General features: G+C 38.1%; 1 protein-coding gene and 1 long non-coding RNA gene across 3 annotated transcripts; both read left to right on the forward strand.

Annotated features, from left to right (window-relative positions):
* Nucleotides 1–6,989: 6,989 nt before the first annotated feature.
* Nucleotides 6,990–18,153, forward strand: LOC145541765 (uncharacterized). The gene is made up of 3 exons (XR_014079266.1): nt 6,990–9,530; nt 17,265–17,358; nt 17,471–18,153. It is a non-coding gene; the product is annotated as an uncharacterized LOC145541765 (long non-coding RNA).
* Nucleotides 18,154–47,771: 29,618 nt separating this feature from the next.
* Nucleotides 47,772–116,876, forward strand: DARS1 (aspartyl-tRNA synthetase 1). Of its 2 annotated transcripts, XM_081579100.1 has the most exons (16): nt 47,772–47,953; nt 49,967–50,024; nt 53,894–53,986; nt 66,269–66,371; nt 88,671–88,773; nt 92,494–92,574; nt 93,573–93,632; nt 94,702–94,813; nt 95,688–95,822; nt 97,632–97,779; nt 109,836–109,982; nt 111,088–111,130; nt 112,479–112,559; nt 114,097–114,208; nt 114,396–114,467; nt 116,205–116,876. In XM_081579100.1, the coding sequence occupies exons 1-16, from the start codon at nt 47,888–47,890 to the stop codon at nt 116,294–116,296; spliced, it is 1,506 nt and encodes a 501-aa protein (XP_081435226.1). In that variant the 5' UTR covers nt 47,772–47,887; the 3' UTR covers nt 116,297–116,876. The 2 variants fall into 2 exon arrangements, with proteins under 2 accessions (XP_081435226.1, XP_081435227.1); XM_081579101.1 differs by lacking the exons at nt 47,772–47,953; nt 49,967–50,024; nt 53,894–53,986; nt 66,269–66,371 and adding an exon at nt 86,219–86,238.
* The last annotated feature ends 5,020 nt before the right edge of the window (nt 116,877–121,896 follow it).

Consider the following 121,896-nt stretch of genomic DNA (forward strand, 5'->3'; position numbering starts at 1 on the left):
AATGTATCTGAATACATTCCAAGCATCATTTACCCTAAAAAGGCAAATCAATTTTGAATTCATGATGGAATCTTTAATTTGTTTCAATTTGTTCTACCTGAGATGCTTAAACGAATACATAATACGCTCACACCTCCCTAGGAATATCCTAAACCAAAAGCTAAGAATGACTTGCTCCTTTCTTTGTTAAACAAGCTTTAGGAGTGAACGTATCATCTTATGCATTTTTAAGCAATCAAAATATCTTCATGGAAAAAAAAATTTTTTTACTCAGTTTCTATGGTTGAACAATTTGAAACAGCTCGAAAGCTAGGTACATTAAACCCACTTATAGCAAAGCTTTTAAAATACAAAATAATATGTATTAATTGTAGTAATTTTTAAAAATCTAACAAATCACCTATAACCCTATCATCTAGGAATAAGTACTTGGAAACTATCCTGCTAGGTTTATTTTAAGAAGTCATTAGTTTATCAGTTACCTATGAGGAATCTTTATTTTGGGGGGCTACAAAATCACTGCAGATGGTGATTGCAGCCATGAAATTAAAAGACACTCCTTGGAAGGAAAGTTATGGCCAACGTAGATAGCATATTAAAAAGCAGAGACATTACTTTGCCAACAAAGTCCATCTAGTCAAAGCTATGGTTTTTCCAGTAGTCAGGTATGGATGTGAGAGTTGGATGATAAAGAAAGCTGAGCGCCGCAGAATTGATGCTTTTGAACTGTGGTGTTGGAGAAGACTCTTGAGAGTCCCTTGGACTGCAAGGAGATCCAACCAGTCCATCCTAAAGGAGATCAGCCCTGGGTGTTCATTGGAAGGACTGATGTTGAAGCTGAAAACTGCAATACTTTGGCCATTTCATGCGAAGAGTTGACTCATTGGAAAAGATCCTGATGCTGGGTAGGATTGGGGGCAGGAAGAGAAGGGGATGACAGAGGATGAGATGGCTGGATGGCATCACCGACTCTATGGACATGAGTTTGGGTAAACTCCGGGAATTCGTGATGGACAGGGAGGTCTGGCATGCTGCGATTCATGGGGTCGCAAAGAGTCGGACATGACTGAGCGACTGAACTGAACTGAACTGATGAGAAATCTTTGAATTTACTAGGCTTGAGGATGGAACTTTGTCATCCAGCCTTAGACACAGAGGTAGAATCAAACAGAAGAAAACAATGTGGAATAGGCAGTCTTTTCGGAGACAATTCATCATACATCTTTCTTAACGAAGCTATTAAGATGGGGGAGAGAAACAGTTAACAAAAGGTAACTTTATCTCTGCAACAAGATTTGCTATTATTGCCTTAATAACCAAATTACTCTGCAGTATTACTTTCACTCAAGAATGTTATATGCTTAATAAGAAGCACCAAGATGGGATGTGCTCAGCATTTTCATACTCATTTACTGCAGTACCTCAGAGCATTATAGAATGTTCAATTGAAATGTCATTTTCCAGCTGAGTTACAGCTCTGCAAAGAGTTAGGGAAACTAAAACTCTAGATTTTGTCCTAGAGATTGTTAAATTTAATGTTATTATGACTATCTCACATGCCAAGGTAAAGCTAATAGTGTTAACTTACACCCAAGAGAATAGAGTGAAACCACAACCACTGACTGACAACTGACTTAAAACAAAAAAATCTCCACAGACTTAAATTGCTGCTTTAAAGGAGACATAACTAATGTCAGTACTAGAGACAGGAAAGCAACTTGATCCCTGTATATTCATGTCAGTATGTCAATGCATATCTATCTGACCATGATCTCAACATAAAAATGGAAGAAGGTCAGGATATCTGAGCATGGTGTTAAAGTCTAGACCAAATTTGACCAAAGATGAAAGCTACTGTAACTACCAATCTTAACCACATTCTGTTAGGTTTAATTACAATTAAACTCATAATTCATTTCCAGGATCTCAACATCCTGGCTAGTACTCTGGAATTTTTTACCTAACCTTACAGGGATTGAGATATTTTAAGATTCTAAGCCTATAATAGTATGTTTGTAGATAATTATATGCTATGGGATGCATAATATGATTCCCTGATCTTTAGATAACCCGGGACCGTTGAATGAGAGCCTGAGTAAAGCCACTAATTCAAAATTTCCTTCCTTTGTGATTTGTAGGTCTAAATCTCACCATTACTTTTTCATTGTTTGTACCTTATTGTATTAAAAGGCAGGGCAAGCCTGATAAGAGCAAAGGAAAGGCTTAACACAGTTTGGAGAAGGCAGCATGGATTTCCTCCAGAACAGGGACCCACCCTAGGGGCCTGGAACCATGGGAATTTCCTGAAGGATGTGCCAGTCTAGAGCTTAATTTTCACCCTAAGATTAATGGACCTGGGTGGGTATGGAACATTCTCCGACTCTGGGTGAAATCAAATATCACAAGTGAGAAGTTCAGGTGAATTTCTCTTTTTTATGGATACCAGTATGTTGTCAAGGAGACTCACAGACTACATGAAGGGAGAAAAAATGTTTTTCCTGCAACTCCTATGAACTGTGAAGAATTGAAATTATATGCTTGAGGACAGCAACAGCACAAAGCCTAAGAAGAAAAAAAAATTTTAAGCTACTTCTGAAAACCGATGAATGTCACATATTATGCTCACAGGATATCCTATCCAAAAGGATTTGCTTCTTTCAACTGTCCTGCAACTCACAGCTGTGACTGTCACATTCTTGAGGTGAAGTTGTGCTCCATGTCCACTTAAGCATGATCTGCCTGTGAAAACTGCCAACCACAAATATGCAGGCATTAGATCATCCTGCCCTCCCATCACTGCCACAAACACTTGGGATAGTGCTAGATGTATTAAAGTGATTAAGTGATTCTACAACAGTGGTTCTCAACAGGGGCTGGTTTTGCCTCCTAGGGGACTTTTGGCAATGTCTAGAAACATTTTTGATGGTCACCACATGTGGGGTGGGGGTGGGTGTTGCTATTGTCATCGAGTGGGTAGAGACCTAAGATGTTGCTAAACAAGGCACACAACAGCCCTTCAACAGCAAAGAATTACTGTGCCCAAAATGTCAATAGTACCTACGTTGAGATACTCTGAACTAGAGTTTTCTTTTTCTCACAATTGCTCTGTGGAGGTGTGCATGGATGTGGGTATGTAAGGATGATAGAGGAATGTATTTGCTCCCTTATTTCTGCATCCTTCAAAATCCTCTTCACTACCTTTGTGTAACTGCTTACCATTCTGCTTTCACCAAAATCTACGGCTTCTAAATGAAAGACACCAAAGGTCACTTTTAGCACAAAACAAATGTTTCTCTCTTCCAGCAGCCAAATGGTGCATCCTAACTTTTCAAGTGTCTTCAACTGTTTTGATGAATTGAGGTTCTTCTCTAGCTGGTGAAGAAAAACAACATAGATAATGGTGTCTGCAGCTGCTGGGAGGTTTGTGTGTTGTGTACTTTATTTTGTCAAGGTTAGCTGCCCTGGCTACATTAATTCATGCACTTGACCAAGCAAAATGCCTCATTCCTAAAATAGGGTACTCAAAGAAACCAGATCAACCTGGAAGGAAACATGAAACTGTGGAAAAGAAGATAAGGCTGACCACCCAATCACCTCATTTTCAGAAGAATCAAAGTCTTGCCATGCCAAGGCCACCTGCTAAAGTTCAGAAAAAGAAACATTGGAAGAAGAAAGAAATGCTGATGCAGATGCAATGATAGGCCAAATTAGATCTAGAGGTTGTGGGGCCAAGGGAGAGCACATTCTTTTCCCATAACTACTTCATAATCATGCTCCCAAATAGAGGTATTTGCCTGCCTTATGTTAAAAGCATTAAAGGATAACCCATGTCCTCTCTTGCTTACAGACATCATAGCCCTATTCTAATCAAAAGGAAGATAACTATTTCCAGGAAAGTTTGAGTCTGCAAGCAGAGTGGTGTAAATAACCAATAAGTTCTTACCTGTTACCAGCCTTTGACATAGAACACATTTTCATTCTATGTGCCAGTGTTTCAGAGAATATAATGCAAGGAGGGGAAAGCCAAGACTCTATCAAAAATCGTATACCCTTATGAGGGAAATAGATTTGAACTTATATTTAGGCAGAGTGACATAAAGGTGGATCCCTTTCTCAAAATAGGTTTTCCAGTGCCTATCACAAAGCCCACCATCAGTCATCCATCCTCCTTGCTAATTAAACTCCAGTTATGTAAGGAAGCGTGATTTTTCACACTTCAGGACTGTGTTTCCTGGCCTCTTTCCCTTTATCATGCTCTTCCTCACCATTATCCCTACTTTTGTCTTCCCTTTAAGATTAGACTCAGGTGTCAGATTTAGGGAACCTCCCTACGACCCTCTCTGCCCTTTTTCTGTGCTTCTATAATAATCAATTAATATCAGTATCATTCTTTATGACATCTTCCCATCTACTCACATTTCCAGTGGATAGCAGATGTTTAGTATTCAAAATATTCACTTGAGGAATTTGCTAAAAATACAGATTCCCTTGCTCTGTGCAGAGATTTTTGAATCAGTAGGTGTGGGGTAGGCTCAGTGATTCTGATGCTGGTTATCCACCAACAACACTGGAGAACTCAGTTTTGTCTCCACCCAGAGCTCCTTGCAAACTGAGACTAAAAGCCATCTTTAATTATTCTTCATATTCCCAGCTCCAATCCAGGATCAATCCATGGCACAGGGAAAGTCCATGTTTCAAAAAGCTGTTGAATAAGTGAGTCCTGAAATATCTCTGGTTGAAAAAAACAAACATTAAATAAATTCTTTATGTAGAGTAGTTGTGAGTATGAGGCCAGGAAGAGAAATTAGATGATAAGAGTGATGGAAAATCCCTGAAGTCAAATTTCTAACTGCTTCATATTTTGCCAAGAAACATTACTGCAAGTCTCTTCTTCACTTTCAGAATCAACTCCCATTACTGAGCCCACCATGCCTGGTATTACACCAATCAGCTACCTGTGGACTTTTATATCATCTTTATCCTGCATCCTTCTAGCATTGCATCAGGAAGAAGGTGTGCTTTATGCTAAATGCCCTCCTGTACTTTCTGATCATCCATTCTTAATCAGTAGTGCCCAACCTGAGATAGAAAGTTTTAAATCTCAATTTGAACAAAGATACGGAAAGGGTTTCATAATATTACATCACTTTTAGACAAAGATAAATAATACTCTGTATTTGAACAACAAGTAAAATCAGGACAGGAATAGAGAACCTGGATGTTAGCCATACTTGAAAAGAAGTGTGTGTGTGTACATATGTTGGTGTGCAGTTAAAAATGAGCTTCCCAGGAATTTTCAAACTTTCCATTAGAGAAAAATGGAGTTGATTCTTTGTCCTAATGTCTTCCCATCCTGATTCAGTGGGAGCTGAAAATATTCTTCACCCAACTTTCAGGGTCAAAGAGTTCTCTGTTATTGGAACGCTATTTTGATTTCAGGCTATGTGACGTTAATGGCCTGATTGCCAATATGGTAGTATAGCAGGAGTTTCATTTTAGGAAATCTGCAGTGAAGAATCTGCCTGCCATTCAGGAAACTCAGGAGATGTGTGTTTGATCCCTGGGTCAGGAAGATCCCTTGGAGGAGGAAATGGCAATCCACTCCAGTATTCTTGCCTGAAAAATCCCATGGACAGAGGAGCCTGGCAGGCTATAGTTCAAAGGATCACAAAGAGTTGGATATGACTGAATGACTGAGCATGTACCATATGTCAATGAAACTTTAAAAAAATATTTCTTTATGGCTTCTACACATACACACATACACACATACACACACACCCAACTCATTTACCCTCTCCCATAACAAATCCCTTTCCAAACATTCTGTCTAAAAAGCTTGCCGTTTAAATATATTTACATAAACTTTCTATTTTGGAATTTTAGGTTTACATAAAAAATTACAAGGAAAGCCCAGAGAGTTCTCATATACCCTTAATCAATTTTTTTCTAATGTTAACATATTTTATAACTGTGGTCCATTTGTCTAAACCAGAGAATGACGAACTATAGCAGTCTACTGGCCAAATCCAGCCTGTTGCTTGTTTTTGTAGGGCCTGCACGCAAAGAAGAGTTTTTATATTTTTAAGGGGTTGAAAAATCAAAAGAAGAATAATATTTCATGACACGTGAATAGTAGATGAAACTCAAAATTCAGTACCCATAAATAAAATCTTACTGGAAGACAGCCACGCCCATTTTTGTACAAACTGTCTATATAGCCCTTTATCACTATTATGGCTGAGTTGACTGGCTGCAACAAGAGACCACAGAACCCTCAAAGCCCAAAGTTTTACTTTCTGATCTTTTATATAAAAGTTTGCTGACTCTTGGTCAAATCTAAGAAATTTACAATGGTGCAATACTACTAAATAAACCATAGGCTTTTAATGACTAGTTTTTCCATTAATGCTTCACGATCCAATCCAGGATACCACATTGCTTTGCAGTGTAGCCGTGTTTGCTACACTTTTGTATGGTGAATGTATTCACTCACCAGGTGTTATGTATGTGTATATTCATCCACCAGGTGCTTGATCCAACTTTGAAAAATATTCCGGCCTAACAAATGGATTTCAGCTGGCCACTTGAACGGCGTTTGTTTTTGTTGTTTATTTGGGATTGTTTACATGTTTTACACAATAGGCAGACAATTTACTGCAACATCTGGGCTAGGAACGCTGTGAACTTGAAGATGGAGGAAGAGCTATATTTGTTCAAGCAGTCCATGTGCTGGGCCAAGGCAGGGTACCAACTCGGGCCCTTCATCAAGGAGGCTCCCAACGTCCACTCTCGTGCAGTGTGAGGCCTTCCCGTGGTCCCACGTAATCCCTGGCCTTTGTTTCCTCTTCCATCAGCCTGGCCTGTGAACAGCACCGCTCTCCCTTTCACCCGGCGGCTTTCAATGGGCTCCGCAGGCACAGGCGGGCGGCGTCCGGTTGCTGAGCAACGGCCAGAAAGGCAGCGCACGTTGCCGCCAGGGCCGAGACACATCCGCACCAGCCCGTCTGCACCGCGAGACTGTGGCCTGATTTCTCCCTCTCCATTGTTGTAGCTCACACAAAAGACTACAACTCCAGTATAGTCCCGGGCCCTGCATTAAATTACGCGCCAGGCCATTCTTTGAACCCCAGTCTTTGTGGGCTGGGATGCGTCCCCTCCCAATGCCAGAACCCCAAGCCTGTCACTCATAAGCCGAAGCGCTTCCCCGAGTGTGGGCGAGTTGTCTCCCTCCCTCTTCCCCTTCGCCATATCCGCCCACCAACTGCCTTTGTTCCTTTCAGCTGGCGGCCAGGCTTTTCGTGTGCCTTTTGACTAGTATGAGATCACTCCAGTGGCGGTCTTGCGCATTCCTCCCCACTTGCTTCCTTCTTTCTCAAACTTAAGCGTCGCATATAAAAATCCCAGGCCTATGTGGTCATCTTTTCTTATCTCTTTCTCAACCATCCCCCTATCCCCCATACCTCACTCTGAAGGTTTTGAGGCTGCCGTTGCCAGGGCACTCAAACAACTTAAGAGATGGAGCTTTTCTCTGGTGTCTGCCAAACTCAAACTTCAGAGGCTGAAGTCATCGCTGAGCCCTTGGGATTTGCCAACGCTCCTCTGTCCTCCAGTCTGAAGAGAGTTACCTTTTATTCACCACCTCAGTTCCCAATCCTTTGTTCAGCGCCGTGTTCAGATTTGGGGAAATTTTCTGGTGAACCGAGAAGAGAAATGTTAAGTCACACTCAGGAGCAACTGCATGTGAAAGCTGAAAGGGTTCTCCTCCAAAGGAAAAACATTCTGAGACGAGTCTATTTCTCTTAAACGTGGACAAAGTGCATCCCATTAGATATTTGATACCAGTTCTTACTTGCTGAGGGCAAAGTGCCTGAAGGTAACGCTAACTTTTCTGGCTTTTTTTATACTGTTATCTGAAATGCTTGTTGTTTAGCAGAGGTTCCCAAGTGTGAGCTCCACCTACAATGCCTTCACAGGCCAGGTGTGGAGGCAGGCACTTGCCTCAGGTCTCAGCACACCGGCTACTGGTAGTGTGGGAATGCAGGTGTACTTGCAGCCTCCTGCCATCTTTGTGTGTCTCTCATTAGTACTGCTCCCTTCCCCATCAGTTCAGTTCAGCTCAGTCGCTCAGTCGTGTCCGACTCTGCGACCCTATGAACCGCAGCATGCCATGCCTCCCTGTCCATCACCAACTCCTGGAGTCCACCCAAACCCATGCCCATTGAGTCAGTGACGTTGTCCAACTATCTCATCCTCTGTCATCTCCTTCTCCTCCTGCCCTCAATCTTTCTCAGCATCAGGGTCTTTTCAAATGAGTCAGCTCTTAGCATGAGGTGGCCAAAGTATTGGAGTTTCAGCTTCAACATCAGTCCTTCCAATGCATACCCAGGACTGATCTCCTTCAGGATGGACTGATTGGATCTCCTTGCAGTCCAAGGGACTCTCAAGAGTCTTCTCCAACACCACAGTTCAAAGCATCAATTCTTTGGAGCTCAGCTTTCTTTATAGTCCAACTCTCACATCCATACCTGACTACTGGAAAAACCATAGCCTTGACTAGATGGACCTTTGTTGACAAAGTAATGCCTCTGCTTTTTAATATGCTATCTAGGTTGGTCATAACTTTCCTTCCAAGGAGTAAGTGTCTTTTAATTTCATGGCTGCAATCACCATCTGCAGTGATTTTGGAGCCCAGAAAAACAAAGTCAGCCACTGTATCCACTGTTTCCCCATCTATTTGCCATGAAGTGATGGGACTGGATGCCATGATCTTAGTTTTCTGAATGTTGAGTTTTAAGCCAACTTTTTCACTCTCCTCTTTCACTTTCATCAAGAGGCTCTTTAGTTCTTCTTCACTTTCTGCCATAAGGGTGATGTCATCTGTGTATCTGAGGTTATTGATATTTCTCCCGGCAATCTTGATTCTACCTTATGCTTCCTCCAGCCCAGCGTTTCTCATGATGTACTCTGCATATAAGTTAAATAAGCAGGGTGACAATATACAGCCTTGACATACTCCTTTTCTTATTTGGAACCAGTCTGTTGTTCCATGTCCAGTTCTAACTGTTGCTTCCTGACTAGCATACAGGTTTCTCAAGAGGCAGGTCAGGTGGTCTGGTATTCCCATCTCTTTCAGAATTTCCACAGTTTATTGTGATAAGATGCTGCTAAGATCCAGGCACAATGAAACAGATGGGTCATGAGATGAATTCAACCTATACAGTTAAAACTTACTTTTAATGCAGAATTCATATTATGGGAGTGGGAGAGAAAGAACAAAAGCCTGTATGTCTTTAGTATATTTTAGCTTTCAGTTGGCTAATGTCAAACTCCAGCTACCATAAATTAATGAAGCAGGGACGATATGCAACTGTTTGTCAACTAATGTGTCACAAGCACTGACCTATCAGAAGAGATGCCCTAGTAGTGAGCATGGACCCTGGCCAGTAACTTGCGTGTGTATGAACCCACTGAACACTACTGCTGTTCTCCACAAGGATCACAAATCCATGCCAAGCAATTGAGTGAGGGTGAGTAGAGTTCCAAAAGGTAAAACATTGTCTTTTCTTCGAGGTATTTATTATTTAGTTTTTTAAAAAATGAAACTAGCATACACTAAATGATGAGATAGAGAAGGAAATGGCAACCCACTCCAGTACTCTTGCCTGGAGAATCCCATGGGCAGAGGAGCCTGGCAGGCTACAGTCCATGGGGTCACAAGAGTCAGACATGACTTAACGACTAAACCAAATGATACCAATTGATAGAAGACAATAAAATTAACTATTCACAGCTTGGAATTTTTCTTAGCTACATTTTTAAAGCAATCCTATGAAGTTATTGGTACTATCATTCTCCCCGTTTTACATATATGGAAATACAAAGAAATATGAGAGACTTCCTCCTCTAGAAAAAGAAGAGTGAAGTCCTTACTAATTGCCTGCAGGGTTTCAGGTACAGTTCAGGCAAGATGGTCATGAATACAGATGACCACACTTTAGAAACCTGGATTTAGCAGCTCTGTGCAGGCAATGGCACCCCACTCCAGTACTCTTGCCTGGAAAATCCCATGGACGGAGGAGCCTGGTAGGCTACAGTCCATGGGGTCACTAAGAGTCGGACACGACTGAGTGACTTCACTTTCACTTTTCACTTTCATGCATTGGAGAAGGAAATGGCAACCCACTCCAGTGTTCTTGCCTGGAGAATCCCAGGGATGGGGGAGCCTGGTGGGCTGCCGTCTATGGGGTCGCACAGAGTCAGACACGATTAAAGCGACTTGGCAGCAGCAGCAGTGCAGGATGAATAAGAGGAAGAAAATGCTGCAATCAAGGGCACTGGGTAGGAGAAGTTTGGAAGAATCTAGGTCAAAGACTGTAAAAAGGAAACCAGGGTGTTGGAGTAAACTATCTTCAGTTACCTAGCAAATTCAGGAGAGCAGATAAAAGATAATCATGTTTTGAAGAAAAAGAGAAGAGAGATGTCAGGGGTATGGAGGCTCTCTGCGAGAAGGGGCCCCAAGGTTCAACCACAGGCTAGAGGTGGTAGTTGTGTAACAGGGCCTTTAAGACAAGCGGAGGAAGAAAGAAAAGAAGTGATGTAAGAGGAACTTGGGAAAGAATCTTAGCCACTGATTTATGTGGGGGATATGAAACCAAGGAGTAAAAAGTGATGGAGATTTCAAATTTGCACAAGTTTTTTATAATAAACAGCTCTCAAGTGGTAGCCAAGAGTAAACTCGGCAACTCCCAATATCAAACTTACCTCAGAGTAGTTTACTGACAGAAAATCTGAGCTAATAAATAAATATTAAATTACTTTACATCATGTAAAGTAGTCCTGGGCACCTAGTAGAAGCTAACTGAATATTTATTGATTGACTGACTCCTGAAATAAATTGAGAAACCAGGGTGTGTGCAAATCCTAAACTTTTCTTCAAATCAGCGTGCTTCTGAGTTTCTGCCCTTGGGACCATCCGAAGGCACCAAGGTATGGAGGAACAATGGAAAGGACCAGGAGACTTGGGCTCTGTCCCTAGCTTGGATGTAACACCTAGACAGGTTATTTAGTTCCTTTGTACTTGGTCTCCTTGCCTGTTAAACATTGAGGCTGAACTAAATAATCGAAGGGATGAACATTCAAATTTTACAACTGTATATCCATCCAAAGCACATGAAGAAAAGTAAAGTATCTGGCACTGACAGAGCTTGATCATTTTCTCCAAAAGAAACAGAAATGTATCTTACAAAATAGTAAAGGATGGTATTTCTAGGCTTTGTTCTCATAAGAGTCCTGGCAATTCTCTAAGTGTAGAAGGGCTTTCCCATCAGTTTTGATTTCCATGATTTCACACCCATGGAAAGTGCTTCCTCAGAGAAGCAGTTTCTCTTGCAGCCCTGTGTTCACGATCTGCTTAGTATCAACGGGAGTTCCGCAGACATGTCAGCAGGGGGATAGGCCTCTTCTGGGCAGTGGGAAAAAGGAGCTGTCTCCTTTTATTACCAAAAATAAATACAGAAGGCACAAAAGATTTTTATACTACACTTGTCACATACGGTGGAGTAAGCTGAAGATGGAACTAAAGCCTCCTCTATAAAATAAAAGGCTTTTTGTGTGTTTCAAAGGCATTTTATGTTGCGTAACATGGAATTAGCCCCAGCTCCAGCCCTTTGAGCTTTGCATATTTATATAAATATATTGTCTAAAATGAAAGAATTTTCAATTCTTTATTTACCCTCCCAGGAAATTAGAACACATTGGAGGGAAAAAAAGCTGAAAGGAAACATTGTTTGGGGAGAACTTATGTATAAACAATGAAGTGTCTTCAACAGTAAACAGAGCAAATTGTTCCAGTGGTCAAACTCATTGTGTTTAGTACTTGCTATAATTTTCAAATCTAGACTTAGCTTTGATTTATGACTATTTAGTCCCATGCTCTACACAGTGTGGTCCATGGATTAGCACCAACAGCTTCACCTAAGTGTTTGGTAAAAATGTAAAATTTCAAGCCCCACCCAGATCCACTGCACCACAGTCTGCATTTTAACAATAGCCCAGGTGATTTTTATGACCACTGGAGAAGACTACTCTAGTCTACAGTGGCCCATCCAGTAGAAGTAATGTTTAAAAATTGTTTCCTTATTTTGAAATGAAGTTTTATTTTCTGGGGAAAAACTTGTAAAAATTATTGGTTACATCTGTCAAAAATGGGACTAGACCCACCCTAGAGACAGAGAACAATAAAATACAGAATGCTATCAGCAGTATAAAAAAATTGCCAAGAGACCTACTATCAGCAAGGCTTGCATTTAGGGTAGTTTTAGGACTCCTCTATCTACATTCTCTTGACACAGCCTTCCTGTGACCAAATACACACTTTTGAAAGATGACTAAGGTTAACAGTGCAATCTGGCCACAGAAAGGAGAAAAGCTCACTGACCCATGCTGGCCTCTGACCTTGACCTCATTAGCTAACCAAATGAGATAACCAGCCATGGACATCAGAGAGCATTATGTGTTGATTAAGCCAAAGCATAAGAAGAACCAGCAAAAGACCAGTTACACAGATGTCTCTACCTTGATCACCCGTATTTATTAACACAATATACACATATTCTTCCATCCTGTTATTTTCCCCATTGTAGCACCGATCAAGGACCTGAAGATAACAAAAAGTTCTCTTTCATAGCTCTCTAGTTTTTTTCTTCAAAGCACTTAAGACAAATTTTAATCAAAATTTTATTTTTGTGTTTATTTTTGTATAACAATTTCCACCACTAAACTCCCCAAGGGCAGAGACCTTCTCTCTCTGGTTCACCCAACACTTAGCAAGATCCCTGGCATCTAATAGAAGTTCAAGGAACATTTGTTGAGTGACTAAGTAAATGAATAGTAAATGTGGATCATATCTCTAAAACCAAACCTACTTAAGCTACTTATAGCATTCAATAAGCATTGAATATTCTACTATGCTAGGGATTAGACACACACATTTGCCCTGCCTTTGAAGACCTTATGGTCTAGTAGAAAAAATAGATTTATTACCCACATTAATAGCTAACATTTTAGTCAGTATTCTAAGAATATTATACTACCAATTTATTGATTCCAATAATTTTAGGAGTTAGATATGATTATCTCCATTCTGCAGATGTGAAAACTGAGGCTCAAAGAAGTTAAGTTACTTTTGCAAGGTGACACATCTAGTACAGGATGGACCTGTATGTGAACAAAGGTGATCTATTTCCAGAAACCATACTCTTAATTAGGCACATTGATAAGCCGCCTTCTAATAAGCCATGAGAAATGATCAGAGAGATATGCACAGAATCTAAGGAAGCAGAGAGGGACAACTAGTTCTGAAATCAGCCTGTGCTCTTCACACAAATAACCAAAAGCAAGCACTTGCTGCCAATGAAGAATTTCCTAGGCAGGTCTGCGCAATGGATGCAGCCCAGTGTTCCTCGGGGGTTGGAGTCAGCCTGAAGTCAATCTCATCTTGCCTCAGTTTGCTCTTTTCAGCCTTGGTATTCACAGAGATTCCAGTCCAATAAAAACACATATTAACCCATACTGTAAGCTTGGTGCAGGAATTGAGCAGTGGCTTCAACAGTTTAATGGATTCAGAGGAAGACTGAACAAGGTAGCAATGACATCCAGATTCAGAACTTAGGACACAACAAGATAATCACTTCCCCAGACACAATGCTTGTAACTGTTTTCCCTCTTGGTCATCTCTCTACCTTTATTCTCCCTTTCTCCCCACTCTAGAAAAGGACCTACCTCCTCCAGTCTTGACATTAGGGTCTTTCAAGTGGAATCACTTCCTCTAATTCATGACAGGTTCTGAGTGTGACCTCAGGTTCCGCTTCGTGTTTCAAGCTGAGATACCATCAGAACTCGCATTTCCCTTCCAGGGCTCCACAAATTACTCTGGTGTGCAGATTACATAAAAATAAAACTCTCAGTTCCTCGAAGTAGTTTAACAGAATTTGGAATTTAGGGGAATTCATGCACTCTGGAGCAATCTTTAAATAATGTGATTAGACCAGCTAAGTTCTAAAAGGGAAGATGCCCTTTAATTCAAGCCTTCTCTGAGGTAGCTATGTATAATTAGCTCCTTGGCTACTGAACTGATAAAGTAGGTACCTTTTTTCTAAGGGATAAACCATAAGAAATAAAATAAACCTTCTACTACATTAAAAGTTACTTTGCACAATCTGCCTCTACCCTCTACCTCTGTTTTTGGATAACTGCATCTCTCAATATATTTTTGTTTCTTTCTTTTCTTATTTCTTTTATACTTAGAAGATGCCTCAGTGTTTTATTCAAAGAAAAATCTCTTCTTACAGTGATTGCACTTACTCTGTGGTGTTTGGTTGGGATTCCCTCTACTCCTCTAATTTACTGGCCCCTCCTAAATTCTTTTCCTTCTCTACTTCTCCCTGTCTGTAGGTTTTCCCACCATCACAATTTATCTTCTTTCTCCCATTCTTACATGCCTAGATAGTTCAAAATCAACAGTACAAGCTGAATGTTTTTCTATGTGTCCTTCCATCTATCTGCCATTTCCTAGGTGGCACTAGTGGTAAAAGAATCCACCTACCAATACAGGAGACGCATGAGATGAGGGTTGGATCCCTGGATCAGGAAGATCCCCTGGAGGAGCAATTGGCAACCCACTCCAGTATTCTTGCCTGGAAAATTCCACGGACAGAACTGCTGGTGGTCTACAGTCCATTGGGCCGCAAAGAGTCGGACATGACTGAGCGACAGAGCACTGAGCACTGCACTTACATCTGTCTATATTCTTTCCTCTCTGTGGATATGTTATCATAGAACTTGGTCACTCCTTGGAAAACACAGCCAGTGGCTTGCAACTCACCATTAACAATCTCCATGATCCCCATTGTTTGTAAAATACAGCCATATCAATTCGCAGCCAGATCAAATAGAACTGATGGCCAGTGTGAAGGCCAGATAGTGGTGAGCATGCTCTCCTCACTGCTCAGAGCCCCTCCCTGCAGTGGTCGAGATGAAGGGGGCCTATTAAGTGACAAAACACTGAGTGGCTGTGGCTTGGGGGTAGGGGGGCCGTAGTGCAGCAGTGGTGAATGTCCTTATTAGAAACCATTCTGTTTCATTTGCTCTGCATGGCCTACCAGGAGACCCTGAGAGCTTTAAACTTGACGTGAATAACTAACCACTTATCTGTGACTTTCCAGCCTTGTCTACTTTCTGTGTACTTGAAATATTTTTTCTCTTCCTGACTGCAAACAAGTATTACTTTCAAGGCACAAAAATTGAATATGTAAACTCAGTAAAATTGGTAGAAATAATAGTGCAGTCATGCAATGTTTCACTATTAACCTTTTGCAGCCTGGCATGATTTTTTAATACTTGGATAAGTATTAAATTTAACTTCCTAATTTTAACTTTCTTAGAATAAGTTCTTCCTATATCTAGATTTAACTAATGCTTGTTAATAAGAGTAATCCTGAACTGCCTGGAGTTTTCATTACCTTCCTAGCCAAAAGTGCTGTGACCATGGTTTAACTCTCCAGCTCACCAAAAGCATAAACAAGAATATTCAGCAATGCTACTTTCATTGTGAAATACCAATTTCATTAACATCCAAAGAAAGTCTGGACAAAATAAATACAGTTGAGGGGTTGGACTGAGGTGGTATGGCTCTAATACATCATTTTCTGCTAATAGTATTTCTAAATCTATTACCCTGTTAGTATAAAATATAATTGATAATTTCCTATGTGTGCTATAACAATAGAAATCAGGCTGGAAGCTTGTTTCTATCATAAGTCTTCTGCACTGTCACTGTGCAAAACAAGGTCTCTTTCAACAAAGTGCCCACATCCGACAAGTAATGTTGAAATGCTAAGTGATTTGTAATTCCTAATAACAACTTTCATTTGTTAATCTCTTTCTGCCCTTTAGCATCCTTCAAAGCTTTAATGATCCATATAATTAAATTATAACTCAGAATGAGAACTTTCTAGATATATAATACTAGAAATATAGATTTTGTTTAAAATCAGAGCAATACAATTTAAAGATAAAAGGCTATATGTGATTGAAATTGGAGGAGCATGCACCTGAAACAAAAAGCACTTCTAATAAAGAAGTGAGCTGAAAATGTGTGAGAGGACAGAGAACCACACCCCAGGGGCCAAGGTCAAGATTAATTCACTTTCTAACCAAGACAGATGAGAATCATTGCACACAAGCCCACAGAGATGAGGGCCATGCATCAAGCCCTGATGCCTATGGATCTCAAATGCTACAAATGGCCACTGAAAACTCATCAATTCCGTTTCAGAGGGGGGCAGTCTTTAATGAATGGGGAGCAGGGCTCACACAATCTCCTAGTTCAGACCTGGGGGACTTACTGCCCAAAAAGTAAATAGTGTCAGATTCCTGCTACAAACAGAGCTACAAGAAAAAAAGAAAACTGGGTTTCATCATCATAAAATGTGTCGCTATTTTGTCATCTGGAAAGAAACAACAGCACAACTGCACTGCATTTGGAGTGCTGCATTTGGATGAGGTTCTGCTATCCTGGGAGAAAGGGGAATGTCCCTTTGAAAAGTGTGGCAAGTTTCAATCTGGATTCACCACTTTCATATTTTAAAAAAGGTGAAAAAGTTGAAGGTATGAAGTGAATGTGAGCAGGGATGTGTGTGGGTGCACAGGTGTGCACCAACCTCACAGTTGAATATGTTGTCAGGATTCTTATTTGCTAGACAAAGCAAATCAGCCATGCTGTTCCAGGTGGTCAGGGACAAAGAGCTCACCCCCCACCCCCACTCCTACTGGCAAGGAGAAAATGTCTCCTAGCCATTACAGTGCAGGAGGCACCAGAGAGGATGATTAGCCTGGTCGGGTCCATTCTAGCATAGCATTTTAGCAGAGCACATCTGTTAGAATTTCTAGACTGGTGCCTCACTGTCTGCTCCCCAGACACTTAATTTTAGACACCTACCAGAGACCAGAATCTCTGGATATTAAGTGTTATCTACAGATCAAAATATTTGGCCATGTAACAGCTCCAGCTCCATCTAGCAGTTTCCACATCATCCCAGCTCTGATCCATTATCTGCAGTGCCATGAACTCAAATTATCTTGGAATTGTGAAGAAGTAGCCACAATTCAGATTAGGCAGAGACTGCCCATTGGGTTTCTCTTTCTATCCCTTAGAGACTTTTACTGTATCTTTCTTATATCCTTTTAATCATACTTTTTTGAAGTTATAACAGTTCATAGCTCTACGGCACTTTCAAAATATGAGGAAGGAGGTTTTCCTGGACAACTTTGCCAAGTGTGGAGAGTCCACACAGAGGGGTAAGTTAATTTACAAAGTATCAGCTCGATTCAAGCCTGTATTTAAGCTGTGAGGTTCTCTCTCTTAGACTCAAAGCCCACACTGAATCATTCTGTTCTGTTTTGGTAACAGCAGTGCTGCCTATACAATTGGTCTTCCAAGACAACTTACATATTGGATTATCTGAGAATTACAGAAAGCCGGGCTTCCCAGGTGGTACCATGGTAAAGAATTCACCTAACAGTGCAGGAGATGCGGGCTGGATCTCTGGGTCAGGAAGAGCCCCTGGAGAAGGAAATGGCAACCCAATTCAGTCTTCTTACCTGGAGAGTCCTATGGACAGAGGAACCTAGTGGGCCACAGTCCATGGGGTCACAAAGAGTCGAATATGACTGAGCATGCATACCCTCACTGAAAGCCAGTTCACTGAAATTCCGTCCTATCTGGAACCCAACCAGCACTGGAAACCCTCTGGCATCTTGACCTTGTTAGTGCCTTTTCCACACCTCCTAGATTTTCTCCCCTCCCTCAAGAGGGACACATTCAAAGAGAAGTTCTGGGAAACAGCAGAGAGAGGTATGCATGTGCCTGAGGAACTTGGAAAAGAAGAAAACTCTCTCTGTGAAGTGGAATGCCAGTAAAGCTTACACTGTGTTTGGAATGCCAACTGAACAGGGTCCTCAGGAGAGGGATTTTTAGAATAACATGTTTGTATTTATGTACCCACCATGTGATACTTAAAGTTCACAGGGAAATGCAAAGTGAAAGGCAAATTTGCCATACATTCCCCATGCTCCAATTAAATATTCCCACTGTAACTTGTTTGCTCTCTACTTCATACAAAGGAATTTAGGACAATATAACCCCTTCCTTTAAAAACAAGCAGTTTTCCCTTTTGGCCACCACACTGTAATACAATTGCAAGCCTGGCGTGTGGGATGGGCCCCACGCAGCCTGCACCCTCCCCTTCCTCAGGCTCTGGGAGCTTCCTCCACACACTGTGCATACTCTGAGAGTTTCTTTGACTTTGCCTGTTTATAGCACTGCGGGGGGAGGAAGAAGCAAAGCAATTGTGAAGCTTGTTAAGAGGCAGTTCATATGATATTAAAGGTGACCTTGCCACTTCCAGTTCTATTTATTTCACTTCCTTCCAAACCGGGGCAAATCCTTCCTTTCAGGGCAAGAGCATCACTCTGTGGATGCAGTCTGTGGGAACGGAGAAAAGTTCAAGCCCTCAGAGGTTATTCATTACCCAAATCGGGAAATATAGTATTTCCCATTGGTTCACATGTAGGTCTTAAATCACTGCTACTTGGCAGAGGGAGTGAACCTTTGTTTGGTGAAAAGTAGTTTTTGTTGTTGTTTACTGATAAAAATAATTCAGTGAGGCTTAATTTTGCCACACTGGGAAGTTAAAAGAAAGGAATGGTTCCTCCCTACACAAATTATACATACATACTTATACACGTGCATAGATTCATGCATACATATACAGTGGAATCCATAGTGTGGATTCTCCATATTCAACAGAATTTTTTATATAAGAATTTCTTTTGCAAACTTGGCCATAGCATAACCTGCAAATATTATTCACCCAAGTATCTAACCCTGTCACAAGGGGAACCACAGTTCACAGTTTGTTGTCAGCTGGCTGCAGCGGTGTTTTGTGTTGTAGTTGCATTCTTCAGAAAGTTAAAGGCATTTCCTGAAGGCCCACAAAAGGCAGCAAGTGTATTGGTAAGTGCAATGTAACATGTAGGCAGGGGTTGTACCAGGTGGGTCAGAAAATGCCTCAGCAAGACTTAAGCTTGACTATTTTGAACAGTAGTTCAGCTGGTCAGATTGTTAACTTCCTTGCTGATAGTGTTCTCACCATCAACATGAATGGCATTTATGCTGTCTATTGAATCTAAAAATGCATAAATCAATGTGTATTCACTAAAACTCTTTCAAATTTCTTTTTCTCCCACGGAAAATATTTTTATTTTGCCTCTCAGTTATCTGAATAATCCTCATTCCTTCATTTTGGTACAAATGTGCTGTCTTTAAGCCTTGCTGATTAAAGCAGATGTTATTGGGATGGTAAATGAACTGATAACTGATCAGAGGTGCTTACTTTCCTTTGCAAAGGTCTTCATCAATTCCCCCTCTTCCACTAAATGGAGGGGGTATGCATGAGAATGGGGGAGATTGCAGTTTGCTTCCTCATCCTGGTTTTCTCTCTCGACAACTCCTCTCAGTCCTGGTCTTTACTATTCTCATCATGGCTCAGATGGAATACATCAGCCCCCTGCCACCCAAGAGGGAGGCACCAAAGAGCATCTTTTGCACTTGTCAAGCTCCTCCTGTGCCTGTGGAGATTATTAGAATTCAACTCCAAGTGCACTTCTTCTTTTACTCATTCATTGAAAAACCATACCCATCATGCTTTATAACTATGGGAGATAATAATTCTGAACACGACTGGCCCGTCCTCAAGCTGTTTGAAATCTTAGTAGGGAAAATAAAATTTATATTCAGATCATTTTAATATAGGACAAAGGTAAGAAGGGCCACCTACAGGAAGATAACCAAATTCCTATGAGAGGACGGAGAAGGGAATAAACACTCCATCTGAGTGATTTAGGAGAACATCATTGTAACATCATGTAGGGAGGCTTGCAAAACTGAGTCTTCAAGACATGGACAGATTAAGGTAAGGCCTTCAGACAGTGTGAGAGGCATGAACGAGAGCAGGGAGGCAAAAAAGTATGCAGGGTCAGTTAAGGACACAAAGAACAAGCAGTTGTGTTGGCCGGTGTACAGAATATCTAAGAGGAGGAAATGAAGGGAAAGGGGTTGAACTTAGGGAGACTGACTTACACTCAGGAAGATTTTTTTCCAGACCATGGTTTCTAGGTTTCCAGGTGAGTGGACCGCCACTATTTCCTTCCTAGTATAATACTATATATATATTACCCTATTGGGAAACATTTATTTCTTTACTGGTTCTTCCCAATAATAAAGCACCGAGGAATATTTTGGTACATGAGTATTTGCACACATCCGTATTGTTTCCTTAGGGTTCCCAGGTGGTTCAGTGGCAAAGAATCTGCCTGCCAATGCAGGAGACACAGGTTCAATCCCTGGGTCAGGAAGATCCCCTGGAGAAAGGAATGGCTACCCACTCCAGTATTCTTGCTTGGAAAATCCCATGAACAGAAGAGCCTGATGGACTACAGTCCATAGTGTCAAAAGAGTTGGACATGACTGAGAGACTGAACACACTTACTGTTTCCTTAGAAAAGATGCCTAGAATATTGATGAGCTGTAGGACATGGACTGTCCCCCAGCTCTGATGAACCAGGCAGTACTTCACAGGCAGAAGGAGGAGGCCTGCTCCTCCCATCCTCCCCAACACTTCGGAGCTGTTAAAATCTTTATCGATTTGATAAGCCAAAATACTTACAGTATTACAGTTTAATTTTCACATTTTTTCATCTTTAAATATTAATGAGGCTAAATATTTTTTATCAAATATTAGTGGCCATAGAGCCAACATACAAAACCCTTTAAATTGGATTTTATTAGTAAGAAATGAACTAAAAAAATAAAGATTCATTTTCACTTTGCTTCCTAAAATAAAATTGTAAAACTATTGATCTCGAAACTACATCTCCAAGAAAATAAGGGAGGGCGCCCTGATTTTCCCATTGATTGCATCTACCCTCATCCTTGGGCTTCATCTGACTGGGAACAGCTGGCCTTTGAAAATTGGCCATGCAATAATGCACTGCACCAGAACCCCAGTTGTACTCCTGATCTTAGGCCCTTTGAACCTTAACCTCCTTTTCTTCCAGCTCTTTGAAGCTTCATTAAAATTTATTCTTCTCTAAAGGCATGTATCATATTTTGCTTCAAATAAGTACTTATCTTTCCCTTCCACTAGATTATCAGCTTCCTTGAGAGCAAGTTACTTTGTCATATTCAGTTTCTCCCACAGTACCTAAAATCTGCCTCCAGTATTTTTGAATGGAAAGAAATGTAACAGCTTAAAAAGTATTTATTTCCTTTTCTTGAAGACAATTTCTTTTGTTGTCATTGGAATCTCTTATTCTTGGAAAAACTCCTGTACACACACACACACACACACAATCTCGGGAAAGATATAACCAAATTAAATAGCCACAGTGAATTAAACAATGCCTTTAATATGTAACACCTGAGGAGGATTATTTTCTCCTTTCTAGGAACCTTCCCCTTCACGGGTCAGCTGTCATTGAACCATTACATTATTTTGTATTCCAATGGACGTAAATACCAACATATTTTTAAGGGACTTATCTTTTGATTTACAAATAAATTTGGATTTTTTGTATATATTTAAGGAATATTAGATTCCAAACACTGTTTTATTTTTCCACTAAAAAGATTCACCTCTGTTAAGCACAGGGTTTCTGGAAGGGAACCATAATAGCATACTTAGCAAAGGAATAGTTGCCAGCTGACTAGCTATTGATTTAATGTTCCATAATTTCCATGCTTCAATCACTCCTACCATGGTGAATCAGATGGAGCATCCTCAATGAACCAATAAATGAGCAATTTCCCCCACCAGAGGGATATGTTTCCTGTGTGGCAGAGGCATACATAACTTATCACAAACAACGTGAAGCTTCAGTGAAGCATTGATTTACCTTGGATCATCCAGCGTTCTGTTTTCAGTAATGGTTTATTCTTCTAATTGGCACTCACCACACACCAGCTTTTTGTTTAAATGTTTGGGTATGTGATCTATCTCTGCTTGAGGTCAGGGTCCATTTCACAGACACTTTATCATTTTCTATGACATATATTGGGTGGTCAATAAATATATGTCAAGTGAAAATTGTATGTGACAGCAGAATAGGGCCAGAGTTTGCTGGTTGATGCGGTTGTCAACCCTGGATTTCCATCAGGGTCACCTCAGGATCTTTTTCAAAAAGACCCAGGCCCCAAGCCAGAGCTGTGGATGTATCTGCTTAGAGGTAGGGTCTGATCATCCTATCCAGACCCTATGTTTTACAGGTTTTGCAGGTAATTCTAACGGACAGCAGAGCTGAGAATCACTGCTCTAAGTCATTGTGATACAAGAAGACAGGCAGGCAGGCAAGCAAGTAGTCTAATAAATACAACCATTTTGCTTTCTCTCAAAATGCAGTGCTTCTTAAAGCCTGGTATCCAGATCAGCAGCTTCAGCATCATCCCACAACTTGTTAGAAATGCAAATTCCCAGTTCCTCCACAAAGCTGGAGAATCAGAAACTCTGTGAGTGAGGTTCAGCCCTCCATCTGACTCCTGTTATGGGAACCGCCACAATAGAGAAATATGTTGAACTAAAAATGACAATGTTGTGGATGTCTTGGGGAAATTGATTTCAAGACTATTCAACTCAAAGCTTCAGATTATGCTTTATGAAACAACTCTCTGGTCGATATTTTTTCTTAGTATTAGCCTTTTGGCACCTAGAAGAAAGTAAATATCAGCATATATGGAAAACATTCTGTAAGGCTTGACAGTGGCAATGACTGCAGTTGACATCCCATACACAGTAACACTTGACCAGGAGGAAGGAAGCAATCACATCTCAATCAGCACCCGTCCCATTGTTCTATGCTGTGTGGTGGCCCTCAGTGCTTGGGCAAGAGATCTATTACTCAACTTTAGGTTCTACTCAGTTGTAAAATCAAGACAGCAGGAAATTCAAACCATGGGCACAACTTTCCTACCAGGTTACAAGCTCCTTAAGAAGCCAGGGTCAGAAGCAGGTGTTCCTTTGCTCCCAGACGTGAGATTGTGAATGCAGGATGAGAACGACCTCAGCCTGCCTTCCACAACATGCTTCCCTGTGTGCTTCCTCAAGTGCTCCACAATGGATCTGACTCAGCCTCAGAGGAGGAGGAACCTGAGAGGTGGTGGCGGTTGGTGGTGGCCAGGGGAAGTGACAAAGGGAAATCTGACAGTGAGCGGCAACAGTAGAAGTCGTGACTGGCAGCACATGATGTGGTGGGGTCTGATGCCTTGACTGTCACACCCTACAGTGACAGACACCTCCTCTGCCACACCTTTATCTGGGACCCATCTGAGAGACAAGGCAGACTTGGGTTACTGGTTTAAAAAAATGATTAAAGGCCTAACATCAAGTAAGGTTGGTGATTTGGACCTGTGAGCAGATTTCCCCAAGTGCAATCCCTGTGCTGCCCACATTGAAATCATTCGGGGGGCACTTGCTAAAATTGTAGCTTCCTGGATCCCAGAACCTACTGAATCGGCATTTCTGAAGGTGGGAGGTTCAGAAATCTTCACATTAAACAAGTCCCTCAGGTGTCTCAAGATCTGACTTTCACAAAGCTGCCTGAATATAATTTTGTTGATTCGAAATTTGAAGTCACTTAACATTCATTGATGACTCTGTGCAAAGAAATGCAGGAGATACAGAGATAAGTCTTAAGATACAGTCCCTTACAAAGAAGAGTTAACCACAAAAAGGCGTAGTGGTGATAGTGGTAGCAGTAGCAGTGGCAACAGTAGTGATAGATAAACAAATATGCGTTAAACTGTAACAAGGTAGAATGAGGTAGGAAAAGTGAAAAGGAAGACCTGTGAACATTCAAATTAGATTAAAATTCAGGATTCAGGAAAGGCATTGGTAAGGAGATGGCATTTCAGATTTTAATAACTTTTTTCCTAAAACAGGAATACATATCTAATAGTAGTTTGTGTTACTTATCGATATCCCAGATCATACTTGGAGGAATGGGGAAGATTTCAACAGGAAGGGGAAGGACAGGGATTCCAGGTAAAGGGAACAGTGTAAGCAGTGCTGTGTATTCATCAGTATTTCTGCCTTCTCTGACTTTCCTCTTAGTAAGAGTCCTCAAGGTCCTTGGAGTTAGTTAGGAGGCTGGATTTCCTTTCTGCCTTACTGACGCTAATCTACATTTATTGTGTCCAACGATATTTTTCAGTAATTATTTCTGGTTCCATAATGTATACATTTGGGGTATCAAATAATTACACAAATAATGATAAATCATAATTAGATAAATAATGACAAAGCATAATGCTGATTTAAGAGAAGAGTGTAGATGTCTGCAGTTCACTTTAAAATGCATCCAAAGGACTTCCCTGGTAGTGCAATGGATAAGAATCCGCCCACCAATGTAGGGGACATAGATTTGATCCCTGGTCCCGGAAGATTCCACATGCTGTGGGGCAGCTAAGCCAGTGCGCCACAACTACTAAAGCCTATGTGTCTCGAGCCTGTGCTCTGTAGTAAGAAAAGGCACTACAATGAGAAGCCCTTGCACAACAATGCAGAGTAACCCCTACTCACCGCAATGAAGACTGAGCACAACCAAAAATATATAATAAAATAATTTTCTTTAAAAAAAGTAAAATACATCCAAGAAACTTCCCTGGTGGTTCAGTGGTTAAAACTCCTCACTCCCAATGCAAAGAGTACAGGCTCAATCCCTGATAGGAGAACTAAGATCTCACATGCTACAGGGCTCAGCTGAAAAAATAAATAAAATCCATCCAAATAATAAGGTAGGATGATAGGGAGATGGATAGGTGAAAAGATACATGATGAAAGAGATTAATAAAATGGTAACAGTAGAATCTAGGTAATGGGTGCATGGGTATTCCCTGTAAAAATCATTCCAACTTTACTATGTGTTTGAGATTTTTTACATCAAAACTGGGGACAGGGAGGATGGTTTGCTTCCATAGGTCACGTGACCTTGAGCACGTTTCTACTTAACTGTCTTGGCTTTCCTTTGCTTAGTTATCCAAGGGTTTGAACTAGTTAATCTCTAAGTTCCCTTCTGGTTCCCAAATTCTCTCGTTCCTTTTGCCTTTCTGACAGGGAACAGAAGGGTTACTACCACAGAGAGGCGGTCATCTAACCTACCATGACTTAGCTCAACTAATAAAGGTAGATAATCTTCTTCCTAGCATGGCAGAGATGACTTAACTCAGACCCAGACAGAGTTACGCTGCTGTCTGTGGTCCTAGAGCAGGTGCTGTAAGAGTCAGACCTTGAAATTTGTTTTGAAACCTACCACCTGTTACTGTGATTGTGTGGCTCTTTTCCTGGCTTATGGGATTTTACTTCAGCTGTTGTTCTCAGGCGAGAGTTTATTTCCTCTAGGAATCACCTCGTTCACTGGCCCTAAACTTAGCATTTGTGTGCAGGGATCTTCCGGAGACTGATTCAACTCTGCAACACTGAATATTTTGCCAAAAGTCCTGAAGTCACTCACAGACTTGAGTAACAGATTTTCAAGCTGGTGGGGGAGGGGTTGGAAGGTTGTTAGGAATTCTCTTTCAAGTCTTTTGTTACAGACAATCATCTTTTTGAATTTTGATTTGGGGAGAAGGATTGAAAGAATCAGATTGATAGCAGCTCCTGACTTTTTTTTTCCTGCTAACAATCAGCACTGTGCTGAGTCAGCACTTCCCTGGCCTTCATTGCTTCTCTGAAAATTCTTGTGCCTATAAAATTTTACTGCAAGTTAAAAACTTGGCAGATGAAAATTCAATTGCTCTCTGACAGTTTGAAGGGAATGATACAGTTTGGAAACTAGAATGGATTTTAGTGATTAACTAGTTTCAATCCTTCATTTTGACACTGAGGTACATGAAGCTCAGTGACATTATTATAAAGAGACTTGCTCAAGGTCATAAACCTCATTAACAACTGAGCCTGAAATCTACTTATATTACAGTGTGTGCTCTGTAAAGCAACAATAAAAAGCTTAAAAAGATGTGCTTATAAATATTAAGTTATTTTCTTAAAAAAAAAAAAGCCATGGTGTTCTAGTTTCCTATTGCTGCCTAACAAACCACTGCAAAACTGAGTGACTTCAAAGAACAGTATCTGTCATGGTTCCATGAGAGAGAAAAACACTTGGCTCCGCTAGGCAGTCCTCAATTGGAGTGTTTGGTGCTGTTGCCATCAGATGGTGGCTGAGGCCCAACACCTAAGAAGGCTCCTTGATTACCATGTCTGGTACCTGAACTGGGATAGCAGGGAAAGCTGGGGGCTGGTCAGACATCTCTCTCTCTCCATGAAGATAAGCTGGGCCTCTCACAACCTGGTGGTTCCAGGGAATCAGATCTCTTTCATGGCAGCTGGCTTCCTCCAGCACAAGTATTTCAGGTGGACATTGTGAGGCTTCTTATGACCCAACTTCTGCTACATTTTATTGGTAATACAGGACCAACCTAGATACATGGAATGTGGATTATAAAAAGGCACAAGGGACTTTCCTGGCAGTCCTGTGATTAAAATGCCACATTTCCACTACAGGGGCACAGGTTGATCCCTAGTAAGGGAATCAAGATCCCACATGCCATGTGGTGGGAGTCAAAGAAAGCAGGGGGTAGGGAAAGCATGAATACCAGGAGGCAGAGTTCATTAGGGACCATCTTTACAGACTGCCTAACGTACATGTTTTCACCACTACTCTTTAGTAATAAATATTTTAATATTCTGAAAACAAAGAGAAGTAATTCTAAAATCTATTGCTCTGCTCAGGTAATACCAAGGACTGCATGAGATGGAAAGAGTTTGGAGTTAGAAAAGCCTGAGTTCAATTCCAACTATTATCATTTACAGAGACCTCAAGCAAGAACATGGGTTTGGGTAGACTCCGGGAGTTGGTGATGGACAGAGGGGCCTGGCGTGCTGCAATTCATGGGGTCGCAGAGAGTCGGACACGACTGAGCGACTGAACTGAACTGAACAAGCAAGCAATTAATTGCTTAGAGTCTTGAGTTTCACCACTACATAATTAGAATGACATTGACTTCAAAGGATTATCTTTAAAAGCTAGATAAATAATGGGTGTTAAGCTCTTTACACGTAATAGTTACTCAATACATTTCAGTTCCTCTTACCCTAAGCCATCTTGGAATCCAGAAATCTAGTCAGGTATTCACTGAACATATGCTTGTCTGATTGACCAGGTTCTGTCACTGAATTGTTATTGGATTATTGAATGTCTTTTCCAAACATTACTAAGACACATTCCCTTCCTTCAAGGAGCTCATACTTTGATGAAGGAGAAGAAAATATAAACACAGCTGTAACCTAATGAGAGGGGTACTATAATGAAGGCTCCAATGGGATTACAAAGGAGGGAATAGTCCACACCCAAGAGGAGTCCTCAGGGAAGGCTTCACAGAGAAGGGAATACAGAGAAGTATATAAAAATCGAGTAGGAGTTTGCCATACACAGGGGGTGGGAAAGGAAAATCCGTAGAGCAGAAGTCACATGCGCAAAGGCACAGATGGGCAAGACAGCATGAAGGGGGAAAGCAGCTGGGTTACATTGAAGCAAGGAACAGTGGGAAATGAAGTCAGGTAGAAGCCTAGATAAAGGGGCCACCTTGAAAGCCATCATGGTGGCCTAAGGAAGAGACAATGAAGGCTGGAGGTGGAGCTACAATGGAGATGAAGAGGAGGAGAGGGATCAGAGAGAGGGAAGACTGGCTATCCACTGCAAGGGAGAAAAGAATCCAGAGGCAATGCCTATACTTCTGGCTGGGATGATGCAAAGGATGGATGGTATAGTCATCAGCTTATAGAGTGTATCCAGGAAGAACAATGGGAGGAGTGGTAATTAATTTGGATTGGGACACTCCAAGTCTGAGAAGTCTGTAGAACATTCAGAACAGAATTGTTCCACACACAGTTGAATTTAGGATTCTAAAGCTTATGGAGTGGGTTGGGCAGGAGAGAGAGATTTGGGAGTTACCTGACAACTTGGAGAGTTGTCACTTGTCTGAGAGTGGTAGCTCAGAGCGTAAAGCATCTGCCTGCAATGCAGGAGACCTGGGTTTGATCCCTGGGTTGGGAAAATCCCCTGGAGAAGGGAATGGCAACCCACTCCAGTATTCTTGCCTAGAGAATCCCATGGATGGAGGAGCCTGGTAGGCTACAGTCCACAGGGTCGCAAAGAGTCGGACACAACTGAGTGACTTCCCTTTCTTTCTTTCTGACAACTTGGGGAAGTCTTCTTAAAAATTAATCCTTTCTTACTATCCAGGTAAATAAATGATGTCTGAGGTTTAAAAGATTGCTTAAACATCTGTAGCTTTGGGCTTTTTTTCTTTTTCTAAAGTTTTCTTCTTAGTTAGATGTATGCAAAGGGAAGGACTACAGGTGTACACTATCTTACAACTCCCATAGCAGGAAAAAAAATTTTTAATTCCTGTATCACAAACTAACAAAACACATCAAACTTAAATTGATGGTCCATTTAGCTAATTCCATAAAAATCACAACTAAATCATATACTAAAAATAGCCATTATCAACAGTCCATTGTCACTGGACTTGATTCTCCCTAGCTTTCAAGGGTAGCAAACAGAGTTAAGGTCTAATAAAAGTGACAGAATTATAGAGACATTGGCTTAACTATTTTTACTAAAGGTTAACCATTTGTACTTGCTCTTCTCAAGACCCTATAGCAGTAGCACATCAAACGTGAGAGGCTATATATTCTAATTCCCATTCTTCTATGTTCCAGCACAATTTGTTATCAACCTTTTTGGAGCTTCAGATTCTCCCAGGAAGTTTTTTTTCTCTGTTTTAAATCCATGTTTCTGAGCCTCAGCCACAGTGATTCTCATTCAGTAGATCTGGGGTAGAGCCAAGGTATCTGCAATTTTTACAAGTTTCCCAGATGATTCTGATAAAACTGTATGACCAGAGGCAAACTGAATCATTTCTTAGGACCCAGTTTCCTAATCTATAAAATGGCAATGACACCTGTCTTAGTGGTATGGATCATGAGTCGGTTGAGCCCTGGTGGCTTGGACGGTAAAGAATCTGCCTGCAATGTGGAAGACCTGGGCTCGAACCATGGGTTGCAAAGATCCCCAGGAGAGGAGAATGGCAACCCATTCCAGTATTCTTGCCTGGAGGATCCCATGGACTGAGGAGCCTGGCGGGCCATGGTCCATGGGGTCGCAGAGAGTCGGACAAGACTGAAGTGACTGAGCACGCACGAGTGACTAACACACACACACTGTATATGGTATAGTCTAGCTCTTCCCAAAGTTTAGTTTGCATGCAAATCACTGGAGATCCCCTTAAATGCAGAGTCTGATTCAATCGTCATAGAATAGGGCCTGAGAGTCTGCATTTCTACCAACCGAGCTGCTGCTGCTACTGCAACTGATACCCAGACCACACTTTGCATAGCAAGAGTATAGAAAATATTAGGAAGTAAAGAGAGAATGTTCTGTCATCCTTCATTGAGAGAGAAGTGATATTTTTCTTGAAAATACAGATGAAAGTTAAAGGGAATGGTAGAAGATGGGGGACTTAGGATAAATCATGATGTTAGGGAATCCCAGATGTTAAATATTATTCAGAAGAATCTATTGTGTTCCTTTTAGCATAGAGATTTAAAAGTTAAAATATTGTCATCAAAATAATCTAGATAAAATAAGAATTCCCTTTGTAGTTATTTAGAAGCAACTTTAACAGATTTTACAGAACGAGTTTTTCTGCTCACAGCTAAGTGCTGCTGCTCTGTCCTAGGCCCCCACCAGCCCTGCTTTCCCCCTGCTTGCAAACATGAAACCATTTCCACTACCTCTGTGGCTCCCTGGGATTACTGCCCACAGCCAGAGGTCAGAGCTGCCTACCATGGCCTCTCTCAAACTTTCTCTTCATTCCTGCTAACAGATGTTGCCAGCCGTTCTCCTTCCATCCCCTTGAAAAGGACCCAGGACTTGCCTAGATTGAGAGGGGAAGCGGATGACTAAGGACAGCAGGGAGAAGGGGTATGGAAGATGCCTGTTGCCTCTATAGTGCTGCCTGCTTTGTAGCCTTGGAAGTAACAGAATCTGCTTCCCCTCCTCCCCACCACTCCTGGCTCTAGAGGCAGGGGTGGGAACTGAGTCGTTTTATGTTATAAACCATATGGCTTTTTCTTTTAAGGAATAATCTTCTTAGAATGCATCCAGAAGTATAGCAGAGTTAAAAAAAAATAAAATCTAAAAATCGGATGCCTCTTTGCGTAAACTGCTATACCACACGATAGATCCCTTGTTTGTTATCATAAACACGTGTTTCCCCCAAATTTCCTGTTTTTTAGATGATTTGTGAATTGAAAATTTTGTGCATGGAAGGAAAGCCACATTATTGAAGCTGTAAACAATAGAATGACTATGGCTTTAATCCTTTGAATACGACTTTGTTTCCCATTGACTGAAAACTTCCTAAAGGAAGGAAAGCTAGGAACATTCAGGAAGGATTTGCATTTTATTTTATAACAGCTTTGTGAAGAGGGAAAATCATTTGGAAACCTTAGATTCCCTTTCCTGGTTGATGGGCATCAGAACACACAGCCGTGCTGGGCTCTGTTTGCAGACGGTAGCTTCCCGCCCACCAAAGACTTCCTGACCTCAGTGCCAGCTTTGTTTTATTATTGTCACACTGACACCAACAGACGTTCATCCTGTGCCAGAGTTTCACATATTCCCTGGACACACTAGGAACAGGTGCACCCACCATTCATCTCAATTTATTTACACAGATCAAAAAATGTTTCCCTAACATAGTCTATTGCATATTCCATAATTCATGGATTATCTGTTAATTAAAGGGATGTAATAATAACAATTGCAAAATTAGTCATCATCCATTGAAATCTTATTACTAAATCACTTTAAATCCTCTCCCCTGAGGACTGTATTCATTTACTTTATACACCAACAAACATGCTATTTAAAAATAAGGTACAAACAGGGAACTGTATTCAGTATCTTATGATAACCTATAATGGAAAAGAATCTGAATATGTATATATTTAGTTTTAATAGGTATGCATATGTATATATATATATATATACACATATATACATAACTGAATCACTTTCTATACACCCAAAACTAACATTGTAAATCAATTATACTCCAATAAAAATTTTTTTTGAAAATGAGTACATATTACAAGAAACTAGAAAACATTAAACTTAGTAGTGAAATGTTGTAACTTTCCATATTTTAAAAAATGTTAATTAGCTGAATTATCCTTATAATTTGGGAGACAGGGGTCTGTGGATAAGAGAAACTAGCCTTAAATCCCTAAATGCTGATGTGACCATCCCTGCTTTGTGCGTATTCTGTGCCGGAGGCATAAATTACAGACTCCAGTGCTCGGGCTGTCAGTCCCCACTGCAGAAGCCAAAAGGGCCCCTTGGACACCTGCCCCTTCCAAGATTCTAAGTGATATCAGCCTCATTTAATAATCCCCACTAAATGAAGAACACCACACACAATCCTTGTGGTCATCAGCCCTTAGGGCTTTGCCTCAGGTATGTGTCTGGAGATGTAATTTAGATATTCGTCATCCTGAGAATTATGTTTCAGGTAGCAAATCTTCATTATCGATCTGCTCCATCAGTGACTTCCCAGAGACAGAAGGTGCAGCTGAGGTTAGGCTTTGGTCTTGTCAGCTGTAATTAGGGAAGGCAACACCTCTTCATCCACAAGGTCCTGTCTTTACACATTACCTGTGCCAGCAGGAACAGCCAGCCTCCCACTCTGTTAGGGACACACTGGGGAAAAAAGACTGGCTGTAAGAGGGGATCCATTTCCACTACTTTCCAGAGCAGTGCTTGCTTTGTCTTAAGCCAGGGAAGGCCTCCAAGTTACTTTCAGTAGAAGAAGATTTAAATGACTGTTCCTGTATTAGAGTTTTTTAGTCTTTTGTCTAAGCACGGACCCGCTGGGTGCCTGTTGCTAATTATGAACCATTTTCCCCCACCAAAAGTGCACGTACATGTAGACACACAAAGTGTCACATACCATTTCAAAGGGGTCAGGGACTCTTGGAGACCAGGAACCCTCAGGTTAAGAACATGTGATTGTTCTTAAGAGACCAGGAACCCTCAGGTTAAGAACATGTGATTGTTCTTAAGAGACACAGATGCATAGAACAGTCTTATGGACTCTGAGGGAGAAGGTGAGGGTGGGACGTTCTGAGAGAATAGCATCGAAACATGTATATTATCATATGTGAAACAGAACACCATTCCAGGTTCGATGCATGAGACAAATGCTCAGGGCTGGGGCAATGGGATGACCTAGAGGGATGGGATGGGGAGGGAGGTGGGTGGGGGGTTCAGGATGGGGAACACATGTAAACCCATGGCTGATTCATGTCAATATATGGCAAAAACCACTACAGTATTGTAAAGTAATTAGCCCCCAACTAAAATAAATAAATTTATTTAAAAAAAAAAGAACATGTGATTGAGACTGAGATACTTTTTAAACTTATAGAAGTCAGTTTCATAACACATACCTCCAAAGCCTTTAGGGGATGAAATTAAAATGAAAGCGTTGAAAAAGACCATACTTTTCTAAAGTAGTTGTGACAATTGTCTTTTTTCCTGAGTAAAGATTGTATAGTTGAGCATGAAACACCAGCCCCAACCTTTGCATCTTACACTTTAAGGCAGCATGGTAATTCATGGTTATCTATATGCCCATATATACTGTGTATAGAAATAATAGGTACCCTGATTGTAGCTTAGTTTACATGAAACCAAGAAGTTTGCCTATAGGATTTATTTAGTCCTCACAACAACCACACAAGGTAAATACCACTAACCCTTTCTACACCTAAGGACATTGATGCTCAGAGAAGAAAGCAATTTTTCCAAAGCCACACAATTAAGCAATTAAGCAGCAGAGACAGGACTCTGACCCCAGAACTGTTGGTCTCCAAAGACCTTGCTCTAAATGAGAATGCAGATCTATCCAATTTTATAATTAGCTTTTTTATATCCCCGAGTTCTTGAGGCAGTTATCAGGCAGATAGGGAGGAGAAGGACTTTAAAGCTACTTGAAGCAAAATCACACCCTGTCTTCACAGTAATATCTCTAGAATGCCTGCCTAAGAGGGACCTGAAGGCAGTCATCCAGTTTGGAAAGTGGCACTGGGAGCTCATGTTAAGGCTGCAACTATACGAAGCACAGAGGCTACTCCCCACTTTAAGTATGGCTGGCATCACTTTGGCTGCCCCTGGCTTCTGTTATGAGAAGCAGCAGCTGTCCCCTCCACTCTGATGATGATGAGGGACTCTGTGCTGCACTCTTGTCTGGCTCTCCCTAACCAGCCCACAACAGCACTGCCTTGGTCCTCCCTGCCAGCTCTGCTTCTCTACCTGCTCCTCCAGGTGGCTGCCTGCCTGTCACTCTGCTGCCCTCTCTGGTGGCCACATGGGGATGAGAAACTTGTGAAAACTGAGCAAACACTCCATACTACCCACTGTGAATGTAGAAATAGCCAAGCATTTAGGTTCCTCTAACATTATGTTTTTCTAAATGTAAGTGGCAGCATGCAACACAGTCCAGAGCCTAGTATTAATAAAAATGAGTGAAGCAGTCAAAGCCTGAAAGAACTTTCTTAAAGTGTGAGGATCAAGTAACATAAGTGAAAGAAATTTCACTGGCTTAAGTCACTTTAGGGATAACCTGATGAGCATGAGGCAATTTTTGTGGGAAGCAGTTTGTGGCTGTGGAATCTGATGCTTGGGTTCTGCTGGTGATTCCTTCACTTGCTATTGGACTTCACACAAGTTACTTCACTTCTCTGTGCCTTGGTTGTCCCATCTGTAAAATGGAGATAATAATAGCATCTAGCTCAAAGTTGTTCTGGAGGTTAAATATATTAATAAACATATGACATTTAAAACAGTGCCTGACACATGATAAGTGTCCAAAAGTTGTTATGACTACTTTGGTTATCATTTGGCCATTTTCATAAACAAAGAAGGGTGAACTATTTTGTCCATAGAGCCAAAAGGATATTGTGAAGTCCCAGAAAGTAAGTTACACTTGTCCAGAAGTCTAGGGGTGGTGAGGTAAGCAGGTGAACTTGATGTAAGGCCTCAAAACAAGGTGAGTAGAGCCCCAGCAGTCCAGTTAGGTATTGGACTGTATGTAGCCTGCCAGGTTCCTCTCCATGGGATTTCTCCAAGCAAGAATACTAGAGTGGGTTGCCATGCCCTCCTCCAGGGGATCTTCCCGACCCAGGGATGGAACCCACGTCTCTTATGTTTCTTGCATTGGCAGGTGGGTTCTCTACTACCAGCACCACCTGGGAAGCCCTTCACTCATTACAAACCGTCTGAAAACATAGTGGTTTTAACAGCAGCAATTTATTATTTATCGTTTTTCTTTGAGTTAATCAGGCAGTTCTAGTTCAGAGTGTTGGTTAGGGTCCTGAGGTGGCTGGAATGTCCAAAATGACCTCATTCACGTCCCAACTGGGAGCTCAGCAAGAGTTGCTGATCAATGTCTTTCATTTTCCTCCATGAGGCCTCTTTACATGCAACTGGATCCAAGAAAGATCACCCCAAGACATGAAGGTAGAAGCTGCAGATTTCTTAAGACTCAGCCTTGGAGGTTGCAAGGCATCATTTTTTTTTGCTGTATTCTATTGATCAGAATAAATCACTGGCCAGCCTAGATTCATAAGTAACGAAAATAACCTCTATTTATGTATAAGGGAAATAGCACAGTCACACTGCAAAAGAACATATAGGATGGGAGATTTTTTTTCTTGCCATCCTCAAAAACATTCCTAGCTCACGGAATAGGAACTAGATTTTCTTAACAACTTTTGGATTGAGTGACTCAATTAGGAAGACCAATCTGAGTTTGGATCATTGAAAAGAGAAATAACTGGAATTAAGTGTTTTAATGTAGCGTGACTTGTTTATAAGCGACCTGAAGTTATTCTTCAGAATACAGAAAATAGTTCCCTTGGATCTAAAGTCATATTTAGAATCATTAATAAGAATAGATAAAGGACATTAGACTGATGTAGAGAACAGACTTGTGGACACAGAGGAAGGAGAGGGCGGGATAATTGAGAGAGTAGCACTGAAACATATATATTACCATATGTAAAATAATTAATAGATAGCTAGTGGGAAGTTACTGTATGGTACAGGGAGCTCAGCCTGGTGCTCTCTGATGACCTAGAGGGGTGGGATGGGGTGAAACGGTGGGAGGAAGGTTCAAGAGGGAGAGGATATATGTATGCAGTGTTAGCTGCTCAGTCATGTCTGACTGTTTGTGACCCCATGGACTGCCGCCCACCAGGCTCCTCTGTCCAGGGGATTCTCCAGCCAAGAATGCTGGAGTGGGTTGCCATGCCCTTCTCCAGGATATATGTATACTTATGACTGATCCACATTGTTGAACTACAGAAACCAATACAACATTATAAAGCAATTATCCTTCAATTAAAAAAAGGACATTAGACTAGAGAACATAATTATCAGTGAAGAACATTTCTAAAAGTAAAACACTTTTCTTTAAAGAAGAAATAGATGATAAAACTTCACATGCTCCCTGAATGGTGGCAACAGTGAACTTACAGTGAAAAACTGTATCATGTTAAAGTGAACAAAGTAGAAAACAACAAAAGGACACCTGAATAATGAATAAGAACAGTCAAACAGCGAGAGGCCCATGAGAGCCCTATAATTGCTATTACAGAGAATTTGATTGTTTCCCCACTTCCGACCTCATGTACAGTTCTTTTAAAAGTGCTATATACCTTGAATTTGCTTCTTATTTTATATTTCAATTTATTGTGGGGAGGGAGTTTGAGTCCTTTTATAGAATTTCTGGATAAGGCTACAGTCAAACATGGAATCACAAAATAAGACTGGACATAATCCAACCAAATGAATTACTATTTACCCTGAACTCTAGGTCCCCACGATTGTACAAAGCCTGGTCTTTGGGATAAGTTATAGATGGATAATGTGAAAAAGTCAAGAGTAGAAACACTTGGTTAGATTTTTCAATGTTGGGGAGAAGAGAAAGCAATAAGAAATGACACAAAAATTTGGGGCCTGGATGTTATATGAATAGCTATGTTTGCTAGAGTGATTAAGAAGGTAAGTAGGAGGGAAAGTGAATTGTGTATTGCAAGGGAAGATTACAAAAACAAGTTTGAGACTAAAAGAATATTTTAAGACAAAGTAGCAGCTTGCCAGCATTTTCATAACATACTAATATCCTCGGCTTGCTTCTATTTGGGAAAGGGTCCCCACTCATTCTCCTTTTATGAGACTATAACTTTTTATTATTCATTTTACTGTTTGTCATTTATTGAGTTGTTTCTACCCAGTGTGTTTACAACTCACATAAAATACAGAAAACAATCAAATATACAGAAACAAGCCTGGGAAATGCAACTCACCCAGCGAAAATATCATTAGTATCTAGCGGCAGCTGCACACTGTAAAACAATTGGAATCGTCTCAGCTAGAAGGCAAATGAAAAACAAGGGAAATGAGTATCTAGATGCCTCAATGGAAAACTTTTTTTTTTTTTTAATAGAAGGTAGTTTTAAATGGGCCATCAGGGAAAGAGGATAAGTTGTGTAAGTGAGAAACAAGACAATCCATCAAGGACAGAATGCAAAGAAGAGAAAAAGGTAAAGTTCTCATGGGAACAGGATATAAAGTTGATGACAATGGGCCTTCATAGAGGATGAAGAGCAACATAACAATGTGTGCTATGTGTTATTTGCATAAACTCCAAAGAACTTGGCACCATCTACATTTTTCACATCACAAACATAAACTAGGAAGTGGGGGAAAAAAGCGTTTCAAGCAGCCAAACTAGGAGTGGGAGTTTTCAACTTTATTCAAGTCCCCAGGCCCTCACTCTGCAATAATTCCAATAAGCTTCGCTACTTTTTCCAAACTCAACCATTTAATACAAGATTCAAATTCAACATCTATGTAATTTCCACTATAATAATAGTTCACACTTGTTGAGCACTAACTATGCACCAGGCATTATTCTAAATTCTATCTGGATGGACTCATTTATCACTATTGCAACCTTAGAGATAAGGACTGGGATTATCTTCATTTTATAGATGAGACGACTGAAACACAGAGAAGTTTTTTCAAGTACCCAAAATCACACAACTAGTAAGTGGTAGATTTGGGATCTGAACCTAGATTAGTCAGGTTCCTACATCCTAAATAACTAGACTGGCCTCTCCCAAACTTGAGTGTTCATCAGAATCATTCAAAAGGGTTTTAAAACACAGACTGCTGAGTTCCACCCTCAGAATTTCTGACATTAGCAGTTCTGAAATGAAGCCAGAGCCTTTATATTTCTAATAAGTTTCCAAATATATTAGTTATCTAAGGCTGCCGTAACAAAGCGCTGAAACCATGCAACTCAGATTTGCGACGTGAACCCTTGTGAGGAGACTCAAACCCAGCCTAAACCCAGACTGGGACTTGAACCCACGGTCTTTTAAATTGAGATCTCACAGCTGGTCTAAGGACTTAATGAAGCTCAGGTTCTTAATGCCTCCTCATTGAAAGAATGCAGTGAGAGACAAAGGGATAGGAAAGAAACAGATTTACCTAGAGAGAAACACAGATGGTGACTGCAGCCATGAAATTAAAAGACGTTTGCTCCTTGGAAGAAAAGCCATGACCAACCTAGACAGCATATTAAAAAGCAGAGATATTACTTTGCCGACAAAGGTCCGTATAGTCAAAGCTCTAGTGTTTCCAGTAGTCATGTATGGATGTGAGAGTTGGACCATAAAGAAAACTGAGCGTCAAAGAATCAATGCTTTTGAACTGTGGTGTTGGAGAAGATGCTTGAGAGTCCCTTAGCCTGCAAGGAGATCAAATCAGTCAATCTTAAAGGAAATCGGTCCTGAATATTCATTGAAAGGACTGATGCTGAAGCTCCAATACTTTGGCCACCTGAACTGACTCATTGGAAAAGAACCTGATGCTGGGAAAGATTGAAGGCAGGAGAAGGGGTCGACAGAGGATGAGATGGTTGGATGGCATCACTGACTCTATGGACATGAGTTTAAGCAAGCTCCAGGAGTTGATGATGGACAAGAAAGCCTGGCATGCTGCAGTCCACAGGGTCGCAAAGAGTCAGACATGACTGAGTGACTGAACTGAAGAACTCAAAAATCTTGGCAATTCACAAAAGGACAAATATTTTATTATCCCATTTATATGAAATACCTAAAGCAGTTAAACCATGAAAACAGAAACTAACATGATGGTTTCCAGGGAACTGGGGAGGGAGGAAATGGTGAGTTGTTCTTTGATGAGTATACAGTTTCAGTTTTATAAGATGAAAAAGTTCTACAGATCTATTATACAGCAATGTGAATACAGTTAGCACAGCTGAACAGTACTTTTTTAAAAAGTTAAGAGCAAAAATTTTATATTATGTGATTTCTTGTTCACAATTTAAAAAAAAATTGTGTGAAAAAAATTGCTTAGCAAATCTGAGTCATTTAGGCTCACACTTCAGAGGCCCTGAGACATTATTTTGTTGTATAGAATATTTGCATTGTTCCTCTCACCTTAAGTCCCATTGGCTGTTCCCTTGCCTGGAATGCTTCTTCCCCAGATGTGTTCCTGGCCTCGTCTCTCACACTCTTTAAATTATGAAATGTCACCTTCTCAATGAAGCCTACCCTGATCATCATATATAATACTGCAGCTCACCCCATGCTCCTGCCAATCAGCACTCCCCATTTCCCTTATCTTGCTCTACTTTTTTTTCTTTCTTATTATCACTGTCTAACATGTTTTTGAATTTACTCATTATAATTTTTTTTTATTGTCTACCTCCACACCTCTAAAAGGTAAAATCTACAAGAGCTGGTATCTTTATCTTACTTTGCTCCCTGATGTATCTCAAATGCCCAGACTAATGCCTTTCACATAGTTGGCACTCAGTAAATATTTGTTGAACAAATGGATGAGCATTAGTCATCAGCTAAGTGTCTTATATGCACCACATGTGTGTGTGTGCTAAGTTGTTTCAGTTGTGTCCGACTCTTTGTGACCCTGTAGACCATAGACTGCCAGGCTCCTCTGTCCATGGGATTTTCCAGGCAAGAATACTGTAGCAGATCGCCATATCTATCTCCAGAGGATCTTCCCGAACCAGGGATCCAACCTGAATTGCTTACATCTCCTGCATTGGCAGGCAGGTTCTTTTACCACTAGTGCCATCTGGGAAGCCCCTTATCTGCAATAACATTATAAAGTAAAATATGAAAAATGACTTTTGTGTTAGGATGGCAGATCCAGTCTTGCTTCTGCCCCTAGTCCTACAGAAACTAAAATCAAAAAGATGGGAGAACAGAAGGGGGAGAATATCCCCAAAATCCGAGGAGCTGGAGAGCAGACAGATCAGTGCTAACCAATTTTGCAGATATGAAAAGCTGAATCCTAATGCAGTAGTCAGGAAAGCTGAGAATCAACCTAATTTATACCATAGAAACCTCAGAATACTCAAGATAAGCAGCACCAACTACCTCTGCAAATAGAAGTGGGGAGAAGAACTTACAGGGAAAACTGTGGCAAACTACATGGAAAGTCTGATCCCTACATCCCTCCCTACTTAACTATTTTGTCAAGAGTCCTCTTCTACCCTGACATGATGTATTCTCTGGAGAGGGTAAAAGAGTGGGTCCTTGAACTTTAGAACCTAGGTACTATACCAAAACTAGAATTCAGTGACCACATGCATGTAGAATGCTGAACATTCCTAGAACACTAGAAGACTTTTATCTTCAGGCAGGAGATTAGAAGCATTTTACGCTGAACAGTCTGACTAGCCAAAGGGAAAGAACTAAAGATATAGACACCTAAGATTGCCCATCAAATGGCCCAACCAGATCATCACACACTAAAACCTGAAATTGGCAAACTCCAGTCAAATGCTCAGAGCTTCTAATTAGCTTTTTAGTGCCCACTTTTAACACGAGCCAACAATCAAAGAATCACCCATAAACAAATGAGTGAATGAATGAATGCTGAAACATCACAACATACAGGAAATATAAATAAACATAAACTTATTTATGCCAATTTAGCACAGCGTAAATAAATAAGGATTCACCAGACAGCTGACGTGGGTCTCTAACATGAAAGATAGAGGCCAAAAGCAAACAAAAAGCAACTTGTAAGACATGGGCTATTCAGAGAGAATACTTTAAAACTTACCCCCCAAAATCACCTTATTAATATGCTCAGAAAGATATTGCATTCATGAAAAAAGATCAGGATTCTATTCTTTTAAAACACAATTCAGAGAACAAAATGGTGTATGGGAAATGATACACATGACAGCAGAAATGGGAAAATCTCAACTGAAAGATTAGCAGATAAAGCTGAAGAAATCTCCCCAAAGGCAGTTTAAAGAGGCAAGGAGATAGAGGATGGAGAGAAATGATAAGGAAATAAGATGACCAGTTTGGAAAGGCCAGTATTTGAATAATAAGAATTGAAGTAAGAAAGCAGAGAGGAATTAAAGGGGGAGAATCACTGAAGAAATTTTTTAAGAAAATGCTCCAGAATTAAGTGAGTTTCCGGGTTGAAATGCCTGCTGAGTGTCCAGCACAAGGTTGAATTTAGACCCATAGGTTGGTACACACTGCGAAATTTCAGAGGGTTAGGAATAAAGAAAAGGCCTAGTGGTAACTTACTCAGCAGATATCCTGCAAACTTTTTTCCATGGGAAAAAAAATCACATACAAAGGATTAGGAATCACAGTGATGCTTCAAACCTCTTAACAGCAATACCTATAATGGATCAGATGGCTGGATGGCATCACCGACTCGATGGACATGGGTTTGGGTAGACTCCGGGAGTTGGTAATGGACAGGGAGGCCTAGTGTGCTGCAATTCATGGGGTTGCAAAGAGTCGGACACGACTGAGCAACTGGACTGAACTGAACTGATAATGGATCCATGAGTCTCATAGTCATTTTCCTGGTCTCTAAATGCATAGTTTGGAATGAACACATTTGGTAGTTGGCAAACTCCACATTGGTTCCTGGCAAGACAGGAACACACAAAACAAGCAAGGCCAAGGTCAAACCCTGACAGATTTGATCAGTCAAGATATAACAACCACTTTTATATTTAAACAGTTTGCTACTCATTTACACAGTAAAAAAAATAGCCAAAGGTGCCAGCCCACCTTGATCCTTGCCCTTCATACCAAAAAAGGACAACACTGAAACAAAAGGGACCAGATGACTGCAGTGTGACTTCTGGGACACCCTGTTGCTGAGAAGGCTAGACACTGGTTATGTAGTTTTACATTGCTTAGCTTCACTAGTGGGGAGTAGGGGTAGGGAGGATGGCAGAAAGTGCCATACTTCATCAGACAGCCTCCTAGAGGAGACAGGGAAGCCAGTGGGAAATGGTTTTCATCCCCTCTGTTACAGGAGGATCACAAGGTGTATTTCCAAGACTCAGATTAGCTGCACTTCAAGCCAGCCCTTGCCTACCTGGCTTATTTGGATGCCTACAAGGAGGTCAAGTGACAAGGCAGAACTGTACCCTTACAGTTCTTTGGCTTGTGGGTTAAAGCTATCATATTGCAGAAAGCTAACAGGAAAACTTTTAAATTTGCTTCCCCAGCCTCCAACTGGGATGATGAATCATAAACAGTATCCATGCTCAGGGGGGAATGGCAGAGATGAGTGCATCCCTTGAAGACCTGATAGCTAACAGTCCCCATCATATTCCTGTTTGGGCTCCCGCAAAAACCAGAACAATCTGGGAGGTTGGCAGTTGACTACTACAAATTCAACCAAGTCGAAGCTTTAGTTGCAGCTGTATCTTCATTAGAGCAAATTAATAAGACCTCAGGCACATGGTACCAGTGGCCACTGATCTGGCAAATTCTTCTCTTCCATCACCATCAGGACAGAGAGCAAGAAGCAAAAGTATTCCCCCAGGGCTATGTCCTAAATAAGAATAATCTATCAAGATAAGGGATCAGAGTAAGGAAGAAGTGCATGTAGAGGCTTCACAGACAATGGAAACTTAAGATCCATGCCCTAGTTAAGGGACAATATATGGGATTTTTGTTCAGATTTCTGAAGAGCAGTTCATATATTAAGGACTATATCTAATTGAGGGAATAAAAGCTTTAAAAAAAAAAAATCCTAAGATGGAACAATTTCATAGACTAACTTCTATGTTGGAATCTCATGAGTATGATAGAATGTTTCATTGATCACAAAAATCCAGTGATGTTCCCTCACAAAGGAGTAAATTATCCTGCCCTGTTGAACTCATGAATAGCCATGTGACTTGTGTGGCCAATGAAATAAGAGTACAACATGAAACGTGTCACCTCCAGGCAGCCATTTTAAGAGCTAGGTTCTCTTTTCCCTGCCTCTGTGATCATGGAAGTGAGGGAGTGTTACTGACACACAAGTCTGTATGTCTGACACACAGTGAGGCCAAATACCAAAATGTTGGAGTAAGGAGCAGAGAAACGTTTATTGCAATGCCATGGAATGAGACGGGTGGTTCATGCCTTAAAAACCCCAAATTCCCCAAAAGCTTTCAGCAAAGCCCTTTTCTAGGAAAGGTGAGGGAGGGGCATGGGTAGTTGTTGCAAACTTCTTAGTGTCAGAACCTCTGTTCTTGAGGTCAGGTCATGGTCAGGTAATGATGTTCCTGTAAACCTCTACCAAATAAATTTATTCCCTGTTCTGACAACAACAGGCAAGGTCCCAAGACATAACTTTCACCCTCCAAGGTCCAGGTCCTGGCTGAGAGGAGGCAGATCTCAGCTGATAGCTCCCTAAGGCCACGTTCCCAGACTTTGCCCAGCTGTTGTTGCTGAGGGAGCCAGGTGCCCAGGACCCAACTGACCCTCAGGCTCCTCAGCCACCCAAATGGCAGGGGCCAGGTCCAGAAGACTGCGACCCAGGCAGACTGCTGCTGCCATTAAGTCACAGAGGTGGGAATGGGAGACAGATTCACCAACTCAAGGGCTGGAGGCCCTTGGTGAGTAATCTGGAGCCATGAAGGACACAACCCCCAGCCTGTCTCCTGTGCCTTGCCACCCCCCACCACCCCAGCTCACCCACCAGCCTGAGGCTAGGTAAGCTGGAGGGCCCACAGAGAAGGCCAGGATTTACCTCTTACCTCACTCTCTGCCTGACGACCACCACTCTGAGGACCATTGACTGAATGGTCCCAGTAACAGTTGCTCCTTGACAGTTAGCTGCTTGAGGGAAGGGCACACTACAGATTGACCAATGGCTAAGCAGGACCACTAATGGTCGCTCATTGACAGTTGGTCGCTAACGGTCCTGTGGTAACCACTGCCTAGTAAGCGGGGTACGGGTTAACAGCGGGTGCCCCAAGAGCCACGCTAAGGGCTGCACATGGCCAGGCTCTAGTAGGAGATAGATAGCCCCTGGGCTGCACATCTGGGGTTTGTCAAGTGGAATAAAATCGAAGCTTTGCTCTTACCCAGACACTCCAAAGTCAAAACTAGTGGCAGAAACTGAGCTCTGCTCAAGTAAAGAGATAAGGTGACCACTCCTGAAGTCAAGGAAAACTTTCCTGTCTGCACTTGCACAGCAAGGCTCCTTGGGGGTCAAAAAGTGAGGGGGTACCACCCCATAATAAATATGGCCATGACCCATTTGCAAGGCCTCTGCTATGGAATCCATCTTAACAAAAAGATGTGCACACAGGTTGGAAAGTGTCCTAGAACAGGTCAGGTGTAAAAAAGAAACAAGGTAATTGGCCAAATGTAAACCAAGTCCCAGAAGGACTGTCCTGTATGATTTAAATCACCTCTTTACTATACTCCTCCTCGTTAGGGAGGATGCCCATAGTCTTTGTCTCTGAGTGTGTATTTCTGCCTTGCTTCAGTCTTAAATAAAATGGTTTCTCTGTGTGCTGTCCCACTTAATGTGTTGTGTCTCTAATAATAAACTTTGTACCTGTTTTTACAAGTTTTGCCTCCCTGAAACATTCTTGTTTTCAATGAGGGTAAGAGCCAGGGAAACTTTGCTTTTAGCTTCTAGCCCCTGGTGTTCTAGCAGCTAGGATTTCTGGTTTTCATTCAGGTTGTGCATGCATGTGTGCTAAGTCGTGTTTCAGTCGTGTCCAACTCTTTGCTATCCTATGGACTACAGCGCATCCTCTGTCCATGCGATCCTCCAGGCGAGAATACTGGAGGGGGTTGCCATGCCCTCCTCCAGGGGATCTTCCTGACCTAGGAATCAAACCCACGTCTCTTACTCATTTCCTGCATCGTCAGGCAGGTTATCACTGGCGCCACCTGGGAAGCCCTTCATCCAAGCTACCCAGATTCAATTCCTGGGCTGGAAATGAAGATCTTTCTTCAGGACTGCTCACTGCTGTCTCTCCGAGATCAGAAGCATGTGTCAAGATGGAGCATCTATCATCCTAGGTGCCTGAGTAACTACATGAGCACAGTCCCTCTGCTAACCTACTACAGACCTAATATGAACAAGAAATAGGTGGTGGTTGTTGTTGTTGTCTTTGAAGTTGCTGAGATTTGGGCATTAGTTTGTTACTAACACAGCATATCCAAACAATCCTGACCAGATAGGAGGAGGCACTCCCCTGGAGTCTGTTTATCTGTCCAAAGCCCAGCTTCTTGACCTCTACAATGGTTATTTGTAGTTGCCTTTCCAGGGTCCATTTCCCTGTCCCTTAGCTTCTGACATGGTTCCAGTAGGCTAACTCTGTTCCAAACTCCAGGGGAAATGCAACCTAGGCTAAACCAATCATTCCATTTCCCTGACTGTATGGATTGGGTCAGTAGTGGACTTGTGTCCTTAACTGGCCCAGTCAGAGTGAATCTTAGGGTTCTCACTGGAAGTGCACATACTTACCAACACTACAACAAGTTTCACATGTCTTTATCATTAGTTATATGCTATCTTATTAAGCAGATTATGTATTATTGAGAACCAGGATCCTAATTTATCTCTTTATTGCCAGAACCTGGCATAATTGTTGGCACAAAGTAGATGCCTATAAATAATCATTGATCAATTAAAAGGGGAATAAAATTTACTCCTTTTCTTCAAATTTCACTCCTCAAATTTCAGGGCCACCTATCCATCTACAGAGCCACATTCAGCTGTTTGCATCTCTGTTCTTTCCTTTCCTCCATCCTGACCTAAGAATAAATGATATGCCCAATGTTGGTCTTTCAAAAAAAATTACAGGTAAAATTTTCTTTCTCATTTTCCTAAGATGTGTATGGCATTTGCATGAATACTTAGGGCAAATCTCTTCTGGGCTCCCTTCTACTGGACAGTGTCAGCACCAAAACCTCCACAGTGACTGAAGTAACTGTTTGCCTCTTTGTGACAATTAGCCATGTGCTACTGGAGAAGTCTCAGTTCCAGGACCAAATCATGGGTCCTTATTAAATGGGTCCTTACAATGCCCAGAAATAATACCAAATACCAAATAACCTGAAGAACTATAAATATTTTAACCTTTTCTATTCTTCTCAAATCACCAATCTCCCTTTTCTACCTTCCCTGGAACCTCCAAACTCATCATTCATAACTTAGCCTCCTCTTCTAGAGAAAACAGAAGTCATCACATGGGAGATCTCAAATCGCCCTAAAATCAACATCTACCACTATCCTAGCATCCTCACCTCCAGCTGAGATAAAGGAATTGTTCCTCTTCCCCTTGTCCCACCTCCTATCTCTTCCTTATTTAAAAAAAAAAAAACTTTTACCATCACTCAATCCTTTTCTGTCTGGTATATCCATCTACTTTTTCATGAATCCTTCCCATCAGTTTTTAAGTGCACTGAGGTCTTCTCTTTAAAGTAAGCTTCACTTATTCCTTGTTAACTACTATCTGTATTTTTCCTTCCACTCCCATCTTATCTTCTCATTATCTCCAAAAGACAGGAAAGGCAGTGAGGTACAGTGGTTAAGAACATGGATCCTGGCACCACACTACCTGCTTTGAAATACATCATATAATCCTGAGACCATGGGCAGATTACTTCACTTCTCTCTGCCTGAATCTCCCCATAGACAAAAAGATTATAACACTGACACTAGTGCTTAGCACAGAGTAAGCACTATATAAAGGCTGGCTGTAATCACTTCTATTTCTTTACTTTCATTCACTTCTCAGCCCATTCTGACTCCATCACTTCACCTGTTTACTAAGAACACCAATGACTTCTATGTTGCTAAATCCAACAACTATTTTTCAGTTACCATTTTACTTGAAGTCTAGGCAGCAGTTGACAATGTTAACACTTTCTTGGAACATCCTCTTCACTAGTCCAGGGGCATCAATTACCACCTACCTGGCAGTGTCTTGTTCATCTTTATTTGCCCATCTTTATCTAGACCCCACAAAGCTAGAGGTTTCCTGGACATTCTCCCCTTAAATGTCTCAAAAGCATTTTATATGCACTACGTCCAAAACTGATCCATGATCTTTCTCTCCCTAACCCCCTGCCTTGAATATTCTTTTGTCTCTTCACCTGGCTAACTCCTACTCCTTCCTTAGACTTAGAGAAGCCTGAGGTGAATGGCTTCAAAGAAAATTTTAGCACTTGGTACCTCTATTTCACACCTGCAATGAGATGGTAGTTACACAAGGGTAGGGACCATGTGTTTTCTCACTATCCTATCCCAGGACATGAATGCAGTAGCCTCCACAACCCCTTCAGTCACGCTAGGGTCTAACGGCACTCTTGAAAAGTATAAACTGTGCCACTTTGTGCCAGGTTAAGATTACTAAAATAATTAACACTTGGCAGGGTGCCAAGAAGTCTAGCAGAGGAAATAGTATTTTACCAAGCCCCTAAATTAGTTTCAATCGCAGTAAGAGGTTCGTGGATGACAATTAAAAAAAAAAAAACAGCTTAAATTGGGGAGATTCATCCATTAGACAACCAACACTATACATTGCCTTTAACAGTGCAATCAGATCAATTGTGTGGCAATCAGTGCAACTGTGTGGAAGGTTTTGCCATTGGGTTTACACCTCACATATGACTTGGACACTGGTATTCAATCCTACCTCAACAAGCCATCTACCTATAACCCAGCACTCCTGTGTCCCACTACATGGCAGCTTTTTGCGAAGTCTGCCATGAGTCCAGGCAGCTACACTGCCGCTGGGGAGTACTCACGGAGACGTTCAAGGGAGGAAAAGTCCTGAGCGTGTGTGGAAGTTTTAGCAAAGTTTGCTCTCAAAGCGAGGAGTAAATAGGGCTGAAAAGAGAACACAGTAGACTTCGCAGGTGGGATATGGCCGAAAAATGAATGAGCGGAAGAGCGTGCCAACTGGCATGCTCGGGATCTTTCCCCTCAGAGTCAATCTCGCGAAACTGTAACTAAATTCCCGGGGAATTCCCAGGGATTCCCTCTAACTCCAGGCAAACTCCCGTAGGGGCGGGGCAAGAAAAGGAAACGCCGGCGCGCGGCCTTCAGCCTCCGGGATCTCGAGAGAACTGCGGTTATCGCGATCTTTCCGGAGCCGACAGTCCACGCGGAGTCCGAGCTCGTGTGCTGTGACCGGAGTGCAGGGAGGGCGGAGACTGTGCGGGAGGGAGAAGCCCCTTTGGCCTGCCCTACGGAAGCCTGCGAGGGAGGGTGGTGATCGCTGCCCCGTCCAGTTGTCCAGATGCCCAGCGCCAACGCCAGCCGCAGGAGTCAGGAGAAGCCGCGGGAGATCATGGACGCGGCGGAAGTGGGTTTCCTCCTTCTCCGGGCCTGGAAGAACAGACCCTTGGGCCGGATCGCGCTGGGGGGGAGCCGAGGGTAGGGTGAGCAGGGGCCCTGGCCTCTGGATCCCTGGCGGCACTTTGCCTGCAGGCCACAGGCCTGGGGTCCGGACGCCCGGAGCCTTCAACCGGGCCTCCAGGGCCCTTGCCCGAGCAGCTTAGCCAGACCCACGCCGGATCGCATTTCTCACTGGGGCGCCTGGAGGCATGGCTTACAAGAAGCGTGTCTCTGAGCTGGAGGGCGAGGGAGCGGGGCGCGGAGGACGTGAAGTACCAACTGCCCCGGAAGTAGGAGCGGCCGGGTCAACCTTAAACCTCGCTGGGTTAGGCACGTACTTCACGTACTCCGTCTCTTCCCCGGAAATTTTTAATGTCCACTGATAATCGATTTTTGCTCAGCACTCGTGTACCTAATGTTTTTCAAGTAATGACAGTGCTTCGTAAAGCGATCTGCCACTATAATGACCGTTTTCCATGTGACAGCTTTAGAGAAAAGCGGTCGTTTTTATTTCCTTTCTTCTCTTAAGTAACCCAAGTGAGGTAGGTGGGGAAGTTTGTGGAGAATGCGTTTGAGATGAAGTGACCGCAAATCATCTATGTAATTCATAATACCCTGTAGTCCATCAGTGCTTTTCAGAAGTGAATGTTTGAAACCTTTCTACAAGTGATGTGTGCTCTTAGTGAAATGAGATTTCTACCTGGCTGCTAATTTTTCTATTGAGATATGAATTTGTGATAATCTGTATAAGAAATAGTTCATTTTAAAAGCATTAGATGGAATAGGGTTGCTGAAATATGAACAGTACTAATAAGTGATCCCCTTTTTTCTGTTCACATGCTGTAACCTTTTTATGCTGCCCTCCTACCACATTTTGTGACTATCTTTATAGTAGAACTGGGATTATCTTTGTCTTTAAGGTGTATTTTTTTTTAATTTGGAAAAAAAAATTGTTCAGTAAGCACTTTAACATGTTGTCTGGTTTGTTTTGGTATAAATACAAAATCTAATATCTTCCAAATCTAAAGGAGAGGATTCCAACAGATAACTGTAGGGACAGAAACAAATTGTTTTATTCACATCCTAAATTACCTTGAAGGAAACCATTTTTATGTATTCTTGATCTGATTAAGTATGTAAACTAGTAGTGTGCCTTTGCAAATAGTGGAGGTCTATGGATTATATAAGGTAGACATTGTGGCAGAGGTATGTCACTTTATAGCTGGAAGGATCTTAAGAGATCATTTTCTCGGTCAAGTGAGATTAAAATAAAAGGCTGCTTACCGATTTAATAAATATAGTTTGTCAATGATAGTCTAGACTCTAGGCCTCTTTTTCCTGTTCCTGGCTTAAAATCTGTAATAAGAATTTTGGTGTCATATTGTCAGTGTTGAAAGCACTTGCAACCTGATATCATGAAGATGGTTTTAGAACAGGAAGCTGGCAAATTTTTTGATGATGTTTTACAAAAGGAAAGTTGTAGTTAGCTTTTATCCAACATCTCTGATTTCTAAAAACTGGACATCTGGTGCTCAGAAAGCTTATCCCTAACTGTTGGTTCTCTTTGAACATCTCTTCCTGTAATAGGAAGTTAATAAAACTGTGGTACCTCACCCTTCTCCCTTCAAAAAGAGGAAATTTATAACCCTTCTTTGAAGTAGTTTAATCTCCTTTTTGAAGAAAGTAGTTAAGATGTGTTGTACATGTGTGTAAATTTTATTTGAGAGTGCTGTTTTGTATGGTATATCAATCCAGGAGTGGTGATCTTCAAAATAAATTATCCAGAAGCTGGGTGCTTATCCTTTTTCTATGGAGTGCATATATAAATGATATGACATATTGCCACAGTTTAAAACTACTAGTTTGAATTAATAAAATAGTCCTGAAAGCTAAAATGAATTCATCTTTTTCTGTTGTGTTTATTAATACTATGCTATTAGTGTTTAAATAAAAAGTCATAATGTAAAAACTTTTTTTGTAGGATTATGCAAAAGAAAGATATGGAGTATCTTCAATGATACAATCACAAGAAAAACCAGGTTAGTAGTTATGTGATAATTTAAAAAGGCTTTTTTTACTTTCTAATTCCAGGAAAGCTCTTCATAAAGTTTTAAGTAAGGCTGACATAACTGAAAACATAACTCCGAAGGCATAATTCTGAAAAATTTAAATGGCAAGCTTATACCATTGTTGTTGTTTAGTTGCTAAGTCGCGTCTGACTCTTTGTGACCCCATGGACTGTAGCTGGCCAGGCTCATCTGTCCATGGGATTTCCCAGGCAAGAATGGAGTGGGTTGCCATTTCCTTCTCCAGGGGATCTTCCCAACCCAGGGATGGAACACACATCTCCTGCTTGGCAGGCAGATTGTTTCAAGCCACCTTGAAAGTCCAAGCATGTGCCATAACCCAGTGCAGACATTGTCAATTTAGGGTCCCTAATCTAGAAAAGGAAGAAAACACATTAAATTAGTATATTTTAAGCGGTAAATTATATTAGAAAGATATTCCTAAGTGATCATGTAAAAAGATTTGACTCGGGCCTAGGAGATAAAAGATAGTTAATAGTAGCTACTTTCTTCATATGCAGCCTTTTTTGCATGCCTCATGAAGCTACCTCTTTTAGTACCCTCCTTGACTTATATAAATATTTCTTTGAAAATGATTTAATTGTTTCTCTCAGATCTGTAAGTTTTCTATTTGTAAACATTTGTCTTCCTTTTATTTCTGTTTCTTTTTTGTTTGTGTCTATTTTTGTTTCTCTTTTTTTTTTTCCATTTTATATATGCAATTTCAACAAGTTTATCCTACTCAACTATTTAACAATCATTTTTCTTCTGGTAGACACCCCAAATTATGTCTTTCAAGCTTTGGTACACCTGCAGACCTTTAGGCTCTGGCCCATTGGAAGCACCAAGTACTTCTAATATATATGCCTGCCTGTGAATTTTATGCTTTGAAAATAATATACCCCAGGTCAGTTTTAATTGTTATTTTAGATTTAACTTATTGCATGGTCACAACATCACTTTTCCTCCCCAACTTTGTTGGGAAAATGTACAATGAAAGACCAAAATAGGTTGCTGAGAATAAACCATTTCCAAAAGATAAAGCTAGTGAAGTAAAATAATTGAGTATAAAATGGGATAGAAGCAATATGCTATAGGAGAGGACTACTACCCCTGCCAGGACAAGCAGAAGAGGTCATGTGAGACTTTTTCTCAGCTTATCTATCTTCCTGAACTGCACTTCCTTGAGCTCTAACATCAAAAATCTTAACTGGAGTTTGACTCTTATATAAGCCTCAGTCACCCTTTGCCACAATTATTGTTCCCATGTAGCTATCAAAACCAGACTACTGTTATAACAGTAGCTAGAACAGTTATAAGCTTTCCCTACCAAAAGAAAGGTTAAACTACCTATGTAATCTGATTACATTAAATAACAGCAAAATTCTACCCTTGGTTTTACCTCTGTTAAAATCAGAAAATTTTGTTCAACATAAAGTTATCTGTCTGCTTCCATTTCTCCAAAATTCTTTTATTCTAATATGAGTGACTTAACTGTGGAGGAGGTAGTAGGTTTTCAAATTGAAACCCTACTGCCACTAATCTTTGCCTTAGCCACTCATATTGGTGGGAGTGTGACATGCACCTCAGCCGTGTGTGGATACGTTAAAGGTTGAGAACTCCTATGCTAATTCATTGGAATGCCACATGAAAGAAGGGCCATTATTCTTTCTTTTCCAAAGTACTATTAAAATTACTGTAATCATGATGCTTATTTACAAGTCTATTCTTTTAGACTTAGTTTTGTTTTGAATTTTGATTGTCTAATAAGTTGTTTACTCTTTCAATCTTGGCATTTTCAGATCTGTCTTTTAAAATATTATGTTACTATGTCTGTCTTTTCTCTTTCACACTTTCTTTTGTCTGAGTTTACACAGCAGAATTGGAAGTTAGCTTAACTTCTAAGGTCCATGTACAGAGTTTTACAGAAAGTCTCTTGTGATGAGTAGTGCTTGAAAATTTCACATTCATTCTCTTTGCTTTTGGCAATGAGAACCATGGTATTCTCCTGTAAACCAAATTTCTCTCTAAGCTGCATCTTTACTTCAAGAGATAAATTATAAATACATGTAGGCAAAGTAGGTGAAATATATTTATAATTTGATTTTATTATAATACCCCCCACAAAAGTATTTTTAGTATTAGGGTAACTAGGTTTTAAAGCATGTGATGTTGACAAATTTGGTTACAGTCAGGCCACATAACCATTGAGACTTGAGATCTTTTATTATTCGTGATGTGGTATCATTCTATTAGAATATTTTTTATTTATGCTTCTTTTTCTTTAATACTGAAATTATTGCATATTTAGGACAATATCAAAATATTTCTGGATCATGATTGCCTTGTATCACTATCTTCACACCATAGTTTTTTCACAGTTTTCCTGTTTGGGGGACTCTAGTACTTGGCTATTTGTATTGGGGGGCATAATTGTTGGGGCTCACTTATAGTCAAAAGGGGAATTTATTGGTTCAAGTAACAGTAGGAAACAAAGTGTAAGATGGCATATGCCATGATAGGATTTAGAAGTTTGAGCATTATTGATGGGGCTTTCAGTCTCTACTTCCTGGCTCTGCTTCCACTAGGCTATTGACCTCATTCTCCCATCCTGCAAATTCAGGTAGTAGGAAAGATGGTGGCTGCAACCCTGGGTCAATACTATCTCAGCTCAGTGACCTGGAGGAAGACAGCTTCATTCCCATTATCTGTATATTACATACCAGAAAAGGACTTTGATTGGCCTAGTTTGAATACAGTCACTGTGTCCTGGGGAATGGGGTGCTATGACTGTCCAGGCCTGGCAGAGAGTCCCCTCATGTGGCTAGCTGACTTACATACTATGACAGGCAAGCAAAAATACCATGTCCACTCAGGCAGAGGCAGGAGAAGACAGGCTCTGTTTGGCTTTATAAGTCATTGAAATGTTCAGCAGATTTGCATTTTGAAATTATGTTGACTCCACTGTAGTTTGAATTATCAAGGGATTGCCAGTTAGAATGCTTTTGCTCTCATTTAGGCAAGATATAATATAGTACGTTGGTTTAGAATGGTGGCAGTGAAGATGAAAGAGAATTGGTTAGGTTTTAGAGATATATTTAGGATATTCAAGTCATAAAACTTGAGGCAAATTGCATACAGAAGGTGATAGAGAAGGTGTTAACCCTCAAACAACGTGAGTAGGAATGTAAATTGGCTATAGCCACTATGGAAAACAGTACAAGGGTTCCTCAAAAAATTAAGAATAGAACTACCATATAATCCAGCAGTTCCACTTCTGGGTATTTATCTGAAGAATATGAAAGTACTAATCAAAATATATGTGCACCCTTATGTTACTGCAGCATTTTTTCCAGTAGCCAAAGTATGAGAACGCCCTAAGTGCCTGTCGATAGATGAATAGATAAAGAAGACGTGGTATATATGTGTGCCATTAAAAAAGAAGAAATCTTGCCTTTTGCAACAACATAGATGGAATACAAAAATTAATAAATGAGCAAACCAAACAACAAAACATAGAGCAGAGTAGTGGTTACTAGAGGGGAAGGAGCATGAGGGGAGGGTGAAATGGGTAACAGGGTCAAATCTGTGGTAATGTTTGGAAACTAAACTTTTGGTATTGAGCATGCTGTTAAGTATATAGAAGCTGAAATATAATGTTATACATATTGAAGCATATGATGTTATAAACCAATGAAAAGAAAAGCAAAAGGAAAGAGTGTTGCTAGAGATGAGAATCATCTAAGATAATATGAAGTATTTATGTTAGCTATCAAAGTAATTTTGGTCTTGATCTCTTTGTAAATTCTGAATTACAAAATTATTTCACTTTTCTGCTGCAGATCGAGTTTTGGTTCGAATTAGTGATTTGACAGTACAAAAAGCTGATGAAGTTGTTTGGGTGCGTGCAAGGGTTCATACAAGCAGAGCTAAAGGTAAGATTGATTAGATGGTTACATGTATTTTGGTAATCACTGAATTTTTCTTTTGCAAATTTCTCACAAGCCAAAGCAGATCTTTAAAAACAAAACAGAAACACCTGTTTTCCTTCTTAAGTCAATGTAAAATATTAGTACATGGTTAATTTTAGGTTCTTATATTCTTAATTTGGCCTTCCATCATCAAAAAGTCTACAAACAATAAATGCTGGAGAGGGTGTGGAGAAAAGGGAACCCTTTTGCACTGTTAATGGGGATATAAATTGATATAGTCAGTATGGAAGATGATATGGAGATTTCCTTAAAAAACTAGGATTAAAGCCACCATATGACCCAGCAGTCCCACTCCTAGGTATATACCCTGAGGAAACCAAAATTGGAAAAGACACATGCGCCCCAATGTTCATTGCAGCACTATTTACAATAGCTAGAACACGGAAGCAACCTAGATGTCCATCGACAAATGAATGGATAAAGAAGTTGTGGTACATCTACAAACTGGAATATTACTCATCCATAGAAAGGAACACATTTGAGTCAGTTCTAATGAGGTGGATGAATCTAGAGACTGTTACACAGAGTGAAGTAAGTCAGAAAGAGAAAGATAAATATCATATACTAACGCATATATATGGAATCTAGAAAGATGGTACTGATGAATTTATTTACAAGGCAGCAGTGGAGAAACAGAATAGACTTATGGAAACGGGGAGAGGGGAGGAGAGGGTGAGATGTAAGGAGAGAGTAAAATGAAAACTTACATTGCTGCTGCTGCTGCTGCTAAGTCACTTCAGTCGTGTCCGACTCTGTGCGACCCCATAGACGGCAGCCCACCAGGCTCCGCCGTCCCTGGGATTCTCCAGGCAAGAATACTGGAGTGGGTTGCCATTTCCTTCTCCAATGCATGAAAGGAAAAAGTGAAAGTGAAGTCGCTCAGTCGTGTCTGACTCTTAGCGACCCCATGGGCTGTAAGCCTACCAGGCTCCTCCGTCCATGGGGTTTTCCAGGCAAGAATACTGGAGTGGGGTGCCATTGCCTTCTCCTAAAAACTTACATTACCATATGTAAAATAGATAGCCAATGGGAATTTGCTGTATGTCTCAGGGAACTCAAACAGGGGCTCTCTATCAACCTAGAGGGGTGGGATGGGGAGGGAGACTGGACGGGAGGGTCAAGAGGGAGGGGACATATGTACACCTACCGCTGATTCATGTTGATGTTTGACAGAAAACAAATTCTATAAAGCAATTAGCCTTCAATTAAAAAAAAATAATAATAATAATAATTTGGCCTTAAAACTCAGATGAAATCTAAAACTTTAAAGTACTTTTCTAGAACCTCTCAAAAGTTTGATTTTTTTGAAGTAAAGAGTGTTTTTGAGAAGTTTTTCATTTGTTAATATGAAAATATTCTAATGTTTGTAATATTTAGCTAAGGAAAGAGGTAAAAGAGAGATACAGCTAGACTGAGTTGTCAAGTAGCCACTGGCTACATTTAGCTATTAAAATTAAAATTCTATAGCTCAGACATCAGCTGTATTTTGAGTGCTTAATAGCCAGAGTGGCTAGTGGCTTCCATATTGAACAGACAGGACAAATATAAAATATTTTTATCATTGTAGAAACTTCTGCAGTGCTAAGAATTTAGCGTTAACAACAGAAAAGAATTACTAGGGGAATTTAGACAAACTTCAATTTCTTATGGAAACTAGTGTTCCAAATTGCCTGAAAGTATTAGTGACTCTCATTAGTTTATAACTTTATACTTTTGAACACTTTTTCACCCTTGGTCATCCCCACAAACTTGTGAAATAGGCAGAATAGGTATTGCTGTTCCTTATAAGTGAGGAGAGTAAGGCTCAGAATGATAAAGCTACTTGCCCTAATTCTCGTAGTAACTGGTGGAATATGAACAGAATTCAGAAGCTTTTTAGGACACCTTCTGTTGCCCTAGCAGTTAATTACTTCTATACTATTTAATACGTTCTGTGTTACAACACTTTTTATTTTAAAATATTTATTATCGAATTAATATAGGCCTAAACGGAGAAGGAAATGGCAACCCACTCCAGTACTCTTGCCTGGAAAATTCTATGGACAGAGGAGCCTGGTAGGCTGCAGTCCATGGGTTCGCTAAGGGTCGGACACGACTGAGCGACTTCACTTTCACTTTTCCCTTTCATGCACTGGAGAAGGAAATGGCAACCCACTCCAGTATTCTTGCCTGGAGAATCCTAGGGACGGCGGAGCCTGATGGGCTGCCATCTATAGGGTCGCACAGAGTCGGACACGACTGAAGCGACTTAGCAGCAGTAGCAATTATTTTAACAATTCCAGCATTTTATACATATATATCTTACGGTCTCAGAATCACTTTTATTAAGAATTTGTCTATCCTCCCCCACATAGATGACTACTACTGGACTTTGAGAAAAATACTGGTAGAATTTTAACTTTTTAAAGAAATGTTGACTTGCCTTCATGAAAGGTTGGGCCATTTACTCTACCAGCAGATAATCACATTGTATTGTAATCTTTCATTTATTTGTCTTTCTCCCATTAGACGAGGAACCTTTGTTTTGTCCAAATTGGCACCTTGTTTCCTAAACAAAGTTATTTAGCAAATTAAAAGATAGAGTGCATGCTACCTGTAATCCTGAACCAACAGTACTTCCCTTCACACTCATCCAAAAAATAGAACAGTTTGAATATGAGAAAGGACAACTACAGTGAATTGAAACACATCAGATATGTTTAAATCCGTAAGTTTATAATAATGCTAAGGCAAACAAACAGAAAACCTAGTTGGTCATAAATAGAACAAGCTCATTATTTTCAAATCTGATAAATGCTGGAAGTGTCATTTCTGTATGAATTGTTTATCACTGACCAACCAAATAGTAGATATGGGGGGGTGTCCCTTTAGAGAAGTATCTAGCTAATAAAATGAAGAATATTAGAACATTGTTATTTTGCCCCCAGTGAATTATCTAGGTATTGATCATCAGTGATTGCTAACAACATATAATAGAGAGACAACCAGAAATATTTTATGTCTATTTATGAAAGAATACAACACCACCCAATGAAGTAGTCTTACCCAAAAAGTTACACCCACATCTCGTTAAGCCTTTAGATCTAACTACCAACTTACAGAAAAGTCATAGGACAAAGGAACATGTTAAACGACAAAGGGGATACAGGCAGCAAAATCTAGACTGTAGCAAACTACCAGGCAAACCGCCTGATCTCTTCAAGAAATAAATTGAACCAGGAGAAGGAACCTATGGATTAAAACAGATGTATCTCAACTAATCACTTATTTAGATCCTAATTTAAATATATAGTTGAAAAGCCTGAGACTGTTGAATATTTGAACATTGACTGGATATTTGGTGTTAAAAAATTGTTCATTTTTTTTGAAGTTGAGATAATACTGTCGTAATGTTATTTTTAAAAAGAAATCTCTTACAGATCCATACCGAATTATATATGGATGAAATAATAGAGAGTTTGCAGGAGTTTGCTTCAAAATAGTATAGAAATTGAGGGATAAGGCTGAAACGAATGGCCATGAATTGATAATTATTGAGGTACATGAGGATTATAGGTAGGCATTGATATCATTTACAAATAATTATTTTGTCCTTTTCTTCCAAATGTTTATCTCATTTCTTGTTTCTCTCTGCAATAATTAGTAGATTGCCCAGTTTTGCAAGGATTCTCACAATGAGGAATTTTTCAAACAGTAGAGGTATAAACTCCTGCTGAGTTATTTCATGTCGTTAGGTGTTCTGCATACAGTGTTAATAGGAACCAGTACCAAAGTTTAAAAAGTAGGTTAGAAGTTTTCATCTAGTCCAGGTTTTCTGTTATCAGGAATAGGTGTTAAATTTTATCATTCCTTTTCCAGAAAAATTTTTCCCTCAAAATATCATTGTGTTGAGCATATTTATATAGAGATTCAGAATACTCTCCTGTTTGTTTTTTTGTTTGTTGGAAATAATCAGTTGATCTTCATTATTCACAGATTATGTATTTGCAAATTCACCTACTATAACATGTATTTGTAACCCCAGAATCAACACTTGGAGTGCTTTCACTGTCATTCACAGACATACCAGATATTCACATGAGCAGCGGTGAGAAATGTGAGTCTCCTAATACAACATTTTCAGCTGAGATTAAACCCAGTGAAGCTCTGCCTTGTATCAGCTCTCGCAAACAAGTGCCCTCTTTGCAGGCTATTTAATGCTACATTCTTCACAGTTTTCTGCTTTATTTTGGTAATTTAACTGTTTAAAATTGCCCCTGAAGCACAGTGCTGAAGTGTTCTCTGATATTCCTAAATAACAGAGAGCCCATAATATACATTATGGAGAAAATATGAATTATTAATAGCTAAGTTTTGTCCCAGCATGAGTTATAGTGTTGTTGGACATGAGTTCTATGTTAATGAATCAACAATAATACTAAATAAGGTGTCTTTAAACAGAAATACACACAACAGATTTATGTATTGTTGGACTAATAAAAATACCGTGACCAGACGTGCACAGAAACCTCACTCTATATTTCCCCTAGGAGCAGTGGTTCAGTATTAATTCATTGTTCCTCTTGACTTTATAAAACATGTGTGTATGCTCAGTTATTCAGTCATCTCTGACTCTTTGCAACCCCATGGAAAACATATAAAGCCACAAGTAGCAAGAACCAACTGTATGTAATTGTATTGGTTTACAATAATGGATTTCTTAATGTTGAACCATTTTTGGATTCTTGTAATAAACTGAATTTGGTAAAGGAGTGGATAGTATTCTTTTAGTATAGTACTAAGCTAAATTTCAGTAATTTTGTTTTTGAATTTTCATTAATCTGGTTTTTATAATTTTTACTTAGAAGATGATCCTACTTTGTTTTTAAGTTTGTATACATGTGTGTATGTAAGTTGTAAGTTACCCAGGTAGTACATTAATGTTTTCACATGGATTTTTCAAAGAGTACAAATAATATCTTCCTTTTTCTTCTCTACTGTGTATCTTTTGCCGCAGCCTTTCCTATTAATTCTTAATAGTTTGTTCAGTGTCTTTCCCCCCAAATCTTTCTTTTTAATGCACATATGCACACACACACATACATACATGATTTTGTTTTGTATGTGTTTTAATTTGTCTTATTTTATGTAGGTGATACCATATTTATACATGATTTCTGTACCTTTTTTTTTTAATTTTCAATTAACAATGTTTCTTGGAGAAACTTCCATGATATCGGGTACAGATCTACATAAGGCAGTATTTCTCCAAAGTAGATTTCTCGAAGTTAAATTGCTAGGGTTGAAGGTTTGGCACACGCATATTAAAATTTTCCGATACCAGATCACACTCCCGAAATGCTGTACTCAGGTTTACTCCCCCAAGTGTGTGACAGTACCACTTGCTCCACACTCTTGCCAGTAATGATTGTCAGTGCTTTTTATTTCTGACAAGATTATTTGAAAAAGATAAATAAAATCTTTGAATTTCAGAATCCTGGTTGCTGCTACTCCCTTCTTCCTTACATGGAAAAATTATAATGACAATAAATATGACTGATTTGGAATCATTCATGTGTTTTAACTCTAGAAGTAGTAGCACATTAAAATTGGACTTCGAAAAACTACAAATGCTGTCAGTTTCAAGTAAAGTGCTGAAAAGCCATGAATAAGGAAATTAAGGTGTCAAAAGTATGACAGCTAGAATTCTGTTAAGGGTGGGAAGCCTCTAGTCTGTTTATATAACAAATATTTGTATATTTTCTCCTCAAATTAAGGGCAGTATTTTACATATTTTTAAAGATTACAAATCAGATTAGGTTTATGTATCAAATCCCTAAAATCAAGAGTTTTATATAGAAGTGAGAAGTTTTTAACTCTTAATGAAACATTTAGCATTAGTTTCTTTGATTGTGAAAGCTTAAGTGCTTATTGAAAGTAATTGAAATGGCTGATTCATGTGAATGTATGGCAAAAAACACCACAATATGGTAAAGTAATTAGCCTCCAGTTAAAATTAATTAATCAATTAAAATAAATAAATCTTTGAAATGAAAAAAAAAGAAAGTAATTGAAGTATGTGTGATTCCTTTCAAATTTTACACATACTGCATGAAGTCATTGGCACAAGATTATTCTTCCCAAAACCTTAACTTATACTTCCAAAATAGCTGATTTATTTAGGTGGTCAGATAGAATTTTTATTTGTTGTTGTATTTAGTCAATAAATCGTGTCCGACCCTTTGCCACCCGCTGTGGACTATAGCCCGCCAGGCATGGGATTTTCCAGGCAAGAATACTGGAGTGCATTGCCATTTCCTTCTCCAGGGACTCTTCCTGACCAAGGGATCAAACCCACGTCTCCTGCATTGACAAGTGTATTTTTACCACTGAGTCACCAGAGAAACCCTTAGAATTTTTAATACCAAGAGTCAAAACCTCAACTTCTATCCATACAAGAATATTTCAGAGTAAATAATAAATGGAAAGTATTTTAAAACATATAGGTCTTTGTGGTTTATTCCATAATTCAGTAACATAAGCAGTGAAGGAAGATGTTAATGTTGGGTGTTAGGAAGTGAAGATACATCATCTAATAAATTCAAGAGCTTGGCAAGCTAAAGGACAGTAGGAATAGATGAAAACGTAAGATTGCCTCACATCTTTGATAACTGGTTCTTCTACTAAGGCTTCTTTATTGAGCCATCACTGAAGTGGAGATGAGAGTAAACCTTTTGTCTTGAATATGTACCATGTGTGTTCTTCAGCTTAGAAATAAGATTGTACTTGATGCTATAAAGGAAGATTTCCAACTTTACACTTCTCTAAAACAGTCCTCTCGTGTAAATTTAAGAAACTGCTTCTTCTAAAAACTTAAGAATAAAAGTGCAACACAAATTTTTAACTGCTGAGGACTTAAATTTAAAATATTTAAAAATAGTGAATTCATTTTGCTGTTTTGAACATTGACTTTCCTTTCTATAAACTCACTTCTGACTGGGGCATTCCATGAAGAAAGATAAATTGTCGTTCAGTCACGCAGTCATTTCTTGACTCTTTGCGACCCCATGGACTACAGCATGCCAGGCTTCCCTCTCCCTTCACTATCTCCCAGTTCGCTCAAACTCATCCATTGAGTCATGGCGCCATCAAACCATCTCATCCTCCATTGTTCTCTTCTCCTCCTGCCTTCAATCTTTCCCAGCATTAGGGTCATATATAGCAATTGATTAATCTGTCATACAAAGTTCTTGTACTAACTTAAGTAATGAGAGCTCTTTGCTAAACTGAGAAATTATGTAATTGCTTCTTAGAATAAAAAATAATATATTGCTATAGTAAAAATTAACATCCTATAGTTCAGAGAGATATAAGATAAAAAATAGAGCTGCACTATGATCCAGCAATCCCACTGCTGGGCATGTATCCAGAAAAGACAAAAACTAGTTCATAAAGATACATGCACACACCCCATTGTTCATAAGCAGCACTGTTTACAATAAGTAAGGCATGGAAGCAGCCTAAGCGGCCATCACCAGATGAATGGATAAAGAAGATGTGCCATGTATCTACCTATCTGTTTTATCTATCTACCTGTCTGTACTTTGCTGTACACCTGAAATTAACACAGTGTTGTAAATCAACTATTCTTCAGTTTTTGAAAAGGAAGAAAAATATAAAGATCACAAATCTAGCTCTAATCTATTCCTCTCCTTGCCCCCCAAAATAACCACTGTTGTTTCTTGTGTATTCTCTCAGGAGGAAAAGCGCATTTACAAGTATGAGCATATCCTTTGTTTTTAAATTTATATAAAAGGAGTCACACACACTGCCCCTTATTATCACTCACCAGTGTCTATAGGAAAATGCCATTCAGGACACTGAACCAAGCAGATCACGCTGTGCAGTGTATCACTGACCAGAGTCAAAGACAGAACAATTTAGTTTGCTAACACCTTTCAAGAACTTGGTGTCAAAAGCACTTGATAGAGGGTGTCTGAGTGGACAGCTCTGTTACCAGGAAACCAATGCTGATTTTTTAAGTCTTTTAAAAATCTTTTTGAATGTACCATCAAGATTCTAGTATTTGAAAGTGCTTTGAACACAGGAAACTTGGGACCGTAGCATTAGAGTCACATGTAGATCTGTTCTGCTAGTGAAAATTGCATAAATATGGGGTGGTGTTAAACCTCATTTCTTTTATTTAAATAATGCTATTATGAACAGCTTTGTCAGTAAGATGTTCCCTATTTAATTTTTTTAACATACATTCTAAGAAACATATTTTTTGAATCAGAACGTTTTAAGCCCATTGCCAAATTGATCTCTGAAAGCATTGTACAAGTCCATCTTGCTATTGACAAGTTATGAAGGAACGGTTTTCAGTTAATCCTCCTGAGCATTGAATAATAGTGTATAGTTTGAAATGTATTCTAGTATGAGAGATATGTGTCATAACCAGTATTTGTTTCAACTTACACTAGTTTCATTTCCAGTAACATTTTTCTCCTTATGTTTACTTACTAAATGTTTTTCTTTCAGATTATTTGTTCTAGTCCGTTACCCATTGGGATCTCAGTGTTCTTTACTTATACATCTTTAAGATCTTTATGTGTTACAGATATTAGCTCATATAGGTTATATGTCATTCAGTAGATATTTTTCCCAGAGTGGTTTTTTTTTTTATGTATAAGCATTCTATAATTTTCAAACTTAGAAAGTCCTCCCCTTTTCTATTGTATAGTTTAATATTCAGTTCCATTTGTTATTACTCAGTTTTTTAGTTTATCTCCTGAATTCCACTAGAATGAAAGTCTCTTTGCTCTAATAGGGCATCTTCTCAGTTCTTTTTTATGCTGCATTATCTGGCTGTTTCTGTACATTTTTACTTACTGTGGCTTTATAATACGCTGATGGTATTAGTCTCAGACTTCCCAGGTGGCCTAGTTGTAAAGAACCCACCTGCCAATGCAGGAGACCTAAGAGACAAGGGTTCGATCCCTGGGTTGGGAAGATCCCCTGGAGAAGGGCATGGCAACCCACTCCAGTATTCTCACCTGGAGAATCCCATGGACAAAGGAGCCTGGTGGGCTACAGTTCGTGGAGTCGCAAAGAGTCAGACATGACTAAAGCGACTCAGCATACATTGGTCTCACCTCCCCTTTCCTTTCATCTGTTGGCTTTTTAAAAAAAAAAAAAAAGATTTAAATTTTAAAATTACATAAAGTAAATACATTAAACATTAAAAGAGAACAGTGAACGTTCTTTGCTTCACTCATAATCATTGATTTCATGATTTCTGTTTCCTAGCAGGCGTGTTAGCTCTTAGGAGTACGATTGCTTCTATGTGCTCCTAAGTACATAAGAGTTCTGCTTACCTCCTGTGTTGAATCTGGAACATGGCCACAATTTTCTTTTAACCCTTACCTTTCTTCTGTACCTTCATCTTTGACTTTATTGGTCTCTTAAAAATTATTTTTTTCTGATTAAAAAGAATAGTGCATACTTATTGTAGAAAGTTCAGAAAATATGAAGAACAGAATAATTCTCCATGATTTCACCATCTGTTAGTAGCCACATTTTTTGGTGTTTTTCTTCCTATACAGTTTCATATTTTGGTGGGGTTTTTTATGCAGTCAGTTTTAATATCTCTTAAAATTATGATTGGCTTTATCACTTTGTTCACATAATAGTCTGTCATGAGGGTCTAACAAATACGTACTTTGTGTTCCCAGCACCCACCATAGTTTTTGGACATAGTGATCCAGCAGTGAAATAGAAATGGTCATGCAGTGCATACATGCTGTCGTGTCCGACTCTGCGATCCATGGATTATAGCCTGCCAGGCTCCTCTGTCCATGGAAGTTTCCAGGCAAGAATACTGGAGTGGGTTGCCATTTCCTGCTTCAGGGGATCTTCCCGACCCAGGGATCAAACCTGCGTCTTTTGCGTCTCCTACATTGGCAGACAGGTTCTTTACCACTGGTGCCACCTGGGAAGCCAGTTTTCATAGTCCTCAAATAAGTTGGCAGTGGCAGTAGTGCTATTAGTAATAATAATAACAGTTAAAAGGTAGTAATACTAGTTTACAGTTAACATTAATTGGGTGTTCGTCACAATTATATACTTATTATATAATCCTCAAGAGTATAGATGAAAACTCAAGAAAACCCCATGAGTAATATACTGTTATTTTCTTCATTTTGCAGATGAAGAACTGAGACATAATTAATAATCTGGTAGGCCCCTTATAGGAAGTAACAGGATATGATCCCGTATCTTTGGATTTAAAAGCTTTTACTCTTTACCAAACCCTTACACTACATGTCACCCCTTAGTGCTTAACCTAAAGAAATGGTCACCCTTTGTAAGTACTATGGAGCTCTCTGTTCTGTCCCAGGGTTTTTGTCTAGCATTGCAGTTCATCAAAAGATTGCTTTGTAGTGCAGCCAGGTCAGTGCTGCCTCTGTCTGCACTATTAGAGCAGCTAAAATGCTTACTAAGTCATGCACATCACCTTCTATTTCCTGTTAACATTCTGTTCTAAGTGAGCTAATATCTGGCTATAATTTCAGTAGTTCTTGGGATAATGTCATTTGATTCATCTGCAGATTTCTCTAGAGTAACAATCTTTATCAATTCAGCATCTTAAATCCCTTTGAATTTGTACAGCTCACGTAATTTTCTTTTTTTAAGATTTTGCTTAGAGCTTCCCTTTAAGTCCGGTGGTTAAGAATCCACCTGCCAATGCAGGGAACACAGGTTTGATTCCTAACCTAGGAAGATCCCACATGCCCCCGGGCAACTAAGTCCGTGTGCCACAACTACTGGAGTTGCACTGTGGAGCCCACATGCTGCAACTACTGAGCCCACACACCTAGAATCCATGCTCTGCAACAAGAGAAGCCACCACAATGAGAAGCCTGCACGCTGCAATGAAGAGGAGCCTCCTCTCGCCACAACTTGAGAAAGAAAACCTGCAGCAACAAAGACCCAGTGCAGCCAAAAATAATTAAATAATTTTTAGAAAGAGATTTTACTTAGTAACTGGATCATACTCCAAAGGAAAGGGAAAATGGTATCTATGTAGTGTAAAAATATATCAATCATACATGATTTGGAAGTCCATAGATTGTGTCTGTGTTGGCACTCTGCAGCCTTTTTTTTTAACATGACTGCTGTCAGATTTTCATTTCAAAACTGTATATTGAAAGTATTAACTACAAGTCTGCTTGCGTCTTTTGCTTTTTTAGGGGAGGGAGTGAGGGGCAAAGCTAATTCTCAGTGTAAAAGATAATTCTCATTTTAAACCACCCCCCCCCCCGAAGTCTTTTGATGTTTTGAAAGACAATCTGATGAGAAAAGTGGTCTGGAAAAGATTTAACTTGTTTTATGAGGAAGTAGTGTTCCAAAATGTGATCAGAGACTTGTAAAAAGAATCTATTTTGGAAAAAAAGAGTTGCCACAATGATAGTGACTGAATCTATTATGAATATCTTTCAAAAGGTTAATAAGGAATGACAGTTCTTATGAAAGAAGAGAGAATCACGAGGCTCAGAATTATGCAGAAATAAAACTGGTTTTAGGGCATAAAGAGAATGATCTTTTATAGACAAAGTGAACTATTGGGGGTTAAAAAAAAGTGGACCAGTTATATAGGATGAAAGATTAGGAAGATCATAAAGAAACAATGAGTAAAATAGAACATGAGATAAGCTAGTCTGTTATTCTAAATGCTCTTTAAAATGTACTTTGGAAGGAAATAAAAGGAACCACCTGCAAAGAACATTTGTGTTCCTGTGACTAAGCACTGTATTAGTACTTTCATGGTTGCATCATTTGAGGCTCCTCTGATTGTTAGTGTAGTAGCTTTGCCTATAGAATATACTAGCTTTTGAATGAATGGTGAAAGTGATCTGAAGTTACTTGAAATTTGTTTAGTAAGTACATACAATGACAAAATAACTCTCTTGATAAGTAATGTTTTTTGAAATTGATGATTAGCCTACATCCTCAATAACATTTTAAAAGCATAGGAGGAAGTTGGGTTTCTTCAAAGCCTGTCAGTTGAGTATGAGTATTTTGGCTGTCAAAGCCAGATACTCAGGTGTATGGCCCTATTGAGTATAGTAAATTTGGACCCAATTTTTAAATAGGAAAACATTTTTCTTCTGGGTAAAACCTGAACTAGCATGTTGTAAAACTAGCATGTCCTTAATACACTTGTATACTTTTTGTCTTTTTCAGGAAAGCAGTGTTTCTTAGTCCTACGACAGCAGCAGTTTAATGTCCAGGCTCTTGTGGCGGTAGGAGACCATGCAAGCAAGCAGATGGTTAAATTTGCTGCCAAGTAAGTAAGCAATTATATCCTGTTGTCAGAATAAACAATGGTGGGAACCAAGACTCCCAGGGCTTTGGACCATTTTCATACATTAACATCAATGCTTCGTTTGTTTAAAAATGTAGTTATTTAAATTGTCAGTTCAGTGTTGCTGAATACATTAAACTTACAAAAGAGAAAATATGGAGCACAAGCTTGAAATTCATTTGGAACTGCTGAAGCAGCACTCTCTACAGACAAGTCACATTTACTTTCAAGTAGAGTAACAAAAAGCCTGGCAGCCTCAACATTGCAAAGCAACTTTATTTTGTTGTGTTTGTTGAGCTTCATTTCCTCCCTCCCTTTCCTAGTTTAAGATTTGCATATTAAGCAACAAGTTTTCTAACTGAATAACAGAAGTGTTTAAAATAAGAGAGTGGAATTTTGCAAATGATTCCATCCTGAAGGAAGTAAAACAATTGCTTTAACATGTCACAGCTTTTAACTTGGACACCAAAAGGGTTTTTGTTTTTTAAATCTTGCTTTTTCCCCCCACAGAAGTATTACTTCCTGGCCCAGGGTTCCTGCAGAAGCTTATTGTTTTGTTCAATTTGTAAGGGGCAGGATATAGGGTTAGGATATCTCTGCTTTTTATATGTATACACTTTCAAGATGAGTTAACACAGATAGAATTGTCAATTTTAGAACTAGAAATAAACTAAAAACTGATCTAATTTAATATTTTAATTTATGTTTGACCCTCCCTGAGTCCCTCAGCAGAGTGGTCTACATATAGTGACTGCTTAGCAACTGGTTTTGGTTTACCCATTTATTTATCAAATTTAGTTTGATTGTATCATAATAATACCTGCCCTCTGGTTTAAAGACTCCAGCCCATTAATTACATCCGTTTACCTCTGATGAGCTCAGAGGTATCAGTACTGCTAGTACCACTAGCTCCACCCCTCCCTATCTCACAGCCCTGCTACTGAGAGACGATCACTTTCATCTTTTCAACCTGTATCTTTTGGTGATTCATTTTGCTGTTTTCATCCCTAGTCTTTAAGGGTATATGCTTGCGGGGGTGCCTTTGTCACCTAGCCTTTTCAGTTCAATCTGTATCCTATGAAGTAGGACATAAGTAAATTTGGTTCCTGGAAATAAACTATCTACAGTGAGGCTTCTGTAAGAGCCCCTGAAAACCACCGATGTATATGCTTAATTATATTTAATATACTGGAAAATACTGGGGAAAAGTCAGCTTCAAGTTGACAAACAACTTTTAGGACTTTGTTACAGGAAGGGGGACCCTTTTTAGGGCCTGAGAGTGGGCTCTTGTGTAACACTTGGAAATGAATTGTCCAAGGAGACACACATGCTGACACAGCAAGAGACTTTATTGGAAAGGGGTACCTGGGTGGAGAGCAGGAAGGGAAGGGAACCCAGGAGGAGCACTCTGTGTGTGCTGTCAGTCTCAGGTTTCATGGTGATGGGATTAGTTTCCTGGTTGTCTCTGGTGCATCATTCTGACTCGGGGTGCATTGCTCAGCCAAGAGGAATTCCAGCAAGGAGGATTCTGGGAGGTTGGTAGGATTTGTGGTGTTCCTTTTGACTTTTCCCAAATTCTTCTAGTTGGCGGTGGCTTGTTCCGTATTCCTTACCAGGACCTCCTGCCGTAAAATAACTCACGCAAATGGTTACAGTGGTGCCTGGCCAGGGTGAGTGGTTTCAGTCAGTGTTTCCCCTAACAGCTTCTGTCTTTTATATATTAAATTGGTTCTCAAAACTAATATATGAAGCTGACAGTTTGGGTTTTGTTTTTTTTTTAACTTTTTGTTTTGTCCTGGGGTATAACCAATTAACAATGTTTCAGGAGAACAGCAGAGGGGCTCAGCCATACATAGAGCTGACAGTTTTATATCAAATATATTTTTTATTTAAACTGCATTATAACCTCAGTATTACATTCTTAAAAGATTAGCAGTCTGAAAGTCTTTTGGAAATCCCATTTGTTATTAATCACTTAAGAGTCATTCTGATATCAAGAGAACAGTAACTTCATTTGATGTCTTTAGAGGCAGACACATTAGTCTACAAATAGTTATTTCTTCTTTTGGATCGTCTCAGAAACTCCTGGAACTTGATTGACTGACAGCAGTTGACCATATCAGATGTCAACCAAAGCTTACCAGCTGGAAAACATACTGGCACACAGAACTTAGTTCACTGATGCCCTTACTTGTCATTTAGTTGCTAAGTCATGTCCAACTCTTTTGCGACCCCATGAACTGTAGCCCACCAGGCTCCTCTCTCTGTGGGTTTTCCCAGGCAAGAATACTGGAGGGGGTTGCCATTTCCTTTTCCAAGGGCTCTTCCCAGCCCAGGGATTGAATCTTCCTGCATTGGCAGGCAGATTCTTTACCACTGAGCCACCTGGGAAGCAATGCCTTTATAATGAATGTTACAGAAAGGCTTTCATCTAAATGGTATAGTGTATGGGTGACCTTTTTTTTCTTTTTAGAATAAGGGAAGAATTCAGATAATTTAACCTGGATTTCATAATCCTGAACTGGATTAAACTCAGTCACAATCTATCAATAGACCTGATTTTAACCTTTTTTCTTTTGTTTTTGTTTTGGCTGCTTGCAACACAGGGGTACTGGTTCTCTGACCAGGGATTGAACCAGGGCCCATCAGGCCTATGGCAGTGAAAGCACTAAGTCCCAACCACTGAATCACCAAGGAATTCTCAAGATCTGATTTTAATCTTAATTCAGGTTTGACTGTTAACCAGGACTTCCCTGGCAGCTCAGTCAGGAAAGAATCTGCCTGCATTGCAGTAGACTTGGGTTCAGTCCCTCAGTTGGGATGATCCCCTGGACAAGGGAATGGCTAGCCACTCCAGTACTCTTGCTTGGAGAATTCCAGGGACAGAGGAGCGTGGTGCACTATAGTCCATAGGGTCACAAAGAGTCAGACATAACTGAGAGACTTGCACTATTTCACTATCATGATGTGACTTTGATTTCTTTTCCTTTTTTTAATTAATTAATTTATTTATTTGGCTGTACCAGGTCTTAGTTGCAGTGTACAGGATCTTTAGTTGCAGCATGTGGAATCTAGTTCCTCGACTAGGAGTTGGACCCAAGCTCCCTGCATTGGGAGCATGGAGTTAGCCACTGGACTGCTAGGGAAGACTTGAATCCTTTTTTAAGCCAGAAAAGAACATGTAACTATTTTTAGTCCATTTAAAAAACTGCATTTTATATAATTAGTAATGTGTGGGAAAAGATGGTTTCATAATAGAGCTGTTGCAAATTATAAAGCCTTTAATTGGTTATATACAAGTTCAGTTCAGTTCAGTTCAGTCGCTCAGTTGTGTCTGACTCTTTGCGACCCCATGACCCACAGCACGCCAGGCCTCCCTGTCCATCACCAACTCCCGGACTTCACCCAAACCCATGTCCATTGAGTCAGTGATGCCATCCAACCATCTCATCCTCTGTTGTCCCCTGCCCTCAATCTTTCCCAGCATCAGGGTCTTTTCAAATGAGTCAGCTCTTTGCATCAGGTGGCCAAAGTATTGGAGTTTCAGCTTCAACATCAGTCCTTCCAATGAACACCCAGGACTGATCTCCTTTAGGATGGACTGGTTGGATCTCCTTGCAGTCCAAGGGACTCTCAGGGGTCTTCTCCAACACCACAGTTCAAAAGCATCAATTCTTTGGAGCTCAGCTTTCTTTATAGTCCAACTCTCACATCTATACATGACCACTGGAAAAACCATAGACTTGACTAGACGGACCTTTGTTGACAAAGTAATGTCTCTGCTTTTTAATATGCTATCTAGGTTGGTCATAACTTTCCTTCCGAGGAATAAGCATCTTTTAATTTCATGGCTGCGATCACCATCTGCAGTGATTTTTGTATATTCAAGTGAATGGAGCCAATTTTATACAATAGGTTTAACATGTACTTAAGTTGCAATTATTTAACTTTTGCAACTACTTACATGTTAAGGTATCTTGCCTGAGTAAGAATAAATGTGTTAATAGCTTTTGCTACCTTATGAAAAAGGAAAATTCTCATGACTCTCTATAGTGAAAGATGATAAGCTTTTAATTTTTGTGGCTGGTTGAGAAGATAATTTTCTTAGGAATATGATTTCTTGATATGTCAGTCAGCTTATCTTTTTTTATGTGATTTTGCGATACTTCTAAGTTAGTTCGGAAATCCTGATCTTTCTTGGTAACAAGTCTAAAGCACATGTCCTTTCTAACAGAAAGCCAGCAGTACAATCTTATATTCAAAGTATCAATTTTAAAAGAAGAAAATCAAGACCAGAAAAATTTTACTTTGAAAATTACCTGCTCTATTCATGAATAATAATAGATCAGGTAAAGTTGTAAATTCTAAAGAACTTTCAGAACTTTTTGTGGAAAAAGACGGATTGGTTTTTTTCTTCATCCTTCGAAATCCTTTTCTTAAAAAGTCCACGCATTCCAGAAGTCTCTAAGTGCTATTTTTATCTAAAATGTTCAGTGGCTTCCTATTTCCAATCATGGCCAATATTAATTCTGCCTCCCAGTTCCTCCTGTTATTTCCCACCACTTCTCAATATATATGCTTCAGATGGGGTAGTCTCTCCATATCTACAGTGGCCTCTTTTCCTTTTTTTATTTTAAAATAAAAATTAAAAAATAATTATCTTAAAGATACATAAAAAATACTATGCAATATCATTTTATAGGCTGACTTATAGAAGAGAGCTGCTGTGTAAATTGTGTTCATGCCAACTAAAGCCAACAATATCCATGTTCTGTACAAATGAAGATTTCACTGTAGTTTGAAAAGTGACCTGCTAAACAAATTACTTGGTGGTACTTGGCAGTTAAGAAGTACAGCAGAAAACTAATAGTACAATAGTTTCCATACTAGGGAAAATGTTTCTGTTTTCAGTTCTCGTATTTATCAGATTAGATACCTGTTTGATTCAGATATCAGTTAACATACTACAGTATTAACTTTGACTGGAACACTATGGTTTTATAAAGTCATCTACTGATAACTTGTCATTCTTGGATTGCTCTTTGCAGTACTTTGGTTAATTATGAGGCCCAATTATCCTGAACCAACCTCAAAGTTAATGTTTTATGTAATTGTGAACAAGCATTCTTCACATTACTAGTATTCAAAATACAGAAAAATTAAATCCAGAACTGTACATGAGTCTACAGCTTTATACAGTAAACCAAATGTCAGAAATTTACTTTTAACAAACTTTAAAGTGATATTATTAATTTGAATTTTTTGGTTTTTAATATTTGCTTTTATTTTCTTTAAAAATTCACCTTGAGGGGGAGTTTCCTAGCAGTCCAAAGGTAGAAATGCTCACTTTCACTGCCGAGGGACCAGGTTCAATCTCTGGTCTGAAAACTAAGATAATCCCACAGGCCATGCAGAACAGCCAAAAAAAACAGACTAAAAATTCACTTCGATTTAAAGTTAAGGGCTATGACAGTAAGGCATTTATTTCTACAAATTTTATATTTGTAGATATTTAAGTAACATGATAAAATGAAGTGTTCACTGCGGGTCCCTGATATTGTAAAGAGAGATCACTGATCTATGCCACATTGAGTAGTGCTTAATTTTTACCAAGCTTATTTTGAACATAAAATTCCTCGGTTTTGATGAAGAAAATTGAGTTCACAAAATAAGTTATCATAGAACTACTAAGATGATGTAGAAACCAAACTGAAGTGCCAGTGAACAATGGAGTATAATAGAGAGCCCGGAGACTTGGCTCCTTACTAATTACGCACATGACTTCATAAATTGTTTACCTGTATGTTAGTCTTACTTCATTCTTCACAACTAAGACCCTTCTTTAAACATCTTTATTTCAGCTTACCGGAGAAATACTAAAGTCTGAGGTTGGATGTAGTGCTAATTCACTGTAATTGAAGGAAGTTAAACCAAGCTTGTGCTTGCCTTAGAATTGGACTGCAGATTTTTATTAAGGTGGTTTGTTATTTTAAAAAATATATGCACAATTGATGTTTTGGGGATACTATTTTGATGTAACTGGCAAATATATGGTTTCTCATGTTTGGGCATTTTGAGTTCTTTGCTTCAATGAATTGTTTATTGAATTTATATCACTGAAGTATTTTATGTTGGTACATTACTAGAAAAACTAGCATGTAGCAACTTTATAGCTTTTTGTCCTCTTTTCAACTAATCTTTTATTATACCTTGCCCAGGATTTAAAAATTATTCATTTGAATGTGAGTGGCTGTGTAAGTCTATGGACTACATTTCTCATTGAGTACAGTAAGATTCAACAAATTATTTCTGGCAACCAGGAAGCTAACAACTTTATTGGCAGTTTTGCTGAAAACCTTTAATACTCAAGTTTCTATAAGTGTCTAAATTTTAATAATTTTTTGTTGCTATTAGAATATATAAAGATGCAGAAAGAAAAAGTTAGAATAGTATCATTTTCACCATTATTGATTTTGAAGGGGAGGAGTAAAGGGGGTAAATAGTAATAATGTGAGAATTGTTTTGAAAAATATGAAATAATGACTGCCTAAAATTATAATTTAGGTCATCACCTAGCTTTCAGCTCTCAACTTTATCCATACTATTAACAAGTAACAGTCAGCATATATCAATATAGTGTAGGATTTCTTAGACATTTTAGACCTTTATTGTGACAATCTATTGTAATAAAGCTTAAGGGCTTTTGAAGGGTTTAAATCTGTGGTGTTAACAGCAATGTAAAATAAAAGGTAAAAATCACTATTCATACAAAGCTTATTTTGCTAACCTTCCATCATTATCTTGTGTATATTAAGCAGATTATATGAATAATGATGGGATACTGTTCTGTGACCTCTATAACAGGTGCCATAGATTTTTTGCGGGGGGAGAGGGGCATCCATGAATGGGCATGCCATAGATTTTTGTTAAATGAAAGGCCATGGAAAAAAGCTCCCTCCCCCACACACATATACTTGGACTTTTATTGCATGTGAAATAATATTTTTAATATTTAAGAAACTTAATCTACAATTAAAATTTAGTATGGTGATTGCTCTTGCTCAATCTTGCCAAGCTTTCCAGTGGCTACCATGAATTTTTATGTTTATGGGGTGCCCCCCAGTAAAGGTTCAATGTAGTGATCACCAGTAGCTTCCCTATATCATGTACAGGGGAAATAACAGATTTGCTTGTAACAGTAGCAGCAATAACAGCTGACTATTACTGTATATTCAGTATGAAGTTGCAAAGTACAGTACTTGCATTTTTCCCCTTGAGCCTCATAACAGCACTGTGAGGTATAGATACCCTTTTGTCTTTTTTTTTTCCTCTTGTCTATGCATTTTACAGATAAAAGCCTTGATACTTAAAATATTAAGGTCTCTGACCCTAGGCTCATGCTTCTCCTATGTCATCCTGCCTCTCTAAGATTGTATCAAGATACTCGTTCAAAGCCCTCCACAATATATATAGCTCACTTAGAATACAACTTTAACGTCATTGAAATGTGTTGGTAACTGGGAAAAGGAAGCCCTATTGCTTTTTTGCCTCAAAAATATCTTTTCTGGAGTGTGCAGTTTATTCTGGTATACATCCTCAAGAAGTAGATAGCTGTTTTATTTCTTGAGGGTGATAATGACTTTTATTTATTGTCCCCAAATTATTGAGAACCAAAACTGATGAAAAATAATAATTTTGGCTTTAAAAAATACAGCTGATACTAAAGTAATAAAAAGGACTTTTGTGTTGAATCATAAATTGATGCTAAAGACAGTTCCAAAGGAGGAATTAAATGTTTTCCTAGCCATCAGTAATACTAATGAGCTTATCTCCTCTAGCATAAAGCAGTAGTTGCCATTCATAAAGCAGAAATCGCCCAGTAGTTTAAAAGCATGCAATAAAAACAGTAGGGGAGAGGGGGTCGAGAGTTTTATGTTTGCAAAGACAGTTATGTTTTGAATAATTTCAATATAAAAATATTTGATAGCTGTAAGTATAAATATGAATCCTAAAGCTCCCTAGCCAAATTTACATCTGTTTTTGCTTAGTCTTTTGGCTTTTCCTTATCATCATCATCAGGCTTCCCTGGTGGCTCAGATGGTAAAGAATCCCCCTGCAATGCAGGAGACCTGGGTTCGATCCCTGGGTTGGGAATATTCCCCTGGAGAAGGAAACAGCTACCCACGCCAGTATTCGTGCCTGGAGAATCCCATAGACAGAGGAGCCTGGCAGGCTACAGTCCATGGGGTCGCAAAGAGTCAGACACAACTGAGCGTCTTTCACTTCACTTCACTTCTCATCAGCAGCACTGCCACACAGTGCATTTTACATGTCTTTTCACTCTTGTAAGAAGTAAAACGCAGTCACTCAACAAAGCAGCTATGTGATACATGGAGCTGATGTGGAAATTAAACCACACTCAGAATCTAAAATAAGAATTTATCCTTTACCAAGATTCTGGACTCGGGAAGGAAATGAAAGAGTTTAGCTGGGTAACTAATGCTGTTCCTTAATATATTAGGCCCTTTGTAACACACTTGTACTGATAGAATTGCTCTGTTGTCAGCAAGGGAAGAGATCTTGGACATTGAGGTATGGTGTCCTTTTGGGTTAACTTTTTGTAGAGTGGTGCTACTATTCAGTCAGTTCTGTTGTTGTAATAAATACTTTCCTAAAAATCACAGTGCTATGCAAAATTTTGCAATAAAAACCTCAAGATTTGTGCAGAAAATAGGTATACAGCACAACAGTCAAAAACATCAGTGATACAGTTTTATAAAAAGAACCTAATTTTTTTAAAACCATAGGATAGTTTTATACATACTGATTTTTGAGAATTACATAAATATCTCACTTTATCTTTAAAAAGACTCACTGTTTCTGAGTGGAAGTGGGTATCATAAGAGTTGCAGCTTGTAAATTGTTGTGTAATGGTGCAAGAAAGGCTGTCTGAAATCAGAAGGAAAGTTAGACTAGCTGATGTGAATGAGTGTGGCTTTTAACACAGGTAGATGATTGAGGTGTGAATGTTTTATGTATTCTTGTTTGTCTGAGTTCACCTGAGTCCAGTCTCTGCATTGATCTAGTGTTTCTCACTGATGAAATCTGGCATAGGCAAACACAAATTCTCATTATTCTCAGATTGATATTTAATATATCAATTGTGCATTGTGTGTGTACTCAGACGCATCTGACTCTTTGTGACCTCCGTGGACTATAGCCTGCCAGGCTCCTCTGTCCATGATATTCTCCAGGCAAGAATATGGAGTGGGCTGCCATTTCCTCCTCCTCTGGGATCTTCCCAACCCAGGAATGGAACCCGCAATTCCTGTGTCTCTTGCATTGCAGGAGGATTCTTTACCACTGAGCCACTGGGGAAATCCCAATACATCAATTGGTTAGAATTAATTCATGTTTTCAAAACAAGTGTTAAAGCAGAACTATACTCTTAAAAGAGATAATGATGCTTGCACAGTGAGTGGGTCCAAATGTAAGAATCTTATCTGTTTGCTGGCTGTTTATGTGTAGAGGTGAGGAAAAGAAAGAAGTGGAAAATGGCTTCAAAGTTTCTAGTTTGAGAAACTGTATGGAAAAAACACCATCATTCTGGAATCAATTCCCAGGGTGGGCTGGGACTAAAACACAATTCACTCTCCAGAGCTGGGATGGGCTCACCTTCCCTTAGGACACCTGGCCAGGTAAAGGTGGAAATTGAGCTGGGTGGGGCTCAGTTAGCAGTGAACAAGGGGAGAGGGATTTGGACAGTGTCTCCTAAACTTGCTAAGATGATGTTGAGTAAATTGGAGAGAAGTTCCAGTCTTTTGAGTTCATGAAAGCCAAAGATTGAAATAGATTGTTTTACTGAAACCATTTTCTTCTTCTGGCTGATAGAATTCTGTTCCTCCTATTCCAAGTCATTGTCTCATTTTAAATGTTTTCAAGTGACTACTATATGGAAAAAGTTGGCCTTGAATTTCCTTACTTTTCCTCCACCATCTTCGCCATTGTTTGACTTTAATAACTCACTGTGTGGCCACAGGCTTAATTTTGCCTGTTAGAATTTCATTTTAAACTCCAGTAGCTCTTCTCTGTGTGGGCTTCCCAGGTGACTCAGTGATAAAGAATTCACCTGCCAATGCAAGGAGACACAAGAGATGCGGGTTCAGTCCCTGGGTCAGGAAGATACTCTGGAGGAGGAAAACCTTCCCACTTTCTTCCAGTTTTTTCTGTCCCCTTTTGTCCTCACACAACCCCAGTTCCGTTCCTAGAACTACTTTCACTGCATCCTTATCCACTGTTCTCTTTGTTTCTTCTGCCCTGCAAATTCCTTGCTAACTGTCCTCTATGCTACTGTTGCCATAATCTAACACCAGGCTTAAAGAGTGTATTGTGTATTTATGGCCAAACAATTGATTTTTATTCCTCAGCTGGGCCTAGGAGACTATATTCTACTTTATAATGAAAGCAGAGGTTTATAGGTTGCTTCTGTTTTCATTGTTTCACTGAACTCTTCAGGATTTCATTCCTCTTTATCCCTTGTTTCCGAGTATAACTATTAAGAAAATAAAAATTTGGAGAATTCTGTGGGTTCCATTGCTGAATATATTATTGTGTATGTTAATGTTAGGTGCTTAGTCATGTCTGACTCTTCCGATTCCATGGACTATAGCCTGCCAGCCTCCTCTGTCCATGGGATTCACCAGGCAAGAATACTGGAGTAGGTTGCCATGCCCTTCTCCAGAGGATCTTCCCAACCCAGGGATTGAACTTGGGTCTCCCACATTGCAGGCAGATTCTTTACCTTTTGAGCTACCAGGGAAGCCCCAAAATATTATTAACCTTCTGTTGTGATTGAAAATACATATTAGCAGCAACATATAAATTTTAATGGATTCTGTTACTTATTTAAATGAAAAAATCCTTATAGATTTTTTTGCCATAGAAATTTGAGGGTCAGTGAAGCATGAGGTAATTCAAATGACTATTTAGTAACATTCACTTTGGCAGACTCGCAGTTTTAGTTAGTAAGCCAACTAACCATTCTGCTAGAATCTTTGCTTTGGAAAACAGCGTAGTAGAAAATATGTTCATGAGAAAAAGGCCATTTCTAATCCTTATTTAATTTTCTATCTTAGATTTTTATATTAAATGGTTGTAATTATCTTTAGTACAAGGGGAGTGCCTAAGGACTGTTTATTTATTCTCAAGGTGTTTCCATCTTGAATACTGCAGAGATACTGGACATTTAAAACATGTGAACTCCTACACAAAATAGTGGGAGAAAAATGGTATTTATATGTTAATTCCATGAGGCCCTACATTTAATGCTATTCCCTCTGGCCATATACCAGGTGGAAAAAAGCAAGGATTCCACTATTAAAAATATCAAATCAGATTGTTCCAGCTGAGGTTTCCTAATCATTTAAAAGGGAAACTATGAGGTCACTTTTAATATCTTAAGTAGATAACTATCTTTGCATTTACTTAAGATATTAAATCTTAGGTGCTTATTTTTGCCTTACTGACTAGATTGTACCACTAGCAGTTTCTAGCTTTTTAGTATTTTCCGTAAGAGCAACATGAACAATATGGGGTCAGTTGTTTTCCCCATATTATCTTTCCTGGGAATATCCAATTCATCAATATACTAATCCGAAAAGTTGACTCACTAATTGGATTTAAGTGTCACAGGACTCTTCAACACATTATTTTAATCACTTTGTTGGAAGGATCAATTTTCTCATGGTTGAATGCATATAGAAATGAAACAACTAAATGAGTTACATAGGAAGGTTGGCACATCTCATTCCCTAGAGGTCTTTAAGAACGGGTTCTTAATTGTGTATCTGAAATGGTTTGAGATCCTTAAATGAAATTCATCTGGAAGCAGGAAGATGGGATACCCATCTAGGCCAATGTTTCTTGATCCCCATCTTATGTTGACATTAATGTCCTGATATTTAGTAGCTGGTGTTAGAACTGAGGCAAGAAGTCATCCCTTTTTTTCTTTTTAAAACTACTGTTTATTTAGTGACGTTTAAAAATAATGAAAGAGTAATCTGTATTAGTTATGATTGAGTCTTGTAAAGGCAAGTTTTTTTAAAGGCAGCCCTGTAGGCCTTTTTGTATTGACTGCTTTTAACAACTGGAGTAAATGTAAACACAGGTTTTTGAAGTTTAAAATTAAAATCATAGTGACTTAGTGCAGAAGCCTATAGTTCATTTAAAGAACAGATGTTAAAGTTAAAAATTGTATTTTGCTATTTGTGTTTATGTAACCCACCAGCAGCATAGAGATGTTTGGATTCTGAGAAAAAACAAGTCTTTTCAGGCTGTAATATTTGTAATAAAATGTGTATGTTTTATTTTCTTTTTCTTTGTATTAGTCATTGTGGTTAGGTTATTTATTGGTAGCTGATGAGTCACAAGTATGTTTCTCATTCTCTAGTGAGTCACCTAGCTACTTACAAGTTTGATTATTTTCTTTTCTTTCTAGATCTTTCACCTGAAAATAACTATTTTACTTAGTTAATAGGCTAAATCTTCAGTTTGCACATTAATTTTTAGAACTATAAATAGCAAAATAATACTCAGAAGAAGGTTCATTGATTTAGGAAACTTACCTCTGCTCTGGTCCAGGCACTCTGCTGGGCTTAGTTATTTAGTGACACTGTATATCACATAAGGAACTTAATTTGGGAAGAGGACAAAAAATAAACAACTTCATGAAGAGACATGTTACAGGTCCTGTGATGGAAGTATTTCTATACATCATCCAAGTTGAGGCCCAGACACTGTGGGCATTTGGGTACCTCTTGAGCATCATGTGGATTAGTTGATGAACATAGGCTGAGTTGTTACACTGTTCTGGATTGCAGCCCTTTGAACAGCTGTACTTAGATGGTTTACACCTCTTTGTTGGAATGAGGTACTTGTCTATTGGATCAGAAACAGAACTTCTATATCTGGTCCTGTCCAGTTCAAAATTTGTATTGAAAACCTTGATATATAAATGCTCTAAAAGTAGGTCGAAAATCTGGTGTCACTAGTTCCCAGTTTATGGGATTAATTCTTCTAAGTTATTAAGTAATAACTTAATGTTGTTTTATACAAAGATTCTGATGAATATATGTTGAGGCTGGCGACAGCAGGACCTCAGGATACATCAGCTTACCAGAAAAGGCAACATGACTCTTGGGCATTTTGAAAACTCTTTGTGAAGGGCCTGTTATTTCCACTTTCTTTCACACAAGCTATAAAGGAATCTGGCAGCTCATAAGCTTCTAAGAATGAGAATGAATTATTTCAAAGTGAGCTGATGATGCATTCTGGAGTATTTAAATTTGGAGGCTCATTTGTGAGTCTGTAACAACTGTTTAGTGCAGTAATCTGTACATGATCTTACTAGCTGCATGATCTTGAGCTAATTACTTGACCTTTCACTCTCAGTTTTTTCAACTATAAAATGGTAATAAACCTACCTTGTAGGCCTTCGTGAGGTTTAAGCAAGATGATGTATGTGTAAAGCACTTCACATGGGAACTAGAACATAAACGGAAATTGCTAAAGTGACATGGAAATAATACTATGTTACGTATTTATATATATTAAGATCAATTTCATTTAAGCTGCAGAAATAAAACTGCTTCTTCAAACTTAAAAAATACGGAGAAAATGAACAAAACTACTGTAGATGCATTACATGTTTTTTGTAAATGAGAAAAAATGTAGAGAAGTATAGAAAGCAGTGATTAGAGGAAGAGGGAGTTGTATATTGTGTATATGTTAGGGAACCTAAAATTTTAAATTTACACATTATTGAACATTGCAATTTTTAACAGTAAGTATATTCTTTTATAATAAAAAATACATTTTTGAAATAATGTTTAAAAAATAACTTAAAACTGTAAGAGCAAACCCTACCATTTCCCCACCCCTTGCTGGTGAGAGGCATTGTGAATTGGGGGTTATTCTTTTTTTGTTCTCCAAAAGGACTTGCCAGAATCAGCACCTCACAGTGGGACCCAGCAACAAAAAAAGGGTGAAGTACTTCTTTACCAGATCTATTTCTCCACTATTTATATGCAAGATCAGGATCTCTCTGACTCAGTTACATGCTATTCAATACATTTTCACCTGCAAAAAATCTACCTGCTCTAACAGCCTTTTCTCAGTTGTGATTCTTGTGTCCTATCCCAGTGACTTCCAAAGCGTGATTTGCTCAAAATTACCCACTTAAGGAAAGAAAATAATCCTTTCTTTCCTTTCTATTTTTATCTAAGAGTGATAGGAAAAATTTAAGTTTTTCTAATAGTTAGTTTATAGATAGACACTGGACCTATCACTTGGATTGCACCTCATAAGGTCACACACATGTCACCCTAGCATGTGAGGTCTCTAAAGGAAGACCACAGGATTCCAGGAACACAGAGGAGCAAACAGTGGTACCCCAGCTCTCTGGTTCACTTTCAGCATATTACAGTTTACTGAGTCTGGTTAAATGGTTTGGGGGATTATATTTATTTATATTTATTAAGATAATAAACTGACCATCACGCAGTAGACAAGTGGCTTAAAATGATTTCTTCCAACACTCTGTTCAGTTCAGTTGCTCAGTCATGTCCGATTCTCTGTGACCCCATGGACTGCAGCATGCCAGGCTTCCCTGTCCGTCACCAGCTCCCAGAGCTTACTCACACTCATGTTCATTGAGTCAGTGATGCCATCCAACCATCTCATCCTCTGTCATCCCCTTCTCCTCCTGCCTTCGATCTTTCCCAGCATCAGGATCTTTTCCAATGAGTCATTTCTTCGCATCAGTTGGCCAAAGTATTGGAGTTTCAGCTTCAGCATCAGTCCTCCCAATGAATATTCAGAGATGATTTCTTTTAGAATTGACTGGTTTGATCTCCTTGCTGTCCAAGGGACTCTCAAGAATCTTCTCCAACACCACAGTTCAAAAGCATCAATTCTTCAGCACTCAGCTTTCTTTATCATCCAACTCTCACATCCATACATGACTACTGGACTCTGTAGATTGAAGATAAAACTTAAAAGCACAAAGTGTTAATGCTGACACTTCTACTGATAGTGTGAAATCTTTGTATCAGCCGCATGGTGAAGCATTTATTTGTATTTTTTTAAATGATAATCCAGTCATATCTGACAAGATTTCCATACTCCCCTAGCTAGATAGAAATTATCAGGAAACTATGTAAAGTATGGATTTTCTATTACTAATTATTCATCTCACCCTAAATTTATATTTGCCTAAAGGTAATAACTTGCATTTAGTATTACATGTATATAGTTTTTTAAAATAAATAGAATATCTACATTTTAGGGGACATACTTACCACTTTTTTACTGATAGAGTAAATCAAATTATCAGAAGTGTTTGGAGAGAGCTACTCAAACCTATAGTAGTTATATTAACTCCCTGTAGCTATCTTTTATAAGCTTATAATGAAGTTAATGTCTAGCTGTTAACCCTATAGTTTATATATTTAAATATTCTTTCCTTTTTGAAACGTGTTACGTCCTTGCACCTCTAATGCTATTCAGTTGTTTTTTCCTTAAAGTCTCTTCTCTACCCTCTGGAGTTCTATTATGATCTTTAGCATTTCTGAAGGATAGTAAACAAGAGGGATAAATGAGACTTGCCCCCACAAAAAACTGATTGGTGTGACAGAACCAAGAAATAATTCCAGATAAGTTGTTTTAAGATCGTTTTAAGCTGTGCTGATTTTGAAATGTGTTTATAATCCCTCCCTTCTCCCCCTGAGCAGTCAATTTGAAGAAGCCAGTATTCACTTGAATGGATAAATTCTGCTGTACACAATCCTAATGCTTCATAGTTAAATTTTGTGTATCTGCTTTTTTAAAAATCTCTTTGCAGTGCATAATACCCACTGTAGGTTTGCAAAGTGTATGTGATGATACACAACATTAAAGAGTAAGGCATCACTCAGTAGTGCATTATTTTAGACTATGAAGCTTACTTCTTCCTTCAAGTACTAGAACTATTTTGACGTCCTTAACAGAATCGTTGAAGCCTATTTTATACATTCTTCATTTTTAACTTTTTCTTAATGACACAGGGCCATTATTGTAAACTTCAGTTATTATGCAAGGTTATACATATGTTGTTTGGTGCTTTCATGTCTTTGTTTGTTTTTTAATATATTTTCTTCAGTAGTCAGTTGTTACTTAACACAACAGTCGTGCCTACTTCTAATCGTTCCAACAGACTTTTTTTTAGTTTGTTGCTTCTTATGTAATGTGGTTTTAGTCGCTAAGTCAAGTCTGACTCTTGCAACCCCATGGACTGTAACCCACCAGGCTCCTCTGTCCATGGGATTTCCCAAGCAAGAATGCTGGAGTGGGTAGCCGCCATTCCCTTCTCCAGGGGATCATCCCAACCCAGGAATCAAACCCAGGTCTCCTGCATTGCAGGCAGATTCTTTACCAATAGAGTTAAGCCCCAGTATCATATAATGTAGACATGACAACTTATAATCACAATTGATAGAACAGTGGATAATGAGGGTATTCCTATGGCTGATGGGGAGGCCCTAAATAGCAAACTGTATTGACAGTCATGTTGGAAAGATGAGATTTTATTCCTTCAGATAACTGAATACTGTTTGTTTTTTTCCCGCAAGCTGTGTTCTATAATTGTTTGAGTTACTCATACAATATATCATTTGTTTAAAAAAAAACTTGAAAAAACCCACAAAACTTGATGTACTTATTTTAGCCACTCAGTTGTGTCTGACTCTTTGCGACCCCATGGACTGTAGCCAACCAGGCTCTCTCTATGGAATTCTTTAGGCAAGAATACTGGAGTGAATTGCCATTCCCTTCTCCAGGGAAACTTCCCAACCCAGGGATGGAACCCAGGTCTCCTGCATTGCAGGCGGATTCTTTACCATCTCAGCTACCCATAGTCCACCTAAAATATTTTTATAAAACAGTTTATATGAAGAATGGCTATTTTTACAATTTTTTTTTTCTAAAGACAGTTTAAATTAGAAGTTCAGGTCCTGGATAAAAGGAGTTAGAAGTAAACTAATTAAATTGAATGGTTGACAGTTCCTAATGCATGACATAAAGTCTGTTCTGCCTATTAGGGTATTTCTAATATCAAGGCTCTACTAATTTTATTTGTAGAGTGATTCCCTATATTCCAGGGCAGAAGGGTAGTTGGAAAATGAAAGAAGTATTAAAAAAATGCTGTGATAGTGTGTTTTGGGAGGTGTTGGTAATAATAAAAAATAGCTGACTTAGCTCTTGAAAAGAAATATTTAATTTACTTCATCTATTTCTCCCATAATAAAGTAGTTCCCAGGAGTTCCTTTGCTTTCACGCCTGCCATATCCTTTATAAAAACCAAAGGCATTTAGTTGCCTGTTAGACATAACACTCTTTCAGAGTACAAAACACAGTGACATATTAGTTTCAAAATGTAAAGCAAACTTTAATAGGATCTCTTTATGGCAGCAGTCAGGCTGTAGTTTATATACAATATAGTATTAAGCCATCTTAACACACAGTGTCAGATGAAATCGTGTTAAATAGAATTTGTCTACAAAATGGAATATTGCAGTTAACTTATTCAAGTATTCCAGTCCCTCTTGTATTGACTCTGTACATACGAATACATGTCAGTTCAGTTCAGTCTCTCAGTCGCGTCCGACTCTGCGACCCCATGGACTGCAGCATGCCAGGCCTCCCTGTCCATCACCAACTCCCAGAGTTTACTCAAACTCATGTCCACTGAGTCGGTGATGCCATTCAACCATTTCATCCTCTGTCGTCCCTTCTCCCACCCTCAGTCTTTCCCAGCATCATGGTCTTTTCAAACGAGTCAGCTCTTCGCATCAGGTGGCCCAAGTATTGGAGTTTCAGCTTCAACATCAGTCCTTCCAGTGAACATTCAGGACTGATTTCCTTTAAGATGGACTGGTTGGATCTCCTTGCAGTCCAAGGGAATCTCAAGAGTCTTCTCCAGCACCACAGTTCAAAAGCATCAATTCTTTGGTGCTCAGCTTTCTTTATAGTCCAACTCTCACATCTGTACATGACTACTGGAAAAACCACAGCTTTGACTAGACAGACCTGTGTTGGCAAAGTAATGTCTGCTTTTTAATATGCTGTCTAGGTTGGTCATAGCTTTTCTTCTAAGGAGCAAGCGTCTTTTAATTTCATGGCTACAGTCACCATCTGCAGTGATTTTAGAGCCTAAAAAAATAAAGTCTGCCACTATTTCCACTGTTTCTCCATCTATTTGCCATGAAGTGATGGGACTGGATGCCATGATCTTAGTTTTCTGAATGTTGAGTTTTAAGCCAACTTTTTCACTCTCCTCTTTCACTTTCATCAAGAGGCACTTTAGTTCTTCTTCACTTTGTGCCATAAGGATAGTGTCATCTGCATATCTGAGGTTATTGGTATTTCTCCCAGCATTCTTGATTCCAGCTTGTTCTTCATCCAGCCCAGCATTTCTCACGATGTACTCTGCATATAAGTTAAATAAGCAGGGTGACAATATACAGCCTGACGTACTCCTTTTCCTATTTGGAACCAGTCTGTTGTTCCATGTTCAGTTCTAACTGTTGCTTCCTGACCAGCATACAGGTTTCTTAAGAGGCAGGTCAGGTGGTCTGGTGTTCCCATCTCTTTCAGAATTTTCCAGTTTATTGTGATCCACACAGTCAAAGACTTTGGCATAGTCAATAAAACAGAAATAGATGTTTTCCTGGAACCCTTGCTTTTTCGATGATCCATTGGATGTTGGCAATTTGATCTCTGGTTCCTCTGCCTTTTCTAAAACCAGCTTGAACATCTGGAAGTTCACGGTTCATGTATTGTTGAAGCCTGGCTTGGAGAATTTTGAGCATTACTTTGCTAGTGTGTGAGATGAGTGCAATTGTGTGGTAGTTTGAGCATTCTTTGGCATTGCCTTTCTTAGGGATTGGAATGAAAACTGACCTTTTACAATTCTGTGGCCACTGCTGAGTTTTCCAAATTTGATGGCATATTGAGTGCAGCACTTTCACAGCATATCTTTTAGGATTTGAAATGGCTCAAATGGAATTCCATCACCTCCACTAGCTTTGTTCATAGTGATGCTTCCTAAGGCCCACTTGACTTCATATTCCAGGATGTCTGGCTCTAGGTGAGTGATCACACCATCATGATTATCTGGGTCATGAAGATCTTTTTTGTACAGTTCTTCTGTGTGTTCTTGCCACCTCTTCTTAATATCTTCTGCTTCTGTTAGGTCCCTACCATTTCTGTCCTTTATTGAGCCCATCTTTGCATGAAATGTTCCTTTGGAATCTCTAATTTTCTTGAAGAGATCTCTAGTCTTTCCCATTCTAAGCCCTCATATAAGCTTTTACTAGTTTTAACTAGCAAGTTTAGCCTGACCCTTTTTCACAAATTTGACTCTTCTTTTAGTTTTGTTTTAATGTTTATTCTTCTGAATTCATTCATGTGCATGAGTAAATAGGGACAGATAGATATATAAGGCCATAGAGATATTAGAACAGAATTATTTTATCATGGTCTAAGTCTGCTCTTCTAGCACATAACTACTAGAAATAAAGGCAAATATCAGGATTGGAAGGGCAAAAAAGTTTATTATGAGAATCTTCTATATGTAGTTAATCCTACCTTCTTTTTCATTTATTCAGTAGACCAATTTGTGATAGTGGAAGTTTAGCTTTGGCCCTAGTTTAGAAATAGATTAGTTTTTCAAAGTTCTTTTGTCGGTTTTTTAATACTAGAAACGATGTTTAAATGGTGGTAGTTTTCTAGTCTAGATGATCAAATATTTTAGCACGTAACACTATTGAATCAATGAACTAAAGGTAGTCCTAATTTCAGGTCCTGGATAATCATCTTCTTTTTGGAAGGACACTCACTTAGTGCTCAGTCCTTAAGAGTAGATGTGTTTAACGTGGCTTGAAGAAAAAGTCCTGATAGTGGAAGGCCTTCTACTAAGGAGTTGAAGGAGGTGAGATAAGAGAACCAAATGAGCCAGGGACACAGCAGACTGTCTCAGGGTGGGGTGCTAGTTGGGGCAGGTCGGGGTACTCCATGACGCAATTCACTGATGAATAAGGAAGAGAGAACCTGTCCCATAGATACATGTAAGATAAGCAACAGAATTCTCACAAGCTCTGAATTATATACTCAGGTATCAGGTTTACCCATGTGAACAAATAAAGCAATGGTAGGTGGCTGTCACATTATGGAAAGATTTCAGTGATCCTAGATGGCCAGTATTAGAAGCCCTTTTATTAATAAACTGAAGCCTTTCTATCCCTTCTTATCTCAGAGGAGTCTTATCTTAGTTCACCAACTACTTCTTTTACCATAATAAGTTTTTTTAGTTTCTTCAGTACACAAGATGTTTAGCTATAGATATTAGGTGATAGGTCTAGTGCAGGAGATTTATGAGAAAGAGTGTGAAATATATATATATATATATGTATGTTGATTTTTTAAGGTAGTTATTATAGAATTCTAGGTAGTGCAGCAAAGTGAATTGGAAATTTTTCTGCCTTACTTCACAACACTTAACCTAACATATGATCCTTTTCCAACCCAAATGTTTGTTGAAATGGTTTGTAATATAAGTTGTTAGATTTCTGGAATCTTGTCAGATAACTCCATAACTAATAAGGACCCAGTTCCTTATCCAAATGAATAGACTTTTTCTTATGAAGGTTAAATCTTTTTATTGTTGTTTTGCTTTGTTTAGATTCTGGTCATCCATCTTGCAGAATTTTGTGTAGGGATACTTGAGCCATGAGACCATAATGCAAAAGTTAACTGGAGCTTATGATAGCAGATAAACAGGGAGTCCAGGACAGATTTTCCTAATCCATTTTTGCCCTTTCTATTATGTCACTGCCCCAGGAAATCTACTATCTGTCAGTTGTCACTTTGGCATTTTTCTTCTTTCCTTCTCTTTTCAACTCACTTCTGTAGCTTCAGTTACCACTTGAGAGTTTTAACTAATAGTTTTACATGGGAATTTGCATTTGGCCAGTTGAACTGCCATCATACTGACATCACTCGCCAAGATCTGAAAATTAAATTTTATCCTTTTCCACAAATGTACAGTGACACATTCTGTCAGTAAAAGAATATACACAAGAGGAGAGCTGATACATTTTGTATGGGAACCACCATTTTAAAGAATATACACAAGAGGAGAGCTGATACATTTTGTATGGGAACCACCATTTTAGATTCCACTTTTTTTCTCTTGGTTATATACAAGAGACCAAAAACTAATCGGTTATCTCTGATTTTGAGTGTCTGGTATTCAAAATTCAAGTTTGTTATAGAATTAAATTGCTCGGGAGATACAGTTTTTTTCTCATAGTTTATATTAAGGTAGCTTCAGGTAGGCATTCTTAAATGAAAGTACACAATCCAATAGGGTATGTGCCACAAATCCAGTGACAGTGTGTACTCAGAAACTTTAGGTAATGAAGATTTCATTGTAGCACTCTAATGTCCTCTTATTGCCTTGAAATCTTTTCAGTTGATCTTCTTCTATTATTTAATGTATTTCTACATTAATGTACTTCGGAGAAGGCAATGGCACCCCACCCCAGTACTCTTGCCTGGAGAATCCCATGGACGGAGGAGCCTGGTGGGCTACAGTCCATGGGTTGGCTGGGAGTCAGACACGACTGAGTGACTTCACTTTCACTTTTCCCTTTCATGCACTGGAGAAGGAAATGGCAATCCACTCCAGTATTCTTGCCTGGAGAATCCCAGGGACGGCGGAGCCTGGTGGGCTGCCGACTATGGGGTCGCACAGAGTTGGACACGACTGAAGCGACTTAGCAGTAGCAGCAGCAGTACTTATATTACATACTTGTAATTGCATTTATTAAAGCCAGTGTTTCGGAAATGCTGATCTTAGTAAATTTCAACTGTGGGTAGGGAGATATTCTTTAATAAATAACTGAAAGACTTTCACAGTTCAGTGCTGGTCCTGTTACCTGTTATGTCTAGAGTATTTTATAAATGGTAACTAAATTATGGGGTCTGGAAAATCATCTCTTCAAGAAATTTCACAAGATGTGCTACATGGTAGCTTATTATAAGTAGGTTAAAGAGATTGGTTTTATTTCAAGTGGCTTACTGTGTTAAAGAAGAATTTAATATATTCAGCTTTACTGGTGAAACACCAAACGAGTTCTGACACCTCTGACAAGATGATTAAAGTTGGGAATGTTTTTCTTTTGACAGCATCAACAAAGAGAGCATCGTCGATGTGGAAGGCATTGTGAGAAAAGTGAATCAGAAAATTGGAAGCTGTACGCAACAAGATGTAGAGTTACATGTTCAAAAGGTAATTTTTTCCAAAATATAAAATTTTGTCCAGAAATAGATTTGAATAGTTCTTAAAACTATTCACATCAACTCTGTAATTAGAGTTGATATAAAATATTGAGATTTATAAATTGATTATTGACTCAACTAGTTTTTGTCATATAACAAACCACCTCAATACTTAGTGACTTAAAACAACAAACATTTATTATTTGTTCATAATTCTATGCACTAAGGGAATTAGGGTCAGCATCTGGGATGCGTGATCTGTACCATGTGATATATCAACTGGGCTCGCTGATGTTCCTGGGACATCTCTCCCTGTGACTCTCCTCATCCTGCAAGCTAGCCCAGGCTTGTTAACATGGTACATCTACCATAGCCATGTACAGCAAAGTATAAAACACATCTGAAAAGCTTTATTCACTATCATGAACCTATTTTGCTGTCAGCTTCTTTGAATGAAGGCTGATTCATTATACTAACTCTTATTAATCATTGTATTGCCTTATAATCATTGTATTTCTGATATTTTACAGTATAGAGAAGTCAAAAGAGATAATACTGTATCGGGCTTAGATTCCAGCAATAGCTTTTTCACATAAGATTTATCCCACATTTATTTTCTTAGACATACAAACTAAAAATGTTATAAGTGAATTCACATATATTTAGTACTTTTGATTGATTTGCAGATATTGAAGAATCCTTGTATCCCTGGGATAAAACCCACTTGGTCATGATGTATGATCTTTTTAATATGTTGTTGGATTCTGTTTGCTAGAATTTTGTTAAAGATTTTTGAATCTATGTTCATCAGTGATATTGGTCTGTAGTTTTCTTTTTTTGTGGCATCTTTGTCAGGTTTTGGTATTAGGGTGATGGTGGCCTCATAGAATGAGTTTGGAAGTTTACCTTCCTCTGCAATTTTCTGGAAGAGTTTGAGTAGGATAGGTGTTAGCTCTTCTCTAAATTTTTGGTAGAATTCAGCTGTGAAGGCGTCTGGTCCTGGGCTTTTGTTTGTTGGAAGATATCTGATTACAGTTTCAATTTCCGTGCTTGTGATGGGTCTGTTAAGATTTTCTGTTTCTTCCTGGTTCAGTTTTGGAAAGTTGTGCTTTTCTAAGAATTTGTCCATTTCTTCCAAGTTGTCCATTTTATTTGCATATAGTTGCTGATAATAGTCTCTTATGATCCTTTGTATTTCTGTGTTGTCTGTTTTGATCTCTCCATTTTCATTTCTAATTTTGATTCTTCTCCCTTTGTTTCTTGATGAGTTTGGCTACTGATTTGTCAATTTTATTTATCTTCCCAAAGAACCAGCTTTGGGCTTTGTTGATTTCAATAGATGCAGAGAAAGCCTTTGACAAAATTCAACACCCATTTATGATAAAAACCCTCCAAAAAGCAGGAATAGAAGGAACATACCTCAACATAATAAAAGCTATATATGACAAACCCACAGCAAGCATTATCCTCAATGGTGAAAAATTGAAAGCATTTCCCCTAAAGTCAGGAACAAGACAAGCGTGCCCATTCTCACCACTACTGTTCAACATAGTTTTGGAAGTTTTGGCCACAGCAGTCAGAGCAGAAAAAGAAATAAAAGGAATACAGATTGGAAAAGAAGTAAAACTCTCACTGTTTGCAGATGACTTGATCCTCTACATAGAAAACCCTAAAGACTCCACCAGAAAATTACTAGAGCTAATCAACGAATATAGTATAGTTGCAGGATATAAAATCAACACATATATTTAGTACTTTTGAAATAACCCTGCACTCTTGAACCTACAACCTAGAGTCTCAGATCCAGACCTAGTTTGTATCCACAATGCTCTTCATTGAATTTCTCTTATGGAGTAGTCCTTTCCCACTCTAAGCCGTGTGTGTGTGTGTGTGTGTGTGTGTCTGTGTGTCTGTGTGTGTGTGTGTGTGTCTGTGTGTGTGTCTGTGTGTGTGTCTGTGTGTGTGTGTGTGTGTGTGTGTGTGTGTGTGTGTGTGTGTGTGTGTGTGTGTGTCCTAGTTTGTATCCACAGTGCTCTCCATTGAATTTCTCGTATGGAGTAGTCCTTTCCCACTCTAACCCGTGTGTGTGATCTATACACACTAATTTGGGAGTAGAGGTTGTATTTAATTAAAATTGATTGTCATGAAACTCTTTAAGACTTAGAAAATCTTGCATTTTTTACTGACCTAACTTGCCAAATTACCTTGTTCTCTTTTTGTAAGTCTTACTTCAAACTAACCACACCAGAAAGTCTATAACCTAAAAAGGCAAACTGATCTAAAGGTATGCTGACCAAGGGGGGGAAAAAACCCTATCTTCCAAGTAACATCTTTTTCAATACTTGAATAAATATGATACTAGTGACTAGAGCAAGTAAATGTATTTCTAAAATATTTTAATTACCTAGGATCTGGTTCAACCTTAATAAACATTAAATATAAAGCCTAAAGTGCTTGCAGACAAATTTTGCCTTAAGAAAAATAATTATAAAGTATCTCACAAAGCATAAAACACTGTATACTAAATAGACTTTTATAATAAGCAGTGACTCTCTTATCATTTATTTATCCAGCCCGCAGTTGCTGAGTATATACTTTGTACCAAGCACTATGTGAAGTTCTGGGGATGAAAGTGGTCACAACCTAATGAAGGAGATTTTTCTACTAGTTAGAAAAATGAAAGAGGTAGCTGTCCAGATCTCCAGCTTTGCATTGGAGATCAAGTTTCTGTTAACTAATCAAAGAAAAGTACAAAAATTTGGCTATAGGGGATGGCAACAAATAGTTCTGTTTTACTATGAATAGGACTGGAGTATCCTTCTGAGACTTTTTCTTGAAGTATCTGAGCTGAATGCTAAATATGATTTACCAACTGGAAGAATATAATTTCCTTTCTGTAATTAACTAAGTAAAGTCTGTTTTCCTCTTGTGCTCTAGCAGATTTTCTAGGAATAGTTGGGGAAGACTAATAGGGTAACATGCATTTAAGTGGCTAAAAAAACCCAGTCTCATTCTTTATGACCTAACTGCTTTTTAGCACTAAAATGTGCATTTAGTTTGAATAAATATTGAGGGATTTTAACACCAGCAGCTCCCAACCAGGAGAGCAGCAGGGAGCGAGATATACTTGATACACTTGATGAAAGAAGGCAGTGAAGGGATATTTAGAATATGAATGAGGAAAGGAAGGAGCTGTGCAGCAAAGTTGAGCTGACTTTGGTCCTGGTGGTAGAAATGGCCAGATACTGTTAACAGTTATGATAACTTATTTGTTAATGGTGCCTTCAAACGATCAAAGTGTTTTCTTATTCTTTATTCCATTTGATTCTTAGCACCAACCTCATTTTACAGAAGAATATTGAAGCTCTAGGTAAGGTAATTTGCCTGTGACAAGTTTCCTGTGACAAAAAGAGGCCTTAAGCCAGACCCCTCAACTCCAGTTATTATTTGTTTATGATACTGGTGGGCACCTTAGAGTTTACAAAGTCTTCATACATATGTTATCTCATTTGACTATTCCAGCAACACAGGGATGTAGACAAGAAATAACTATTAACCCCATCTTATAGGTGTAGAAACATGTGCCATCTTGTTTGATTTTAGCAAGTAGTTTCAGTTAAGGATGTATGCAAACAGTGTTTCTCATGTTAAGTCAACTGTAGATTTTTTTAAGCAAAAGATAACAGGTTTTGTGTGCTTCTTGATATTTTTGGTAATCTCTCACTTTCAGATTTATGTGATCAGTTCAGCTGAACCCCGCCTGCCCCTGCAGCTGGACGATGCTGTTCGGCCTGAAGTGGAAGGAGAAGAGGTGAAAACTATAATTTTGAAATAATGTGCTTCCTCTGTATATTTAGTTTACAAAACATTGAAAACTTGATGTTCTACTTTTGTAAGAAGGATACCTCTGAATTAATTTGAGCTTCATCTTCATTAAAAACTACTCTTACATAAAAAGTTCTCAAGCTTTTTGCTCTCAGTATTTCTTTACATTTTTAAAAATAATTGACCCCACAACCTTTTATTTTTATAGGTATGTCTACCACCATTTACAGTATTAGATACAGTATTAGAAGTTAAGACAAAATTTTTAATATTTATGACTTTATTAAAAATAATAATATAATTAGATTATGTGTCTGTGTATTCCTATATAAATAATAAAAATAGCAATAACATATGAAATGTATTTTTTAATGTCAAGAGTAACATTGTGTTACATGTCTATAGTCTTGGTAATATCTAGCTCGATACGCAACGATTAGATTTTCATATCTGCCTCAGCATTCATTCTGTTGCTTCTGCACACATCATAAAGCCTTTGGAAAGCTTCTAAATATAGGCAGGAAAAAATGGGTGTTTAAAGGTATTATTGTGAAAAATAGGTTTGACTTCACAGACTCTCTGAAAGTGTCTCACTGGTCCCCAAAACATACTTTGAGAACCACTGTTCTTTGTCAGCTTGTATTTGTTCCTTCCATTTTCAACTAGCAGGTGAACTCCAGGGATCAGTGATTGTGCCAGTTGTTAATTATTCTGATATCCCAGTAATGAGTCAAAGGTTTGGGGGTGGGAGGTGGATAAAAAGCATTTGGCTTAATTCATTCTCATTTCTCTTCTTTCGAGCTCTCTTTCTCTTAATAACTTCTCCCTGGCCCCACTTGTTTCTAGGATCTTTGATTTGGGGGTATAATGTGAACACACATGAAGATACCTATTCTCATTTAAAAATTAACATGACTTCTACAAATGTTGTTTGTGTCCTTAAAAAAAGTTAATAAAAAAATTTTTTTTTATCCTTTTTTTTAGGAAGGAAGAGCTACTGTTAACCAGGATACAAGATTAGACAACAGAGTCATTGATCTTAGGGTATGCCTCGTTTCTTTATTTAGTGACATGATTGTGCTGAAATCAAGGTGGGCAAGAATATCATACCTGACTCAGGTTTATAGAACTAATTGGCATTTGCCTATATGTAATATGATAATATAAGAAGTAATTTACCTGACTGACCCTTCCCCTAAAAAGAATTGCAGGCAACAAGGACAGTCAAGTAATAAATAGTTCACAGGATACTGACTTGCTTCGTTTTAAAATGACAGAAAAGATAGTCAGCAAGAAAAAAACATAATTAGTTTTCACTACATAATTGTGAAAGAAGTTCTGTGCACATTTTAGAATGATCAGGTAGAGGTTAGCAGTTAATGTCTCAATCCTTTGAATTTGATCTGAGCACAGAGTTCATAATAAAGAAGTAGTTGGCTCTGGTGGTGTATATAGTAATCCCATACATAGGTCTTCTGTTTCCTTTTCTGATTTGGTTGCAAGTGAAAGAGGTCAGTGGTTTCATCATCATAGTAAAAGCAGTGTCATCTCTCTTTCTTAATGTTTTGACCACATCTTCCTCCTTTACTTAAATAATCTACCTAAAGCTTAAATGCTTTGTCACCTTAAGAGTTCTTTCTAACTTGTCTGCCCTTATTGTACACTCATGTTTCCCCTGATTATTTGCTTTTTGCCTGCTTTTTACCTTTTCCATTTTCATTTACAGTATATAGAAAAGGTTAGCAGTAATCAAAAGTTCTCTTAATACTGCCTAGAAACCTCAGGTTTTTCATAATTTTGGCCACAATAGTTAGACATCCTACTGTATTTGGCTGTTTGTTCACACAGGTTATTGATTGTGCCTCTAGCTAGCATTTGGCCTGAAAAGTATTTTTCTTTGGTTGGAAATAAAAGAGCAAAATTGTAATTCTCCTTCTAGAATATGAAAAATTCCAAAATATATCCCTATACTGATTGTCATGCACTTAACTTTTCTCTCATATAATGAATTATTTTCTCTATGAACTTTCTAGGCATGTGGCCTGATTAGAAAGTACTCTGTCTCAGTTAATGTGTCAAACTGATTTAATTAGATTTTATTATTGTCTTATAGACATCAACTAGTCAGGCAATCTTCCGTCTCCAGTCTGGCATCTGCCATCTTTTCCGAGAAACTTTAACTAACAAGGGTTTTGTGGAGATCCAAACTCCTAAAATTATCTCAGGTATGCTTTAAGTTGTTTCTCTTAATTTTTTAAAATAAATTAGTTTCCCCGAAGTTGCTTCTTATTAGATTTTTTATGGGGGATTTTCTTTCATTTGTTTTGTTTTTTAATTTAAGAATCCCAAGTGTTCCTTAAGGTTTATTGCTATGAAACTGTTTTGAATATATAGTAGCAATCAGATATCACTAACACTAATACTACTAAATTTCCTATTTCAGGAGTCATTACGTGATCATGATTATAAAATAAGGCAGTAACACATAGAGCAAGATTTTTTTGTTAATATAAGGTACATCAGAAACTACATTCATGATGTAGACTTCTTTCCAATTGGTATTACAATTTTGTTTTTTATAAACTGCAATGTCAAATTACTAGATAATACTGATGGGAAAACCTCATTAATTTTTATTCTTAATGAGAAACTTATCTTAATCATTTTTAATCATTTAACTTTTTTAGTTACTTAAATAACAATAAAATGATATGAATGGATTTTAATTATAAGTTTAAAATTTGAACATTGCGTTATTGATAATTAGGAAATTATTAAGAATATATCTTTTTTCCCATTTAAAAAAAATTTTTATAACTCCAGAGTAGCTTTAATAGATTTAAAATTGATGTAGAAGGAGAGCATATATAGCCAAAGAAGTAAAATGGAGGTATAGCCAAAGAAGTAAGTCTGTCCTAAACGTAAACTGTTTAGAATCAGATATATGACATATTATGATTATAGTGTCTCTGCGATTCTTGATTTTCTAGTTGTTTCTTTTAGTGAAATACTTGAACCAAAAGTATAAACTGTTTTTACTAGAAGTTTGCATTGATAAGTTTACAATTACTTGTAATAACTTAAATGTTTACATTTCAGCTGCCAGTGAAGGAGGAGCCAATGTATTTACTGTGTCATATTTTAAAAATAATGCATACCTGGCTCAGTCTCCACAGTTGTACAAGCAAATGTGTATTTGTGCTGATTTTGAGAAGGTTTTCTGTATTGGGCCAGGTAAGGTTTTTGGCAGTTACGGTTTTCTCAAAATTCATTAATTGTACCATAGTAATGGTTTGAGAAACACATTTTACATGCAGACATTTTGAAAGCTTAAATTTTTTTATATGCTGACTACATAAACCCTAGACTTTGAGGTAAAAAATGACAATGTACTTAGGTAGACCTTCCAAATAATAAATTTTGTTGTCCTTGATAGCCCCTTTACTACTCTTGGAAGTTTACAAATGTGCTACCAATTTTATTCCAAAGCTGTTCTGTTTTACCATTACTATTTGTACTGTTCTTAGTATTGTTAATATGCTAAAGCCCATTAGAAATTAGTACAAATGTATGATATTTAGTAGGTTATATTAACATAGTTTTTAAGATATAGTTGCTACAAGTCCAAGTATGCACACATAATCATGTGACAGATTCTTTTACAAGACTAATTATAAGCAAAAACTAGCTTTACTTCATTTTTTAAAACTCACCAAATTATTTTATATATGAAAGTTTTTTGATGGCTTAATAAAAATTAAATACCTGCTAATAGAAAAACTGGCAAGATCACTAAGTTTTTTAGTTTTCTGAATCTACTAAACAATTATGTGTTGAACACCTACTGCATGTAATACAGCCTTGCTCTGGGTTCCATGTACGTAAAAGAATTATCAACCAGCACTTCTCAAATGTTAGTGTGCACATGAGTCACTTGCGGACCTTGTTAAAATGCAGATTCTGACCAGTAGGTCAGGGGTAAGGCTTAACATTCTGCAGTCTCACATGTTCCCAGGTACTGCTGATGCTGCTGATTTGCAGATAGACCATGCTTTGTGAAAGGAAAATCATTCTCCCTGCTTTCAAGACAGAATAAGACATGTATACATATAGCAGTCACAAGGAGTAATCAACTGATTCTCACAGCAGATAATCAGATTGTGCTGTGCAATCAGCAGATTGGTGTTAATTATATAGTACAGAGAGTGTAAAAAGGGGAGAAGATGGAATTTGCTAGAGTCACAATGAGAGAGAGTTCATACTGACGTGGGCTGTAAGGACAGAGTAGGAGATATAGACAATGGGGATTGGCATTCTCGTCAGAGGAGGTGGGATGAGTAAAGAGCATGGGAGGAAGTAAAAATAAGACTAGTTAGTATTAAGAAATGGGAAATACAGGCTAGGACTAAATTATGAAAGCATGAAGGTTTTAAACATTTTGTCTTATTACGGTAGTCATTTGGGAACCATTTTAAGTTATTGAGCAAGGATGAGTTATAGAATATATCAATCTTGCAGTGATATGAAAAATGGAGCAGAGTAGAGTCAGGAAGACTGGAGAGGAGGAAAGTGCAGTGAGGATAATAGCAACTGGACTGAGGTAATGGCTGGAGTGTGTAATGTTACTTCATCTGCACAGATTTCATTTAGCTTGAGTCAAATTTTAATAAAACTGAGAACTCACTATATTGAATCTATTTTAATTATTGAGAAGGCACTTCAGAATCTTGCATTCCCTTGGGATTTACATGAGTCTCATTTATTAATTTACATTTGTTACAGCTTTTACACGACTACAGGAATTTGTAATGAACTTGCCATCCATGAGAATGCTGAGACAGATGACTTATCAAAGAGTTTTTTCCAACTCTATAATGATAATGAAATAGTGCCATTGGAATACTAGTAAATAGAATTTTTGTATTTAAATCCCAATTTATCCAAAATTTAAAACACCTTTTACTATGCTGTGTAATGTATGCTAAGTATGTATTTACATACTATGTAAACACCATTTACCATTTTCTTTTATTAATGTTACAGTATTCAGAGCTGAAGACTCTAATACACACAGACATCTGACTGAATTTGTTGGCTTGGATATTGAAATGGCTTTTAATTACCATTACCATGAAGTTGTGGAAGAAATTGCCGACACTTTAGTGCAGATATTCAAAGGACTTCAGAAAAGGTAAAAATATATATATATTTTATAACCTTAGATGAATATAATTTTTAAAGCAGTTTAAGTTCTTCAAAATGAAGCAGTTCTTAAAACATGTAAACTATGTTTTTATTGAAAAATATATATATATATATATGAAGATTTGCCAGTTAGATTATCAGTTAATTAGTGGGAAAATCCACACTCAAAAGAGTACTTCTGAATCCAAGTCAATTAGGGCTGCAGCCAGTTAACCTAGCTAGGTAATCTATCAGATTGTAAACAGCCTAACTATATTTGTTTTTTCCTCAATATGTTACATCCTGAATTTCTCAGAAATAGAGCCTATATTACCTTTATAGCAGTTTATTATTTGAGAGGTAGTATGAGATAGTAGGACTTCCCAGGAGGCTAAGGTAAAGAATCTGCCTGCCAGTGCAGAAGACCCTGGAGACACAGGTTCAGTTCCTGGGTGGGGAAGATCCCCTGGAGGAGGAAATGGCAACCCACTCCAATATTCTTCCCTGGAGAATCCCATGGACCGAGGAACCTGGCAGACTACAGTCCTTGGGGTTTGCAAAGAGTCAGACATGACTGAGCAAGAGAGCACAGGGAGGGAATAGTATTTCAGAGCTTCAACTCAGCTAGGTCCAGGTATCCTGAGATCAAATCCCACCTTTGCTATATATCTTGTTTGGGCATTTTGGAAGTTATGTAACTCTGTGTCTCAGTTTCCTCTGCTGTTACAAGTGAAGATAATATTACTTACCTCAGAGTTAGAGACTCCCTTTAGTCTTTCAGTTTCTAACCTTTACTGAATCTGTGTAAGTTAAGCCCATGTTGGGACTGTTTAATTTTTCGATCAATTTATATTTACAGTGAGAGCTCAGTAGAAATTAGAAACTAGTATACTGAAAGGACTTTCAGCTTATTTAGGCCTGGTGAAATGACACATTTATAAAAATTATTAGGCTTGTTCTGGGTGTTCAGAAAATTGAATTATGTAAAATGTTCACTTTCTGTACAACCTTTAAACTGGCAAATAGTTTCTGCCTTAAAAGGGCATTAGAAATTGTTTTCTCCTGATAATGTTTAAAATAGAGAAAATAAGAAAAGAAGACGGAAAGCACATTAACTAGGATCAACAGTGTCTTTTTTTCTCTTTCCTCCATACTTTTGAGAGTACTCCAAGTATTAAGTTGGATATGACAGATTTATCTAGTGCTTTGATAATTGATGAAGGATTGTATTTAAAATTTCTATTTGAAGACCACTGATTTTTTTTCTCATGACATTTATTGTTTTCTTTCTGATTTTACAAGCAATACATGTTTATTGCAGACAGCTAGAAATAAAAGCATGAAATAAAAATTAACAATCCCCCATAACCCCACCCCCCAGAGAATAACCATCATTAATATTTTGATGCCTTTTTTAATTGAGGTATAATTGACCTATACAACTATGTTGGTTCCAATGCACAACATAGTGATTCCATATTTCTGCAATATAATTGATTGTATTTCTCATGCTGTACCTTTCATCCCCATGACTTTTTTTTTTTTTTTTTTTGTAACTGGGAATTTATTTTTCTTAATCCCCCTTACCTATTTCACTCATCCCCCAAGCCCCCTCTACTCTGGTAACTACTAGTTTGTTCTCTGTAACTCTCCGTCTGTTTCTGTTTTGTTATGTTTGTTAATTTGTTTTGTTTTGTTAGATTCCACTTACAAGTAAAACCATATGGTATTTGTCTTTCTCTGTCAGACTTATTTCACTTCACATAATCCCCTCTACATTCATCTATGTTGTCACAGATGACAAGATTTCATTCTTTTATGGCTAAGTAATATTCCAGTGTGTGTCTGTGTTGTTGTTTAGTTGCTTAGTTGTGTCCAACTCCTTGAGACCCCATGGACTATAGCCTTCCAGGCTCCTCTGTCCATAGGATTTTCCAGGCAAGAATACTGGAATGTGTTGCCATCTCCTCCAGTGTGTCTATATATATGTGTGTGTGTGTATATATATATATATACACACACTGCATCTTCTTCATTCATCTATCAGTGGACATTTAGGTTGCTTCCATATCTTGACTGTTGAAATCATAATGCTGAAATGAACTTAGGGATATATATATATATATATATATATATCTTCTCAAATTAGTTTTTTTTTAAATTTCTTCAAAAAATATCCAGAAGTGGAACTGCTAAATTGTATCTATTTCTAATTTTTTGAGGATGTCTGTACTGTTTTCCATGGTGGTTAATTACTACCAACAGTACACAAGGTATGTTCCCTCTATACCTTTGTTGAGAGTTTTTATCATAAATGGGCATTGAATTTTGTCAAAAAGTTCTTTGTTGAGATGATAATATGATTTTTATTCCTGAGTTTGTTAATGTAGTGGATCACATTGATTAATTTGTGGGTGTCGAACCATCTTTGCATTCCTGGGATAGATCCCAGTTGATCATGGTGTATGATCCTTTTAATATATTATTGATTTCTGTTTGCTAATTTTTAAGGATTTTTGCATATAACTTTCCTTTTTGTCTGGTTTTGGTATCAGTGTGATGCTGGTTTTATAGAATGAGTTCAGAAGCATTTCTTCCTCTGGAACTTTTTTGAATAGGATGAGAAGTATACCTGTTAATTCTTTAAATGTTGGTAGAATTCACCTCGGAAGCCATCTAGTCTTGGACTTTTGTTTGTTGGGAGTATGTTTTTTTATTACTGATTCAACATCATTACTGTTAATTGTTCTATTCACATTTTCTATTTCTTCTTGATTCAGTCTTAGGAGATTTCACATTTCTAGGAGTTTGTCCATTTCTTCTCGGTTGTTCAGTTTATTGGCATATATGTATTCATAATAATCTCTTATGACCCTTTCTATTTCTGTGGTGTCAGTTGTAACTTTTTTCATTTCTGATGCTACAGATTTGGATTCTCTTTTTTTCTAGTCTATTTTATTTCTTTTTACTCTGATCATTATTACGTTTTTCCTTTTAGTAATCTTGGGCTTTGCTTGTTTCTTTCTCATTCCTTTAAGTCAGGTTAGGTTGTTTGAGACTTTTCTTATTTCCTGAGGTAGGCTTTTATCACTGTAAACTTCCCTCTTAGAACTGTTTTTGCTGCATCCTACAGACTTTGGATTGATGTGTTTGTTTTCATTTGTCTCCAGGTATTTTTTATTTCCTCTTTGATATTTTCTGTAACCCATTGGTTGTTTAGAACCATATTGTTTAGCCTCTGTGTGTTAGTGGTTTTTGCTGGGTTTTTTGTTGTTGTCGTTTTTCACCTTGTAGTTGAATTCTAGTCTCTGTGAGTGTGGTCAGAAAAGATCCAGGATAGGATTTTAATTTGAAGTTTACTGAGACTTGTCTTGTGGCCTACTGTGTGATCTATCCTGGAGAATGTTCCTTGTGTACTTGAAAATAATGTGCTTCCTGCTGCTTTTGGATGGAACGGTCTGTGTGTGTGTATATGTCTGTTAAGTTCATTTCATCTAATGTGTTTTTGAGGCCAGTGTTTCCTTATTGATTTTCTGTCTGGGTGATCTGACTATGGATGTAAGTGGGGAGTTAAAAGTCTTCTACTGTTTTGTGTTATTGTGTTATTTTTCCCTTATGTTTGTTAATATTTGCTTTATTATTTAGGTGCTCCTATGTTGGGTATATTTATAGTTGTTAGGTCATCTTGTTGGATTGATCCCTTTATCGTTATGTAATGTCCTTCTCATTTCCATTTGCATGGAATGTTTTTTTCCATCCTCTTTTGGTCTGAGTGCGTCTTTAGATCTGAGGTGAGTCTCTTGCGGACAACATATGTACGGACCTTGTTTGTTTTATCCATTCAGCCACTCTGTGTCATTTGGAGCATTTAGTCCATTTACATGTAGTATGTTCTTACTGCTATTTTGTAAATTCCCTTCAAGTTTTTTTATTTCTTTTTTGTTTCTCATTTTTTCTTCTCATGACTTGATGATTATCTTTAATGTTAATATAAACTCCATTCTCTTTTGTGTGTGTATCTATTATACATTTTTGGCCTATGGTTACCATGAGGTTTATATATAGCAACCTATATATGTAGGTTCAGCTTCAGTAATTTCCACCACTTGGTCTTCCAGTACACTAATTTGTCCCTTTGTATCATCTGATCTACTTATGGGAGTTCCCTTGTAGTAACCAGTTACTTTTCCCTTGCTGCTTTTAATATTTTCTGTCTTTAATTTTTGCCTAATTACAGTGTGATAAGGAAGCTACAGGGCTTCCCCAGTAGCTCAGCTGGTAAAGAATCTGCCTGCAGTACAGGAACCCCAGTTTGATTCCTGAGTCGGAAAGATCCCTTGCAGAAGGGACAGGCTACCCACTCCAGTATTCTTGGGCTTCCCTGGTAGCTCAGACAGTTAAGAATCTGCCTCTAATGCAGGAGACCTGGATTGGGAAGATCCCCTGGAGGAGGGCATGGCAACCCACTCCAATCTTCTTGCCTGGAGAACCCCCATAGACAGAGGAGCCTGGCGGGCTAGAGTCCATGGAGTTGCAGAGTCAGACATGACTGAGTGACTAAGCACACACAGTGTGACTTGGTGTGGACTGTTGGGGTCCTTTAATGGACTGGAACCTGGTGGTCCAGAGTCGACGATAAGAAAGTGAAAGAGAGAAAGAGGCTGATATTCCCTGGTTTACGCAGAGAATCAGTAAAACCCTAGACAAAGGGTTTGCACTGCTCATGAAGGCACAGGGCGCCCTCTCGTGGAGATCTTTAAAGCCCAGGTGAGAAAGTGAGCTCAGAGGATTTCTACACTCCAGAGAATTAGCTGGAAGGAGAGAGAGACAGATAGAAAAACAGAGAGAGAAAGAAAGACACAGGGACCCAAGCCTCTGGTGGAGGTTCAGTTCAGTCACTCAGTCGTGTCCGACTCTTTGCGACCCATGAATTGCAGCACGCCAGGCCTCTCTGTCCATCACCAACTCCCGGAGTCTACCCAAACCCACGTCCATCGAGTCAGTGATGCCATCCAACCATCTCATCCTCTGTCGTCCCCTTCTCCTCCTGCCCCCAATCCTACCCAGCATTAGGGTCTTTTCCCATGAGTCAATTCTTCGCATGAGGTGGCCAAAGTATTGGAGTTTCAGCTTCAACATCAGTCCTTCCAATGAACACCCAGGATTGATCTCTTTTAGGATGGATTGATTGGCTCTCCTTGCAGTCCAAGGGGCTCTCGAGTCTTCTCCAACACCACAGTTCAAAAGCATCAATTCTTCGGTGCTCAGCTTTCTTCACCGTCCAACTCTCACATCCATACATGACCACTGGAAAAACCATAGCCTTGACTAGATGGACTTTTGTTGGCAAAGTAATGTCTCTGCTTTTCAATATGCTATCTAGGTTGGCCATAACCTTCCTTCCAAGGAGTAAACGTCTTTTAATTTCATGGCTGCAATCACCATCAGCAGTGATTTTGGAGCCCAAAAAAATAAAGTCTGTCACTGTTTCCACTGTTTCCCCATCTATTTCCCATGAAGTGATGGGACCAGATGCCATGATCTTAGTTTTCTGAACGTTGAGCTTTAAGCCAACTTTTTCACTCTCTTCTTTCACTTTCATCAAGAGGCTCTTTAGCTCTTCTTCACTTTCTGCCATAAGGGTGGTGTCATCTGCATATCTGAGGTTATTGATATTTCTCCCGGCAATCTTGATTCCAGCTTGTGTTTCTTCCGGCCCAGCATTTCTCTTGATGTACTCTGCATATAAGTTAAATAAGCAGGGTGACAATATACAGCCTTGACATACTCCTTTTCCTATTTGGAATCAGTCTGTTATTCCATGTCCAGTTCTAACTGTTGCTTCCTGACCTGCATACATACAGGTTTCTCAAGAGACAGGTCAGATGGTCTGGTATTCCCATTTCTTTCAGAATTTTCCACAGTTTATTGTGACCCACACAGTCAAAGGCTTTGGCATAGTCAATAAAGCAGAAATAGATGTTTTTCTGGAACTCTCTTGCTTTTTTGATGATCCAGCGGATATTGGCAGTTTGCTCTCTGGTTCCTCTGCCTTTTCTAAAACCAGCTTGAACATATGGAATTTCACGGTTCATGTATTGCTGAAGCCTGGCTTGGAGAATTTTGAGCATTACTTTACTAGCATGTGAGATGAGTGCAATTGTGCGGTAGTTTGAGCATTCTTTGGCATTGCCTTTCTTTGGGATTGGAACGAAAACTGACCTTTTCCAGTCCTGTGGCCACTGCTGAGTTTTCCAAATTTGCTGGCATATCGAGTGCAGCACTTTCACAGCATCACCTTTGAGGATTTGAAATAGCTCAACTGGAATTCCATCAACTCCCCTAGCTTTATTTGTAGTGATGCTTTCTAAGGCCCACTTAACTTCACATTCCAGGATGTCTGGCCCTAGGTGAGTGATCACACCATCGTGATTATCTGGGTCATGAAGATCTTTTTTGTACAGTTCTTCTATGTATTCTTGCCACCTCTTCTTAATATCTTCTGCTTCTGTTAGGTCCATACCATTTCTCTCCTTTATCGAGCCCATCTTTGCATGAAATGTTCCCTTGGTATCTCTAATTTTCTTGAAGAGATCTCTAGTCTTTCCCAATCTGTTGTTTTCCTCTATTTCTTTGCACTGATCGCTGAGAAAGGCTTTCTTATCTCTCCTTGCTATTCTTTGGAACTCTGCATTCAGATGGGAATATCTTTCCTTTTCTCCTTTGCTTTTCGCTTCTCTTCTCTTCCCGGCTATCGGTAAGGCCTCCTCAGACAGCCATTTTGCTTTTTTGCATTTCTTTTCCATGGGGATAGTCTTGAACCCTGTCTCCTGTACAATGTCACGAACCTCTGTCCATAGTTCATCAGGCACTCTGTCTATCAGGTCTAGTCCCTTAAATCTATTTGTCACTTCCACTGTATACTCATAAGGGATTTGATCTAGGTCATACCTGAATGGACTAGTGGTTTTCTCTACTTTCTTCAATTTAAGTCTGAATTTGGCAATAAGCAGTTCATGATCTGAGCCACAGTCTGCTCCCGGTCTTGCTTTTGCTGATTGTATAGAGCTTCTCCATCTTTGGCTGCAAGGAATATAATCATTCTGATTTCAGTGTTGACCATCTGGTGATGTCCACATGTAGAGTCTTGTCTTGTGTTGTTGGAATAGAGTGTTTGCTATTACCAGTGCGTTCTCGTGGCAAAACTCTGTTAGCCTTTGCCCTGCTTCATTCTGTACTCCAAGGCCAAACTTGCCTGTTACGCCAGGTGTTTCTTGACTTCCTACTTTTGCATTCCTGTCCCCTATAATGAAAAGGACATCTTTTTTGGGTGTTAGTTCTAGAAGGTCTTGTAGGTCTTCATAGAACCGTTCAACTTCAGCTTCTTCGGCATTACTGGTCGGGGCATAGACTTGGATTACTGTGATATTGAATGGTTTGCCTTGGAAACAAACAGAGATCATTCTATCGTTTTTGAGATTGCATCCAAGTACTGCCTTTTGGACTCTTTTGTTGACCATGATGGCTACTCCATTCTGTGAGTATATATATGCTGTTGTACAAGAAATTTCTTTCGACAATGATAAAGATCAGAAAACCAAACTTACAGCAACCATTACCAAGGGAACAAGGGATTAATAACAGTCACAAGGTCAGGAGATAATCCATATCTCAAGGAAGAGGATCGAGACTAACCAGTTTTGTCGTAAGGAGAATGTTTACTGAAGGAAATTCGAGCCTGTCTCATCCTATGTCCTCAGTTCTGGGAGCAGCATGCCGTTCCACTGATAAGGAACAGAGGATTTATGAGAAACAGCCCATGGGAATCCTCCTGTTAAACATCCCCTGATAGTGGACCTTTTTGGGTTGATCTTATTTGGGACTCTTTGTACTTCTTGGACCTGGATATCTTTTTCCTTTCCAAGGTTAGGGAAGTTTTCTGCTATTATGTCTTTAAATGCATTCTCTGCCCCTTTCTTTTCCTTCTTGGATTTGTATAACGTGAATGTCAGTGTACTTGATGTTGTCCCAGAGGTCACTTAAACTGTCCTCATTATTTTTGTTTGTTTCCATTTTTGTCGGAGTATATAGTTGATTTACAATGTTGTGTTAGTTTCTCCTGTACAGTAAAGTGAATCAGCTATCGGTATACACATATCCCCTCTTTTTTGTATTACCTTCCCATTTAGGTCACCGTAGAGCACTGAGGAGGGTTCCCTGAGCCTCTACAGTATGTTCTCATTAGTTATCTATTTTATACATAGTATCAATAGTGTATATACCTCAATCCCTATCTCCCAATTCCTCCTACCCACCTCATCCCCCCTTGGTGTCCATACCTTTGTGCTCAACCTCTTTGTCTCCATTTAAGTTGGGCAAATAATATCTATACCATTTTTCTAGATTCTACATATATGCATTAATATACAATATTCGTTTTTCTGACTTCACTTTTTTTTTTAACTTTTTATGTTGTATTGGGGTATAGCCAATTAACAATGTTATGATAGTTTCAGATGAACAGCGAAAGGACTCAGCCGTATGTATACACGTATCCATTCTCCTTCAAACTCCCCTCCCATCTAGGCTGCCACATAACATTGAGCACAGTTCCACGTGCTATACAGTAGATCCTTATTGGTTATCCATTTTAAATATATGGATATATTTACATATAGTGTGTATATGTCCATCCCGAACTTCCTAATTATCCCTTCCCCCAACCTTCCCCTTGGCAACCGTAAGCTTGTTCTCAAAGTCTCTGAGTCTGTTTTTGTTTTGTAAACTGTCCTCATTTTTAATTTTTCTTTTTCTGTGTATTAGGTAGGTTAATTATGTTTCCTGATCTTGGAGAAATGGCTTATGTAGGAGACATCCTGTAGGGCCCAGCGACACACTTGCCTTTGTTCAGCAGAGCAAAGGGATGCCTGCTATACATGAGCTATGTAGGCCCTCTTGACAGGGCTGACTTCTGTGGGCATGCTGGTGGGCTTGGATGGCCCCCAGCCCAGTTGGTAGCCAAGTGCTGCCTAGTGCCGAGGCTTCTGGTTACTGGTGGACAGGACAGGTCTTCCAGAACTGATGCTGGCCCACTGTTTGGTGGGACCCAATCCTGGGCCCTCTGTTGGACATGGCCAAATCCTGGGGTAGCTGGGGGGCTTTGAGCAGGGGGTCTACGGCTGCTACTGGCCTGATGGTAGGTGGCACTGTATCCCTGTGTGGCTGACTGCTTGGCCTGGGGCTTCCTAGGACTAGTGCTAACTGGCTGGTAGGCTAGACCTGATACTTGCTCCAGTAGGCTAGAAGGAGAATTCCAAGATAGTGCTTGCCAGCAGCAGTGTCCTCAAGATAGAATGAGCTCCCCAAAATAGATGCTGCTAATGTCTGTCCCCAGGGGTAAATCTCAGTTGCCTCCTGCCTCTTTAGGAGGCTCTGCAGTATCAACAAGTGAATCTGACCCAGGCTCCTTTCAAATTACTGCTTCTGCCCTAGGTCTCGAGATTTTACATGTTCCCTTTAAGTGGATTCACTGTTTCCTACAGGCCTTCAATTCTCCCAAGTGCCTGCCCCACTGGCCTTCAAAGTCAGACCTTTTAGAGGGTGCTTGTCTTCCTGGTGCATGATCCCTAGCCTTGGGAGCCCAGTATGGGACTCAGACCTCTCATTCCTTGGAGGGGATCTCTGCAGTTGTGATTATCCTCTCCTTTGTGGGTTGCCTGCCTGGGGATGTGAGTATTGACTTTGCCACATCTCTGCTGCTCCTACCTGTCTTATTGTGGTTACTTCTTTATATCTTTGGTTGTAGAATATATTTTCTGCTTGCCTTCAGATCATTCTCATTGACAGTTGCTCTGTAAATAGTTGTAATTTTGGTGTGCCCATTGGAGAAGGTAAATTCAAGGTCTTCCTATTCTATGATCTTGGCTACTCCTCCCAACTTTTTTTTTTTTTTTTGCCTTTTTTCTCTGAAACATTTCTATACAGTTTATTTTAAGCAACTTCCATTCAGATAGTCTATAGAACAACTAATGTCTCCCTGTAAAACAAAATATCTTTTGAAACTACAATTAAGGAATAGAGCTTTTCTCATTATTTATTTACCATATATTTTTAAAATTTATTTATTTGGCTGTACCAGGTCTTAGTTGTGGCACATGAGATCTTCCTTTTGGCATGTGAGACCTTTAGCTGTGGTGCTAGGGGGATCTAGCTCCCTGACCAGGGTATGAACTGGGGCCCCCTGCACTGGGAGCATGTGGTCTTAAGCCACTGGACCACCAAGGAACTCCCTCATTTTTTTAATATTTTTATTTCATTTACATTTATAATTGAAGAAGTTTATGAAACTCATTAATTTTAGGTATTGATATCTTCTCTATTTAATATTGGAAGTGGAATTTCCACTTTGGTTTTTGTAACAACAGAGCAAGCATGATTTGAGCACTTGGGATTAATCAAATCTCTGTTTACAAATTAGAGATTCAGACACCATTATCACTGGGCTTAATGGGTAGGCTTAAGATGGCAACTTGGAAATAAAAGCCTTCTTCCTGTCTTCTATACGTCATTTAGGAATTTTAAGTTTCTGTGTCAGTTGTAAATTGGGTTATTTGGTGGTTGTCTTATCCCTCTCATGTTTATCATTAGTACTTATCTCTAACAGAAGAATAAACAAATGTATTTTAAAATATTGATACTCATATTCTTTATTACCATTGATTAACATGAATGGGGGTTAATGTTCAAAACAAAGCAATTTAAAAATTAATTCTTGGGGTCATTTTGACCCATCTTATGTCAAGATTTGAATAAATCAATGATTTCTTCTGTTTTCATAGAATATAGACATACTTTTTTCAATTCTGTTGATTATGAAAGATTTTAAATATCATACCAGAAAAAAGGTAGACTAGCCTAATGAACCCCCATATACTTATCACCCAATTTCAACCATTGTCAATCCATGGTCAGTTTTGTTTTACCCATTTCCCTCCATGCTCTATTATTCTGAAGCAAATCTCAGCTACCATTTCGTCCATAAATACTTTAGTAAAACCACATTTTTAATCTCACCATCCTCTACAGCAGCAGTTTAGTACAATGAACATTTATTATATTTAGAAGGTAGGCGATGAACATACTCTAGGGATTATCAAAATAGGAAAGAAATGGGCACTCTCCTAAACAAACTTATGGTATAATGGGAATGGAGGAAGATAAGACAATATTCATTAATTTGGTCTGCCTCAAGGATGACAAATGTTGTTAAAGTATTAAAAATCAGATTTTTTTAGTGCCTCATAAAATGGGTGTTTTATGTTTCTAACAGTGCTAGTTGATATGAATTATAAAGGAGGTTTTTCATCCTGTAATGCCACTGCGGTGACAAATAATACAGGATTGAGAAATGATGTTAAATATTTTTTTAAGTATTTGCATTTAATTATTTAACTTAATTTCTTGGTAACAGTTTTTTTTTGATGCATACACTAATTCAAAGAATGATTTTATGTGACATAAACAGGGACTCAATACCTATTAGATATTTTTTTCTTAGCTGCTGTTTCTACTACTAAAGAGCTTGAAAGTCTCTGAGGCAATTTCTACACTGAGGCTGAACTTACAGGAAAGAGCTTTGCTCTAAAAGCATTTCCTTTTGTTATCTCTGAATTCAAAATAGTTACCAGTGGAAACATGGAAGAGTAGTACAGTAGGCTCTTGGGTCCATGTCAGCTGGCCTCTTGAGTACAGGCTCCCTTAACCTCCCTAGGAGATCTGGCGATGAGTTGGGGTGAGCAGGAAAAGGCATGTTTCCACCCTGGAACCTGCTCAGGTTGCCCTTTTCTCATCACTGCACATGTAGTAATTCCTCTAAAATGTTAAAAATGTTGCTTTGTTTTAAAAAAAAGAAAAATGTGTATCAAGTGTATGGAAGAGAAAAGCTATATGTTCCTTACTTCAACAGTATTGGTTAAATTTTTTTCTTTAATTTATGTATTGCCACAGTGACCTCTTGTGTTAAAAACATTTATTTCACATTTTTATTAACTCTTGTACAAATAGGTTTCAAACTGAAATTCAGATGGTGAATAAACAATTCCCATGTGAGCCATTCAAATTTTTGGAGCCAACTTTAAGATTAGAATATTGTGAAGCATTGGCTATGCTTAGGGAAGCTGGAATTGAAATGGGAGATGAAGAAGATCTAAGGTTTGTTTGTATTTGTGATTTTTAAAACTTTAGTAATTAGATTTAAGATATGAAAGAATGACGATGTTGATGAATGTTTTTCATCTACTTGGTAAACTTAAGTTTTATTAACTTTGGTTATATAGTATGTTCAATGTGTGATCTGAAATAAAATGTTATGTCTAATGTGGTTTGCTTAAGCGTTAACATTTTTGTATGTTGAGGTGTGGAACTTTTAACAATCTCTAAAAGTTATGCAAGTCTCCGTTCTCTATTTGATGTACTATATTTTTTATCTAAATTCAGATCAAATAATTTATAATTTTGAAATGATAGTTTAATAAAGATTGGGGATTTCTGTCTACTTATATTTTATTCAGGGATTCTTAAGTTAAGATACTTTAAGCCAACACAATGATTCATAATTGATATCAGAAGGAAGAGAGGATTATTATTTTTTTTTTAGGTTTTTTTTTTAAACATATTTCACTCAAAACCCTCATTTACTTTTATTTGTTTAATGAATATATATATGTGCATATATATGTACACATATATATATTGTTTTAAACATCTCTACATTGCTAGATGACAATTTAACAAAAACCATAAATTCTATAATTTGGATATTTTTGTAAGTATTTTGGAAGTTTTTCTTAAATAGGACAACTTAAATTGGTTTATATATACACTGTTATATTTTACTTTGAAATACTGATTTTTCTTTTATAAACCTTTAATAAAGAGTAACAAAAAAGAGAAACCATTTTGCAGTAGAACCATTTTAATGGCAAGAGTAGTCTATGTTGGTGTAGTAGACTTTCATTATATGTAATTGTAGGAAACTGCTTCATCCATGTTATTTCTGAATCAGTGAATTGCTAAATTCTATTTATACTTTTATGTAAATATTATTGCATAGCACTGACTAACTGTCCCAGGTATACCTATGAATGATTTCCAGTAGTAGTTGCCTTTTCTAAAAGGAGCAGACTAGACAGCTGTGTATTTTGGCTAAATTTTTTATCCTCTGAGAACTTCAAACAGAAGAGGTTCCTTATAAACTTAAAACTCTTTTAAGTTGCTGTTTGATCCTCAGACACCTGATTTCATGTTTCTTTTGCAGTACACCAAATGAAAAACTGTTGGGTCGTTTGGTAAAGGAAAAGGTAGGACTCTTATGCATGCTGGATTTCTTTTTCTAAATCTGAAATGCATCCAAATTCTAAAGAACATGTAATAAGTTACATGAGGGACTAATCTTCCTAGAATGGTAATATTCCAGAATAAATAAAACCCAAGAGGATAATATTTTTTTTAATTCTTAGCAAAATAAAAAGTATTGAGGCCTTGCAAACCTAAATGGTGTGATTAGCTCAGTGTTTGATTTTTGTATGAACTTGTACTAAGGTATCTCTAAAAGTGATATCTCTGGCTCTGATTGTCAGATTAGTTAGAGAGGACCTCAAGGTGGTTGAAATTATTTAGAAATGGTCTTCCCTGACTACCCTTGCTGACTCGTGGGACTAGAGGGTGAATGAATTTTTTTTCTGCCTTTTCCGTGAAAGCTACTTTCCTATCTTATTTTTCTATAAAACTCCAAAGAGAAAAGCTAAACTTAGTGCAATCTTTAAAGAAATTAAGAGAATTGTGTAATTGAATAAAAACAGTCCTTGAGCTCCTCCTGCTGGTTGCACTCAAAATGGTTCAACTGACTGGGGAACAAGTCTGTGAAACTGCACAGTACTGAGTTCATACCTTTAAAACACTATTTCAGTAGAGCCAGTGTCAGCTCTGTTGACATTCCCTCTACTCGCCAATTTTAGGAAAAATGTTTAACATCGAAACAGTTAAAACACAACTGTTTCTTTTTAATTAAATGTAGGTCACAGAGTAAATATTCTTTTTAACAAAGATATCATAATTTCATGTTAATGTTATTCATTTCAATTGTTTTCATTTGGGAAAAACTACTAAATTTATTTTAGACATCTTAGTGAAAATGTAAATCATTGGGGAAATAATCAGGGTTTTTTGAAGATAAAAGACGTCAGTTTTTCCCAAAATAATTTATAGATTTAATATAGTTTTTATAAAACCCAATGAGATTTGGGATAATTTAACAAAAACAGTTTTAAAATACATCTAGAAAATTAAATGAGCTATAATTGCAATGGAAAAAGGTGAATATAAGTTTATCACAGCATAGTTTTCAGCGGAGGAGAAATTGAGAAGAGATTATATGTCCAAAAAAAGAAAAAGAAAAATGCATATGTGAACTATGATTGAATAATCAACAGCTCCTAAAAATTAAGTATATTGGAAGAATTTGTAACATCATGGCAAAATACTGTAGGATACAGCTGTAAGAAGCAGAACTGTTATTGTATATAGAGTGTAATTACAGTAATTTTGAAGAACAAAACATATATAGAAAAAAGACAAAATGGTAGCCTTCTTTTTACTTTAATTAAATGTCTTAAAAATCTGTTTTAATCGTATTTATTCTTTTTGTAGTATGATACCGATTTTTATATTCTTGATAAATATCCATTGGCTGTAAGACCTTTCTATACCATGCCTGACCCACGAAATCCTGTGAGTAATTTGATTTTAAGTAACGTGTTCGGGGGAAGAGAGAAAACTTTATTGTCACTGTGTCACATTATACAGTGGAAATAATGGTTTTCATTAATAACTTGCAGTTTTAAAAGACACATTTTTATATGTATTACTACTAGTTTCTGTCCATTCAGGTCAAAGTGATACTGTAAAATTTGAATATTCTAGCAGATTAGTCCCCCAAACCTGTATTAAAAATAATTTTCACGTATCATTTTTAAAGATATATGAAGAAGAAACACTATATAAATAACAAATAGTATTAATAGACTTGAAGACTTACCAAATCATTTTTATCATTGACCTTGAACTAAGAACTCACATTCTATCCTGTTAGTTAATCTAAATAATGTTTTGTGGCCTTTCACTGGTTTTCTTTTGCATTGGTTCCCCAACTTTAGTGAGTATCAGAATCACTCAGAGGGCCTTTAAAACACAGACTGGGGCTTCCCTGGTGGCTCAGTGGTAAAGAACCTGCCAATGCAGGAGACACGGGTTCAATCCCTGATCTGGGAATGTCCCATGTGCTTTGCAAGCCTGTGTACCAGAACTATTGAACCTGTGCTCTAGAGCCTGGGAGCCACAGTTATTGAGCCCATGTGCCACAACTTGTGAAGCCCGTGTTTTCACAAGAAAAGCCACTTCAATGAGAAGCCCACACATCATGACTCAAGAGTAGCCCCCACTCACCACAACTGGAGAAAAGCCCTTGTAGCAGCGAAAACCCAGCACAGCCAAAAATAAATAAATAAAAATATTTTTTTTTAAAAAACTTTTTTTTAGGTAGGGCTTGATAATTGATATTTCTAATAAGGTAATAAGTAAAACTATCAGTCCAGGAATCACACTTTGAGAACCATTGGTTTACTGAAAGATAAGGAAAATAAATTAAAACCTGATAAAGAATGAATTGAGCTTTGGTAAATTGATGTTCAGTTCACTTTCCTTAAAATAATAACTTTTAAAAATTAAAAAGACTAACACCTGTTGATAATTTGAAGTCCCAAAAGTGATCCCAAAATCATATCACACTTAAAAACATTTCAGATGATAAAGTGAAATAAGAATCAGCACTACGGGGACTTCCCTGGCAGTGTAGTGGCCAAGACTCTTTGTTCCCAGTGCAGGGGGCTTGGGTTCAATCCCTGGTCAGGGAACAAGATCCCACATGCTACAGCTGAAACCTGGCACAGCCAGATAATTTTTTTAAAAAAAGAATCAACACTACACTACTGCTTAAAAGAAGATGTATTGTTCTGATTTAGTTATTAGAAGGTGTGGGAGAAGGGGAGCATAAAATCTGATAGAGGTAAAGAAGAAATTATCATTCAACCTTCATTAGTTTAATCCCATTTTAGAAAAGCAAATAATGTTTATTGGAGCAGGTTGTATAATTAATTGTAGGAAAAAAATGATATTGTTCTTCATGCAACAGAGAGTGTTTTTCCACATATGTGTGATAGAAATAGGATGATAGCCTGTTGAGTGGAATTTTTGTTTGTTTTTCCTACAGAAACAATCCAACTCTTATGATATGTTCATGAGAGGAGAAGAAATACTGTCAGGAGCTCAAAGAATACATGACCCTCAGCTGCTAACAGAGAGAGCCTTACATCATGGAATTGGTAAACAACTTCAGTATATTGAGAAGGGTCATGTATATTCTGAAAACAATGTTTTAAAACCCTTTAAAGACTTTTCAGAAACACAGTCATTTGTTTTAATTTTCATTGCACGGTAACTGCTTTTGCAATTTTTTTAAACTAAATAAGATGATAAATTATGTTTTTTTGTTTTATGTTTGTTTTGTAGATTTGGAGAAAATTAAGGCATACATTGATTCCTTCCGCTTTGGAGCCCCTCCTCATGCTGGTGGAGGCATTGGTAATATTCCTTTATATGATGACAGTATTTCCAACCCAAATTTCATTTGGCAGAGTGTTTCTTCAGTTCTAAATGTCCTCAGTATTAGACTCCAAAAAGTAAATTTTGTAGTTTGTTATTAATTACAGATAAGTTTATAAGTGCTAAATGTAATACAAATTTGAATTAAAAGAATTTTTAAGTGAGTTATGACTAAATGGTCTGAGAGTGATAGCTCAGACGGTAAAGCATCTGCCTGCCATGCAGGAGACCTGGGTTTGATCCCTGGGTCGGGAAGATCCCCTGGAGAAGGGAATGGCAACCCACTCCAGTATTCTTACCTGGAGAATCCCATGGATGGAGGAGCCTGGTAGGCTACAGTCCACGGGGTCGCAGAGTTGGACACGACTGAGCGACTTCCCTCTCTTTTCTTTCCTTTCTATGACTAAATGAAATTTTTGAGTATCCTCTTTTCTCTCTGTATTCATGAGTTTATTCCAATTAGTCCAAATTAAAGCTGTCCCTCAAGTTAGTTGAGATGATTGCTAAATGTTTTTGTTGAAAACATTTCATTGGCTTTTAGAACCATTTCTAGAGTATGTGTAAGATATTGCTCTGTGTAAATGAGTAAATATTTAACTCAACTTTGGGATGTTTGTATCAAAAATTCTTAAAAAGAATTCTGGGGCTTTGCTGGTGTCTCAGCGGTAAAGAATCCACCTGCCAATGCAGGAGATGCAGGTTCTATTCCTGGTCCAGGAGGATCCCACGTGCCCTGGAGCAACTAAGCTCTTGCGCCACAACTATTGAGCCTGTGATCTAGAGGTCTGAGAGCTGCAATTACTGAGCCCACATGCCGCAGCTACTGAAGCCCGTGCACCCTAGAGCCTGTGTTCCGCAACAAGAGAAGCCACCTAATGAGAAGCCCATGCATTGCAATAAGAATAGCCTCCACTCACCACAACTAGAGAAAAGCCCATGCAGCAACAAAGACCTTGCACAGCCAAAATTAATTAGTTAGAATTTTTTTAAAAAGAATTCTGAATTTATAATTTTGTTGAAGATTTGGTTGTTTGTTTTGGGTTTTTTGGTAAACAAGTAATATCCAAATTTCAAATTCAAAGCAAATAGAATAGTGTATATTCACCTCCCTACAGAAAACTATTGCTTCTAGTTTTCTCTTTACCTCTACAAAGATAATCTTTGCATATGCAAAACTATATAAAATATATTTTTTACACAAACTGTAGTGTGCTGTATAAACCATTCAGTACCTTGCATTTTCACTTACTGTATTTTGTAAGTTGTTCCTTACCAACACTTAAAGAACTTTTTAATTCTTTTTTTTTTTTTTAATCACTACATAGAATCCATTGAAAGAATTCATGGTAATCTTGGTAACCAGGTTCCTATTGATAGAACCTGGTATCATTTGAAAATATAATAGTAGGCTTATATTATATTTTTGTTTGTTTAAATCATAAGTTTTGGATATTTATGGAGATTTGTGGTTCACATTTCACAGAATCATACAGCTTAAGGATATCTCATTTATCCTTCTCACATACAGCATCACCTGTTTCTGAATCAGACCCAGAATATTCCATTTTAAACTCATTTAAAATAATAGAAGTCATTTCCTTTCTAACAAGGAAAAGCATTTTGTTGCTCAGTGATGTTATTTTGGTAGTTTTCAATAAGTACAACCCTGAATGATTAATTCTGAAAATGAATTAATGATTATTTTGTTTTCTCCAGGGTTGGAACGAGTGACTATGCTGTTTTTGGGCTTGCACAATGTTCGTCAAACCTCGATGTTTCCCCGTGATCCCAAAAGACTTACTCCTTAAAGAAAATGTTTTTGTATTCTTTCCAGTAACCTGCTATTAATCAGGCTGTACCTTAGGTACTTAAAATATGCAATAAAATAAATGTCTTATCCAAAGTGCCACAATTACTTTTGGACTAATTCAGTGTACGTTACTTTAAAAGAGAAGATTTTTATAACTTTGGACATGCTTCAGTAGGAAATGGTTAAACATTTTAATGAAAAATTCATATTGTTATGTTAAAAGTTCATTTTGCATTACTACAATAAATGTTAAACAACAATTTTAAACAGTTAATAATGTGTAAATTTTTTTTTCTATATTACAGTGGCTATAATATTAATGTCTTAAATTTTCAATATTTGGTGTTATTTTTTTAAATCTGACATTGAGGTGAGAACAATTTTAGGGAAGTATCGAGGTTTTAATGAATGTGTAACTGGCATATCATGGAAAATTAGGCAGAAAGTATCAATCCTTAATAATTGTGCCTGGAAATCATGTAAAGCAGGTGAGGATACTGGTTAGAGATTATACAACATAACATAATATTATATTGTTAACTAATTAAACCTGAATTTCAATAAAATTTTAAAGCTAATTATGGATGTTTCTGTGTAACTTCATGGCAGTGTGATTTTATAGCTGATTCTTGGCATTTATAATAGACAACCAGTTTATGTAAATGCCTAAAAGCAAATGAAGACTGATATACTCATGACATGTATTAATCAAGAGATAAATTCAGATGAGTGTAAGGATACAGTTCTCAAAGCTGAAGGCTTAGGTTGCTTAATAGTTTATTTCATATAGATTAAAAAATATTGCAGAATTTTCTGTTTTTATTTTTAACTGGTAGGCATTTAGTGAATGTCACTAAAATGCACTCCCACTCCCTCCCAAAAAGAATTACAGTTAAATACACTTTTCCTCTAGATTATTAAATATGTCCATGCTAATGTAAGTTTTATGGTGAACCACACATAATACTTATGAACAAAACAATTTAATGCAGTTATTTTCCTACAGGAAAAGGAAAAATAATACAGAAAAATAAGAAGGTCAGAAGGTAGGATATTACCCCTGGTTCATAAGCATCTGCCCATTATTTTTTAAAGTTAATTTATTTCACCATCCTAGATTATGAGTTCTTTGAGAGTAGAGACTCAATTTTAAATCTTTTATAACCCACCAAAGTATCTCAAGATACTTTTGTTAGACACCCCAGAAGTGTTAAATACATTTAAGCCACACCAAGACCTATTTTTTTCTGTATTGTATAATCCCCAAACCCAAAAATAGTATAATAATAGCCTTAGAGCTATTCTTCTCAAGTTCATAGAATTACAGCTCTTTCAAAATAAATCGTTTATAAAGTCTAAGAATGATGTAATTTTTTGTTTGTTTTTTATGAAGTATTTCAAACACGTCAACCAGATTAGAGCATAATAAAAAAAGGACACCCCTGCACTTGCCACCAAGCTTTAGCAAATCTTAACACTGTCATATATGCTTCAGATGTTTATTTTCTTTTTTTAGGGAAAAAGTAGTGGATACAGTTAAGGCTTCCCATTTAACCACCCTGATCCTATTCCTTCCTACCCTAGTGGTAACTACTATATAAATTCCATGTTTTTTTAATTCCTTTCCATGCTTTTATATTTTACCTAAATATTTGTTTCTATGAACATTGTCTAGTATTATTTTGCAGATTTATTTGATATGTATATTCTGGGATTAGATGGAATTACCTTGAATTTATGAAACAATTTGAAAAGACTTGAAATTTTCAATCTCTTCAGTCTACTAGTTAGTGAACATGGTATATTTCTTCCTTTTTTGGTATTTTTTCCTTAATTGTGATAAAATATGTTGCTGTTCTTTAATATCTTTCACTATTACTTTTAAAGGAATTCCCTGGCAATTCAGTGGTTAGGACTCCATACTCTTACTGCTGAAGGCCTGGGTTTGATCCCTGGTTAGGAACTAAAATAACACCAGCTGCACAGTGCAACCAAAAATAAATTAATTAAATAAATAAAAGTACTTTTTAATTTTTTATTTATGCTAAAAAACCTTACCATTTTTTTTCTACTGGAAATGAGACTTTTAAGTATGGATTCTATGGCTATTCCACCTGGATTAGAATTCTCATGTTGCTGTTTATCAGCTATGTAACCTTGGGTAACTTGCTTCAACATTCCTCATTTTCATAATCCTGTTTCATGGGACTGTTGTGGGGATTAAAAAACATGAACCCCTAAGAACAACACATAGAATAGTATCAGGTAAATAAAAAGAATTTGATCTCTTCCTGTCTAATTTTCATGTTATATTTACTTATTAGTCAAGCTCTTCAGTTGAATGTTGAATAAAAGCAGTGATGGGAGCATGCTTTTGTTTCTGAATTAATTTTAAACACTCCTAAAGGCTCAAGATTAAGTGATATTTTCTGAGGTTTTTGATAGTTGTCCTTTAACAGGTTAATGAGGAGTCCATTTGTTAAGAGTTCCTGTTAAGAATGACTGTTGAATATGTCAAGTACTTTTTCTGTATTTGCTGCAATTTTTTTTCCTTTAGTTTTGAATATGACAGATGATAGTAACAGAAATTCCTGATATTTTTCTGGAATAAATACTGCTTGAATATGATGTATTATTAATATTTTATGTATGTACTACTGAATTCAACTTGCTAATATATACAACAAAATTCCTTCATCTTAAGTGTGTAGTTTGATGTATTTTGGTTATTTTATATGGTTAGGTCATCTCCACCTTAATTACAGAACATTTCCATTGCCCTAGAAAGCTCCACAGTGCATTAATGGTTGCCATCTCCGGCAATGAAGATCTTTCTAGAGTTTCATATAAATGGAACAATATATAGTCTTTTGTGTTTGACTTCTTTCTTTAAGCATGATGTTTTGAGATTCATCATGGTGTTGCATATATTAATAGTGTATTTATTAGTATTGATTTGATCAGTAGTATTCCACAGAATAGATATACAATAATTTGCTTATTTCTTCACCAGTTGATATACATATAAGTAGCATTCAGTTTTTAATCTGTAGTGAATAATGGTGCTATGAACATTTGCTTGCAAGTCTCTGCAAGCATGTTTTCATTTCTTTTAGGTAGATAGCTTGTAGTGAAATGTCTGGGAACTATGAGAAGTGTGTATTTAACTTTAGGAGATACTGCCATTTGTTTTTTCCAGAGTAGCTATTATCACCTTGCATATCTACCAACAATTAGTGAGAGTTTAAGCTGCTGGACATCATCACCAACACTTAGAAATGTCAGCCTTTTTCATTTAAGCTATTCTCATGATTGTGGCTTTAATTTGTATTTCCCTAGTGATTAATATCAATGATGCTAAGCATCGCTCCATGTGCTTATTGGCCATTTGTATTAATATATCTTCATATCTCTTGCTCATTTTTTTTTAATTGGTTGATTGTCTTCTACTTGATAAGGGCTTTTTATGTATTCTGAATATGAATGTATGTCAGATACATTTGGCAATTAGCTTCTCAGTCTGTGGCTTGCCTTTTTTGTTTTCCTTAGTTGCCTTTTAAAGAGCAGAAGTGTTTGATTTTATGGTTGTGCTTCTGTGATCTGTTTTAAGAAATCGCTGCTTAATCCAATGTCACAAGTATTTTTTGTTCTCTTGTACAGTTTTAGTAATTTGATCTCTTACATTTAGATCCATGATCCATTTCAAGTTAATTTTTGTCTATGGTATGTATGGTATTTGTAATGGTCAAGGTTTCCACACACACACACACCCATGTAGTTGATCCAGACCATTTGTTGAAAATATATGCCTTTCCCTGTTGAATTTACTTGGCACTTTTGTGGAAAAGAGTTAACTATATAAATATGGGTCTGTTTCTAAACTCTGTTCTATTCCCTCGATCTATATGTCTGTTCTTACATCAATACCACAATGTCTTGATTTTCACAGTTTTAAGTAAATCTTGAAATCAGAAAGTTTAAGTCCCCCAGTCTTGTTCCTCTTTTCAGGATTATTTTAACTATTCTAAGTCTTTTGCTTTTCCATTTAAATTTTTATATCATCAATTTTTTTTTTTTTTTTTTAGTTTTCAGTGTACTAGTTCTGTATACTAATTCATCATATCTTTCTGTAAATCTAACCATGTGCTTTTGGAAAGAATGTGTTAGGTATCTACACTTTTATAATTGTTATGTCTTCCTGATTAATTGACTGTTTTATCTAATAAAATGCCACTTTATAACTCCAGTAATGCTTTCTTTTGAAATCTGTGTTATCTGATATTAAAATAGCCATTCCCATCTTCCTATGGTTATCGTTTGCATATATTTCTCCATAATTTACCTTCTGCCCACCTTTGTCTTCATATTTAATGAGTTTCTTATAGATAGCATACGGTTGGATCTTGTTTATCCATTCTTAATCTCTACATTTTAATTGGAGAATTTGTCCCAAAAGATTTAATGTCGTTAATTATATGGTAAGATTTGTATCTTCCATTTTTATTGTCTCCTCTTTGCCTCTTCTGTTTTTTTTTTAATCTGTTCTTTCCTTTCCTGTCTTTTTAATGACTATTGCAATCGTTTTTAGCATTTCATTTTCATTTTCCTGTTGGCATTTTAAGTAAACTATTTCTATTGTTTTTTTAATGATTGCTGTAATGATTGTAATATACATTCTTAACATTTACACTCATAGTTGCTAACTTTATATAAGGATTTTGTATCTATGTTTATAGCCACTATTTTCTTTTCATGTTCTCTTTCAGTTTAGATATCTGTGGCCTATGAGTTTCTGTTTTTTGAAACAGTTTAAGAGTGAGGTTTTTTTTTTCTGTTTTTTGGCCATGCCATGTGGCTTGTGGGATCTTAGTTCCCCCACTGGGAACGAAACCCTGACCCCCTATACCATAAATGCAGAGTCCTAACCAGTGGACTGCCAGGGAATTCCTGAGAGTTTTCTATTTAATGGGGTAATGTTCCCAGTATTCTCATGGTTTTTTAAAAAATTAGTCTCATCTTTGTGTGCATTTTCTAACTTTTTAAAACTTGTTTTACTAGACAGTTATCTTTTAAATCTCTTAGCTAATATTTTTTAGCATTTGATTCTATTAATCCTCTCTGTGTTTTGCTTTTAGTTCATTAATTTCTGCTCTTGCATCATTTTCTTCCTTTAGCTTTCTTTCAGTTTGTTTGTTTGTTTTTTTTCCCATACTGTTCAATTCTCTTGTTGCCTATGAGCAGTTTGCTGTTAGTACTGTATAATTATTTTTCCTTTGTAGATAATCTGCCCTCTTTCCTTGGTAGGTAAAGTTGCTTCTTTATCTTTGCTATACTACTAATTCCTTATGGTGTTTGTTATTCATCTTGTTCATTAGTTTGCCTATGTCTAAGAACCGATATCTTTTCAATTATGGAAAATTCTTAGCAAGTCCCTGTTCAAATATTGCTTTACTATTTTCTCCACTTTTTGGTATTTTTTTGAAATTCTTAATAGCTAAATTTGGGCCTCTAACCATTCTATTATGTCTCATGTTTGTCACCTTTGTCTCTGTTCTGTGTATGGAAGAATTCCTTAGTCCTGTCTTCTAATGTATTTAA

This window comes from Giraffa tippelskirchi, chromosome 3 (assembly GCF_054371585.1).
Source record: "Giraffa tippelskirchi isolate mGirTip1 chromosome 3, T2T-mGirTip1v1.2.pri, whole genome shotgun sequence".
Taxonomy (NCBI): domain Eukaryota; kingdom Metazoa; phylum Chordata; class Mammalia; order Artiodactyla; family Giraffidae; genus Giraffa; species Giraffa tippelskirchi.

What these genes read in the sequence shown, in the direction of transcription:
- DARS1 (XM_081579100.1), top strand. Translation starts at nt 47,888, where the DNA reads ATGCCCAGCGCCAACGCCAGCCGCAGGAGTCAGGAGAAGCCGCGGGAG. An exon ending in GGTTTTCTGTATTGGGCCAG is followed by an intron (nt 95,823 to 97,631) that starts GTAAGGTTTTTG and finishes TTAATGTTACAG; the next exon opens with TATTCAGAGCTGAAGACTCT. An exon ending in TGCCTGACCCACGAAATCCT is followed by an intron (nt 112,560 to 114,096) that starts GTGAGTAATTTG and finishes TTTTTCCTACAG; the next exon opens with AAACAATCCAACTCTTATGA.